A 142,686-nucleotide genomic window follows, 5' to 3' on the forward strand; every position below is an offset into this window, starting at 1 on the left:
GTTTAAGCAGCTGTCACCTTGGTCTTTGCTGTTCTCTTGACCTGGGTGGGTCTGATTGCCAATGGAATTTTATGAAAAAGGGGGAAAAAAATTGCAAAGGAAATAAAAAGGAGAGGTCAAACACATCCTGGCATTGACTGTGCTCCCCACTCGTGTCTATCAACAGGTCATCCATAACACACCGATCTGGGACAGGAGTGTACATGAACCTACCCTGTGAGCACACCTTTGACCAAGGAAGGACCAGAGCATTTAATCACAGATGGTTTGGGTGGGAAAGGACCTTTAAATGTCACCTGGTTCCAACCCCTGCCACGGGCAGGGACAAGCCCTGTCCAACCCGGCTCCAGATGGATATGCAGGAGGTTTCAGTGCCTTTCTGGCCCAAACCACTTCCACCCAAGCCTTTTGGAGCCTCATCCTTTCCCACCTCACAGCCCCCAGCCCCACTTTTCCCGATCCCACGAGCAGGAGCTGCCAGACCAGACCGGTGTCTCTGTGGTGATGACAAACATCTGGGAGAGCAGCGAGGGAAGGGGCTGCCAAATTCTGCCTCTCGTGAGCTGAGCGAGACTTGGCCTTGTCCCCACGATAACCCAGAGCTTTCTGCAGGCAGTGACAGCAGCAGCAAACACCCAGGGCTGTCCTCCCTTCTCCAGAGGGGCCCAAACACTCAACACTGCTGCCTGAGTGGGGCTGGAATCAGAAAAGCTGAGCCCAGAGGTGCCCAGCCCATGGACAGACACTGCAGCCCTGGGGGACATGGGGAATGGTGACACTGCTGTGCTGCCTGCAGGCTTCCCACACTGGATCCTCAGCTGTGGCCAAGAAGAAGACCCTGTCCCACCTTGTCTCCCAACCTACAGCCTGAGACATGTTTGTCTCACGTGCTGGACATGGAGCTACCAGGGAATTTTAGGATACAGGAACACAAGGTGGAAGGGAACTTCTTCGCCAGAAGGGAAGGGCGAGGGGGAAGGCAATGAGCCTCTCAGCTCAGCTGTCCTTGTCACACAGCATGACAGCAGAGGGGACCTGGGGCAGCCCCTCTCCCACTCACACAACCAGGTTCTCCAACGTGGGGAGAGCTCCGGGCTCCCTCAGCCAAGGGGAAGCTGTGGGGAACAATTTGCTGCTCAGACAGAGCGGAGCAGAAGCAGTGATGGCTCCCACTTCTCTGGTCTCCATTGCTCCACAAATCCAAGTCAAAATGTGGCGTGTCCCTCTCTTAAGGCCTCACATGGAGCTCCTCCCTGGGATCCCATGGGAAAGTCAAACCCAGCCCTCTGTCACTGGGGAGGAAACTGAGGCACAGGAGGGAAAGAAAACGAACCGAGTTCTTGGAATTGCTCTCGGGTGCTTTGTTCTTACTTCTCCATTGCAGAGAGGCCAAAACAAACGAAACCTGCTGGTCCCTCAGCTCCTTTGAAGCTCCAGCCATGTCACGGTGGGAGCCTCCATCCAGAGCTGCCAGCTTTGAGCAGTTGTGTTTCCCTGACACGGCCCTGGCTGTGCAGGGACTGTCCGAGCCAGCAGGAGTTGTGGCTCCCAGCACAAGGTGCCCAGAGCAGAGCAGAGCATCCTGCAGCCATTCCCCAGCCAGGGCAGCACCTCCCACCTCCCTCCCACCTCCCTGTGCAGGGCAGCAGGGACGGGCTGTCACCCTGAGCCCCCTGTCTGACACCAGGGACTGGAGCACTGACTCCCACACACACTCTCACAGCTTTTCTAACCCTCTCCAGTGAAGACACGGGTGGAAGTGAAACTCAATCCGAAGCAGATGCTGCTCACGGCTGAATTCCCCCAGACAGGATTAGCTCATCTCACAGCCAGTAGCTTTCCTTTGTTGGTGATGCTCTGATGTTCTTCGCCTTTCCTTCCTTTTTCCCTGGGGATCCATAACCGTGTCTTGTCCCTGTTTCCTCTTAGATGGAAGCCAGTTACCTGACTTCAGACACAGAACACGCATTTCCATCCTCACCTTTCCCCTTCCCTGCTTCTCGTTGTAGTGATCCTCCAGCAGTTTGGCTACTGCATGTTCTGATCTCCTCACACCCCTGTGGCAACAGTGACACAGCCACCCTGAAAAAACCTAACAAGTGACTGAACGACAGCAGTGCAGAACTTTAGAGACTCCTGCAGCAAATACAGGAGAAATTTGGGGCGTTGTATCAGTGACTTAATGTCTTTAAGATGCATTTGGCAAGTTTTTTAAGGCTACTTACCAGTGCACTTGAACTTTGGCTTTCTTCCTCTCTTCATGTCTCCCAGGTATAGGTATCACCTCATAAACATCTCACACCACTGCAAGTTTTCTTTTCATACAGCAAAACACCCGGAAGACACGTGTGACCTCACACCTCGGTCTCTGCAGGGATAGCCACGCAGCCAGGTCCTCATGCAGAGCAGAGCAGACACCAGGATAGCACCTCATGAAGTGCACCAGATCCCCCAGCTCCCAGGGAACCCACCTGACCCCCTCCTCAGCTGGCCCAGATACACTGTGGACCCTCAGCAGCAGCTGCTGACACACCAGGAGTTTCAACCTGGTGAGGAGAAGGCTCCAGGGAGACCTCAGAGCCCCTTCCACTGCCTAAAGGGGCTCCAGGAGAGCTGCAGAGGGACTGTCCCCACCCCATTCAAGTCCAATAGCAATTTCTTCCTTTTACATATTCTTCTGTTCCTTTTATATTTTCTTCTGGAGGAAAAGACTAGTAGACAAATAAACAAACCAAGGAGCCCCTCTGAGGGGTAACTGAAGGACCCAAATCATTTACTTTGGTCCAGAAGCCTACTGGAAAATGAAAAAATTCAAAAAGTTTACAGCTAAGTTGGTGTTGACCCTCAAAAAAGAGTTTAGTTGGAAAAAGGGCAAAGCAAGGTTGGCAGAGACAGGCTCCAGCTTATTTTATTTCGGGACAATATGTGACCAGGCCACACAAGTGCCCTGAGGGCTAAAGGATGGCAGGGGTTACGTGCAAAGCACCAGCCAGGCCCCCTGGTTTCCCCTCAGCAGCCCCTGCAATGGGGAAAGAGGACACAGGAGCACTCCCAGGTGGTTAAAAGGGACAAAGCCCCACTCCTGCACAGACCACCTCATTCACTCACTGCAGCACGACAGGAGAAGGGACACAAACCTATTTAGCCACAGTTTGAAACTTTTCAAAGGGCCAAACTCGTGGCAAAAATGGCTTTAAAACTGATACCTCCCAGACTATCAAGTACAGCACAGAAAAAGAAAACGAAATGTTTGGAGGGGAATACTCCCTGGGTCACTTTGCAGTGTTTGCTTCCCATTTTTCAGCTCCCCAGGGCAATGCAGGCTGATCACCACCAGTTTTATGCTGGCCAGTTTCCAGGTGCCTCCAATTTCATTTATATTCAATTTCCACATTGTTTTCTACAGTTTCTCATGGGCTGATTCAGTGAGGCCACAAACATAAGCTCTGAAATTGCAAAGAGTGAGGAAAGAACCACTGCTATACACGAAAAAACATCGAGAACGTTATATATGCCTGGTTTTCCTAAGGCTTTAGGGACTTTGGGCAGTACAGAAACCCCTCAGCTCTTCAATGAACACATGATGCCAGCCCTGCCCTTTGTCCTAAAAAAGGGTTACACCTGTCCTGGTGTCATCCCCCACCACCACCTCCAGAAAAATATCTCTGCCTATGTGTTTGTTATATAAAGGAAAAAACATGCCAGGGGAATCCAGCAGGAAAATGCCATAATCATGTTAATATGGGCACAAACATAGATAGAAAATGCACATCAATAAGAAATCCCATAAGAAGTCTCCACAGGCAGCAAGGCTGGGGTGATTCATGGCTGTCACTTCCCCCCCTTACCCCACTGCCCCCACAATTTGCTAAAGCCCCAGTGGTCATTATTCACTGCAAACTACACAGCTGGATAAACTCAGTGCTCAGACAGGTCTTTCCTACCTCTAATGGGAATCCTGCCTGAACTCTGGCCTGCCTGGGCAGCCCTGGGAGAAACTGGCTGATTAAAAATGTCCGAGGGGAGGCTGCAAGCGGGAAGAGTTTTATTCTTCTAACATGCAATTGGCAATGCAGAGAGTTAGTGAGTTATCACGAGGCACTGCAGGGCCAGGATATTCCATCAAGGCTTCTCCTTCCTCCCATTCCTGCTCTGTCCCAGGTTTAACACGCTCTGAGCTGGGGGCAGTGGTGTGTCCCCAGCCAGCGTCCCCAGGAAGGTCAGGCTGGGTTAACACAAAGTTCTTTCTGGTTCTAAGCTCTAGGACAGGATTTGCCTTCCTCTGTTCCTCCTCACTGACCCCAGAGGCAGCCTGGGGTGATGAGCTCTGGGGTGACGAGCTCCTCCCTCACGTGGACCCCTCTGTTGGGTGAGATTAATTTTGCCCTGGCAGTCGGTCTGTGGGGAAGTCAGGCACCCAGTTTTGTGTCAGAGCTTTGGTTTTGGAGCATCACACGTTGCAAATTTGTTTCCTTGTCCCTCTCTTGCAGCAGCTGCAGAAGGGCTCTGATAGAGGTTGGTCACTTTGCTAAACCTCGACAGCACGAGACTTTGGCAACTGCTCCCTGCTTTCTTTGTCCCTTCACCACTGGCTTGGCACGGAGCAAAAGATCCATTTTCTTTCCCCCAGGCTTCTGTTTGCTCCCCTGAGCTCCCAGGTGTGTCAGCAGCAGGGAGAGCAGCGTGTTTCCCTTGTCACTGTGGTGGCTGGAGGCAATGGCAATAAAGCTGATTTAAAGTCCGTAACCATCAGCTCAACACTCTTTGATACTCCAGAAGAAATCAATATTGCACAAAAAGCTGGCTGTCCTAGTGCTGGGAGGGCACAGACTGCACTGGATCAACCATCATCGGAGAATTTGGCTCAAGAGAAGCATTTGCACCCACAGATTTAAGGACCAGATCTGTGAGAGTGGAGCAATCCCCTCACAGGCCTGTTGGGATGGTTCAGCCCTTGAAGTCAGTACTTGTCATCCTAACCATGAAGAAGACCCTTTATTTTTACCACATAAGCAACGTGACAGGTTCTATAACAACTCCTAGTCTACAGCCTTACAATCAAAGAAACAGAAAGGACAGAGACCTTCATCTGCTCAGTTCTTTGCCTTAAACTCAGCTCCAGGCTCTCCTTGTGTTCTGTCAGATGTTTTCCAACCCTGCTGTTACAAGTTCCGACCAAGAGCTTCCAGCAGCTCCAGGCACCAGATGGATGTGTCCTCCTCACGTGTGTCCTCCTCCTTTGTTCACCTGTCACCTGATTTCCCTCCCTTTGGCAGCCCAGCTTGTAATCCCTCTCAGCAGGACTCTGTGCAAGGCTCAGCCTATTTCTGACCATATTCCTGCTTTAGCCTATGTGGGGCTACTGTGACATAAATAACACACTCTGTATTGACAAACAGTTAAGAAGCTCCCCAGGTCCCACTTTGCTTGAACTGCGTCCCAGCTCAGGGATCACCTCACAGGTGAGATCCCCTTCCAATCCCATACGGTCCCACCAGAAACTCCCACAGTTTCTTGCACGTGAAAATAATATTAGGAAAACATTTAGTGTAAGCTTTGCTTAATTTAGCAGAATTTAGAAGCTGGAGGAGCCAGCACTCTGCACAGAGCCAGCACTGCACAGACCACCAGCAAGTGCTCCACACACCTCGGGCTGGGAAGCGAGGAGACACATGGAAGTCATTATTTTGTTTTGAACAAAATACCAGCTGGGGCCAACATTTGCTGTCTGTTACTTGTGAGTAAATCCAGAGAAACTCCATCATGCTCTTTAATAATCAGTCCTGGGACCAATCTTATTAAATATTTTTCCTTAATGAACTTGGCAGAAAATAACGAGGCGCCTGGTCGGGAGATCTGCTGATGACACGGACTGGAGGGGCTGCATTGCTGGTGCAGAGGGGGATCAGAATAGGATGTGGGAAGAGCTGGATGACCTTGAAGGAGGGCTGAGTGAGAGAAAGGGGTGAATTTTAACAGAAACAAAGAGCAAGACACTGCACTCCCAGACTAGGGTGGGAGTTTGCTGATTCAAGGTGACAGCAGAGGAAAGAGGACCTGAGTCAGTCTGAGAACAGTGGCCTTAAAAAGAACAGCTGAACATTCAGACCTGTATGAGAGTAAATGGAGATCTAGTCAATGCTGAGAACCAAGAGCAATAACAAATAAAGTAAATTAAGTGAAGAAGAAAGAAGATGTATAAAATCTGCAGCTTGGCTGAGGTGCCCCCTGAACTCCCTCGGCTGTATTGATCAGGTTTTGCACCATTGGCTTGAGTGGAGCTCAGAGGAAAGCATGGACTTTATAAACATAAAATACATGTTATAAATCCCCCCCTGCATGTTTATGTTGCAAGTAATTATATGTTTGGAGTCTTTGCAGTCAATGGAGGAGAGCAGGGATTTGCAGGATATGATTCATCTTATCTCAGGGGATATTTAAAACAGACCAAATGGTCTCCGTGCTCCATGAGGCCAATTCTCTCCTTCCACTACAATGAGAGCTCAGGGCATCCAGCTGGGATGGAGACTTGTATCCTGCAGCCATCCAGCCTGGGTGAGGCGAATCCCACCCAGTCTCTGCAAAGTTGGGTTGCTTTTTTACTGAATTTCAGTCTGTACTTGCATTCTTTCCTGAAAACTGCTGTGTTACTGCCATGGCTTGGCTGCTGCCCCCTTTCCCCAACTGAGAAAACCCCAAAGAACCACAGTCTGAGTGTTAAAGCACCTCAGGAGATCTCATGCAACGTGAATTTAAGTTATGAGACATCTCCAGGAGCCACCTCAGTATGATCTGACAGATCTTCCTGTCTTTCCACATCGACATTTCTTGGATTAAGTCTCCTCAGCCTCATGATCCAAAAGAATTTTCCAGCTTCTTTTACTCATTCTTTGGCATTGGGGGACATTCGTAAAATAATGTGAAAATAGGCAATGCTGGGGGGGATGCGTGTGAGTGTTTGTACGTGAAATATTTAATAAGCCATTGAAAGACACGGTGAGTGAAGATGTTTTCCATGCCAGATTTGATTTCATTTGAGTTGTTTGGGCTTGGCAGTAATAATTACAGAAATCTTTGGTTTCGGCTTAGAGAAGGGGTGTGAACAGGAAGGAAGGAAATGGAACTCTTATAATTATACTAATAAGAAAATGAGCTTGTTTTATATGACATGATGTTAAGAACTATTGCCAGTTTTGTCAACAATGACCTGTAGTCATAACTTCACGTTGGTTTTTTTTTTCAGTTTGAGGCACCAAACCCGAGTTTCTCAAATAGAATGGAGACTAAAGCCCTTGCACGTGGTGGATTTGAGAGGTGGGATTTCTATGCTGTGCGTGATGCAGGAGACACAAAGTGGTGTTTGAGTTTCGGGTCTCTGAAATCGGGCCATGGCTACTTTTGAGGTGGAAAAATTAGCAGATGGCTTTGAAGCACCAAAGGAATGCAGGTCTGGAAGAGCCTTCCAGTGGCATTAAAGGTGTGAATGGGAACACATGGCAGAGCACCTGTGACAGCAACATTCTCATCTGATGGCTCAGGAGGTCCCTCACTCTTCTTAGTCTGTTTTTGTGCATCAGATTACAGTGTAAGAACTTTCCTCCTGTCTCCTCCACTAGCCATTCCAAAGGGACAATGCTGCAGGGAAGACATTTTCACTCTGCCTTCGTTGGTTTGTTTGGGCCAGAGCTGGATGTCACAGAGATCCAGGGCCAAGGAGTCATCCTGAGACATCCCCACTGATATTCAGGGAGCAAATCAGAGCTGTGTGGAAGACAGAGCAGAGAAAGGAAGAATGTCAGTGCTGGGCACCAGGCTCAGGCTGTGGTGGCCTTAATTCTGCAGGTGGGCTCTGCCTCTTGTCCTCTGCTCATGACACGGGTAGTGCTGTTGATAAACACAGCAGCCCATGATGGTTTCTTTTCCTGGGATTGCTTTCCTTTATGCCTCAGTTAGAAGGAGGCTGGGCACTCATTTCTGAAAGCCCATTTGCACAGTGGTCATTCCAGAGGCCCTGAGGTTTGTAAGTCACGCCAAGGATGGCTGGCTAAAGGAAGAGACCTCCCCCATCTTCCCTGTTAGAGGCATTTCTTGGTGCTGAACATCACCCAGCCAGGCATTAAGTAAATTTCAAAGTATTTTTAGCCTGGGCTTAAGTCAACTTTAAAGTTTGGGTTTGGTGGTTTTTTTGTGGTTTTGTTGTTGTTTTAAATACCCACAATGTATCTGTTCTCAAATTCAGCATCTGAATGTGTCAAAAACCATCATGGACAGGAAAAATGGGGTTCAGGAAAAAACCTGCCTCCCCTTCAGAGGGGGATCAGTCTTGTGGGCAGCCCAGGTGCTCTGCAGGAATGCTCTGCAGGGTCTGGGAAACTGGGAACAGGGAAGATGCCAAGGCCGAGTCCCAGCCCTTGGGCACAGTGGGCGAGGCAGGGAGGCAGGAATGTGCTGGGGCTTTGTGCAGGGTCCTGAAGCCAGCCTCCAGCTTCTGCTCTCCCCCTCACACACTGAGTTCTGCCCTGAGCCCCTGTAGGAGCAGGGTCCCTTTCCCAGTCCCTTTCTCCCTGCCCCTCCTTGCTCCACTGGTGGTGGAGGTGGGAATGTGCCTCTCCTGGCTCCAGGGGCACGGAGCAGGGTGTCCTCAGTCCAGCCCAAACCTGCCTGCTGGGGTGAAAGAACAGCAGGGGAGCATGACAAATCTTCCTGCTCACATGGTGCAAACCCACACCTCTCCTGACTTCCCAGAAAGTGCCCAGAGAGGCTCTGGGTGAGAGAGATAAGCCAAAAGCTGACACTGGAAGCTCACGGTGGAATTTCTGGACAGAGTGCAAACAATCTGGTTCCCATCAGCCCTTTAGCTTATTCATTCCCCTATCAACAGCCAGATGTTCACTGCACAGCTCAAAGCTGGTGAGTAACTCTGTCTTCTTGGCTTACAGGAGCTGCTGTCTGTGCTGTGGCACTGAGGGAAGGGCTGGGGGTCAGAGAAATGGGACCCTTTGCACGAAGGGACCCTTTGCAAAGCTGCCTTGGCAGGTCTCTCATGTGCTGGATCCATCCTGAATCCCTGAAGAGCTCAGCTGCATTCCAGAAGGGCCATGTCCTCCAGGGAGAATGGTTTTGGAGCTCCAGGGCAATCTGATTAACCGGAGGGTTTGCAGGGAGGTTGAAGAAAGCCTGACTGTGGCTCTCAAGCCAGAGAGTCTCAGGCTCAGGACAGACTGGCCCAGCAAGTTGGGCCACAGCACCAAGAACCTGAGAAAGGTGGTGAGAAAGTTCAGCTTTGTGGACATGAAAGATGTCGTGCCAGTCGTGCTCAGGGTTGGGAAATTGTCCCTCCCTCGTTTCCTGGAGCCAAACATCTGCAGCCATTGGACTGTTCAGTGTGGAGCCACAGGTTTAGGAAGTTCCCACGTTTTGGGAACTTCCACGGAGTCACAGGCCATTCCTTTGTGAGCCATGGCTGTGTCATTTCATTGTCATACCTTCCTCACAGAAAACCAGAGAGAAGGGTGTGCTCATCTCAGACCTCAGACACAATTCACGGGGCTGATGGATTAGGCCTGACAACCCAGCAGGTTGGACTGGATCATGGAAATGTCTGCTGAAAGCCACATGACCACATCTGATTTGGCAATAATAATTTAAAAAAAAAAAAAAAGGGAAAAAAAGACAAAAAAAAAGAAACCCAAACATTTGAGGCACATAAACAGAAAAAGTTGCTTTGTTTTATACCCTGAGTGGGCTGCTGCAGTTTATAGCAGACAGACAGAGAACATATGTGAACCATCACGTAGATTATATTTATATTGCCTAATGCTCAGGTTGGTTTGTTTGGCATTAACAACAACTCGGGGCTTCCTTTCCTATAATGCTGGTTTATTTTTAATAAAATCTTGCACTCGCATCATCTCAGCCAAGAGATCTCCTGGGCTGGAGTCAAGGGCGAGGAAGGAAACCTCTGTGAAATTCATTTCAAATGTTCTCCCTCCCTTCTGCAGGCTTGTTTGGGATTGTTTTCCATTATTTAAATAAATAAATAAATAAATAAGAGTTGTCCATTGATTGCTTTTGACAAAAATAAGGCAAGCGAGAGGCTGGGAAATGATTGCCCTTGGTTTTCCAGAGCTGACACCCTGAGATGTGCTTGGCATGCCACAGGGAGAGCTGGCAGCGAGTGCCAGCACAGAAAATTTCGGATCCCCAGATGTTTTAGGATCACCAGAAAGGGCAGCTTTGCCCCCCTCCGTGTTGACAGTGTTTGGAGCAGTGTGTGGGACAGCAACTGAGAGAAGTGTTGGAACTGTGTCCTGAGGCTCTAATTACAGAGATGAGCAGCTGGGTCCCAGCACCTTGGTCAGGGGATGTCAGGCAGTAACTTTGGAGGCTCATCCTGAGCCCATCCTAAAGCCAGGCTCACTGTGCCCACAAAATTCAGCTCTTGTCTCCAAGTCACTCCTGAACGACTCAAAACATGCTGGACTTGCAGTCTGGGAGGCTGAACTGCCCACAGAGAGCGAAAGGAAAACCCATGGCAACCTTTCAAAGTGCCTCAGAGCCGCCCTGAAAGGGCAAACCTTGCAAATGTTCTGTCTCCAGGTATTTTCACACTCTCACAAAAGACAGGGATGGAGAAAACACTGAGTTTTGCCCTGTTCATCCCACTGGACCGAGACAAGCTCAGCTGTCCCTCGTGCCAGGCCCTGGTCAGTCAGTGCCAGTGAGCTGGGAACTGCAGCCCTCGCCCTGGGGGGGAGCAGGACTGACCTCCCACAGGTCCCGGGGAGAGGGAGGGACAGGGCAGAGAAGAGATCTTGGCGAGAGGTGTTCACCCAGACAAGGGTGGAGATCCCAGACCCTGGCACTCAGTGTCTCCTTCCCTCTCTTGAGTCAGACTTGGGAGTGTTTTTCCTGCTTTTCTACAAAGGATTCCACTTGTGCCGACGGGAACTGGGAAATGGGTTTGTCCCCTGCGGCAAGACCTGGTCCATCACCTTCCTTCTCGGAGACATGGGAAGCAAAAGCAATTACCTTTAATCTCCCCAGCCCAATCAATCCCCATTGCTTCTCCCCCGTTACACAGATGTCAAACCAGCTGTGGCAGGAGCAGAAAACGGGCTTTGCTTTCTGTCCAGCTGTTAGGAAAATCACGGAGCGGAGAGCCCACATTTGGGATCTTTTTTCTTTTTCAGTGCTGTCAGTCAAATGAAACAGCAGGTCCCTAAAATAGTTATGAATAACCATTAGCAGGAGAAGACTTTGAAAATGTTCCTTGTTTATACATTTGCCGGAGGGTCTAAATCCTGGTAGAGCTTAGAAAAATCCACCGTTTTCATTAAGCTTTCAACTCTGCTTGGGCAAGAGCTCTGCAGCACAGCATAATAAATAAATGTCATGCCACATGTATACACGTTTTCTTCCAAGGCTGTTTTCAATTTCTCTTTTCAGGCATGTTTTGCCCTGATGGTTCCCTTTGCTGGCTGCATAAGAACCAGCTTCGGCACGTCCCTGAAAGCTTTCCAAACAGAAAGCTCATTCATGTCCTCAGCCCTGGGATGAGTAACAGTCTGAGCCATGTACCTTAGGAGCCATAAAGCAGAGTGGCCTGGATTGGAAAAGCTCCTGTCTCCCTTCCCACTTTTTTTCAGGGAAATAATGTTCTGAAGAAACGCAGGGTTTGAAAGCGATGCCAGAAGGGCCCTGGAGGGTCTGGTTGAGCAGCCTCAGCCTGAGCTTGTTATTTTTTGCTGCCACTTCACTGCCCACAGCACGAGCTAAGTCCACAGGGCATTCAGGGTCACTGTAGGGATCTCCCCTGCAGAGCTGGGCTCCCTCACAGAGAGGGAACTGCAGGAACCCCACATGGACCTGCTCAGCTCAGCCACCCTGTGCTGGCAGGGCAGCTCAGACCCTTCCCAGCCCCTTCCCACTCCAGCCCCTGCTGCAAGATGTGCCTCCAGCTGGGCTTTGGCCTTTGGTGCACAGCAGAAAGCACTTCACAAAGACTCATGGAACCACAGACACGGAATGGTTTGGGTTGGGAGGGACCTTCCAAGTGCCACGTGCCCTCCAGTGACAGGGACAGTTGGGTCAGCTCTGTGTGGTGCCCGTGCTCTTGCTGGGCAGAACCTGAGACTTCTGAAAGCCCTGCAGCAGATTAGTCCTAAACCCACCAGTTAAAGCCCTGGAAAACCCTTCCCTGCCGTGGCCCACGCCAGGCAGGAGTGGCACTCAGATGGCACGGGGCAAAGCACCCCGGGACATGGAGCCAGCCCTTGGTGCTGATGATTTTGGGCTGCACTGAGCCTGCAGTGCCAGCAGAGGCAGCCCTGCAGATCCTTGTGCCCCCAGGCACGGGGGTCACCCCACAGTGCCAGGTTTGGGGTTCCCTCTGTGTGAAGGGCAGTGAGCAGAGGGAACCCGAGCTGTCAGAGCTCGATTTTGTCTTCTCTTCTTGGCTGGGTTTTCCCTCAGAGCAACGAGCTGATGTTCCCTCTCCCCTCTGTTTTTTTTTTTTTTAAGGACCGCCCAGCAGTAAAGCACTCCAGAGGGAATGGATCCATGCCGTGGGTGGGTGAAGGCAGAGGCCACACTGCAGCACCTCCTCCTGGGCACACATTAATGGGGCCCATAAAACACACCCCGTTGTGTCTCTCTGGCTTAACTGTCAAATGGTTTCCAGATTTAAAGCCCCTCAAGAGAATCTTTTTAGAGCATCTACGTTCGTTAGGTGACATCAAAAGCAACTGTAAACATAGGAAATGGGAGCTGCCATTTCAAACTCACTGACACATCTATCAGTGAGGGCTTTGTTCTTTTCCATATTGGCCTGATTCCATAAAAAAAAAAAAGAGGCAGAAAAAAAGGGAAAAAAAATACCTAGCAGACAGAAAGAGAACGCACCAAAAAATTAAAATTAATTTTCTTTCCCCAAATGGAGACCTGCTGATGCTCTAACGGCCCTGCTGAGCTCTCTCCCACTTGTCTAATTATAAGTGTAATTATAACTAGATCTTGTGGACTAAAAAGCACTGGTCACAGTTTGTAAGAGTGCAGAGCAACCAGGGGTACCCCAGAGTTTTGGGGTGCCCATCCTGAGGTGTTTCAAAGTTGTTTCAAACTCCACATGATTAAGTCCATCCCTTCGCCACGTCTCAGGCAGGGAACTCAGAGATCCTACAAACGCTGGCTCCATTTCACCTTGTTTCAATCTCCTCTTTTTTTTAATTTTTAATACAAACCATAGCAGGGTGGTTCATAACTTTCTTCAGATGTCTCCTCTTTTTTTTTTTTCACCATTGCCTACTTCAGAGCTTCTTGTAGCTATTTTTGTGGCATCTGGTCCTGATCACGAGCAGAGACACAACAACAAATTTGCTGGAGCACAGCTCTGGTGTGGGGTGGTCTGGAATTAGAGATCCTCTGCTCCCAGTGTCCTTTGGTACCAACCCTGTCCCTGAAAACACCCAGCCTTTCTCCTAATTCTCATCTTGGAAAGTTTCACCAGGAAAGGAAGGGGCTAGAAAAGAAAGGACAGGGGTTTTTTGCTTCCTTGGTGGGTTTGGGATAGCTGGGAACCACCTCTGCTTGCTGGTGGACACAACCTTCGGGAGAACAACAAATCCCATCTTTGTGGGAAGCAACACCTGGAAAATGAGGGATAATTACAATTTTTCCAACCCCCATCTTCAGTCCTCTTTTCCCTGCAGATTTGAGTCACCAGGCACTCCCCTAAATAAACAACACAGACAGTCTCAGGGGTTCCTCAGTTTGGGGAAGTAGAAACTTGTTTTCTAGGGAGAGAATAATCACTGCATTAACAGTACATACAGTGACTCTGCTCTTGCAGCTGACCTGTGGAGGTCCATGCTCAAAGAGAGGCACTTCCAGGCCATCTCTGTCAGTTTTGAGGTGGATGGATTCAATAGTTCACAGTTTGCTGATGTCAGTGTATGAAAACAGCCCGTTGACTTGCACTCTGGGGCTGCTTCTTTGTCTCCACGGACAACGAAGGGAGTTCACTGGGGGAGGCTCAGGCTGCAAATTCCCCTCTGCACCTTAAAACCCGGGTGCCACTAATGTCGCCTTCAGTCCCTGCCCAAGGTCCTCCTGAGATCCACAAGGGCTTCATCAAAACATCCCCGGGCAGGAACGCCGGAGCGCCGAGATTCTCCCCTTGAAGAACGGCACAAAGAACATTTTAGTGATGGACAAACTCCCGCAGGAGGTTTCTGCTGAACGCCTTCGCTGCCCACCCGTGCTGTGAGACACTCCTCTCCTCCGTCCTCAGAGAGTGGGGGGCTTCTCCAGCGGGAAACATTGCGCCAATTAGAAGGCAAGTCGAGTCACAGAGTCATAAAAGGAGAGGGCTGGAAGGATGAGGAGAGGCCATCAAGGCCTCTGGTTCGCCTGGAGGCAGGATCAGTCGTTCCTAAGCCGTTCCTGACGGTTGTTTCACTAATCTGTTTTTAAAGACCGCAATTGGTTCAAGGCTCGAAGCCTCCCCAGGCAACCCACACCAGTGCTTAAGTGGATTTACTGTCAGAAACCTGCCTCTCAAGCTTAACAGAACTCTCCCAGGGCTCCAGTTAAGACCATGACTTCATGCCTTGTTCCCTGAGGACACAGAGAAGAACTAATTCCCTTCCTCTTTGTGGTCCTTTTCATACAATCACAGTGCTGAGGGCAGCCCCATATGACCCCCCCTTGCTGCCTATTTGATGCCCACTGTGTTGATCAACCTCAGCTCTGTGAGGAGCTCCCACATCCGTTTCCCATACACACTTCTGCTCATTTATGGGATGGCTAAACTCAGTTGTCTCCCTGTCTCACTCCTGGCCAGCCTACAGCAGGTTTGGTGAATGACTGGGGGGCACATCCAGCAAGAGCAGATGCTCCCAGGGTGCTCTCCTTCTCCTACCCTCGACACAGCCCACAACTGGACCCTCCCAAGGCAGCTGCTGTGTCTCTCACCTCATCCCTTGTCCTGTCTCTCTGAGCACTCACAAACTCCCCAGACAAAATTCCAGCTTGTTTGCCTGCAGCCACATCTCCCCCCCTCCACGATGAAAGACTGAGTCAGCAAAACCTTGAGGAATCTCATCCCATTTCATGCTGGGAAAAGCCACCAGGCCCTGCCAGCAGGTCCCAGGGACAGCAATGGATGAGGTGGGTGGAGGCCAAGAGCTGCTGCTGGTCCTGCTCTCTGCGAGGGTGCTCAGGAGGAGACACTTCCCACAAACCACAAATGCCTGGCTGGCGCTGTGGGCTCTCTGAGCAGCCACAGAGTGCTGTCTCACAGGGAACAGAATCCCTCTTCTCCCCCACCTCCCTCCCATCAGCAGTTTGGTAGCCCTTTGGTATCAGCCCCCACTGCTGGGCAGGAGCCTTCCCTCCAGCTCCCAGGCTGCTGCTTCACTCCAAAGGCCAGCAGGGAGTGGGAAGCAGGGCAGAGACCACATTCCTGCAGTGTATCCACCCTGCAGCCTGCTTCCACACTCAGTTTGCCCTGTCAGAGCAGCTGGCAGCCCCCTCCAATACCCCATCTCTCACTTGGGCATGTAAAGTGGCTCCAGAAGAGAAAACAAGAGCATGCTGTAGCCTAAAAAGGTCCCCACCATCTCCTGGGTGATGTGGTTTCAGCCTACATCTCTCTTTAGCAGGACTTCAAAGCCTGTCCCACCTGCCCTGGGTTACACCTGCACTCCAACTCCTCACAGCCTGGCACAGCCCGAGAACAAAGCCAGTGTTCCTGCAAAGTGCTGGGAATGGGAAATTCAGGATGTCCTGGAGTGAGACCCAAGTGCAAACCTGGGACAAAAAGACACCACAGTTTCTGAGACTCCTCCAAGAGGGAGCTCCCGAGGCTCCCATGAAAAGAGGGGTTGCCTGGTAAGGAAGGACCTCTGTAAACTTCCCAGCAAATCTTTGAGTCTTTTGCTAGAAAAAGACTCATTAGTGGAATTAGACACTTAGTGGAAGTTATTTGAAGAAACAAAACCATAAGGAGGACTTATGGAAGGAAGAGATCACAAAAACCTTGGATTCAGCTCTTGCTTTTGCCTCACATTTAGCTCAATACCAGCACACATGTTTATGGTGTTTAGCTTTGCTTTGAGCACATCGGAGCGAAACTGGTGTCTGCCTTCTCATTTGTATTTATGCAGCTGTCCAGGAGTGATTAGGGGATTAAAAACACCCCAAACCCCCTGAAACGCTGCTCTTCTGACACTGACCCCCCTTCATTTTGCTCTGGGGTTGGTGCTTTCCCCCCTGGAGAGCACAAACCACATCAAAGGCTGGGTTTTTTCTGACTTCTCCCCACCTTTCAAGGACTTTGGATCCAATCCCGGTGACCATGACGTCAGTGTCCCGCTCTTGACTGAAGGTCCCACCATGCTTGACCAGGCACAGGCACACAACAAAGGGACAGCCTTTACCCTCAAGAGGTTTTAGGAGGCAACCTTTCCCCCTCCTGTCTGTCATATTTGATAAGAAGCCTGGGAGGTCTCAGCCTGCACATCTGATGTTTAACACAGGGACATCCTGACATTGTTCATTCCTCACGGGCTCCAGTGCAGCACAAATAACGTCAGGAAGGAATCCCCTCTTCCTTTTGTGGCCAAGAGTTAGTCCTGGACAGGAGGAGTGGAAGTGCAGTTCCTGAGCACGACTTCCCTGCTGCACTCCAGCACCACTCCAGCACTGACACAGTCACACCCTCCCCTAAAGTTTTGGGGCTTGGGTTTTTTCACTGATTCCAGGGCAAAAAGAGCTGAGCCCCACTTCCTGGCGTGGTTTTTAAGGAGCAGGAGGGAGGGGAGGTGTGCACCACATGTGTTTTGCAGTAGGACACCTTCCCTCAGCCCAATCCATCACTGTCCATCCCTGCTGGGCCCTGGCAGCAGGTCACCAGTGGAGGCCCCGGATCCACCACCTCTCCAGAAGTGATCAAAGGGGGAAACTGGGAACAGCACAAGCTTTCCTGGATGGGATTACAGCCCAGCCAGAACATGGGACATTCTCAGAGATGCTCCTTTTCATCCCCCTGGAGGGGGCTCATTTGAACTCCCCCCCTGCCGTGCCCGGAGCTCATGAGAGGCACAGGGGGGGTGATTTTGGGGGACTGCACTGTGCCCTTCCAGCCCAACAGCCTGCAGCAAACTGGTGCTGTGCAGGGCTCCCCCTCTGCAGCAGCTGTCCTTACACAGGAGCAAATGGACATCCCACCAAATGTTCGGGGACTAAACTCTAAATAAGGCCCAAGGGTGAGGTGAGACCAAGCAGCATTCAGAAAAAATTACAGCAGAAAAACTGCACTAGGAGAGGTGAACACAAGCACACAGCACTTCTGCCTCATGGCATCTCACCCCTGTTGGGTGGTCCTGGGTGCCAGGCAGGGGGGTGCCAGGCACTGTCCTCTGTGGCTGCCCTCAGGCTGCAGCTGGGTGGAAAGGGGAACTTCCTGGGCTGGGTTTAGGGCTCCTGAGTCTGCACATGGTATTTCCTTGGCAATAAAAAAAACACTTTACACAGGTCCATCTTCTCCTGAAAGGCAAAGACATGTCTGGGGCTTTATCAGGTTTCTGGCTGTGGAGCTGCTGCAGCAAGGGCTGGGCTGATGGTGACAGAAACACAGGAAAAAACACACAGCAGCTGAGCCACAATCTGCAAGAAGGAAAAGAGACTTTCCTCCCAGAGAAGAAACCCTCCAAAGAAGGAAAGAAGATGCCCCCAGTGCCTGGTAAAGCGAGTGACAGTGCCTGGTGCATGTCAGGGGCAAGGAGGGACAGCCCGTGGGAGGGGGTGTGCAGTGGGAGCTCTGGGGAGCAGCCATGGGGATGCTGAGCTTGTCCTGGAGCTCCTGCTGTGCCCTCACAGAGGCAGGAGAGTCCTGCAGGGGCTGCTGGCTGTGCCAGGGGTGGGCAGTGCCTGAGGCACCACAGCCCTCCCAGACCCCTCCTGCTGCTGCCTTGGCACGAGCTCATCACGTCTCACAAGTGAATTTTGGCCTTCCCCGCCACAAACTGCCTTCCTTGCCCGCTCTGCCCTCCTCTCCTCTGAACCAACACTGGCACTGTTCTCCCTGGGATTGCAGGAGATTTTTCATCCTCCTTTCCTGCCTCCCTGGCTGAGGTTGGAGGGGTCGGAGTGTCAGCCGTGTGTGCTGGGCTTGTCAGGGCTGCTCGTGAGCACCTCATATATTGCAAGCTCTGACTCCCACAAAGGCTGGAGATCCGTGGCAGCGTTTTCCAGCCCTGCCTCGTTGCTTCCAATCACCCAGGCAGAGGAGGAGATCCACGTCTCCCGTCCAGAGACTCGCTGGAAACGCTTCCCCCCGAAATCCTCGTCCGCCGTCCTGCTCAGGGATGAGTTACATCTTCTCCATCCTCCTCAGGGGATGAGTTACATCTTCTCCATCCTCCCTGGGGATGAGTTACATCTTCCCCATCCTCCGTGGGGATGAGTTACACCTTCCCAATCCTCCCCGGGGATGAGTTACATCTTCCCTGTCCTCCTGCTCTGCTGAGCAGCCGGAAACTGGGGCGTAAGGAAGAAATATGTGTGTGCTAGAGCAGAGCACGTCCCGTGGCTCGGGGGCTGAGGGCAGGCAGAACGTGGGCCGGGGACATGAATCACAGCTGGGGCTGCTGCAGGAGGGGGGGGATCCCTCAAAGGGCAGCTGGTGCTGATTATCTGGAGAAGCCTTTCCTTTTCTTTATTCCTCCCGTTATAATAGGATCCAGTAATTCATCCCCAGCACAGGCTGCGTGTCTGCTCTCTCTGGAATATCCCAGGGATGGGTTAGTAATCCATCACAGGGAGATACACCGAGCTTTTCCTCCTCTTTGTTTTCCCCCAGGTGATTTCGGGGCAGCCAATGCACTTCTATCACCTGAGTTGCACAGACTGAACCTGGTGTGTTCAGTCTCTGAGGAGAGGCATCCTCAAACCCAATGTTTCTAATTAAACAACGTGGAAAGATGAGAGGACTGACAAGCAGACAAAAAATGCAAGGGGTGAAGGTCTCACAAATGCCTTGCAGTGGAAAAAACCCATCTCCTACGATGGCAGATCACACAATGATATAAATCATGCAATAAATGCTCAGATTTCTCTCTTAAAATACGACTCAAGAGCTGTGTATCTTGCTTTCCACCATCAGCTCTCACCCTCAGAGCCAGCAAAAAGCTTTGCAAAGCCATGCACAGCTCGCAGCTGATCATCAGTGAAGCGTGGCACTGCCTGGCCCCAAGCAGTGCAGCTGCCTGGGTGTCTGGAGAAGGGAGCAAAAAGTGTTTCAGGCACCATTAGAAGTTATGCTCTGAGGATGTCATGAGCAGTACCAAGCTGGGGGACTGCACTTTTCTGGGCAGCAAAGTGAGCAATGAGTGCCACTTTCTGAGTGCCAGTGAATGCCACTTTCTGGGTGCCAACCTCGCCTCCTAATGTCACAGAATGTCAAGGGCTTGGAATGGCCTTTAAAGCCCATCCAGCCCCAAACCCCCTGCCATGGGCAGGGAAACCTCCCACTAGACCACGTTGCTCAAGACCTTGTCCAACCTGGCTTTGAGCACTGCCAGGGATGGGGCAGCCACAGCCTCTCTGGGCAACCTGTGCCAGTGTCCAACCACCCTCACAGTAAAAACTGCTTCCCAGTATCCAGCCTAAATTTCCCCTCTTTCCTGCTGCACCTGCTGGAAAGTACTGCGAGTGCTCCGAGGCACCAACTCAAATGGATCCTGAAACCACACAACATAAACACCCCTAAAAGGCCAACCCTTACAAGGCTTTCAAGACAAATACTCAAAAGCATTCATCACATCTGAAAAAAAAAAAAAAGAAAAAAAGGATTTTAGTCCTTCTCGTGAGGAAGGGTGTTAAAATGAGAGGTGTAGCTGCACCTCATCTTAACCAGGTCAGTCTGTCCTAACAACACAAGCACAGCCATGCTGCTTCTGGTCACAGTTCAGACTGCAGCAGTGCTCAAAGCAGAGAATAAGGCAATTCTACAGCTGCACCCCCAACTCCCAGCAGTGCCATTTTACTGAAGGGATCTTCTAACACCACAGTTCATAGTCTGGGAGGTGTAATCTGGTAACAGGTTAAATGTACAAGGTGCAAAGCTGGGAGGGAGCAGGCAGGTCTCACCATGGATCCCACTCCTCTGCACCCACCCCCCTGGCTCATCCCTGTCTGAGCCCTGCTCCAGGGGCTGACAAAGCTGGGGTGTCCAACCACAGCAGTTTCTCACCCATGGCTGCTGAGGCCTCAGCATCGGTGCCATGTGGTCAGAAACACTGCAGAGCCCCAAAGTCCATAAAAATTCCTGGATTATTAGTTTAATGCCGAGTCTAGTCTTTCCATGTCAGTACATCACAGACCCCCGGCGAGGTGGTTTAAATCCAGGACTATGAGAGAATGTTGTAAAGCCTCCAGCCCACAAGTCTGGTTTTTTCTCTTGGAGAAAGAGTAAAATTAATAAGACAATCTAGAGAATGGGAATAAATCCAGGAGACCAAGCAAAGGAATGAGAGGAAGAGGGGGGAAAGAAAAAAAAAATAAATGAGGGGAGGAGGGGGGAAATGTGGAAAAAAGGAAGAGGGAAAAAGATGGAGGGTGATAAATGGTGCTGCAGAAAGGCATATTGGAACTTTGTTTACAATCTTGGGGTACCAAAGCAGCCTTCAGCACCTTGTAAACTCAGCAAAGCTTATCTTGCAGGAGAGAAGTCCCTTCCCAGAACTCTCCTCTTTCTTGCCTAACACACATTTTCCAGGGCTGCCATGTCCCCTCTCACCATCACAGCTGGAAGGGTTGCCAGGGGTAACACCCCGGGTACCCTTGGAAAGGCAAACCCACAAAAACAACTCCATCACATCTCCAACCAGTCCAGAACACCCCAAAACACCCCAAAAACGCCCTGCTGGGACAGCAGGTGGGGAAGGGAACTTGTAAAACTCCACTAGTGAGGTAGTCAGACATTATTGCCCCGGTGTGAGGGATGAAGCAGCTGAGCAGACTGAGGGACTGATTCACCAGCTTCACCAAGGGTCACACCCCATCTACAGTCCCAGGACCACGGACCTTCCAAGGACCTTCAGGCCAGCTCCCTGCTCAGCACCAGCCACGGGATGCCCAGAGCCCCCAGCAGCTGCCTTGCCCAAGATGTGGGATCCTGGAATCTCAGGGCTCCTCTTCCAACCCACCAGGTGAGGAACCCAGCAGGATGAGCTCGAAAACACGCCAATTTTCCCTCAGGTCCTCGGTGAAACCCAACTGTTCCGTGGGTCACTTAGACTTCAGCTAAAGGAACATCTCTGGAGGCATCGTCGTGGCAGGAGGTATGGATAAAGCTGGGGCAAAAGAAACAAACTAACAATCCCCTGTAAACAGGGAAAAAAAATAATATCTGAGCAGTTAGAGGGAAATAATTAGTGCTGGATCCAACCCAGGCCATTTATCTCAAATCCTGCATATCTTGGGGGCCTTCATCTGAAACATGTGTAGCTTTTTCCTCCCTTTCTGTTGTTTTAAGCAGACTGAAGCCTACAAGACAAAGATTTGAGACACTAATAACTGTGGCTGATTTGTGCCTGGACGTGTTTCAGCCCCGTGTCTCTCAGTGCTAACCAGCAAAACGAGCAGTAATTAATAACACTCCCAACTCTCCCCTCCAAGTGCGAAGTGCTTGTTGTTCCCTTCACATTCCTGGGGCTGATCCTGCCGGGCCCCAGCCCAACCCAGCAATCAAACACACGTGTAGCCCTGACAGCAGCTCAGACTCTGAGGAGCTCAGGGCTCATTTCACCCCAAAAAAGGTGCCGGGCCACGGGCTGACAGACTGTGTGGGCACCTCGAGCAGGTTCTTGCCTTGGGTTTGAATGGGGCCATTTGTGACCTGATCCTTCGTGTGGGATCCCGTGTTGCCAAAGCTGGCCGTGGTAACCCAGCCCTGGAGCTTCGGGTGAGCCTCCAAAATGGTTCTGAGGAGGGTATTGGGTTGATGCAGAGGAGACGTTGTGGGGTCTTCTGCAAACTGTGTCCATCTGGGTAAATCAAACAGCCCCCGGGGTTATTGCCAGGCACGGGAACTCCCTTCTCCAGACAGTGTCATTTTTAGGGATCATTCCTGGGCACAGGAGCTCCCTTCCCCAGACAGTGTCATTTTTAGGAGTTATTGCCAGGCACAGGAGCTCCCTTCTCCAGACAGTGTCATTTTGAGGGGTTATTGCCAGGGTCAGGAGCTCCCTTCTCCAGATAGTGTAATTTTTAGGGTGCCCCTGGCACCATTCAGGTCTGGACCACCAGAGTGCTTCATGCAACACCTCCCAAGCAGCAACCAGGGACTCCAAACAGGCAGTTTGGCAGCAGCCACGTGGTTTTGGGCAGCAAGAAGGAGCCACAACATGGACACAAGCCCTCCCTTGCTCTTTGGCCTCAGGAGATCAGCACTGGGCACATTTAGTTTACTGCTATGCACCCAGTGACTAAATCCCTCTCTTACCCTCTCTGTTACCCAGTGGGAACATATCATGTGGCAGAGATGTTTATAAACCTTGGCCCATCTGGAAATCATTATCCCCAAATGAAGTTTATTTGAAGAAATTGTATTAAATGATTACATGTTATTTTTGCCTCGGCTAGAAAGCAAACTGTTGTAGCATTGCTGAGAGCCCCTCTTTGGTCCAGATTTGTTTGAATATTTTATCTGGGCTATCAGCATCAGGGGATGGCAGCTCGTTTGGCTGCCCTGCTACAGTTGTCTGCTGATCGGACATAATTTATTAAGAGTTTGACTCTTTATTTAGGTTTATTTGTTACTGTTTCTCTTCTCCATCTCCTGTTAGGCCTGTGTATTACCCGTCCAAATTGTCTCTTTATTTACTTTTTGCATTTTGCAGTGAAGATTTGAAACACATATTAAAGTTCAGAAAAGAGAGCAAGACTGCTGAAAAAATACCCCAGATAGGTTGCCAAAACAGTGTCACTTGTGTTGTGTACTGGGAAAAAGCTGGACTAGACAGTTGTGGGGCTGAGCCTTCTCCCAGTGAGAATAAAATGAGGGGAAAAACCCCAAGGAGAAGCAAGGCAAAGCACTGACCTTCAGTGAGTGCAGAGGTTTGCAGCTGAGAGGGGATTCCTGTGATGGTGCAATCTGACTGCAGAGCCCCGTGACACTGGTGGATAATTCAGCACTGGACAAGAGCCTGCATTTGGAAGGCACAAACAACAGCTCGGTTTCAGTGCTGTAACTGGTGGAGAGTCAGATCCTGCCCCGTGTTGTGCTCCCCTCTGCCCAGGGACCACGTCCCTCTGCTGGGTTTGTCCCCTGATAAGCACAGCAGGCAACTTCTGTTGCATAGAATCAAACTGCAGACATTGCCCTTAACATCCCATGGCCACAATTCCACTGCTCCACCGTGATTCCCTGACTCTTTAGTTAAATCCCTTTAACGAGCAGGATAAATGTCAGCCAGCTCCAATGATTTGTAGACTTCCAAAGTTTCCAAGCCCATCCTTATCAGCTTAATTTGTCTCTTTATTTCTCTTAACTAATGACATATTTAGAAAGGAATTCCATATTCTGGCAGGTTTAGAGGCATTTATTAATTACATCCTGCTCTTTGTTTATTAATGAGCCTGGGTTCTCATTTTCCCCTGTTATAATTGTGGAGAGCTTTTATTCCCCTTTAGCCCTTGCACACTTAACATCAGCTCAGAAACGTTTCCTTTCTTATGCCCAGAGATTTTCACTATTAGTTTAATTGAGCAGAGGTTCATCTCAAGTAGGAACTGACTCATTGTGCTCTCCACAGCTGTCAGCAAGTCAGCAATGAGAACACACTCGCTGGGCCCAGGCCCAGGACAGCTTGAGAGGGAGAAAAAGGAGAGTTAACACTGGATTTCTCCAGTATATTTGCACAACCCCTGGCACAGCACAGGCCAGACCTGCCCTGAAGGTTCCAGGTGTCACCACAATAGAAATAATCCTCAATAATAGATGATTATTATTATTATTATTAGGACTTAATAACAAGAGATAACAACAAAATAATATTAATTAATGAATAACGAGCAGTGGAGGCGATGTATGAAAACCACGGGGAATTATTTCCACAAAAACACAGTCTGGCTGCTTCCATTTTCCAAGAGTCCCCGTGACCCATTTTCCACATGACACTATTCCTCCAGGGAAAGGTGCCCCAGGCCAGCTCTCCCTCTCAGTGCTGCTGGGCTCTCTGCCTGTCCCACCTCGCTCATTGCCCTCCAGACCCACACAAGCAGCTCCTACATGGGGTCCCTCCAGCTGCAGGTTGGACCAGCCCAGGACAGCTCCTTGTGCAGCCCAAAATGCCCTCCCTGCCCCAGGGGAGCTTGGGGACCACGTCACACCCCAGGGGAGGCTCAGCTTCAGGAGGCTGCTCTTCTGCCTGCCTTGCTTTCTCCTCCCTGGGCTGCAGGGCTCCTCCCTCGAACTACCTCCTTGATTTATTGTGCCTTGGCACTTATGAGCACCTGGAAAGTGTTTTTGTCCCATTAATTTCCAACTTGGAAGTTTCAACGTTTCCCAGAAGAGAAATAAATCACTCGGGCTGGGAGGACACACCCCACAAACCTCCTCCCGTGTCTGGGTCCCCCCTCTCCTTCTTCCACTTGCTTTTCCCTCCTACTGTTTCCTTCCCCCTGCTCCAGGAGGGAAGAGGGGTGATAAATGTGCCATACAAGGTATGAACTTCACATACCAGGTCCAAACATCACTTTTGCCAGGCACCTAAATAAAGCTCTCTGCATCCAGTGCATCTCCCACTGCTGGAGATGAGGACTGTGGTCCCAGGAGAGAGGGCTCTGATCCCTGCAGGGATCTGCCTCCCCTTCTAAAACATGATGGACAAATTAGATGCACTTGGGACTGAAGGAAGTGCTTCAAAAAATCTGTGAAGTGTTTGTCTAATCAAGGCTTGTGAAAACTTAAGTTTATTTTAAAGAGGGCTCCAATCCCCAGATTCAAGCCTGGGTTAAGGTTTTCCACAATTTGCTTAGTTTAGTATAGGAAATACAGTGAGGGAACCACTTGTGAGTTCACTTTACCATTTTATTGTATAAACTTCCCCCCCAAGAAATTAGATTTACATGGTCATTCAGTCTGTCATCTATCTGTCCCCCACAGATTTCTCCACCTGCTGATTTTTCAAACAGCTTTGACAGGAAACTGAAGGTCTCCAAAGAAATTATGTTCCTATTTCCACATTAAAATAATGGTTCAGAGAAAGGAGTGATTTCTATCTAAACAATTTCTTGCTAATTTTTATCCTATTAGCTGATTTCTACTGGGCAGGTGATGTACATAGCAGACTGTAGTAGACAAATTGTACAAAACCCCCGAGGGAATTCTAAAGGTGAAACAGAAAAAAAATGGGCAATCTTAAAATAAATCAGTTTAACAAGCCATCAACTTTGAGACATAAATCCATAACAACCAGACTCTGCTTCCTGCCATTCTTTGTTCTTCTTGTTTCTGTCTGGATTTGAGTCCACTCAAACCCTGCTAGAAAGGCAACTCCCTCTGGTATTTCCAGGCTGTCCAGAAACATCTGATTAAAAAGCCTTGGAAATGTTTCCAGGACACACGTTTTCACCGTGGTTCCCGGTGGTGTTTTGCACCCTCGTGCCTCACACCCAGGAGGGAAAACATCCCAACGTGGTCCTCTGCCCAGCACAGAGGTCAGAGCAACCAGTGCCTGACTGCTGGGGACTTCAACAGCACCACCTGTCCTGAGGGTAAGGAGAAAAAAAGGGGAAAAAAGGGAAAAAAAGATGTTTTCTTCTAGACTGGAGGTTGAATTGCTCAGTGATATCACCAGGAGTGTCTGTAGGAAAGAACTCGCCCCGGCCCAGGCTTTGGCAGTAGGTTGGAGGAATTGCATCACAGAGTTTGTCTCCCTTGTACTAAACATAAAAGTAATGAAAGTAGATGAGACCAGAGAGATAAATCATTTCAGTGAGAAAATTGCAAGGAACCCAAGTCTCCTCACTTTGTTGCCTCCTGCCCCTGCAGGGTCCCAGCACGGCCTCCAAGAGCATCACGAAGAGGAGTCTTGCCCAGTTCCAGAGGTGCAGCTCAACAGAACTGCACTTTGGTCCTGACTTGGGCAAATTCCACCGAGCTGAAAGGATTTCCTGGGGGAAAACCAGCCCAGGAGAGGGGGGGAAAGCAGATGTTTTGTGAGACAGGACAAGTGTGAGTGCTGTCCCTGCAGTGCTGGAGGGACACTCAGCCCGGGGGGGTGTGGGGAGGGAGGTGGTTGAGTGTCACCAGGGGTGCTCCAGTGACACCCCGGCACAGGTCACTGCTAAGGGCACCCATTTGGGAGAGCACAGTAAATAACACAGCTGCTTAATAGCCCTGTAGTGCCTTTCATCCCACATCTGCCCACACTGCCCGGCATTCCTGCTGCCCCCACACTGTCTGTGCCCTGGGGCAGAGAAGGAAACAGGGCTGATGTTACTGCCAGGAGCTTGTGACAGGGGCCAGAGTAACAGCCGGGGGTCCTGCCACCTACTGCCCTTTGCCCCATGGGAACAACGGGAAAAAACTGGAAAGGGAGGTGTGAGCCTGTGTGACCCCGTGTGAGCCCATGGTGAGCCTTTGTGAGCCCGTGTGAGCCCATGTGAGCCCATGGTGAGCCTTTGTGAGCCTGTGTGAGCCCATGGTGAGCCCATGGTGAGCCCGTGTGAGCCCGTGTGAGCCCGTGCTCAGGTCAAGGGGCAGCCCAGAGGCAGCTCCTTTTGCTCCTCCAGCAGGGCTGGGTTCAGTGACAATGCAGGTACTAGGACAAAAAGTAAAGAAATCATAATAAACCTGTGACAATGGCAAGACCTTTATTAAACCCTTGGGAGCTGTGAAGGAGCCTTGGCTCTCTGGAGAGAGATCACCGGGAACTGAGAGAAATCCTTTCCATTTCCAAGGATGAGACCCATCCCTGAGGGACAAAGACCCACAAACACCAACCTTTTTGCTCCAAAGCCGTGCCAATCCTCCCTTCCCGAGCTCTGGCTGCAGTGAGGCAGGCTGTTAACTCCAGGCTGGGCTTTTGTAATGAATAAAACCAAGGAGAAATTCATATCATTGTGTTTTCTGACCTATGGCTGGGAACACAGAACCCCCACCCTCCCTGTGCAGCTCTAAAGTGTTGATCTTAGTGAAATGTAAGATGCTGGGGAAGCGATTCCTCACAAATATTATGATGGGGTTGTCATGTTACAGTCCATGTGGAGTGATATATGGACTGAACAACAAACTGACCTGCTGGGACCCAGCCCCAAAACACGAGCCTGCCTCTCGCTGACTGCTCTGCACAGGCCAGGGGTTGTTTCTTCAAAGTGTGTCCTTCGGGGAGCGTGGGGAAGGAGGGATGGAGGTGTGAGAGGAGCAGACAGTCCTATCCCAGGGATGCAATGACCCATTACTGCTCACTCTAAATCAAGCAATATGAGATGGCTGATGGGGGTCTCTGAGGAGGCTGAGGAGGCTCTGCCCAAAGGAGGGGAAAAGGAGAGGGGGGCACAGGTTAGTTTGTGTACACGAGGGAGTGGAAAATGAAAATCTTCCCCCAGTGCTTTTTCCTCAATGTGGGATTTCAGGGGCTGTTCTGGTCCTCCTGGGGCAGACAGTGCCCGGGGAAGGCGGCTCTCTCTGTATGGGGAGAAGTCAGGGAGTCCAGAGGAGCCCCACTGCCAATTTTACACTCATTTCAGACACAAAAGAAACATCAGAACTCCAGCATCCCATAAAAACAAAGACACCTGTTTTAATGATATCCATGTCCAAGTCCAGGGCAGCTTTATAGGAACGTCTCCCACTGAGAAACAACTGCAATCCCAAAACTCCCCCGAACATTGGACACCGGCTCTGCCAAGCCTGGCTGCAAACCTGTGGCTTTGTCCAACTTCTTTTCGTGTTTATAGGAATTAAGGAAGGAAGAAAACTCCAAAAGCCCATCTGGTTGTCTCCTCTCTCCTCTCGGGGAAGATTCCCATATCTGGAGTTTATTTCTGTTCTCTAGGACCAGACTTTTTGTTTCGCAGCTCCCAGGTCACGTCCAGCCTGCCAGACACCCCAGTGGGCTCTGTGCACTCCAGAGCAGACAGCCTGGGGAGCCTGGGGAGCTTCCATGGAGTTCCCACAGTGCTGAAATCCAGCCCAGCCAGGCCTCCTGTGTCCTGCTGTGGGATCGAGGAGAGCCCCAAGCAGCAGCAGGACCCAGCCCCTCCCTGGGGCACATTGCATTGGGGTGCTGGCACTGACAGGCTGCAGGGTGACCAGGGTGCTGGTTTGAGGGTGAAGAGTAAAGAATAAAAGTTCTCTGGACATTTGGAAAGCTGTCCGTGGTTTCCCTTGCAGCTGACATTTTCTCTGCCATGTGGACAAGAAAATACCTGCCAAGAAATAATCATGCACTGACATGAAAGCAGCCCTGCAGGGAGCATTGAAATCTGTGTGCAAAGGCTCCAAATCCCAAGGAGAGATGAGACTGTTTACAAGAGCATGTAGTGCCAGGACACGGGGGAATGGATTCCCACTGCCAGAGGGCAGGGTTAGATGGGATATCGGGAAGGAATTCTTCCCTGTGAGGGTGGGGAGGCCCTGGCACAGGTTGCCCAGAGAAGCTGTGGCTGCCCCTGGATCCCTGGAAGTGTTCAAGGCCAGGTTGGAGCAACCTGGGCTAGTGGGAGGTGTCCCTGCCCATGGCAGGGGATGGGACTTGATGATCTTTGAGGTCTCTTCCAAACCAAGCCCTTCTGGGACTCTCTGACTCTAACCCCCAGTTCAGAGGGAGATGGCATTTCCAACCCTTTCCCAGGATTCTCTGCTGTGCCCAGTCCCAGCACCCCACTGATCCTTTGATGTTCCTGTTATTTACTGCCTTTCATCCACTGTTTGCAATCTGGGGTCACTTACACAACTCTTTTTGCCACAGAAATCCCCACCCTGAAGCGACACAAAAGGAATCACAGAAGATCAGCATTTGGGGCTCCAACTCCTTCTTGCAGGGATAGGATATCACAAAGGGAGAAATATAAGTACATAATCCCACTGCTGAGAAATACTGAGGGCTGCGATTTTTCTTTGCTGCCAGGGCTGGACGAAGGTGGGAGTGATTTGTTGCATCCTAAGGAGATGAAGTTTGCACAGTCACTCCTGAAGCCTGTGGGAGGGGGGTGTATCTGTCTGATGGACTGTCTGCTTCTCCTCCAGCAGCTTCTGAGCCCCCTCACAAATTTCTGGCTAATTTGACAGAAAGGCAGCAGTCTCCAAAATACTTGAGTCCCAGCATGTTTTGTGAAGGAGGGAGGGGAAAGGAGCGAGACATGAACGCGGATGAATGTGCCCACTGAGGAAAGGCCGGTGTGTGGATTCTGTCCTTACCAGACCCTACAGATCTACATGGGAGGAGCTGTGAACACCCTGAACACTGTCAAATCCTTGTTTGTAGGTAGCAGACGCTGGAAACTGAAAACTGAAAACCAGAAAACTGAAATCCTTTCAGATGGTGGGTCACTGTTACTCATGGATACACATTTAACCAGAAGGAAGAAGGTTTTCACAAGGAGGGTGGTGAGGCCCTGGCACAGGTTGCCCAGAGAAGCTGTGGCTGCCCCATTCCTCGGACTGTCCTGGGCCAGGTTGAACAGGGTTTGGAGCAGCCTGGGCTGGTGGAAGGTGTCCCTGCCCACGGCAGGGGGGTGGATGAGATGCCCTCTAAAGGTCCTTTCCAACCCCAACCATTCCATGCCTGCTGGAAGCACAGCAATCCCTGCAGAGACACGGGGCCCCCAGTGCTGACTGACACGGATTGAGCAGGTCCTGAGCGTCCCCTGGGCTGGCATGAGGGGTTTATCATATCTCCTCTTCCCCTTCACAAGTCAGGGCCATTTTAATCTCATCCTGCCAGCACCTCCCTCCCCAGGAGAACCGACCCCTCCTGCCCCAGCGCTCCCGACCCCGCTCTCTGCCAGAGCCCAGCTCACAACCCCGCAGTGAGTTTGCACTTGTGTCTCCTGCTGTTTGTTGTGATGGCCTGGTGTGTTCCTCCTGCTGGAGAGCTCATTTGAACTCTTACATTTCCAGCCAAGCCTTTGTAGATGAGCAGATCCATGTGTCCTGCTCTGTTTTTCCCCTCGGAGCACGCCAAGCTTTCCTGGTCCTGCCCCAGGCACAGTGTCCAAGTCACGCCTGCTCCGTGGAGGGACAGGCAAGATTTGGGGCATGTGTGTCTGCAAGGGGAAATTCTCAGACCCCAGGGGATTCCCCATATCTCTATCCCAAGGTTTTTGGCTTATTCTCTCCCAGTTTTCAATATTTTTAACTCCTCTTTCTGCTTTTTGAATCCACCAGGGAAACATCCCCACACTGTGTTTTGAGAGGATCTGGGACATTAAAATGGATCCTTTCTCCCAGGAGGGGAAAAAGGGGAAAGAAGCCAAGTCTTATTTTTTTTTTTTTTGTAGGATGTTGACTCTTTGTAGCAAATACCTGCAAGTATCAAATATGTGAACAATCAAACAAAAGAAGCGGTTTCTTCAGTCACAGATTCATAGAATCATTAAGGTTGGAAAAGACCTCCCAGATCATTGCATTCAATCCATCCCCAGGTCTGCACACCTGCCCCAAAAGCCCTGTTTCTCTGTCTTCCCTGAGCCTGTACCTCTAACACAGCTGGAGAAAATGAGGGAGGAGATGAGACAGGACCAGTTTGAAAAACCAAAGAAAGAGCAGAAATCCTGAAATGAGCACACGTGGACAGAGTTGAACCATCTTGCTGGTACAGTTTTGCTCGTGGGGAGGGATATCAGGGTTTGCTGAAAGCCTTGTGCACAGTATATTGCCAGGTCACTGGAATCCTCCCCTGGGGAAAAAGCAGCACAGACCTCATTCCCTTGCTGGGTGTCTCACTGCTGCATTCCACTGTCCCTGAGACAGGAGAGATGTTAATGATTCCTTCCAGTGAGCTGAAAAGTGGCCTCTTACACAGCTGAATCCCTCACCTGTGCCTGCCATGGCCTCACAGCTGCTGTCCATGCTCCCAACTCTCTGCTTGCTGACAGGCTGTGGACCACAAATCTCCATCCTTCCAACAGAGGAGCATTTTTCCTTCTCCATCTGCAACGGCTGAGGGTGAAACCCAGCCCTAATTAATGCTCCTTAACCAGCACAGGCCATGGAAAGAGCCCGTGGATCCTGGCAGGGGCTGATCCCACAAACCATGGGCAGAGCCTGCAGCCACTGCTCCCCCCCAGCATGGATCACAGGGAAAACCTCCACAGAATGCAATGGCACTGGAAGCACTGTCTGTGATGCCCCCTTAAACTGGTGTCAGCATGAACCAGCTGGGATAGCTCAGGGATTCAGCAGGAAAAGGCATGGGATGCTCTTTGCCGGGGCGAGCGAGAGGAGTACATCCTTTGCACAGAGCACAGGGACACACCAGGCTGTATTCCTGCTTCCAGCACGGGTAGGGAGGGTCACAGGCTCCCCCTGGACTGTCCCTTCCACACCTTCACCCAGCAGAGAAGATACTTCTGTTTTAGCGGCACAAGGGGCTGCCCAGACACAGCCCTCCCTGTGCCACACCCTGGGGGTGCAAAACACCCTGGTGATGATCCAGGCTCTCCTTCAGCTGCAAGGTGTGCCAGGAGCCAGTGGGGAAGCACCAACTGAGCAGTCAAAGCGGGCTGGAGGTTCCCCTTGGGCAGAGCCTGCCCTGGAACACGTGCAGAGCAGCCCCGGGAACACAAGATCCCCTTCAGGTCTGCTGTGCCAGACAGACTCTGAATAATAATGATAATGATTTAAAAAACCTGCCCAGTGCCTTCCCACTGGATATCAAACGTGGATGGGAAATGCTCTGAGGCAGTTTTACTGTTTGAACAGCAAACTGTATAAATGGTGCAAGTCGTGCCCATGGGGGTGCAACTGGTCTTCCAACACTTCTCCTGATGTTTAGCAAGGGCCGTGCTCACCCCTCAGGCCTTTCTTCCCCTGAGCATTAGCAGGATCTCTCTCACCTGTTTGCTTTTTTCCATAAAACAAATCAGAAGTTTCCCCCTCCCTCTGGCTTAAACTGGCTGACCTCCTTAATTGTTTTTTTTTGAAGAGATAAAGAGGCAGACGCAGGCACGTGCAGAACACGAGCGTGGAAGTTGTGCTTTCTAAGGGAGCCAAGCAGAAAGCAAGCCAGGTGACCTCAACTCAAAATGCACTTAAAAAGAAACCCTCGTGAAGGTGATCACGGGGGAGAGGACTGAGGGGGTGCAAGGAGGAACAGGCTGAGAGGGGCAGCTGTAACCAGGGTGAACTAAAATAAGTGGTACAGGTGATATCGGTAGTAAAGACTGCAGAGTCTCAGCCAGAGCATTTGCATGCTGAGAGCAAAATCAGGCTTTAGAGAAATTAAATTGGTGCTGGTTGTTCAGGGCAAGTGGCCCTGGGTACGTCTGTCCTGCAGCACTGGGGCACAGAAACCACCCCAGAGCTGGGATGGTGACGGACCACAGAGCAGGGGAGGGGCTGGGAATGAGGGGAGAAGTCCAGGCAACTCCTCTCTGTCAGGCTGTCCCTGAGACTGTTGTGGCTGATCCCCACCCCCAGCTCAGTCAGAACAGGAGAACTGGCCTGGCAGGTGTCAGGACCCGGAGAGGTGGGGATGGAGGGCACAGCAGGGCTCATCTGAGGTGCTCCTGTTGCTCCCCCTTGGATGCCTGGCACAGACCTGAGAGGCTGTGTCCCCTGGGGCTGTGGTGTCCCCTGGGGCTGCAGTGAGGGGGGCACTGACCCAAGGCAGGGATGAAGGCACAGGGACAGAGCTACAAACCCCCCTGACACCCTCCAGGAGGCCCAGGGAGATGCTGAACTCCCCCAAAGCGTGGCCATGGGGGGCAGGGACCACGGGCTGCACAGGGCAGGCTGAGGGGAGGTCAGCTACAGGCTCTTGCCATATTGCAAAAGGATTTGCAGCTGAACACAGGCCTGACTGGAGAGCTCCCCTCCGGGACCACTTGCAGAATGAACATAATTGCCCGAGCATTTAAGAAAATAGAGATCCATCTTTCTGTGCAAGAGGGCCTGTGAGGGGAGGGGAGAGCTGGGGGGAGCAGCAGAATAAATCCTGAGGCTTTGCAAAGCAGGGGTAAATCCACCAGCAAGGAAGGAGCAGAGGAAGGGAGCTTTGGGAAGCCTTTGCACATCAAATGGGCAGTGATGAGTGAGGGTGTCAGGGAAGGAGATGGATGGCAAACTCTCCAAACAGTAGCATCCATCTCTCATAATAAGGCAGCAAAAGTGCTCTCGTTTCCTGTAATCTGATAACCCACCAGAGGAAGGGGAAAAATGCCTTTAAATGGTGATTATAATTCCCATCACAGCGTTTCCTGGAAAAGCAGCCCCCCCCAACACAGTGTTATTATCCATCACAACTCCTGCAGTAGCATCCTGAGCTCCCATGGAGATCAGCACCTTCAGAGTGTGCCTTGAAGGACCTGCAGGTTCCTCGTGAGGGAGACAACCCCACTGCCCTCTGAGTGCCTTGGAGAAGAACCTGGAGCAGGTCTACACGAAGAACCCAAGGTGACACTGTCCCTTCTCTTCAGCTGCCTCTGGACTAGGAACCAAACGCCAGTCAGGGCTCCGGTGACAACGTGGAGCTCCCCGAAATGCTGACGGGATGATTCCCGCTCCCTCTGCCACGAGAGGGCACTTTGACACTGATTCTCACACCCCTGGCTCCAGCACGGAGCTGCAGGAACGCGGTCCGGTCCCGGTGGGATCCAACACCCACCTCCCTGGGGGAATTCCTGTGCGAGGCCGGGGCAGGGTGGGCTGTGTCTCTGCTGCACCGCGGGGCACACGGGGACGGGCGTGCATCACCTCTGCCGGAGGGAAACAACTGCAAAGAAAACCCTCGGGGTAAAGGGCGCAAAGAGAATTTCCTCGGAGGGAAGAACAGCTTTGTGGGGAAGATTATGGGAAAGTGTGAAGTCTTTCAGTGTGGATGAGGGAGACACCTGCTTCCCAACTTCTTCAGCAAAGGCTGTATCCAGTAGCATTGGGAAGCTGGAGGGTGGGGTGTGTTTGCTGCATCATTCCTCTGCAAACACCTCACCAGCTGGGAGCTGCACGACAGAGCCCAGGCTGCTGACCTGGAGCTCGTTAGAAACCTCCATTTCCCCCCCTCTCCATCATGCAGGAGATGTGGAAAACTGCAGACTCTGAGAACATGCCCAGCTCTGAAATTACCACTATTCATCATGTCCAACTGGATCTTGGAGGATTCCCAGCTGGACAAGGAATTCTGCAGCAAAGAACAGGTGATTATCTTTCCCTTCAGTTCATTTTGCCCCAACAACCTCTGCTGGACTGGGATTTTCATTTGGTTTCCAGGAAAAATACAGAAGATCCAAGCAATGGGACAAGTCTTTGATTCTCTGGGGAAGGCATCTCATGTCTGGGCAAGGACTCAGCTGTGCCACACTCTGGGTCACAGCAGGACTGTCACACCCTGCATCCATCCAAACACGGGCACTCCGAAGGAGACACGGCCTCAAGCTGCACCAGGGGAGGTTTAGATTGGAAATAAGGAAAAACTTCTTCCCCCAAAAGGCTTGTCCAGCCCTGGCACAGCTGCCCAGGGCAGTGGGGGGGGTCCCCATCCCTGGAGGGGTTTTGAAAGCCACGTAGATGTGCCACGTGGGGACAGGGGGCAGCGGTGGGCTCGGCAGTGCTGGGTTAACAGTTGGACTTGATGGTCTTGGAGGGCTTTTCCAACCTGAATGATTCCATGATTCTACAATTCCCAGCCTCCCGTGGAAAGGCCATGAACCTTAGGAGGGAACCTACGAATCAAAATCCACCCTGAGCCAGGGAGAAGATTCCCCCCAGCACAGGGAACAAACCCCACCTTCAGCTTGAAGCAGGCTGGGCTGGAGAGCAAAGGCAGGCCAAGGGCAGGGAGGGCTGCCAGGGGACAGGCAGGCAGGAGCTGTATCTCATCTCCAAGTGTCAGACACCCCCCTCTGTCCTCCTGCACTAACCTTTTACCTTCCAGCACCCTCTTCCCAGACGTGACCCCTGACAAGGGCGCTGCCCTCTCTGGCAGGTCACTGCTGGGGGGGCAGAGCTGTTTGCAGCAATCAGCTCTTGCTCAAGAGCCAGGAAGAGGAGGAGGAGAACCCTCCAGGAAACATTTCAAGAGCGTTTCCGTCGGGGGGGACTCGAGGTTTGCATTTGTTCCCCCCTCGCCCCCCGTGTGAAAAAAAAAATAAAATGTGTTGCAACGACTGTGGGAGACAGGGAGTGACATGTGGATCTCTGGCACCTTCCTGCTGGATTCCTCGGGGGAAGGAGCCTGACCCCTCCCGGGGAGGAGGCTCGTGCTGATGGTGTGTGTGATAGAGGGGAACATCTGCACCGAGGCAGCTCTTTGCATGCAAGAACCACCCACAAAGCGTCTTCTCCCCTCACCTTTCCCCAGGCAGGGACTCCCAGAGCCCGTTCTGTGCCGCGGGCTCCTCGCACTGTTGCACGAGGTTTGCCCCCTCCACTCCTCTGCTCACAGAAATCGAGTCACAGCACTCTGGCAGCGTGGTGGGCTGAGAACAGAAGGGTCACAAACACCTAAGCCCAGGTAAAATCGGGAGCGGTAATGATAAAACCTGATTTCAGGCAGTGCTGTGGGGATCGCTGGGGGTGACGGCAGACGAAGGAATCCAGGGCTGCAAAGCAAGGGGGGACAGCTGAGCTGCCGAGGCATCCCCGCTTCCCAACCGCACCAGGCATTTCCCTGGACCCCAAACGAGCAGAGAAACTCGGCAGCTCCCGACTCAGGGAGGAATTTCCTCCCTAACGACGCCAAAAGAGTTTCCCCCGACATCTAGCGGCTGCTGAAAACGCTGGGAGAGATAACGTGGCAGGAGAAAACAAGCCCTGCTATTACCAGGAAGATTAATTACAAGTGCAATAATATCCAGGCCTTCTGATGAAATATTTTACAGTATATTGCCCTCAGGAGAGTGGCTCTTTTTACTGATTTATTTTAACCTTCACATTACACAGATACGTTATAGATGTCTTCAGAGATGCCCTGGTGTTATTTGCCCCCTGACAGCAAATAATAAACTCTTTCTCAGCTATATAACATTTCCAAAGAAGCCCTCGACGTGACTAGAAAAATATCAAGGACAATTAAGTCACATGGCACTGGTGGCCCCGTGGGGATGGAGCTGAGCTGTGCTCCAGGACTCGACAGCATGAGAAACCCTGGTTCAACCCGAGTAGCAAGAGCCTTGGAGGCAGTAATTATTAAAGATCTCCCGGTTAAAGATCCTCGGGGGTCTCCCTATTATTTTAATAATGGCTCAAGCCGACTTTACTGCTTCCAGAGGAGCCTGTTAGCACAGAGGAGGAAGGGCTCACCCCAGGGGAGGGCAGTCAGATCAGCTGCCCACGCTTTTGTTCAGTGGGGAGCCAGGGGGGGTTGGTCTCACATCTTTGGGGGTACAGGTAAGCTGGATGTCTCGCCTGTATCCCCAGTTTTTAGTCTCCCTGGGTGGAGCCACACACCTTCCCCCTGGGCACAGAGCCTGGCTGAGAACCCCACACTCATCACACTGAAGAGAGGCCCCCTGGGACGGGCGAGGTGGGAGAGGCGACCAGATCCTGGTGGTCTGAGGGACCCACAGCACCCACTGGCACAAGGGGGAAGCTCCTGAGCTCCCTCAGGGCTCAGGGGCTGTGGCACACACGGGAGGGGGGTTGGACAGCACCCAGCACAGCCCAGCCCAGCCGATGCTCTCAGGCCCTGCTCTGTTACAGACAGCCAACCCATCCCTCTGGCATTCCCAGGGGGCTGGATGAGTGCTCCTGCCCCTCTGGCCCCCACCACACCACTACTGGAGGTTCCTCCACCCCAACTCACCATGAACCTGCTCCTCCTCTCCCCCACAGCCTCCTCATCCCACCCACACAGCCAAGCCCCTCGGGAATGCTTTGATAACCATCAAATACAAGAGCAGGGGCTCACCCCTCTGACCCTGACACCGTTTCCCATTGCTCCTGATGCTGTTGGTGTGAGGGCACAGGGGTCCCACGTCAGCCCTTCCTGCCACGGGACTGGCACATAAATCCTGCCACACATTTGGCCTGCAGGGAATTCCAGCCTGGTTCTGAGCATCCACCTTCTCCTTTCAGCCCCTGGGGAGACCCAAACCCCATAATAATTTCCAAAACTCTTATCCAGACCCACCCCGGGGCTCCTGGAGGCACCAGCCCAGCCCAGGCTCCATCACAGAGACCTCGGTTCTTACAGCAGGAGCTTGCACTGAGGGCTCACCCAGGGGTGGTTTATCCCTATTTTCGGGGTGACTGGACCTGTATTTTACCAAGAGCAGGTCTGAAGAAGACAGACCAGAGTGGATTCCTGGTACAGGGCTGGCTGGTGTGCCCACGAGGGAGGCAGCAGCACCCACGGTCGTGACCATCTTCTCACCTGTGAGGTCTCTGGGCACAAGCCTGCTGCCTCCATGCACAGTAGATGGCCACAGGTGAAGACAAATCCCCTGAGAGAATCATAAAGGTGACTCTGTAACTCCAGGTTTGGGCTGTTCCAAAAGCATCCAGCCCTTGGAGCTGCTCACACCCCGAGGGAAGGACACGTCCCCGGGGGGCTGCAGCACCAGACCCTGAGCCCCTTTCCCAGCATTACAAACCTGCAGTGAAGGGCAGCTTGCACAGGCCTCCAATGCCTTTTGGTTTTTTTTTTTTTTTTCCCCTTTTCCTCCCTCTTTCCAAGCCCTGCGGTGCTGGAACAGATCCCTGTAAAACCACTTTGGTTGGAGAGCTGTTGTCAGGCCATTTGGAAAAGTTTGCAACACTTTGCAAATTGTTCTTGCTGGAGGTTGTACAAAAACAGTGCCATTACTCAAAAAACCCATCCAAGAATATTATGTTAGACACAGGTCAGGTCTCTCCACCCACAACAATATTCCAAGAGGGAAAAAAAAAAACCTGAGGAAAATAAATTGCTAAACACGAGCTGGAGATGACAATGAAAAATTTACCCTTAACTATGTGTATTTTTATGGAGAAAGGTTATCTATCCATCCATCATCACATAGTAGTACAGGAAAGAGCCTGTGAGTATTTAGATATAAATATCTTGCATGTGGAGTTAAGGAGAAAAAAATACTCTTATGGACACAGGGTTGTCTCTGCTGCCCCCTCCTCTCCCTGGAGGTGCCCGTCACAGGCACTGCATAAATGTGTTGGATTTGGTCATCTGACCTATTTGAATCATCTCTATTAGGGTGTAATGAGGAGAAGCATCTGTTCCTCTCCAGCAACAACAGAGAGAGTCTCAAGCAACTAGTCCAGGTGTAAGAAAGCCCACTACACCAGACCGATCCCATCTCTAAGGCAGAGATAATAAACCCTGCACTTGGAGACCCTGAGGGGAAAGGTGGTCCTGAGGTAGGGATGTTATCAGTGAAAAACCCCACAATTTAACAAGGTTAGTAATGAGTTCATGCAAAAACCTTGCAGTGGGATGGCAGGACAGCTGAGAAGGTGTGCCTGTGAGTGCCTGTGCCCTGGGGCTGGGTGAGACACCCCTTCCTGGGCCATTCCCTGGGATGCAGCACAGGGATGGATGTGGTTGGGATGCCCCTGAAGGCGCCATGAGACCCCACAAAACTCATGATATCTATGACAGACTCCTTCTGCCTTCAGAGCAGGGGAACTCCGGTGTCCAGACATCCCTCTGCTTTGTTTTGCATCAGTCCCTGCCCACTCTCAGCCTCTCAGAGTCTCCATGAGGGGCTCTGCAAACTCCATTCAGGGGGGTTTTGCCGCCTCTCCGGGTCAGGTCACAATCACACCCCTGGTCTTCAGAGGAGTTTTCTAAATTTCCACAAAGTTCCACAACATTAATTTCCTCTCAATCAGTTTTTCCCTCTCTGCTGATTAGTCCTTTCTGCCTCTCATACATTTCCAGGCCCTGCAGCCTCATAAAACTTCACGGGGGAACGTTCCTGCCTGGTTGGTGTGGGCAGGAAATGACTGTCATTTTTCACTCCTGCAGCCCAGGGGGGCTCTCTGGGCCCATCACCAGTGGGCAGTGGCTCGTTGGCCCTTCCAGCCTCATCCCCGGAGAGGTGTCAGAGCCAGCAGCCAGCACAGGAAGGAGTCCAAGCTCTTTATTTGGACTGGCCTGGGAAGGGAATCCGGGCACTTCGGCAGCAGAGCACCTCCAGCAGAGCCCTCACCACAACTCAGCAGGGCAGGGAAGGCTGGGGAACAACGTCCTGGCCTCCCCCAAAGGTCAGCAGCAACCCAGCTGCACGTGTGTGGACACAGCACCCCCTGCCCCAGCAGGCACCCACAGCCCTGGGACACTCCGTGCTCCCACACCTCTGCCATGGGGCTCTTGGGAACAGCTCCAGGATGTGGGGCTGGGGAAAGGCCTGTTCTCCCTGGCTGTGCAGTTCCTCTGTTTTATTCAGGGCAGCATTCAAACACCTGCTGAGGAAGGGCAGCCCTGCCCTGTGGCAGGAAGGGTCTGTGGTGCTCAGCCATCCACACCAGGGGACAAGGACAGAGCCTTATCCTTCCCTCCTGCAGAGCTGTGTCCTCAGCTTCAGCCCCCGTCCCTGTTTCTTGTGGCTCATCCCTGTGGTGAGAACCAGAGTCACCCATAAGTGACTCTGCAGGCTGTGCCCCAGCCCCTGCCCACAGCAGGACCCCCTCCACCCTCAGATCGGGTTGCTCAGCCCCACCTTTATCCTACAAGCTCAGCTCAGCCTTGTTCCCACCCGGACTGGGAGCTGCAGCTCTCCCTGCTTTCCTTCAGAGAGGGCAAACTGTGCCCCCCCAGCCAAGGGTGGCAGTCACCCCACACTGCCAGCCCGGGTTGGGAGGGCAGGGACAGCCAAACCACGTGCTCTGTGGGTAAATCTGCTGTTCCACCAGCTTGTTCCACCCTTCCCGGGTTGTCCAGTGATGTTATCCCCTGTAATTCCTAAATTCTTCCCGTGTGCACGTGCACACCTGGAATAATAAAGAGCCGAGGCTGCAGGTGCTCCAAGTGTGATTTGAATGGTCTGATGATCTCTGCAGCCTGACAGATTGATATTCCAGGAGACACGAGGATCTCTGAGAGTCAAACAGAAAACAGGAGAACAGTCCCAGGGCTGTTCCAGTGCCTGAATTCAAGGGCAACCCCCAAACACAGAGCCAGGGCTGCAGAAACTCTCATTCCTCAAGATACTTGAGAAGGATTTCATAAAGGAACTGAAGTGCAGAGAGCACCTTCCTCCTCACTAACTTACTGTGCCACCATTTCCTCACTCACCTGCACCTTCTTTCACATCCAGACTTGGAGCTCTTTGGGGCAGAGGTTGCTGTTCCTCTGGTCACCTATGCCAAAGTCTCCAACAAACAAAGGTGGGTGTAACCTCTCCACTTGAGGTAAGACATCCTAGCACCACAGACCGGTTTGGGATGGAAGGGACCTTAAAGCTCATCCCATTCCATGCTCACTCCTCTCCCCTGACCCTGGCTGGAGCTCAGTTAAACTGCAGTGCAAACACCTCTGCTCTTTCCCTTCAGCCTTTCTGCCCCCACCCTCCCTCAGGAGATGCTCATTTCACTCAGCCCGTGGCAGAAGGTGCATCAGCAGCTCAACACCCCCAACGCTGCCAGAAGAGCTCCTGGAGCAAATCCCCACCCGCTCCCCACCCCTGGAGGGGGTGATGCAGGGGGTCTGATGCCCAGGAGGCAGAAACCACTGCAGCAAAGGAAGATCCCTCTCACGCTGTGGTGACTTTGCAGCCAGTAATTCCCAGATGTTAAACTACCCTTCACAAGCACCACTCCTACCTGACTTCCCAGCTTGCTTCCCCCCTGCTGGGGCCGGGGGAGAACCCCTCTCCCATTCCCTCCTCATCTGGGAACCAGCCCCGAGGGCAGCTCAGCACTCAGGACTTGGGCTTTATTTCCTGGCTCCTGGTTCCACCCGGGCCATGCCCTGGGCATAGCTCAGTGCTGGCTCCTGGTACATCCACACAGGCACCTTTCTGACTCCTGTGCTGGACTTTCCTGGCAGGGAGGGACACGGGGGCAGCCAGGAAAGGAAAGTTTCTAAGTATAAACCCCGGGGCGTCCTCAGCCTCAAAGAAGTGTCAAAGAAGGAGGCACGTGGCTGACCTGAACTATTTATAAACTGAGACCCGCTGGAAACACGATGGAACGGAACCAAACTCCTGTTTCCAAGCCTTCCCTCTCCCCACAGCCTGTCACCTGAGCAGTGTGACACCGGCCAGCCCTTGGCTCTGGCTTCCCCAGGGGCTGAGCTGTGGCTGAGTGCAGAAACCACTCCCCCAGGTGAAAAGCAGGTCCTGGACTCCCAAGGGTGCCTGGAGGGTGGCCCTCAGAAGGGTGGAGGTGTCAGGGCACGGTGCACACCAGGCTGATCCTGCTGGAGAGAGTTCTCCCTGCAGAGGGCTCGGAGCATTTTGCCAGGGAGCATCACGGGGGGGACACTTACCCTTGTTTTCCCCCCTGCAGCCACAGGGAGGGCAACGTGCTGGGTTTGTGGGAGGGATGCTCCAGCTCCCCAGGACCCCTGGAAGGTTGGAGCCAACCTCCAGAGCTGGCTTTCCACCTGGGCTGAGAGAAGTAAGGAAGGGGGGACCCAGCACCTGGATCATTGCCCCCCTTTGGCACAGCAGGTACCCCAGCTCAGCTCACCCCCTCCTCAGAGAGGAGCAGCAGCTCCTTGTGCCAGCCAGGGGGATCCTCCCCAGTCCCAGCTGGGATGAGGACACGGGGCTCTGGTCCATCCCTGCTCCAGCAAAGGCTGCAGGACATCACAGGGAGCCCTGGGGACCTGCAGTGCAGGGCTCCCTTCCTGGCAGGGCAGCCTCTTTCTCTCACATGGCTGCAGAGGAAAGAAGGAAGGACACAGGGGCAGGGAGAAGGAACTATTTGGGAATGCAGGAGTCCTAGAAATGTGACATTTTAAGACCTAGGTCTGTTCTGAGTCATCAGAAACAGTCTGGGCAGGGAAGGTCTCTGCCTTCAGGTCGAGCAGGTTCCTTCCTTTGGGGCATTTTTAAAGGGCAAACTTTGCAGGACTCTCTCACCTGTGGATCCATTCCTTGCCAACCCCCGCAGCAGCCTCTGCTCCCCAAATCCGTGGGGAAGCCGAGATTTGGCCACCGGGAAGAGCCCCATCCCCTCCTAGGTGAGCCCTTGGAGGCATGAGGCTGCTCCCAGGCAGTGCTGCCACACAGACACGAGCCTGCAGGGAAAGGAACTCCGTGCCATTTGTCACATCAGAAAGCTACCGAGGGCAGCAGCACAGAGCAAGGAATTGTTCCCAGGTCACAGCTTTCTCTGCAGAGCTCGTGGCTGATCCTCCTCACCAGGTCCCAAACTAGAGAAGGGAAGGTTCCCAGGTTAGTCCTGGTGCTGTTGTGCTGCTCCTGCAAGTGATAATCCTGCTTTTATCCCGTGTTCCCCTCACAGGAGCCATACAGGATGCTGCACTCCCAGTGACTAACAAATTAATTGGGTTTAAGATGTGTAAAATTTAAAAACTGCCGTGGGAGGAAAGAACAGGAACCTTTTCCCTAAAATAATACCCCGAGTGCCCATTTGCTGTGTGTGCTGTGTGTTCATGCATTTCTTCTCCTCACAGGGCGGTGGGTGTGCAGAAATGAGACCTTCCTGTTCTCTTCTTTGCATCTTGTTAATGCTGTGAGCCTCTTCTATAACAGCAGCACCTCTGGCTCTTGCACCACTTTTGCTGGGGAGCCTCCGAGCTCCTCTCCCACCCTCAGACCCACACAGGGCCACTCCACACTCCCCCCTCGGGATGCAGCAGCGTTTTCCCTCCACCCTGTTAGAAAACCAGCTTCGAATTCCACTGCTGGTTTGCAGATCCCAGCTGAGACCCACGGGCTGGAGGGAGCAGTGTCTGTTTTTGCGAGGTCCCAGCTCCCTGAGGGGAGGAGGTGGGAGCAGGAGAGGTGCTGACCCTGTGCCAGATGGGCACAGGGCAGTGCCAGGCCAAACCCACACCTCATCACAGCAGCCTGTTAACCAGCCCCAGCAGCAATCCCACCGGGCTGCAGCCCTGGTGTGGCCATGGAAGGATGGGGAGACACATCCCAGTGCTGGAGGCAGCCAGGACAGCTGGAGCCTCGTCTGCCTGGGGAGCTCAGCAGGGCCTCCTCGGGGGGATTTGCTGAGATGATGCCCGGAGTTTTCTCGTGCTCTTTGGGAAGTGGGACGAGAGGGAACAGTTTAGGTTCCAAAAACACGCTCAAGGAATGTGCCTGACCATGGGATTGTGGATCCATCCACTGCTGTTTAATGAGCTCCCCCTGGGAGCAGCACCAAGACCCTGTTTGGGAGCTGTGTGGGGCAGGGGCCTCCACCTCCCACTCCGGGCAGCAGGGAAGGACAAGGAACCACTGCACCGAAAACACAGCCCCACTTCGGCTCCAAAAACATTCTGGCACAACTCACTGACTTGGATTTTATCTGCAAACGTTTTCAGCCCGATACCACTGGGAATCCTGATTTTTTCCGAGACTTACCAACAGGAAATCCTGGGGCTGGAGGGCTCAGCTGTAATGAACTTATTGTGTACTCAAGCACTGAACGTCGATTTGGATTACAATGTCAGAAATAAGCACTGAGAGAAGGCAACTGTCCCCTGGGGTCACCTGTCAGGGACTCCCTGAGACTGCCCAGATATGGACCTGAGTTATATTTGTCCCTGTGCAAATGTAACAGCTAAGACTGAACAAACCTACTGTGCCTTGGAGACGAGCCCCCTCATCCTCTCCCAGAGCCTTTTCCCACTTTTCACAGGGATTCCTTGGCTGGGGATGCTCCATCAGAGGCTGCCCAAAGAGCTCAGGAGCAGTCAGGGGCGTTGGGAGCCTAATTCCCCGTTAGTGCACATCTAAACCAGGGCCACTTGGGTCAATCTGGGAGCCCAGAGCCCCAGGCACAGACGGGATTCCCACCCTCCCAGGCACACACAGGTGAAGACAAGATCCTGCTCCCTGGGCTGAAGGCACCCAGGAATTAATCTGGAGCGTGGGATGCCAGGGGAGAGGAGCACAGGGGCAAGAGGAACAACACACACCTTGCTCTGCAGGCACGTGGCTCATCCACCCTCTGCTCTCCACAGCCTGGCTGCAGACAGGAGCAGGGAGGCTGCACTGGAAAGCTGGAGACCTCCATTCGTTTCTCACGCCCCACCCTGAGCACTCTGATAAAAATGTACAGCAGGAACGTGGCTGAATGTGCTTGAACTCCACTGGGAACTGAGTGAGAAGATCCTGCAGCATCATGAACAAGAGTCTTTAGCTCCAAGTTAATGCTCTGAACACTCACAGAACCATTAAGGCTGGAAAAGCCCTCCAGGCCCATCAAGTCCAACCATTCCCCAGCACTGCCAAGGCCACCACCCACCCATGTCCCCCAGTGCCACATCCACAGGGCTGTTAAACCCCTCCAGGGATGGGGACTCTCCCACTGCCCTGGGCAGCTGTGCCAGGGCTGGACAACCCCTTTGGGGAAGGTTTATCTAGATCAGATCCACTCTCTGCAGCAGCATCTCCAGCTACATTTCAAGGCAAATAACTTCCATCTTATTCTTTCCATTCCTTACTCTTCCCTTTCATGCAGCTGCATTTCAGTCACGCTGTTCAACGTTGCAAAATAGCTTAAAGTGAAATTTCTGCCTCCTGTATCTTCCCACTCCAGCTCCAGGGCTGTACAGATGATGCCTTGGCTTTTTACTCTCTGCTGACAGACAGATGGGGTGGGAGAAAAGAAAAAAAAAAAACAAAACACCAAAAAAACCCTGCTGTGGGTTTGATGACCAATAAGCCAAGGAGTTCTGGGTGCTGGGAAGGACACTGTGGTTGAAAGCAGGAACACAAAGGAGCCATTAAGGAAGACACACAAGTTGAGAGATACTAATCAGTTTTATTTTATAAATACAGATGAGCTTTCCCGCGATTACCAACATGGTTTTAACGTGTCATTTACTCTGGGATATTCTGGTCTTGCTTATTTGAAATACCTGGTCAAGCAAGGATAAGCCAATGCTGTTGTGCTTGCTATAAAAATATAGTGGGATCTGATCTTCCAAAACTAATATTCTCAAAAATCTCAGGAATTCCTAAGCGAGGGGAAAAGACTGCAATGAAATGCTTTCTCCACTTGAAGACATTTGCAGACATTTAACAGTGTCACAGCTGTGCAGGAACTGAAAGGCTTTTGACAGTTGAAAGCACACTGTGATCTATCATCTCACCTCCAAACCTACTGTTGGTTTCTCTCCCACTGCGCTGTTTGCAAAGTAATTTACGGGGGGCTGGATAAAAATAAACACACAAAAAAGGACAGCTAGGAGGTGGCTGCAGCCTGTCCAACCCCCCCAGGAGCTGGGCAGCGTGGAATCAGCCCTGGGACGCTGTCCCTCCTCACACCACCTGCCACATGGGAAGTGGTACAAGAGGAAGAGAAACCCAGGGATAACTGGAGGCCTCCTGAAGGTACGTCCATGGGAAGCCCACGTGACAGATGCAGAAATCAATCCTCGTGTCAGACACATTAACCATCCCAGGGCTCAAGCAGGAACAGCAACACAACACTGGGGAGCACAACTAGACTTCATTTGGTTTGTGCAACCTGAGAAAACGAGCGAGTCACGAAAAGAGCAATGCTGCCAAGCCCCACTGCTGCCCTGCACACCCCTTCCCACACGGGGCCCAACGACACCGAGACCCCCACGGCCGCCTACGACACATGGCCACCTCACCACGGCTCTCTGGGCTGCTCTGAGGAGTCACCACCACACACAGGTCACGCCTTTCTGTCACACAGGAACACCAGGGCGCCCACAAACAGGTCTGGGCTGCCTCCAGAGCGCCAGATCCCCTCCCACAGCTGAGCCCAGGTACGGAACTTCCCCTGCAGGAGATGGTGAGACACAGGCACAGGGCAGAGGATCTTCACTCATCACTACTCAGTGCTGTGCTTCAGGGTGTTCATCTCTCCAGCCAAAGCACAGCAGGAGTTTCCTATCTATCCCTTCCCAAAGATGATGGCAGCACTTCCTCTGGGGAAGCTTTTATGAGGTTGGAATAGGGGAGCTAATTCAGGGGAGAAGATACTCCTGGATGCGTCCAACTTTGCACCTGAAATCACGTTCAGTGTCTCAAATAATCAAGTTCTCTGAGTGCTCCCATCCAGCACCTCATCCTGGGACAGACCAAAGCCAACAAATGGCTGCAGAGAGGCTCGATCCACCCCCCAGCTGCAGACAGAGCTAACAGGGGAGATGTGACTATCATTCAATACAATCACCGAGGTGTCAGCTGGAAACAATGCTTATCCTAGGACAGTGTTATTATGGATATTGGTTCTCACATAGACATCTTGTTCTGACAACAGAGAGCTGAGATTATACAATTCCACATCTGAACAAGGGAATTTAGGCTGGTCTTATGTGAAGGCAGGGAAAGACTAGGTCGTGGTTCAAAAGAAAGCATAAAACCAGGGAAGAACAGAAAGCCAGGCATGATGAAGTGTTTTTTATTCTGCTATATATTTTTATATTTCAGAGCTCACAGGTGAGCCCAGATCCTCGGGTACACAATATAGAAGGCAAGAGCCATGAAATCCAAACGGAAACAAACACCAGGAATGGCAGAGCAGCTGCAAATTGCTTTCCCATTAGTGCAGCTGAACACGTGTGGCAGTGCTGACCTGCACCTCCAGCAAAGCCCTGGAAGCTTCTTCCTTCCAAGTACAGATGGTTAAAGAAAGGATATTAATTCAGATGAATAATGCAAAGTGCCTCCTTCCTGCAGAGGGTGGAACAATTCCACACAGTTTGCCTAATTCCAAAGCGCTGACTGCACTCTCAGGGATTTTAGGAAGGTGTCTGCAGTGCCCCTGTGTCCCCAGCAGACCCCTGGGAGGGCGGCAGCTGAACCCTCTGTGTTGGCAGTGGGTCCATCAGGTCTCTACTTGCGCCCAACCCCAGTGGGGAAGGGTCAGGCTGAGATCACTGGACAGAACCCTGGGGGAGATTTACTCCTCGAGGTTTCCATGGGAAGGAAGAGCGAGTATGGAGAAGAGGAGGAGTGGGACAAACCCCCAAATGTCACTTCTGATTAACCAGGTGCAGGTATCACACAGGTGCTCATTCTCTGGCATGTCCTCACTGCCAACTGAAGACCCATCAGTGCAAACTAGAACTTCGCAGGCTCCAGAGCCCAGCCAAGAGAAAGCTGCTCAACTGGAACAAATCCATGGTATTTCTCTAACACTGGCTACATTGCTCAGGCACACACAGGAGTACCTGGGAGAAGGCAAAGACGTCTTACCGTAAATGTACGTTTAAATTAAAGGTTCTTTTTTTTTTTCCTCTTTTGAAAAGATTAAAATAAATTTAACTCTAAAGAATAATTAAGAAATCAACAAATATTCATAGAAGGGCCTGATCAGCGCTAGAAGTCGTTTTCAGGAAAGCCTTTATAAATGGATTTCAAGGCCTAAAAAAAAAAAAAGAATTCCAACAGATTATAAATACCAGACATAAAAGGACTGGAAGCAGAATAAACCTTTACCTGGGGCTGTGCACATACCATGATCCTGCGGCACCGTGCTCGAGTCCACTTGTCTAACACCGTAGGAACAGCTTTAGCTCTTTTATTTTTATAATTAATATAAAGAATAAGTGCAATTTGATTTCCCCCCGGAGCACTGATTCCCCCCCGTCCCGGCTCACTTGTCCGAGCTCTTGCGGGCCCTGCGGAAGCTGGACATGTTCTCGTTCAGGGCGTAGATCCTGCGCGAGAACTCCTCGAACTCCCCCAGCACCTGCTCGTCGCACTCCACGGCCACGGCGTGTTCCACCGGGATGGAGTTGAAGTCCTCCAGCTGGTCCCCCGAGCCCAGGGCCGTGGCCTCCATGCCCATGATCTCCTCGGCCTGCTCCACGGCGCAGCAGAGCGCGGGGCCGGGCAGGGGGGGCTCCGGGGCCCCCGGCCCCACCGCCCCGTTTATTGCACTGCACCCGCCCGGCGAGGGGTCCCGCCGGCCCCGGGGAGGGGGCAGCAGGGCCCCGCTCTCCCCGTTGAAGCCGCCGCACAAGTCCTCGCCTTTCCCGGCGTTGCCCCTGGAGGAGTCCAGGGAGGTGTCCAGGGAAGAGCTGATGGGCCCGGGCGTTTTCTGCGGCTCCCCCGCGGGGACGGGCTGGGTTAAAGCGGAGCTGTAGCTGGGAGGAGGGGTTTTGTACTGCAGTCTCTCGTTGCCGGTGCTCGTGGCCCGTTTCCGGGGTCCCTTGTCCGGGGAAGGAAGCCCACTGGAGAAGCCGATGTGCAACCTGCCGAAGCTGGAGCTCTGTCTCTTTGGGACGGGGATGGCGCTGGACGTGTGGTGCCGGTCGCTGCAAGGGAAGGGATAAATCACGGCTGTGGGGCAGCTCCCCAGCAAGGCAGATGTTTAACCAAAGGCTGCAGCAGTTCTTTTATCACAACCCCGGGCTCCGCTTGGCCAAGGACTCGTATCCTAAAGTGCTAAACCCCCCCCCCCATGTTTAGTGCCGTGAGAACCACAGAACACGCCCCAGAGGACGACCTCCCTGAGCAGGAGCTCTGACAGAGCCCCACGGTTTGGAGAGTCAATCACCCAAGAAACCACCACATTATGTTAATTCGCACTGTTAACACTGTTTTATAGGCCCAAGCTGCGCTTTATGAATTATTGCTGTTGACTGTGTATTTATGGATTTATGGCCTGTACTGGGCCGTCATAAACTCTTCAAAAGTGAGGAATTATGGCTGAATCCTCCACGAGCAAAGAATTCAACAGTGGACTTCCCTAACAGCTGCTCAAAGGAGGAAAACCACACCAACGTCACTATTTGCAGAGAGTTATCCTTGCCAGACCTTCTGCTTTTCTGTGTCAATCATTCCAAAACTTTTGGGCAATCATCAGCCTCTGTTTCTCGAGGAACACGAACCAATCAAGCTTAATTTAATTTTTGACTTCACTATTTAATTCGGTTCCACAAACCGCTTTCACTGTCTCAGGTTCCGTAATTTGGAACATCCCCTTTGCACCATCTGGGCTGTGTTACGTGAATTTTCCTTCACTGGCTTAATCCTTACCCAAATATAACCACCACCCTACATGCAAATACATAATATGTGCATTAACATAAGCAACCAGTTCATTTTCCTCCAAATTAAAAAAATAATAACAAAAATACAGCTATTCACAGAGTTATACACATAACTCTGAGATTCAGCTGCTGTCAGGATGAGCCTCCTTCATGAACTCCATTTAAGAGAAACTCCTGCTCAAGGCCTGATACATTTTGGGATCTGCCTTGCAGGGGAAAATCTTGGAATAGCAGTTCTGAGGAGTCCCCAGTGGGGATCCTTTTCCACAGGACTTTTCTTGTTTTGCTGCCCCTTGTAAATAGGAGAAAGCTGATTGCAACGAGTCCCTGTGTGAACAGTGAGTGTCCCCACGGCAGGGCAGTGAGCAGCACTGCTGCTCTTCCATTTCCTCTCCCACCCCACCTCCTCCCAGGCTGCCCCTTAATTCCTCTGTAGGGCTTCCTTCTCTTCCATAAAACCCTCAAATCACCTGAAGGAGAGGTTGGTTTTCAGGATACACATTTGCAGAAGTGAAGAAGAGAGGTAAGGGCCACACATGGAGGCAGCAGCAAAACCACCAACGTTTCCTTAAGATTCCAACAGCTGCTTCAGACCTTTTGAATGCAAACTCCACAAAGCATTTGCAGCTTCTTCTGTCAACCAACCCCTTCACAATGAACCATTTATTTTTAAAGTGATGTAATGTGACAAACACAAGGATCTGAGGCAGCAGGCTCGTGAACTGTACTCAGGCAATGTGCACTGCAGATATACTGGGGATGGTCTGCTGGCCCTCCCTTCCCCCAGCTCAGAGCCTTCTGCCCTTGCTCAGAAAACAAATGAATACTCTGCATTACTTATTTGAGGAGATTCTGTTTATCTTACAGTTAGATGGCAAGTTGTAGGAATTTACCCAAATTCCAAGATGTACAAATATTCACAAAGCCAGATATCACTCAGGAACACTTCACTGATTCCAGGGACACATCATCCTGCATTTCTGTGAACTGATTCCTCAGGACAAGTGACAACTGAGTCCTGCAGATCACTGCTCCAATTACAGGACACTCTGCAATGAAGCAGATGGTGCTTTTCAGGGTAGGAGATCTCAGGTTTTGCTGCCTCCCCAATTCCAGATGCTTGCCTTGGACACTTCCAGGGATGGGGCAGCCACAGCTTCTCTGGGCTACCTGTGCCAGGGCCTCCCCACCCTCACAGGGAAGGATTCCTCCCCAGTATCCAATCTAAACCTACTGTCTGGCAGTTTAAAGCCATTCCCCCTTGCCCTTTGAGCTTCACAGCTCATGGAAGTAGTACAAAAACTATGTCAAAAAGGAAGTCACATTAGAAAGCAATCCTCCAACTGCTCAGGAAGTTTAGAGACTGTCAGGTTCTGTCTCCAGTGAGGAGGGCTTGGCTTGCAGAAGCACAGCCCTTTACTCCAAGGTACAGCCTTGACCTGAATTACTGGGGTTGAGCTGCTCCAGCTTCCAGCCCCAATTCCCTGGCCCATCTCCTGAGGCAGCAAACAGGTGTGGATGCCTGTCCACAAAGAACAGCCTGTGACTGGAGGAGTATAAAACCTGAGCTGATGAACTGTCATCAGGCCCTAAAGACTTTCAGTCATCAGGCTGGATGAGACTGGAGCTGGTTACATATATGTACAGTTCCTCTCAGAAAGCAGGACTTCTAAATTAAAAATAAAAAAAGAGAGAGGAAAACCTCAGGTTTATTGGACATTGTAGATAAGAGAATGACATCATCCCCAATCTCAGCGTTTCAATTGCATCCAAACCTCAAAAGCCAATTTGTAGCAGTGTAACTTCAGCTGTAAGTCGTCCTGGCAGCAAAATTACAAAGTAGCTATTTTCTGCCCCAAATGTTAGTTTGCACCAGTTAATAAATAGTCCATTTGGGCATTCTAAGGCACAAGGCACAGCCTGCCCGCTGTAAACAGGCGAGAGAAAGGGACTGAAGCAGGACACAAACATTTCTGAAGTTATTTTCTTAGTGAACACTTTCTGGTTGTTTGCAGTTCTGATAAAAAGCTCCTTCAGTCGGATTCACTTGTGATTATTTAATCTGTCTGCAAGGGGCTCAGAGAAGCTGTAAAGCAGTATGAGGGACAGAACACAATTCACAGGCTCAAATATGTATCTTTTCCTCCCCACAAAATGTTCCCTCTGAGGAACATTACTGGATCACAGCTGGTTAAAATACTAAATCTTGATTGCCTGGCCAAGAGCCAAAATCCACAGCTACAGCGCTTCGGTATGAGAATGCTTTTAAAAAAAAAACCCAACAACTTAAACACCATTTGATCTTTTCTGTTGCAAACTATGACCTCATGGCAGCAAGAACGCTAAATGAAGGTGTTTAGGTTGGTTTACAGCCATCCATGAAATGTTTGAAGCTCCAAGAGCAGCTCGGAGCCAACGCCATGTCAACCGTGCTAAAAAGCAATAATAGTTTCTCACCTTCTCAGAGATTCCTGGTTCAACAAGGTACAACAGCCACGGGGAGGCTGCCAATGTGAAGCTGAGGTGAAACTGCATCTTTTGGCAGCCGAGAATTTCTAAGGCACGTTAAAAAAAAAATATCAAATCTTCATAAATTAAGCTACCAGAGATTTTCTTAACTCTGAAGTTTAGGGCTCCTCTCGGTCCTAGCAGCACATGAATCAAGATGCACCTTCAAAACACAAATTCAAGCCTTCAAGTATTTTTGAGAGAAGCCTTTAAATGCAACTCAAAAGGGCATCTCCCTGACTACAGACAAGCCCTTCCAAAGGAGTATCTTGTATTTGCCAGCATTAGACAAGTCTGTTGTCTGTTCACCAGGAAAAAACCTCCTCCCTGGACTGTTCAAGTTTGCAGAGAGCTCTTTACTTGTTAACAATCACACTGTCCCTCAGAAGTTACACAGAGTGAAACAAAAATAAGCTGAAGAATAGGAGAGAAAATTAGTCAGTCTCTTGATTTGATGCAACCATGATCTAAAGAGTCTGAGCCTGTGAAAGGTACACCTGAATAAAATCATGTTAAAAACATCCAGGAGGTTTGAAAGGAGCTTCTAAAAAAAGAGGGAGAGCAATTTTTAAGCAGGCAGAGAGTGATGGGACAAGGGGGGACAGTTCTAAACTAAAAGAGGGTAGACTTAGATTATACATTAAGAAGAAATCCTTCCCTATGAGGGTGGGGAGGCCCTGGCACAGGTTGCCCAGAGAAGCTGTGGCTGCCCCTGGATCCCTAGAAGTGTCCAAGGCCAGGCTGGATGGGGCTTGGAGCAGCCTGGGACAGTGGAAGGTAGGGGATTGGAACTGGATGATCTTTAAGGTTTCTTTAACCTTTCTGTGTTTTGGTCTCAAAAGCTGGAATAAATTGCATGCTCAGAAGAATTTGAGAGAGAAATTGCACAGGGCCTTTTGCATCTGCAAAAAGCTAATCTGAAAACTGAGCTGCTTTTCTGGAAGCCAGTGAAACCCCAGGACTAAAAAACTGGACACGGAGAATTATTCCCAAAAGGAAACAGAAAAGATTCAGGGCACCACAACCGAGACAGTTTAAATCAACAACAACTTTGGCTCATCATCTTTCACCTTCAGATTCAACATGCAGGTCTGATGTCAGGAAGGTCCGTTTCTGCAGCTCTGTAGCCCCTGTAACAGTGTGAGGGAACCAACAGATCTGTCTTGATTTTGTCTCCATCCAGCACAAATCATATTTTGCAGTAGGGGTAAGGGGGGAGAAAAGTAAACACAGTGGGACATTGGTGCCAGGAGAGACATGAAGAGGGAAGCAGAGCTTGTAGACCTGCAAGCTTGCTGCCATAAATCACACGGGGAGGGATGTGAAAACACGGATTAATCATTGCAGTGTCATGCCTGAGGAACCAAAGCAGCACAGATCTCCCCAGGCAGAGGGATCCAGCCAGCAAACCTTCCTGCACAGGCACTGGGCTCTCAGCCCTCCCACAAGGCCAGTGCTGCCCCAGAGACTTGACAGCCAAATCTGCTCTGATGCACAAAATAGGGGGGCTCTTCTACAAAAGCTGTGCAGGGTTGTGTTGGTTTGTTTTTAAATCTGAAGAGATAAAGAAACTATTGTGTACTTTAAATCTAAACTGATGCTTATCAGAGCAAGCTTAAGCCCGAAATAACCATGTATTTCAGTTACACTGAATATCTCAGGGGTTCAGTTCAGTCCAGGCTGCAGAGAAATGCAGATGTCTCGAGTCAAAAGCAAAAGTGAGCTCGATGCACGGCTTAGGAGTTAACACCAGTTCAAGGAGAAACCCAGTCCAGTGTAAGTATTGGTTTTACCAGCTCATGATGGTTTGACAGAACTGGAATTCAGCAAAGCCCAGCTCCGGTGCTCAGAAAGGGAACTGAGGAGCAGCAGCAAGACCAGACAAACCTGGCAGTGCAAGGGAGCACGTAAATAAAAACCCTCCCGTGTCCCTGTTCTCATCCTGCAAACCGAGGATAGCCTGGAAATACTTTACTGACTCCAGTTTGTGACACGGGGTATCAGATGATTCACCTGCAGTACCCTGAAAACACACAATTCCTTCCAGTCTTCACTTTAACAGCTGGTGGCTTTGCTGCTTGTTCCAGCAGAGGTGGTCAGCTGTTATCCACAGGACAGTGGGCATCTGTACTCTGCCCAATTATCAAAGTCTAGCCAGCTTTCCCCTCAAGCTGTAAAGCCTCATTTCCATCTAAATTACTAGGAAGCATTAAGGGCATTGTTTGGAATCCTTAGCCTTGAAAAAGGAAAGGTTAAAAAGGAACAACTACTCACACTAGGTTTGGAGGTGAGAAGGAAATGAGGCATAGACATCCATGGGTGAGGGGAAGGAATGTGATACTCCCAGAGAACTAGGCTTAATATTCCTAAACGTTTGGAAGTATTATCCAGCCAAAAAAACGTGCTTTGTGTTGCTAATGACTGTGCATCACCTACAGCAAACAACAAGAGGGTTGTGTGATGGCAAAACCTCTAAGACAGACTGCCCAGGCTAAGACAGAATAATACAGAGGGTGCCCCTGCTACCAACCATTAGATACAGCCTTAAGGCACCAATTAACTCCTCCCCTCCCTCTAGTGAGGAACATTGCTTTTCACACAGGCTTCCCCTCCTACATCAACCTCTGAGAAGGGCTGTGGGCCCATCCTACAGAAGGTAAGAAAGCAGTGGAATATTGTGGCCATTTACATGGAGTGTATTTTGGGGAAGTCCCAGTCTCACCAGCTTGTGAAGAGGAGCTGCTTGTTTGTGACATATCCTTACCTCCAAATATTTTTGTAGCATCCACCTCTTTATTTTAATTACAAAAAAAACCCCCAAAAATATACTTACCATCTCACCATTAGCCCAATCTCCATGAAGTTTTTCAGGTTGGGAAGAGTTTGCCTTAGGTCTGGAGTACTCAGCCCATGCTGATACCTAAGCTGCAACAACAGAAAAAAAGCCCCTAAAATCAGCACAGCTTTCCAAATCCCACAGAACATAACACCATGGTCACTTAATTTACTAGGCTTTTAAGAAAGTGTGGGATGATTATCCAGCAGTTCCAAGAGATTTATTCCTCTTAAGGAAATGTTCCATTTAATACTTGTATTAGCAAAACCCACCCAAGAACAGGGACAAAATAATCAGTCAATCTGAGTGTGAAACCTCCTTCCCCTTTTTCCATTTTCTGTCTGTAACAGGAGCTTAATGAAAACACAGCCATCAGGGGAAAAGACCAAATTTCAGCACAACACTCTGTGTTCACTAATTCCAAACATTTATTTGTGTGCAAGGGTCACTTGTCAGTCTCAGTGTCTGCTGGAATCAGTAGTGGAGTTGTTACGGTAACACCAACCAGTAAAAATACATATTGTCACACAACTGATGGAAATCTCTGCTCCTTATACAGTTTATATCAACATTTTAAATCCCATAATTAAACCCAGCATTCAAATCAGATGCCACGTAGCAAAGGGAAAGGTTTCAAACGCTGACTGACTTTAACCCCAGTATTGACTCCTCTAAGTTGCTTTTCCCTCCAAACCTCAGATTATGACATCCACATGAAAACTGTCACTGAAGGGAATTTCTCTTTGCAGAGAAATTTATCCCTCGTGTTGTTAAAATATAAACAAACGTGACAATATAATAACATAACTACATAAATACAAATATAAAATATTTAATGTAAATAAACTGTAACTATAAATCATAAATATAAATATAAAAGTGTAAATATAAACAAACAATACAATACATTTATCCCTTGTGTGGTTAAAATATAAACAAAAAAAAATCTCTAAATTCCAGTATCTTTCAGGCTATTGGGATGAAGCACTACCCATTTAATAAGGAGATCTCAGCAGAGGTTAACACCCTCTAGAAGTCCCAGCTGGCCTCCAATACACACACACACAGCAACTGCACGAATCCCATGCTGCTTGAGCTACCTACTGAAACATGGAGAAATCCCACTCCAAGATAAATTCCTTTAGAATTCCACACCTGTTTCCAGAATTCCTGACAGTAAGCTGCAGGCAAGCATCCTCTAAGCTTCCAAAATTTGACTCCTCCCAAACAATCAGTTTGTCCCAGGAAAAGACCCCTGAAATTGGGAATGCTTTTTCTGCTCATCTGAGTTTTAGAAAGAAAAGTTACTTTGGGAGAAAATCCCCCTCAGTCCTGCACTGTGCACCAGGAGGCCATTTATTCCAGGTTATTATTTCCACATGGACACAGCCAAGTCATGTGGTGGCTTGGACTCATACCTGCTGCTACAATGACAGAGCCTGGATTGAGACAACCATACAACATAGATTACAAAACCATCACCACGCTCTCCTGATGGGATTACACTGGATTTGGTTTGCCAAAGAACTCGCCTGGAGCAAAAGAAATAAAGAAGAAGGAGAAAAAAAAACCCCACCAAAATCAAAACCTTTGCATTTGTTCCTCCTCCAGCAACCAAAAGTTCATAGAATAACCATCTTTAAGTTCTAAGGTTTTAGAGCATGAAAGGATTGGATTAAGGGCTCTCTCTCTGTCCAACAGCCCAGATCAGAGGAATGCATGGGAGACTCAGATTAAAACATGAGCAAAGCCACTGTTTCTACTAAAACACATTTTCATATAGCTGATAGTAGAGTTGCATATTAAGTAAAGTGAAGGCATAAGTTCTGTGAAACCTCTAGAAAAAAAACTCTGCTTGAGGGTTGTCAGTCCTCAGCAGTGAACCAGCTCCACTCTGAGTATCTCTGAACCACCACTCCAACCAAGCACCTTCCAAGGATTTACTTCATCAACAGGACTTTTGTACTTCATTAAACTCATGCCAGACAAGGGAAAGCTTGCTGCCTTCCTACAGGCAACAATTCCACATTAAAACCTTCATTCATCCAATCCACCAGCACAGATCCCTCCTTTGTGAACTAATTAGAACCCAAACCTGCAAAGGTTCAGTCACTCTCCTATAAAGTCCATGAGAAGGACCAGAACTACTAAAATTTTTTTTCAAGCAAGTTGGCTTGAAAAGAAACCACTTAGTTATCTTGCTATTTCTGGGTAATTGCAGATTGCCCCCAAGATCAGAATTAGGGGTTTTGCCACTCTGGGGCTGCCTTTTAAGAAAAATACCGATATCCTGCGTTCATGTGCAAAGAACAACAGCCCGTTTCCTGCCCTGGTCCCTGGGACAGGTTTAATGACTGGGGCTGTACAAGCACATACATTTACTTTCAGCCAGAAACCACAGAGTACCTGGACTGGAATATCTTTTTTTTTTTTGGGGGGGGGGGGAAACGCAGAATGACTCCAACTCTGAACTCATCTGTTGATCATTTCCCATATTGCTTCCCCAGCCGTGTCCACCCTGCTCTGAGCCATGTGGAACCAGTCGAACAGCTCAGAATACATTATTAAAGTTCAAAAGAGCTGCCCCTTCACTACATGTTATGCATAACATTGAAGCCTACGCCGAAATCCGCTGTATTTTTGGACTTCCCCGTGTCTCTGCACTGGTCCTTGATGTTGCAGCACCATCTGTCCCCAGGCAGGAGGAGGACCCAACCCACTGCACCGTGCACAGCTCCTGCTCTGCTAAGGCAGTCAAGAGCAATTTGGAATGACTTTCAGCTAAACGAGGAGTTTCTCTTGATAGCATCGAGAATTTCAAAAGAACATCTGCTCCACAAATGTGAAAACCTCCAAACAAAAATAGAAGCAAAAAAGTGTTCTTTCAATCGGCTTTGCAGAGCTGGTCACCAGCCAAGCATTTACAGGAAGGTTTGCAGAGGATGTCAAACGCTGGGACAGAAATGTAAAATGTAAGTTTTAATAAAATGACATAGTTAATTGTTTTACAAGATCCTGGATGACTTTTCAGAGGATGAAGGAGCACTGGCTGGGGTTCAGATGACTAAGCAGTGCAATAATGGAAACAGAAAGTGTTGTTACAACGCCTGTTGCTATACAAACAACCCCGGGGCTCCGTGAAATAATGCCTGCTGCTATATAAACAGTTTGTGTGTTTGTACCTTTAGGGGAAATTATAAACTCTTAGATTATTGAACGCTTCACCTGTTGCTTGCCTCTGTTTTCCTGGAGCTGGGGAGCTGTTCTAGCTCTGAACACCTACGTGGCTCTCCTGAAAACCCCTGAGCTGCAGCATCAGTGAAACACGTTGTGGTACAGAGCACCTCTTTAGAGAACATCAATCTAAACATCTAACATTAATTTTCATTTCTCATACTTAAAAAGACTGTCAGCAAACATCAAGCACAGTTTGGAAGTAAACACCACCAAGGGGGTTTTTAAGTTTTCTTAAGCTTCTTGGGGAAGCAGGAGGGGAAAAAAGCAACATAACAAGCACTGTGATTATAACAAGTCTTCAAGTCCTCAGTGCTGCTTTCAGAAGGAGCAAATCCAGGACTGCCCCAGCAGTGACAGCCCTCATCCAAGCAGCAGGAAGTGCTCAAATACAACAGCTATTTTAATGGAAATTACGACTTATCTTGATATGTCAACACCTGCCTCCTTCCTCCAGACTTCCACCTGAAAAGCAGATGTTTACTTTGCAGTTCTTTCAGAGTACTAAACCAACAAGAAAAACAAGTTACTTCAACATCCTTGAAGACCCGTGTCCTTCATTAATCCACAGGGCACAGGCTGTAAAGTTCCCCAAGCTGACCCAGAGTGCCTAAACCTTCATTAAAACCACTGTAAAGGGCTCCACCACAGCTGGGATTTAGCCATGACAAATAAGGCACACAAACAGCACAGGAAGGAGACAACAACTGCACTTCATCCTTTACCTTCAAAGGGTGCTTACAGTCACACTGGTATTTTTAAAGCATTCTTAGTCTAACCTGGCCTGGTCTGTCCTGCATTCACAAGGCAGAGCTGATATCAGTAAGATACTTAGTAAGATACTGTCTGTGTGAAGCCATTCCCCCTTGTCCTGGCACTCCAAAACCCTCGTCCAAAGTCCCTCTTCAGTTCCACCTGAAAGGTGGGGAAATACATGCATGAAATCTAAGTACAAGAGGGATTCAGCACTGCCCAAGGAAACTGTATTCTCATCTGATAACAGAACTAATTCCCTTTTACCTTTTTTGGTTTGCCACAGAATTACATTAAGCAGCTTCTTCCCCTCACCTCCACCAAAACACCAAGTCTGGTCTTTATTCAAAGCCAGCAGCAGCCTCGATGACAAACGCTCAACAACTTGTGACATTCTGCCAAACATTTATGAAGGGGTTTTCTTCTAATATTTAAAACTGAAATGGGATAATAGACAATATTTAACACTGGATTTTGGTTTCACAGCAATAGTGTTTATTGGAGATAGACCTCAAGAAAACAAGGAAATAGGAGTACGTGTTTGAGTACATGTGGAACACACTGGAGAACTAAACACTCAGATGAGCCAAAAGCTGTGTTTCCTCCAGGACTCTCTCATGAAACCCTTGCTGAGAGGGAACTCAACACCCCTCCAGAGAGGTCTCACACATCAGCCTTCGTGCTTCCAGTCTGGTGTCCCAGTAAGGATACGGGGACCCAAAAGACAGGCTGGGAGAAACAGCCCCTCACAGAAGTGAACTATTCCTGTAAAACTTGGTGGTTATGGGGCTTGTCATAAAAACCAACGGATATGGGCCCCCATGCCCATAAAGGTGCCTCTCAGATGCCATGACTGTTTCATAAAAAAGGACATTAAAAAAGGCAATTTAGAAGACAGAGCAGTTACTGGCCTCGAAAAGCTTCCCCTGCTCCCCAGTGAAGCACTGAAATAACTAAAACCACGTTTACTGCAGTCTTGCTGCATTTATAGCTTGATAAGATGAAACTATAGAGCATAACCTTTCCAGGTTCAGGTCAGAGCTTCTCAAAAGGGCTTGGGATCACAAAGTGATGTTTATTGGATTATAAGACACTTATTTCCTATGACCTCATTCATCCTGAGCTCTTGTATTAAAAATCCTTACATCAGGCACAGAACAAAAGGTCAGATGTGTAAAAGTCAAAAGGAGAAAGATAAGTAACATTTTGTACCTCCACCTTAAACACAACATTTTCTGGATGTGTTTAGCTCCCCAAGTGTAATTCTGCACACCTGGAGGTTACTTTTTACCTATATAACCCAAATAAGACCCTATAAATATCAGAGGGGCAATCAGGAATGCACAGGCAGGCACAGAGAACTGGCCCACCTTGGCCTGGCTGGAAATCAGAGAGAACACACACATGGTGCTATTCACTCCTCCTCCATTTATCCATTACCTCCACATTTTGATAAATCCACTCCCAAACCAGGCAATTTTCCCACCAGCCCAGCTCTACCCTGTACCTTAAGATGTTGCAGGAAAGGAACCTGCAGGATTATTTCAGTGTGCACAACAACGTGCTCCATCAGGTGCTGCAAGCATTCAGTCTCTCAGCTATTTGTTCTTTGGAGTTAGGTTGGGAAAACCCTTTGTTTTACAGGGGGTTAAATGCAGCTTCTGGCAGTTCACTCATCCAGGTGTGGGAAAGCTGCTCCTCCCAGTGAAAAGGCTCTTTTTGCTCTGACAAAGCACTACCCAAAGAGCAGGTGATTCAGCCCGTGCCACAGAGCCTAAAGGGAGCAAGAATTTGGGGATTCTAAACTGTTTCCCTGTGCTACTTCAGTGGGCAAAGGAGACTGACTTCTAAAAAAGAAGATCAGACAGTGAATCAAATGGGCAAAGCTCTCATTTGTGAGTACAGAATCAACAGTTTAACCTGTGAAAGACTTGCTTCCTCTCAGGATAACATCAGCACTCCCTGAACTCCACATGGCACTGAGACACTGGGAATGGTTCCTCATGTGATGGACAATATCTCAAACTTAACAGCTGAGGTCAGGGAGCATTAAACCAAGGACAGTTCAGCACTGGGCTTCCTGAAAACATCCACTTAGATGTGCTACATTGAAGCACAGCTTGGTTTTTTAATGACACAATATTAACTTGGGAAATATTCACATGAATTACACACAAGTCCAGATCAGAGAGATACAATAACCCCGTTAGAAAAATTCCAGCCTCTTGGAAAACAAAATACTTTAAAGCTCTGGATTTCCAAACATTCTGGACTGATCAAAAAAGTGAATGAGCCAATAAGGATCAGCCACTTTTATTCCTTTTGCTGGAGGACAACTTGCTCTAAACCTCAAGCAGGGTTCAGAAAAAGCTTGAAAGGCATTTATAGATGATTAGGCAGCTGTCACAACCGAAGCTTTCAAAACAGGTTTTTGCCCTGATGTGCCAAATCTTATGCACAGAAGTATGAGACAAACCCTGCCCCAAGGAGGACAAAACATACATTTTAAACTGTGCAGCAGAAGAACAAAGGATGTGAGGGGTGAAGTGAAAATAACAGAAGCCTGGGGGGGAATCAAAACCCCAGAAGCCACAGTTTGTCACTTGCTTGCAAATGACAGAAGAGCAGAATTTTTGTGCATTAAAGTAGAGGAAGTTTCAGGAAGATGCATTTTCTTTTCACCACGGCAGAAGGAAGAGATAGGCTCCTAAAGAGGTCCTGGAATTCCACAGGTGTTAACACCTTATACCTGACAGTGCAGCCTTGCCTCCAGTCACACACCCTACTCATTAGGAAAAATCCCGCACTACAGCTTTTTCCTATGCTGCCACGTTGTGCCAGGGCTTGAGAACAGACTTCCCACTTCCCTCTGTCCTTCAGTTCCACAACACAGCACTTCCACACACTGCAGAGCAGTTTAGGTTGGCAAATCACACGTGTTTATGGCAGCTTAACGAGACCAGGAATCCATTTGCCTTTTGATTACTAAATTTTGGTTCTGTTTTATAAACACACACTCATTTACTTGAGAAACAGAGCAGTCTGAGGAGCTAATGCAGAGCTGGTGACAGCTGCACACACCCCAGTGATGGAACACACAGGGCAGGGGGGGGCTCTCCAGATTTTTGGAGAGGTGAGTCCAGGCACAGCTGGTGATGCCACATCTTCTATTCACAGAATCTCAGAATGGTCTGGGTTGGAAAGGACTTTTAAGCCCATCCAGTCCCACTCCTGCCATGGGCAGGGACTCCTTCCACTATCCCAGGGTGCTCCAAGACCTGTCCAGCCTGGCCTGGGACACTTCCAGTGATCCAGGGGCAGTCACAGCTTCTCTGGGCAACCTGTGCCAGGGCCTCCCCACCCTCACAGCCAACAATTCCTTCCCAATATCCCACCTATCCCTGCCCTCTGGCAGTGGGAAGCCATTCCCTGTGTCCTGTTCCTCCATCCCTTGTCCCCAGTCCCCCTCCAGCTCTCCTGGAGCCCCTTTAGGCCCTGCAAGGGGCTCTCAGGTCTCCCTGGAGCCTTCTCTTCTCCAGGTGAACTCCCCAGCCTGTCCCTATGAGGATGATGCTCCATCCCTCCTATCTCCCAACCACACTGCTCATCCCACCTGAGCTGCAGGAGCCTCCAGCTGCAGGTGCAGGGATTGGAACAGGCAGAAGAGCCAAGATCTGCCCCTCCAGAGCGAGTTACCAGCGGCCTTTGCCCACGGGCAAGGACAGGCAGGGTTTGAGCTGCATGAAAGGGGGACTGCTCTTACAGCTAATCCAGGCTCATTTCAACCCACGGGATCTTGGCATGGGCAATAGGAAAGGAAAAAAGGAAAGCCTTTCCAACAAGTTTGCAAAAAGCATATGTAAATTCCCCAGGTTTAAATGCTCTGGCCCACTGCTGCCCTGGGAGACTTTCAGGAATGAAACCTCTCCAAAGAGCTCTTGGCTCTACACAGCTGGAGAAGGTACTTTGTGGTTTTTCAGGTGCAGTCCCTTCCTCTTACCATTAAAATGAATGCTTGGCACTTCCCAAGATGAGGACTCAGCTCTGGCTTCAACCTGTGCTCTTTCAAGAACACTTTTCCCTGTGCAGCTGAACTGGCCCCAAATTCAGACAGTGCATTCTTTCTGAACTGTATGTTTTATGATCTTAGTTTAGGGGCCTCGTAAAAGATGTAGTGTGCAAGTCACAGCATCCTACACTCCCAGGGCCATAACCACTGCATCCACACTGCTACCCACAGCACCCTTAAAGACACTTCTGCTCCCTAGTGTTTATTGCCAAAACAAATTTCTGGGCCTAACATTTCTGCTGTTCAACTTCCCATGGAAAAGTTTAATAGTTTCTATTATAAAGTGGATTTTCTCACATGTTTGATAGTCTAATAGGAGCCAGGAACTGCACATCTTGCCCCATTTCATGATTAAGAGTTGAATTTCAGTTGGGTTTCTTACACATGGCACCAATACATAAGCACTCAACTTTCCTTCCATGCAGTTATTGGAAAGATGGCAGTTTGGCTGCACCTAAAACATGTCAAGGAGTATTTCGCTTTTCTTCTGTGCTTCTGTGCTTCTGTGCTTGTTCCTTACCTCGTGCCACTGGAGCACAGGGCAGCACTCCCAGGAGAGCAGAACTGGCTGATCATCCCCAGCAAGTCACCCCAAGCATACAATTCCTCCTGGCACCACGTGGACACAGCTCTGGACACACCACAGGAGGGCTGGACCCAGATACTGCCTTGGATCTGCATTGTACTGATGTGAAAACAAACATCCTCGGGGACTGACAAAGGAGGGAGGGGTTTTCCTGTGTCCAACAGCAAAGTTCATGTGTTGCTAATGACTGTCAGATGAAAGCACAACTGTTCCTTGGCCAGGGCTGAGCAAACCATGCCAGTGTCAGTCTGACACCCCTCAAGAGCTGTCTGACAAAACAAACCAGGATCAGACGAGATCCCTCCCTGGGAGGTGATCCTGAGCACGCACCCAGCCTGAACAGGAGGAAGAACAACCTCAACTCCTGCCCTGTAACAAATCCCAAAGACTTCACTCAGCCTGGGAGTGATGCCTGGGAAGGTGATGTGCCACCATCTGCAGAGCCCTGACAAACACAGCCAGGAACTCTGTACACAGGCAGGCAGGGACAGGACAAGGGGAGCAGTGCCAAACTAAGGGAGGGCAGATTTGGGTTAGATACCAGGAAGAAATTCTTTACTCAGAAGGTCCATGGCTGTGCCAGCAGGATGAGACCCCTGAGAGGTGCCAGCCTTGCCCCTGCTGTGTTCACTCACTGCCCACGGCAAACCTGACCAAGCTTCAGGAGCTCCTAATATTCAACCACTGTAACAGGAGGTTTCCACAGTGTAATCTCAGTCTCTCTGCTGTGAATATCAGGGTGAGAGTTCATTTCCTTCTCCTCCTAAAGCCTCATCTTCCTCAGATATTCCCCACACATGCCTCATTTACCAGCTGTGGAGTCTGGAATCAGCTACCTGCTGAATGCTCTCCCACTGCCCAATGCTTTGGAGAGCTGAGCAATTCACTCCCATTTTTAGCAACTGTTTTGTACTTTACCTTTGACAATGACAGTGAATTTTTTGGTAGGTATTATTAGACACAAGTCACTAATTTCCCTGTGAAAAGAATAAAACCCACCCCCACATCTGTTTGTTAGAGTCGAAGAGCTGAAATCTTAACTGGAAATTTATGGTCTTACCTAACGTTATCCAACTTAAAAAGCTCCTCTGTGCACTTCGTGAGGGATTCAATTTTACAAACAGAAAATATGGGGATTGAAACAATTTGTGCTCATGTCCAGATGGAAGTTATTATGAGCTCTCGGAATTAACACACATTGTTTTGACTTCGGAATGTAACAGCAAAGCAAGTTTCCCCAAATAAATGCTCTACCAAGCTAGCACTGAGCTGCTTCTAATTCCAGTTGAATTCCCCTGAGAGCAAGATGTGGTTTCCATTGTTATTATCCTGCTGTTTTACAAAACAGTACCACTTTATCTCTAGTAGAGTCTTTATTTCAGTCATTTTCCTCACTATCAACCCTGTCTCACTTCTCCCCCGCTCACGTTTCTCCTCTGCCAGCACAACTCCAGGTAATTGTGAGAGGGAATAAAACATTATATAAAACTCTGTGAAACTGGGAGAGCTCATACAAATCCTTTCAAGTATTTCTTTAAGTTGATACAAGTTTTTCTGGGCTCTTTGTCTCTCACCCACAGTGATCAAGACTTGCAGGAACGATTCAAGAGAGGTGATGGAGACCCAGGCTCTTCTCCTAACTCTCCAGTGAAGTCACCACTGTCCCTCCCAGGCACCTCCAGCCTTCCCACAGCACACTGAGGGAACTGGGCAATGGATTCACATCTATTCATGACAAAGAGTCATTTCAGGACCGGTTCTCTGAATTAAGGCCAACACCTTTGGGCCTTAAAAGGATCCTCTTTCAGGTCTGGAGATGAGAGAGAGGCAGCTGCTCATTCTCCATCCAAACTTCATTACTTTCACACATCCACATGAACTAAGCACATGCAGGAGCTCCTCTGAAAGCAGCCCTGAGATCTTCTAAAAGCTACTTCAGTTCAACAGTTCCAGCATCCCCAGGAGTACAAAGGATTCACAGAGTCTCGGGTTTTCAGGTCAAGTCAGCCCCTGAGCACAGGGGGGTTGTGATGTTTTCCTGCAGTTATCTACCTGTTCTGCTTCCACAATGGAATTTCCCCTTGGCAGAACTATAAAAAGCAGCAACATTTGACCAAGGATATCAAAACAAAGATGACCACAACAGTTTATGTGGACATCAGTAACACTTTCCTGATTAAATAAGTAAGAGAAGCCCCCCCCGAAATCCCAAATTACTTTCATTATGTTTTTATATCCAAGAGCAGACAATCCCAAACATTTCCATGTGAACCACTGGTGTTGCACAAACCACTTCAAAGCCTGGCCACCACTGCTCCAGCTTGCACAGCACCACTGACCCCACGGAAATTTGGAAACTTTTTAAACACAAATACGCACTGAAAGTCTTCATTTACTTTTATGGGTTCAAACACTTGCCAGTGGTTTCAGAAACCAAGTGCCAGGAGCTGGAAGGCAGCACGGGTGAGTGGCCCTGTGTCCAGCTGCTCAGAGGCCTCAGAAACAGGACAGGGAGAAAACCAGAATGAGAGGTTTCGGTGGGTCCAACAGGGACAAGTCAGAGATAAACAGGAAAACAAGGGAAGTGGTGACAGTTCCTACAAAATGCAAGAGGCACAAGGGCCAACCAAGCCCCAGCACACGGCCTGCAAACAACCGGCACATGAAGAGGAGGAGGAGGACAAGGAGCCCAGAGGTTCTTGTTGCATCCCAGGGTGGAATGGCAAACTCCAGCACGAGATCAAAAGCAGCACCACCACTCCCAGGCTACAGACTGAACTAATGGGTTTGTGGAAGCAGAGATTAAGGAAAGCATTGATTTGATAGTAATGGAGAGGGAAAGCTATCAAAGGGTATTTAATCCCTTTTTCTCACCAGTCTTCCCCCATGAAGGTCAAGTGTGAACAGCTGGCTGCTATTACTAATACCACCAACAAAGAGGCACAGTCTAAGCTCCATTAACAGCCTGGTTAAGTGAATTTCCAAGATTAGCAGGGCTTGATTAACTTCATTTTAAGATATTTTAGCCTTTAAATAATTTCAGAGCCGCTGGAGGTTATCATCCAAAATACACTGAGCACGGGCAAGACACCAGAAGTCTGGAAAATGGTAAATGCAATCCAAGCTTAAAAAACAAACAACACAAAAAGATCCAGAAGCTTTACTTCAATCTGGGGTAAGGAATGGCAAAAAAGTGATGGAAGAGAGAACTGGAAAAACAAACAAGAAGAAACTAAGCATTAAAAGGCCAGATTTTTCAAGAATAAAACTGTAAGACTAATCTACTTTCAAGCCTTACAAATGGGTTAGAAACAGAAATGGCATATTTCTGTTGGAATTTAAATCTCTTGGCACTTTCTAGTGCAATATGCTCACAAGCATGCTGGGGAAATGGGATATTCATGAAGCAGGAGGGAGTCCAGAGCAAGGACTCTTTGGGTGCAGTGAGGAATGGCTGCAAATGGAAGTGCAGGGGAAGGGGGGCTCCACCCAGGTGAAGAGAACCCCAGTTCCAGCAATATTTGATTTAGGAGAGCTGGAAATGCAGCAGCACAAAGCTGAGCCTGAGTTCTCAACCCCCCTCTCCCCAGTTTCTTCCATCACCAAGTTCAGGACTGTGGCTGAGAACAAAAGGTGCATCTCTGAGGAGACACTCGAGGTGCAGGAGGTCAAACATGACTGAGAACCTGCACAAACCCAGAGGGGTTTGGGTGCTGTGCAGAAGGTCCCTGGGGCTGCTGCACTGAATGAGATTCACTCTGGGAGTGAAGCTCTGTTCGAAGTACAAACCCAGTGGAACACAGGGAACTGGAACTAAAAGGACAAGAGCTGTGCTGCATTTCTGCCAATCCTCTCCTCAGTGCTTGGAAAGCAGCACTTGCCCAGCTGTGTCCAGCTGTGGGCACTGCACTGCAGGAGAGATGGGGACTCAGGTGGAGAACTGGAGACAGGAAGAATCCTCAGATACTGAGGGAGAACACTTTAAAAATGGAAGGAGGTCTTTCAGAACATAAAAGTCTGCAAAGAGGAAGAGACTTAAACCAGATTATTATAATAAGTGATTATGTGATGATTTTTAAAATACATGAAAAGCAAAGAAGTAGGGTTGATTGGAGGTCCTTTTTTTAAAAATTAAGTAAGACTTAAATTAAGCAAGACTTCAGATTTTCTACTTGTGTTTTCTTACAAGAGTAGAATACTGGTTAAAGTAATAATACAGCAAATTAAAGACAGCAGTGAGAATGACACAGATGGATCTGTAAGTATGACAGAATAAAAAAGCAGAAAACATTTACAATTTTCAAAGCAGTGTGTACAGACTCATGGAATTTACTATTTGAAAAAGAAAAAAGATTCACTACTATCTGACCAGTCCTTCTCTAAGCACCACAGAATAAAACCTCAAGCCCAAAGCTGTAAGGTAAGACAAGGATTTCAAGGATGTATCTCTTAGTTCACAGATGCTCCCCACAGAGAACAGCATCACCAGACAGCACATGCACACAGGTCATACTGACACTAAGCAGAGGATAGATATAAATAAAGAATAATAATAAAAAAATCACCTCAAGTGTACCTACCTGTGCTATATTTTTGTTGAGAAGATAAACTCCATATTCAAACTGAAGCTTCTCCCCTCCTTTTGGATATAAAGGAAATCTGATGGGAAAGAAAAAAAAAGAGGGGAAAATATGCATTTAAGGTGAAATAATTCAGATGCTTATGCAAACTTCCAAATCCCCAGACTCCTTCTCTGAGAAGGTAAAGATTTAACAAGCTTCCCTTGCTGACTTCTCCCAGGAACCCCCTCGCAGGATGTTCTTGGAAACCCTTTGCAGCCCCAGTCAATCAGCCTTTTAAAAACTGATGTCAGAACTCAGCTGAGGAATTCCAGATTTTTTGAGCATTTCAGGTTTTTAAAAGATGCTTATTATTGTGGGTTGTTCTGTGATGGGCAGAGCACAAAGCCCTTCACACAGAAGACATTTGCAGGCTCATTTACCAGAGGAAGAGTCAGAATAGAAGTGATTCCTTTCACACACCCCCAAAGGTTTAAGTCACAGCACCACAGGTCAAGACAGCCCTTGCAAATAGGCTCCTGATGTTTACTTTTCCTCTTTAATCAATATTGCTCACCACTGAAATGTCACAAAGAGCTTGTGGAACAGCACAGCACCACCTCCCCTGCTGTGTGAGGAGGGAGAACTAAAGTTCAGCCCCTAAAGCACTGAAACCGTTTGACAGCGTCTGCATTCAAAAATACCATTTTATACATCTGTCCCAGAGCTCTCAGCTCGAGTGCAGCAGTTCTCCTGAACAGCTTTCGTGGCTGTACACTGCATTTCTGAGGGTTGGCTTTTAACTCCTCCTCAGCAGCAGAGGTTTGAGGTCACCCTGGGCAGTTCAGCAATCTCGGTACAATCTGAAATCCACGTTTATGGGAACTCCACCATGAAAGGAGCTCCTGCCTTCTCAAGAGCCACATGTCCTGCAGCTCCTAATCAAGATGCTGAGTGTATTATCTGCATAAAACCCCACATTAAGGCAGAAACCAAAGGCTCCCTCAAATATAAGATACAGAAGATCAGTATCTACTAGAAACAACACACATTCTGGAGAGGTGATTAGGCAAAGTGGATTTTATCATCCATCAGCCCCACAGTAGAGTGCATTTGCAACTTTTAAGAATTATATAGTGCCATTAAAGCTAAAGGTCAGCAGGGCACGATCACAGCAGATCAAATATTGAGATGTCAGCTCCAGGTTTTATGCTGCTTTCAAACTCGCTGGGTCACTTCAAGTTGAGGAATATAAAAATCCCTGTGAATAGTGTATATCTAACTCACCTTGCTTAATAGATCTATAAATCCAACTAGTTCCCCATGCAAGAAAATGAAACCTTTCCAAATGAACACATGCTACAAAAATTCCATTCTAAGTGTAAAACACAAAGCAAAAGGAATTCATCTCCATCTCTCCAGTTACACTGCCCGGGCAGAGCAGGGGTTACATTTAAAGGATACCTTTACAATTAACAGCCTAAAACCAACCCAAGTTTGACAATAAAAGCACCATTAGGAACACAAGCCATGTTTCACTCCAAGGTAGTATTTCATGAAGTCACTGGTAATGGGAACCATGTATTCTATTATTAGACACAGAGCTCTTCAATCCGTATAGAAAAGAGGATAAAAACTGGTTTATGATGCTACCATCTCCCACACACAGGGAAAAATTAGGATTTTCTGTTTATCACACTGCTCCTGCTTCTTTGCCAATATTCACATTTCTCCCCTCTAACTTGCACTAATTAATCTTGAAAGCTTTTAAAACCACACACATCCCGGGTCAGCCTTCCCAGCACAATCACTGACAGGCCAGTCTGGAGAACTGTCAGTGCTGTCTCTGGCTGTGCACATTCAGGACTCCAGAGACAAAGAGCCCCAACTCTTCTGTCTCTCTCTGGGTGTTATCTTGCTTGCCCATTAAGCCTGGTCCCAAGCAATGAACTCGAGGGAGAGGAACCCCAACATTTCACACAGCGCTTCGCTGACTATAATCAAACACAACTCCAACTGCTGGCTCCCCACATCCAATTCTTCTTGCCTGCTCCACAGAAAAGCAAGACTGGGAGCTCAACCCCTCCCTCTGGCATGCTGCAGAAAGCTAAGTCTTCTGTGCAAGGTTTTAGTTATCCTAAATACTTTTGAAAACTACTATTTCAGTACTTTTATAATCATAAAGCACGTAATAAACTGCAAAATAGCCTCTGCCTGCCCACTCTGCTCCAAAGTGCACCTTCCTTTCTTCCACTCTTGCTGGTATGTTTGGGGGGGAAAAAAGAAATCATTGAAGCTCCTTTAAAGCAGAACACAGACACCTACTCTGAGATGGCAAATTCCAAGGGGGAAGAAGAAAAAACACAAGCCACAGGGACCTGCTGTGTGATCACCAGAAAAGATCATCTGAGAGAAGTTGTCAAGTAATAGGAATTCTGTTCTGAGTCAACCTCTGGTCCTCCTCAGAGGAGCACTTACCACTGCAGGAGACCATCCCCTGCCACGTGAGCAGGCAGTAATTTTGAACTGAACAGCTTCTGCTCAGCCAGGTTCAACCTGTGCTCTCAGAAAAATATGGTGATATTTACTCACAACTACAGAATATAATATTTCAACAGCACTTAGACTCCTTAAAACACAGCCCTAATACACCCTGAGCAGATGATCTGTCTATAAAGAGCAGGGCAGACAGTAGGAGTAATTTTAATAGTGATTCATAAAGAATATCAGTTACTCCTTAACAAAGGGTTGTAACCCATCTCTTACTGCCTTTTAAATATATGGATTAAACCCCTGTTTTTGATAAGACAGCCCAGGCAACAATTTGTGACTAAAGTGTCTCCACTGCTCACTAGTACTGGTGTATCTAAAAACCAGAAAACTGATTAGAGAAAAAAGATCTTTTCAAGCTGCCTGCAGAAATTGATTCTGGAAAACCACAGGCCTGGTTCAGAGCTAAAACCAGCCTGATTGTGGTGGTGGTTTAAGCATTAGATCTCTCTTACAACTCAGAGAAATTGTGCTGAGTATTCTACTCTAACCACTGAAAACTCCTCTGCACTGTCCCACCTTTCTCAGCTGGCCTTACACAAGTACTTCTGAGCCCTCAAGAGCTCCTCTAATTTCAGATCCTCAGCTCATCTTTAGCTGTTTTACAGAATCTCTTCAGTGTTTGATGAACATGCAAGAGAATCCCAGGATTCTTGGTTCAGGCACACGGTAACTGTGAGGGAAAGATGAAAGAATCCTTATTCCATACATTTACTTCAAACCTCAAGTATCTCCTATGAATTCAAGTCCGGGTACATTTGCTGTTGTGTCCTGTGATTTATGAACTCCTCTGCATCCAAAACTATCACATGTGTACTAATATACTGGTGGTCCATTTTTATTGTCTATAACAGCCTGTCTTTAATACAAACTATTTTTAAAGCTTAAGAAATTGCTTCATCTTCAACTGCCTTCACCTGCTTCTACTTTGGTATTACACCATGTGTTTTAGATCCTTTATTCTCTCTTCTGTTCAGACTTCTGCCCAAATTATATTAAAGTTTAATCTCTACTTCAGAAAGCTCTGAAGAGAAGAAGTGGGTAGAATAATGATTTTTACACCTCACATCTGACTGTCCTCCACAGGCTGAAGTGTGGCACAATTTCAATAGCACCTTACATCCCATTTGGCAAATGTGAGTGAAATCTAGTCTAGAATTATGCTATGAAGCCTTAATTTCCAAAATCATGCAGAACTCCGAGGACCAGGAGTATTTGTAGCTTTGCAAGTCAAACTAACAGCAAGGACACTTATGCCCTAAGAACACTTAATTCTCATAGAAGGGCTTGGGTAGGAAGGGACCTTAGAGACTGGAATCTCAGTCCCAAGACTAAATAAAACCAGCACCACTGTATTTTGACATCACTGTATTTACAGTATCTGACACTTCCTGGCCAACTGCACCAAATTTGTCAGAAAACAAACTCAACCTGGCTTTTTCCTTCACTTCTCATTTCCCAGGACAGTGAGCAGGATGGCTGCAGGGAGATGGCTGTGGAGCAGACTTGGCAGGATGCAGCTGAAACCCAATTATTCACTATTATACAGATAAAGAACTGATGTAATTTGTGTGTCTGTAAGACACTGGTGTGATAACAGAGCCATCCATCAGATCCAGGGAACAACTGTGCCTCACACAACACTACAAAGTATGGGGCAGTTAAGAAAATGATGAGTCTCAAGCTTAAATCTACTGATGGGACACTCTATACAAGGATAGAACCAAACAGCCCAATCCAGATAAGATAATGACCTGAAAAAGTCACAAGTTCTTGCTTGATATGCCTGAAGTATGAGGAGTGTACAAGAAAAAGGTTTAAATATTTCCTGAGTTCTTTCACCCTCACCCCCTTTTGGGGGTCTGCAAGGGAGGAAGGAGGGTTTTCCCCCCAACCCAACCACATCCTGCTTGCTCACTCCAAGGGAATGTTGGATCCAGGAGAGCAAACTTTGTGGTTTAAAAGTGCTGGGACTTCTCTGAACCAGAAGAAAGCAAACCCTTTTAAGTGAGGATGACCACCACTGTCCAGCCAGCACTTGAAATCAGGATTCCCCAGGACAATTCAACCCAAATATTAGGAAAAGTAGGCTGCTCAAAAGCCACAGGCACCAAAATCCCAGCACTTCCAACCTCTTAGCATCCCACCTAAAGGACAGGGCACAAGGAGCTTTGGCTGCACAGCTTTAAAACCTGTTTCCTTCTCAGAAAAGGTGCACCACAGCTCTGTCAGCTTCAGAGCAGAGACTGGCACAGATCTGCAGCAGAAGACCCAAAATTAAATGAAAAGGCAGGAAAGAGGATGACAAGTGTGCACTTTACTTGTTGGAGATTAAGGCATGAATATGAATCCCAAATCCCAAGGGAATTCAGGCTGGATTACCATATGGGTTTGAGTTCCTACTTGAGAGGAAAAGCTACACTTGTAAAACAAACTCGATGACAAAAATACAGACTGCCAAGGGGGAAAAGCACATCCTCCTTCAAGCTTTGCACAACACAGAGATAATTAGTTTAGTGGGAAAGGAAAACATCAGCAGTGTGACTTTCTGCAGTGTATTTTCAAAATGCCTGTGTGAATAGCTAAGGTGGTGATAATGGAAAGCAGGAGCATCTCTCTGTAATAAGTCTAACTGCTGTGCCCTTGCTCTTGGACAATGCACAGCAGCTTCAGTGTGGGCAGACTGGAGGGAGAAAATACAAAAGCAAAGACCCAGATTCTGAAAGTCAGGCAGTTCCTGATAACAGTCACCAATTTATACAAGAGGGAATCATTCCACTGCTTCAGCAATAATGCTTTCAAAGAGCCCCAAGCACAGAGAGGAACCCAAGGAGCCACTGACACTGATGGCTTTTTGTTAATTGGGCATTTTGTGACAGATTTCAGCTTGGATTCCAGGCTTGCACCATCCAAGCCATGATGGATGTCACAGCACAGGGGCTGCCTGGAAGGGCAGAGCACAAACCTTGCTATCAGAACCGTAAATCTCCTGCCACTGGAGGATCATTTTTAACTGGAGGACACTTTACACAGGGCAAGTCCCTGCTTATTTGAAACAATGAAGTCATGTTTTGAAAAAGAATCTCATCAGGAGTATAATGTTCCAATGGGAGCAAATTAAGCCTAGTATGTCTTCACAGAAACATTTCTCAGCTGGAGATGTCTGGGGTCAGTGGTCTCATCCACTGCAGTAAACAAAAATCTGCTCTCTCAGCCTGGCCAGGAGCATGTAAAAACTTCCAGTTCCCAGAAAGAGTGTTAACAGGACCTAAATTTATTAAAGAACACCTGATCTAATTCTTAATCTATGCACTGCAATATTTGCTGACCCACTGAAGGCACGAGCATTATTTTGGTAATCAAGAATAAAATAAGCCAGGATTCGAGCTAAATATCCTCAAGAATGTAGAATGTAAAAATACAGTTCAAGAGAAGTTCATGGCAGAAAGCATTCTTTGAGCAATATAGCTGCACACTTAACACACACTCCATCTACCCCAAAGATTCAGCTCTGCTTTGACAGCTATTGGATTTCTCAACCAAACATCTCCCTCCATCTGATTTAAGTTTGCCAAGATTTCTCCCCAAAGCTGCCATTTCATTATCTCAGCCAAAGCCCCAAATATGATTAAAGACTTCTCCACTGAGCTGGGGAACGTTCATGTCAGTGAAAAGCTACCCTTCACTTGCTGGTGTCCCCATTTTCCAGGTTGCTTTGTTGCAAGTGGCTCATCTGTTCCCAGGCACAGAGCAGGAACCCTCTCAGTGCTGCTGGACCAAGCCTGTTAAAATTGAGACACTGATTTTCCTGTTCTTCCAACCTGGAGAGAGGCCCCAGCAGTGAGGGTCACCTACAGACTGTGCTCATTCCACAAGTGGGTTCCAAATGCTCCAACATCATCCATAGGCTGGTTCAGCAACACCTATTTGCAAATACAGCTTGTCTTCCAGTTCTTTGAGGTGTGACAACACACTGAGGAAGGTAATTTGGAAGCAGTTTTGGGGCAGAACTGACAAGGAATCCCACGTTGGTTTTATTCAGAGAGCCTGAGAAGAAACTTTTCACATCAGAACTTCCACTGTCAGTAACTCCCAGCACATGATTTAACCCTGTGAAGCACACACAACACAATGCAAGCTTTCCTGACCAGCAGGAGCAGGGCAGTGCCCATGCCCTGTGCTGGGCACTGCTGAAGCACCCCCAACCCTGGGGGCTTACCCTGTTAGCAGAACTATTTCTTGAAGCCCTTCTCATTTCCAACTCACCTAGCAGGGAAGTAAGAGTTCTTGAAAATCTTTTAAAAGACACAGTGTGAGCGACACTGCAAAAGTCCAACAGAAATAATTGCTCTGAATGTGCATTTCACCTGTCCAGACACACCTAGGGTACTAGAAAGGTGATTAAACTCCAGAAACCCCATTATTTTTCTTAGAGGGGTATATATATTTCCAAACTGTTTATATTACAAAATACTACGACACGAGGAGCAACACCAACACAGGGAATTTCACAGCCTATGTCCCACTCCAGACATAACAATCCTTATTTTGCCCTGAGCTGGAAGCTACTCTGCACTCAAAACTCTGGGAGCAGACTAACAGAAGCATGAAATGCAGGGCTCGACAGACAGTGTCAGGACACATCACAAAGAGTTTAATCCCAGCATTCTCACGCTGCTGATGAGAATGTGATGAAGTGTTAGGTTTCAGTTGCACCAGAACAGAGCCAAGGAACTGAGGTGGTTTATTCTGCAAACATGCTGCTTGTCACTGCACAGAGGAACATGCTGCTGTCCCAGGGAGCTTCAATCTGGGAGTTATATGTCCATAGAATCATGTAGGTTGGTAGATCTTTAAGAATGACCCAAACCCAACCATTCCCCAGCACTGCCAAGGCCACCACTGAGCCACGTCCCCAAGTGCCACATCCACAGGGCTGTTAAATCCCTCCAGGGATGGGGACTGCCCTGGGCAGCTGTGCCAGGGCTGGACAAGCCCTCCCATGAAGAAAACCTCGTGTTTTAGTACTACCAAAAGTATGTTTTGAATAAAGAGGAACACACTTACTGAATGGATTATAAAAGCTAATACCCCCATGATTACAGGGCTGACCATACACTGCATGGCAGTCATTCCACACCTCATTCCACCCTCAGGAATCACAGAATCATTATGGTTGGAAAAGACCTCCAAGATCATGGAGTCCAAGCTATGACCCAACACCCCCTTGCCAACCAGACCAGAGCACTGAGAAAAGAAACTTGGAAGTGTAGTAAAATCTTTATACATTATAACTTTAAAAATACACACATTTACTTATTAATTTGCTCTGGAGTGAAAAACTCAGCTATTCCCCCCCCAAAGCACAACTTCTGGAAGCTCCTAATAAGGATCTCGGGGCAACCCTGCCATCAAAAAAAAAAAAAAGAAGTACAAAGCCAAGTAAAATGTTTAACATAGTCAGTAATCAGGATGTATGTGTTATAATAAAGATTAAATACAGGGATTACCTCACTGCAATTACTCAACAGTTTATGTTGGAGTTTGAAAAGCTGCTAAAGGACAGGTGACTGAAATAAAGAAATTTAATAATGCATGTTAATTGCTGTGCTCAGTGCAGTCAGGAGCAAGGGAGAAACATGAACCATTAGTTTAGAAAGAAAACTGCAATTTATGACATTTGAGGTTTTCTGTAGTAACCAAAGTCCTTTGAGAGTTGGTGGGATTGTCTCTCCAATAGCTGGGAAGAGAAGATTCTCAGGCAGGAGCTAATCCTGAAAAAATCTTGCAGAACACAGGTAAATGGCCCAACAGGGATTCATACTCTTAGCTAAACTTTCTCCTTTCCACAAATCTATTGTGAAATCAAGGATTAAGTCATGAGGGTTTGGAAGGCTGTAGCCTGAAGGACTAAACCCTCCAATCTGTCTCAGACAACAGGAAATTGGGTTAATCTTTACACACCCACACACAGGCAGCTCTACTCCTCAGAAATTTGTTTTGCAGATATAAATGTTCTAGTTTGTAATCCTCCTCCAAGTGATGCTCAGGAAGGATATGACCATATGCTTCAAGACCTACACTGAAGCAAAACAAGTTAATGTTCTGTTAAGTCACCCAGGAAGTGTTTGGACAAGTTATTAAAATGGCACCCAAATTACTCTGCAAGACATCATTATGTACTTGTATTTTATTGTGTCAAAACAAGAAGACCTGAGTGATTCCAACTCTTAGGGCAAATTACCTTGTCTGTCCTGCCCAAAGTCACTAAGCTGCAAAGAGAAATCAGACCCTTCCAAGCATCCCCATGCTGTCAGCTAGGCACAATAAAACCCTTCCATCCTGATCTGGATTCTTATGCTGAAAGACAACGATTACAGAACAAACAAAAAGCTCTTTAGTGAACATTAAGCTGATTTACAGTAGGTGGCAGTTTACTGTGCTCTTTTTCAATGGATTAAACCCCTCTGTGTTAGAGAAAATTTGTTTCCTCATGTTTCTCTGCCCCCAGCCCAGCACTGGCAGTAGCTCCCAGTGAGGCTGCACTTGCCATCTGCAGTTTATTCCCACAGACAGCAGCAAAACACAAAGGGCAATTTTTCCAACCAGCAGCCAAAACTCACCTTTAAGAAACACTATTTAAGTTTTTCTAGCATTACTGGAAGCCAAATCAGAGGCGTGCGTGTGCCAACAGAGCGAGAACAACAAAGCTGAATTCCCAGAATTCCAACATGAGAAACTCCAATGACTACTGGAAAGAGTGCCTTCAAATTCCCTGTCACTTCAGAGGACCCAAAACTGTTCAGGGTGAGGGTTTTTTTCAGTGTTGATTCGTTGTTTTCAAGGAGAGACAAATTGTGTGTCACTTCAGAGCACCCAAACCTGTTCAAGGTGGGGGGTTTTTTGGTGGTGATTTTTTGTTGTGAGGGAAGTGCCTTCCCAACATACTCACTCTCGCTCCTTCTCGGTGAGCTTGTCGTTGATGTTGTCCTTGATGGTGGAGCGGGAGCCCTTGTGGATGATGGGATACCTGAGTGGCACTTGCAGGAAGAAGGAGATCATGGAAACCAGGTGAGCAGTGTAGCCCAGGGCAACGGCGATGCTCCCGTCATCCTTGGCTGCAAGGACAAAGAGAATCCACTGTTGGATCCAGGGAATGCTGGTGCTCAGCCCTGCTGCTCAGAGAGCACCACAGTTAACACAGCCCTCAGAAACCAGAACTTAGGAACACTTAAGTCACTTTGGAGAGCTTTGCACTCCCTGTGTTTGGCTCTCATGGAAAGCTGGTCACGGCTCGTTCTCCTGCCAGTTTTACACGTCCACAGCTGAACTGCCTGGCTGGGGGAGGGCCAAGGAAAGATGGGAAAAGTGGAACAAGGTTCCCAAGACAAAAGTCAAGCCTTAAGCTTTGTGCATTTGTGTGGGTGGACTGCCAGGGTCAGGGGAAGGCTGCACTGCTGCACAGCTCCAGCCACCAGTGAGGTCACTTGGAGAGACACCCTCCCCAGGGCAGGAGCTCTGCTCTGCGCCAGGAACTGCAAAAACTTGGGTTAACCCCTTGGTTGAAAGTATCCTTTTTAATTTGACATTTCAGGTTTCAACCTGGGAGCTTCACCTGCTGGGAATACACTCGGGTCTGGTGATTCAAATGACATCCTTTAGCCACGTCAGGGCTTTTCATTTTCCTTTTCTCTAATTTTAATTCTTTGTAGGGGATACAAACAGCACGAGAGTCACCCCTCCTGATGCACAAGGGAATCCCATGAAGTCAACCAAAGAGGACCAGCAGCAAAACTGGCTTTTTAGGGAATCAATTTTTTTTTTGATCCTTCAGATGCCTAATTTTTTAAAAAAATATTACCTACTGAGTGAGATAAGATCCATGCCAGGTTTCAAATTTAACTGCATGTTTCAATAAGGTGAATGCTTAGTACTTCTTCATCACAATACAGTATTTCTAGAGCCTTGGATAAAGCATTAGTAATTCTTTTGTAAGGAATTAATACCAGGAAACTGAAAATGGGCCAGAAGATGCACACCAGTGATTCCTCAAAAATTACCCAACTGAGTTCATTACAACACTCAGTGCAATCAGGAAAACAAAGAAACAGACTGGGTTTTGTCCTGCTGACAAATTAATTTGTTTTAAAGATTACTCTTCCACTATTCTGCATCTGATATACATATTGTCAGTACAAGTTAGTTACTATGGGATGGCTTTAAAGAGTTAGACAACAGATGCAGATTCTTTTTGCTCAAGAAACCAGAGTGAGCAAATACTGGGAAGTTCTCCAAGGCATTTTCCTGCAGCTCCAGTCACACCAAACACGTGCAGCTGAGTGCATGCAGTTACCTGTACAACTGCTATGCACACAGGCACATGAAATATTGGCCTCTGCAAGAGGATGAGGGTCGACAGTTAAAGCAGCAGCTGACTTGTAAAGCACTCCATACTGTCACAGAGGTTTACAGGCTCCTTTTGGTGAGGTATTTATCCCAGAATTTCACCAGCAGCTCCAGCAAACCCAACAGGGATTCCTGCCTGCTGCCCCAGCAAGACTGATGGACTAGAAGTGGCCCCAGAGGAATTTTAGGTCAGACTCAAACACTCTGCAGAATCCCCGGGTTTGGGAGGCACCTCTGGGAAGGGCTCAGAGCAGGGGCAGGGAGCAGCAGGTTGCCCAGGGCTGTGTCCAGCTGGGCTCTGAGCATCCCCAAGGATGGAGACTCCACAGCCCCTCTGGGTAACTCCATGTTTGGACTCTCAGAACACAGAAGTGCTTTTCCAAGAGCCAACAGAAACCTCCTTTGCAGTAGCAAGGGAGCAGGGATAAATAATTCCTAAGGTTTTTTTTCTAGTCTAGATCTTTCTGGTCAAAAATTTGGATCCCAAGCCATTATTATCAGTTTACTTAATTCCATGAAATTTAGAAGCAGTGTTAACTGTAACAGCTACATTAAGAATATTCAGCTACCTTGAAAGTCTTCAGAATTAGGAAGCTTGACTCCACAAACAAAGTAATCCTTTTGATCATTCTGTAAGTTTAAAAATCAACAGTGGAAAGTGAGAACGGAACAATAACATCCAGAAAACCAAAACCTGCATAAAATCCAATGACAACAAAGCTATGAAAAAAAAAAAAAAATCAAAATCAAAACCTAAATATCCACTTAAACTCAGAGTGACTTTGACACAGTATTTTAATCCACATTTCACAAAACTCAGAAAATACGTGCAACTTTTTTAAAGAAGGAAGAGCTTCATTTTAAATCATTATATAAAAGGGTTTGGAGTTCAACATTTTGACATCTGTTTCTGTGCACTCTGTTAGAGTTCAGTTCACCTACTGTCAGGGTTACTTTACACCACTGTAAACAACGTGGCAAATATCCAGTAAATTAGAGCTACAGCTATTCTACCATTGCAGTGGAGACCCCTCCCTGGGAAGCTTGCAATCCAAGGACCAAATGTAAGAAGAAGCTGGGATACACAGGATGAGCAAAGAGCAAATTTCATCATGAATAAAAGAGGATATTTGCTTGCACTGTTCTAAACAGGGAGTTCATTTCAGCTCAGGTAGATTTTTAGGATGCTGCACACATACCAGATCAATGGGGTAGATGTAGGACAGCTCTGACAGCAGCTGCTTGCATCGAATAGTCTGCTGGGCATTTGTCTTCAAAAGCTGTTCTCTGGGGGAAAGAGATCCCCAACTCATTAGTTCCCTCAAAAGCCTTAAATAAGGCTCCCTCCTGCAGCTCCCCAGGTATCCCCTGCCCTCCCCAAAAGCTGGGTAACTCCACCCAAAACAGCACCACAGCAGGCAGAAGTTGCTGTTTTCACACGTTCCTCACATTTCAGGGGATTTTTGACTGAGAATTAGGTATTACAGAGCTGTTACACTAAAACAGACCTAGAAGCCCCAGCAGAGCCCACACAGGCAACCAAGCATCTTGTTTTCTTCTCTTCTAGACTTGCCACTGGTAATCCTCCCCTTAGATATCTGCAAGTTGTAGCAGAGATGTTTTAACAGAAGTTTTGGGGCCACAGGAGGAAGGATTTGGTGCCAGAAGTCCCATTTCCAATGGCCTACTCTCAAGCTTGTGTTTCTTTTCCAATTGCAGAACAAGCAGAGGCCCTTTTACCTCTTGGCAGTGCATTCCTTCCTTAATTCACACAGGGATTCGTTGTGCTCTCCAAGTTTCTCATATTCAGTCCCAAATGCATTTTCTAAACAAGAGGAATCAGGGAAAAAAAAATAGTATCAGGTATTTTCTTAGTTAGTAGAAGTTTTAAAAGTAGATACTGACACAAATGCTGGCAATAATCCTCCACTGACTCTTCCCATTTTCCATGTTATGCTCCCAGAGTAGGAAATGCCAGCACAGTGGGATCTCCAGGCACCCACTCACCATCCAAACACAACCAAATTTCAGCTTCCTTTCATACCTGTTCCCCTCATGGTCAAGCAGGGCAGGAATGAATTATGGCACCCCAACCTTGCACAGCCAGGATGAAGTACATGGCAAAAAACTCATTTTAGTAGTGACTCATTACTTGAGACTCAAATAGGCTCTAAAAAACAACAAAAAAAATCCTGCAACAAGATCAAGCATTTGTGTAGCTTGGCCTTGGTGAGCTCCAAAGGGGCAGTGATGCAGCATTTTACTGCAGGACACCTTCCCAGTACAGGAAAATACCAGGATGACTGAGCATTTCACCTTTCACTTACATAGCAGGCTATTAAGAGGGATTTTTTTTCTCCTAACACTTGAACTGGAATCCTAATCACAGGAACAGTAACTTTCCCCCTGAGGTTACAAAGCCACTGTTTACTGTATTACAGTGCAGCCCTTCTGATTTTCTCCTAAAATGTTAATTAAGCACGGATTAAAGATTACATTAGAGAGGTGTCACAGTAAGAAGTTATTTAGAGACAAGACACCACAAACTGCTGCCCAAAACTCAGTGTAACACAGATGGTGAAGAAATTATACCTGCCTGCAGATTTCAGATAAAGAAAAAACACAGCACGTGAGAGCCAGACAATGAACAAAACTGAAACAGAAACCATGCCATTTTGGGCACCATGACCATAAACCAGGCTGAGGGTTCCTACACTTACCTCTGTCACTCAAACTACTTTTTTGCTTGTGCAACAAGGCTACTTCTTGACCAAGGGCCTTCTTCTGCCTCTCCAGTTCATTACGTAGCACCAGGATCTTCAGCTGTAAACATTCACTCTCCTTCTTCTGTTGGGAGAAACACAGACTCAAAAAAAAAGAAGGCAAGTTTTTCTGCATGGAAGCAGTTCCACGAAAAAGGGTATAGGAGGGAAGGAATAAATAGGACAAGATTAGTGCCTGGCAGACTAAAGGCTGAGTTCACAGATTACCACAGGTAACAGATTCCCAAAGCCTCTGATGGTTTTCTGCTTTGGAAGGAGAGCAACTCATCCGTGTCCCACACATGGACATGTGCCAGTGAGCACCAGTGCAAGGAAGTCACCACAGGTCACCTCTTTTCTGTCAAACCCACTGCTCTGAGCTGAGCCCAGCTTTGCTGGGCAGAAAGCAGAAACCAGTGCCAACAGACTCTTCTGGAGAGGGGAAGAGGGCAGGCAAAACAAACTGTCAAAAGCTATTGCAAGATCCAGTACAATTCCTGCTTAAAACGAGCATGTCACTTGACTGACAGCTTTTGCTGGAATTCTGTTCATCCAAAGGGAGTTGGGGTGCAGCAATGTACAGCCAGTAGACTCACCTCACCCTGAATCCACCACAGGTTCCTGTCAAGATTGATCTAAATCATTACAAGTTTGTTTTTCCTGAAAAGCCTCTTCCGTGCACTGTGCAATGTTTATGCTTTTATAGCATATAAAAAAAGGTAAAAATAGGCTAAGCAGTCTATCAATCCAGCTGAGCACCACACACAACTCACAGCCATTACATCACACAGCCCTCAGGTGAGTTCCCATTTGAAATGACAGGTCTGAAGAAAGATTTTAAGTTCAAGTGTTAAAAAAAGCCAAGCTTAGGATGAAGACATCAGCCAGACGCTTCAGCGAGCCCACGAAAGGAGGTTGTAATGAATCCAACATACCAGCTCGTTCCGTGTGGATGTACATCTCAGCTTCTCTTCAATCTCCCTCCCTATCCTCTGCACAGTTACCTGAGTCTGTTTGATTGCACACTGTGCTCTGTGGAGCCTGCAGGGAGAAGAGAAGTTACAGCTGTGGCACGTCCTGCAGCAGGGGCTGAGGCTTCTATCCCACACTTCCCAAAAGTCTGGAAGGTTTTCTTACCAAGAAAGCCTTACCCAAAGCTAAAACTTTTAGGCAAAGAGTAATAACTGAGTGACACTTGCCTTTCCTCTCCATCTCATTTTACACTGGGAGAACTTTCTCCATTTAGTCCGTCACGTGATGAAGAGAAAGTTTTACAAGTTTTCACATCCCGACACTGAGGCAGCAAATCCTGACTGCTGGGAGGTGTTTTACTCACTGAAAGAGTGTTTCAGCTCCCAGTATCCTGTGATTTAGGTAACTGATAAATTGTTGGGAAGGTCATTTGCCATGTGAGCTCCTCACAGTGATTTGATCAATTCTCACTACAAAATTCATAGGTTGTTAATAACAAAGTTCTTCTCCCCTTGCCCAAGTATAAGGAACAAACATCCATTCACGCTGACTCCTCAGAACAATCCATATTGTGGAATACTGGTTCAGCTGGGTGAATTCATACCTAAAGATATACCCCAACCTATAAAAACTGCTCCGCAATCAAGTCTGCTTTTAATAAGAACTGGATTTCTTTTTAAGCCAAACATCATCCAGCCATTTCTTGCACTGTAAAACCCCAACAGCGAAACTTGGCTGCCTTGATGCCAAACAGTGCCATTTCCACTGCAAGGCAGAGCATTTTCTGACACTGCCTGACTCAGTCCCAGGATGTTCACTGCTGTTCCAAGAACTTTCAAATGGTAACAGGAGGAACACGACCGCATCCAAAGTTAAAGTCTTCCAAGATTAAAATTTTAGGGACTCCATGTCACAAAAGCAGCAACTATGAACAGAAATCTCCCTTTCCCAGCCAAAACCAGTCCCCACGTGGAAATCTGTGGTCATCCAACGAGGGGAATACAAACTAAGCCATAGGAATGCCAGCGTGGAAATTTTGTCCATCATTTCTGCATGCACAAGACAGCCCTTGGTGGAAGCAATTATGATTGCAGCAGTGGATGGAGATCAGCAAGCTGACACCATAAATCTGGATTAAAATTGATAGAGAACGAACGGAGAGAAACTCCAACCCAAATTGACTGCACCTTGTTCCCACTTCTAGGCTGAATGCAGGGCCAGTGCTCCAGCCTAAAGTCAGCCCAAACTGTGCTTTGAGCACAGCCCAGCCTGGCTTAGGAAGTGCCAAGGCTGAGCCCACGGATGGCACAACCCACGTGCTATCAGCCAAGGCAGGATTCTTCCTACGTCATTCAAGACTTCATTTTTCAATATATTTTATTAAAATTATCACATCCACAGCACTTAAGAAGCTAACTGAGGGCTTCAAGAGGCCACTGGCCTGCTACCAAATTTCCTCTGGGGCTGGGAGAGCCAAGGCAGCTCCAGCAGAAACTCCAGCCCTTCTGAAGGGATGGTTCAGCCAACAGTGTCGTCAGCCCGTGTCTGCAGAGCTCCCAGCCATTGTCAGCCAGCAGCACAGCAACTGGAAGGGGAAGTGGGACAGATTTACTGCCTGGGGCCCCCAGAGCTGCTGTGCAGTTGTCCAACCTCAGCCAGTTCCACGCTGCTGCCTGGGAAAAACCGGAAAGCAGAGCGGACATTAAAATTCCTGAGCCCTCGGATGGATCCGAGGTGGGGATCCACGGGGCTGCTGTTCCACTTCCAGTCTCATATCACCTGCTCTCTGAGATGGGGGAAAGGGAGAGGAAACAAAACACCCTCCCTTCCTTTGGAAGTCTAGGAGACAGTGAGACAGATTAAAAACATAAGCCACACTGTAAGCTGAGCCCAACAAAAGCTGCACCCCTACTCGGTCTAGGAAGAAGCAGCAGGCATAACCTCAACATCTCTCCTCTTCACTTGCTAGAGCCCAAGTTCCTGAAATACAGGCTGTTTGGGTTCTTTCTTCAAGGCTTTTCAAGTCTGACATCCAATGGTTTCCCTGCTTCCCCATAAAATAAAATAAAAAAAAAATTTCTAAGCTCACAGGCCCCTTTCTCCCTTGGCTGGAAGATCTGAAACAATTCCAGCATACAATGTTCTGCCAGTCAGTTCAATGTGGGTACTGCCCTGGAGGGGAAGTTTTAGACTTCTTCCCATCACAGGATTTTTTTGCCACAAGAATCAAGAAGATCAATCAGTTTTCCTGACCTGAAGGCCTGCACAGTGCACTGGCCCAACAGAACCTGACTGTACAACCCAGGAATGTGCTGTAACAATACATTTACTGTCCTTCAGCCTGCACTAAGTTGGAAGGTTCGGCTGAAGCCCTTTCAGACAGGCTGCAGTGTCCTGGTCCCTCCTGGTCGTGCATTAGCAGTGATTTACTGGTTCACAGAGCAAGTTCCTTGCTGGCTGCAATCTGTAACAACCTGAAAGCTGGAGTGCAGTGAGACTTGTGCCTATTAAGCTCACATATGCTTGTATTTACATTAATGAAAGAGCCTCGGCTTTATTAGACATTTGATACATGATTTTGCAGTTCTATCATCCATTCCAAATATCTATTTGCTTCTATCAGCCACATCTGGATTTTTCATGTACAGGACCCTTAAGCCATAAATACATCAATTAATTACAGCAGTCACATACTACAGCTACTTCTCACAAGAGAAATAAATGCCTCTGGTCTTATTTGCCAGAACAACCTTAGTTTACAGCGAGACTAAATTTAAACTGAGAATTACTACCAGGGATTTAGAAAATAGAATGGAACAATCCTGGCAAGAAGTGAGATGTAGGATCCTGGAAGTAAAGTACCCAAACCTATTATTAAAGAAAAAATAAGCTAAGGCCTTCCCATTAAATATAAAACCTGGAATGCACACTACTTAATATCAACCCAGAAATTGGATTGTGGAGAGTGCCAGCCAGCTATAAAGTATTTTTTACATAACCCCTTAAACCATCATTTGCTACATCTGCTTTCCCACAAGAAAAATTTTTCTAATTTATAATCATATACTCCCTTTCCAATTTCCTCAGAAACCTATACCTACAATTTGTCAAAAGCAGATGTAGGGCAAGAGAAGACAGTAGGGAGTAAGAAAAGAATAAAATGCAAGTCTGACTTACTCATTTATGACATTAAACCTCTCCAAGAGCCAGTGCTGTCAGAAACTCACCCAGGACAGCACAGATAACTTTCCAGCATTCTTCCAAACTGTTTTGAGTCTTACCTGTGAGTCACATGTGAGTCCTATGCTGACATGTGAGTCTCCATTTCAGCCTTGCATGTGCAAGACTCCAATTAAGCTTTTGAATAACCCAGTCCACGTGGATTTGTGCACTGCAGGAGTGGATGCTTTGAGCCATTTGGAAAAGGAGAAGAAAAGGAAAAAACACGCCTATCACATTGGCAGCAGGGCAGGTCCAGGCCTGCAGTGTGAGGAGTACTTAAGGGAAGCAGGTAGGATACAGATCACCTTCAATACTCCCAGGGCATGAAGGGAACAGAAGAGTCTTACTGGGAAGCTCAAACAATTTTTCCAGAATTGAAGCCACAAAACCTGAGATGTTTCTAGTAGTTTTATTCCAATTCACAGATTAACTCCAGTGCTGGGATGCATTTATGGGTTGATTTTTTTACTCAAAGAACAAATGTATTCGTGGCAAGTAACAGAGGAAGTTTCTTTTTGTTCTGTCTCAGTTTGTGATTACAGAAACCTTGTTGCCAGAGCAGAAAAAAATCACACTCCAGACACTGTGTTTAGTAGACAGGTCAATTAGATGCAAATCAGATTCCCCAAGTGCATAAACACATCATGCTAACTCCTGCCAGCAGGACAGTGACACCAGTACAATCCAGCTGCCTTTGGCCAACAAACCCTAATAGAAGCTTCAATTCTTGCTCAGACAGTGAGCAAGACTAAGGCTGGAGTTCACTGCACAATGAAAAGGAAGATGCACAAATTCAGGTTGAATGGGTTACAGGCTCCACCCAAGAAGGGAAACAGTTGCTCTCCACTTGATTGTGTTCCTCCGGTCACTGGCCACCCAAGTGAGAAGGTGCCTGTGACAACAGCACACAGGCCTTACCCACGGAGGGAGGAGGAGGAGGAACACCAGCCAATGTTCAGGTGACTCATGTTTGAAAGCTGCAACTGCTGCACTTTTCCAGGAAGCCACCCCCAAACTCCAATCTAAACTTACTTCCAAGAGAAGCAGAATCCTGCAGCTGCAGCAGAGAAAAGAGAGATGTCCCACCTGCCAGGGATGGTCAGAACGCTCACAGGAGGGTTCTGCGGCTCCTCAGACATTGGAAGTGTCTCCCTACCCATCCCTGGAAGTGTTCAAGGCCAGGCTGGGCGGGGTTTGGAGCAACCTGGGACAGTGGAAGGTGTCCCTGCCCATGGTACAAGATGGTCTTTAAAAGTCCCTCCCAGCCCAAACTGTTCAATGATTCTCTGACATGGTCTGTTTTTCACCAATTCTAACAGAGCCAGGAAAAGGTGCAGGACTGTGTTCTGACTTCTCATCTAATTGAACTTTGCTTCATTAGCACCATCTTTTACACACTGTCACAAACAGAGAGGCAGAACAAAGCTGGTTTTGAAGTTCTGCACAGTTTTGTGTATTTTCTCTTTTAGAAGTGCTCTGAACTCAAATTTGGCCAAGAGCTGGCAACATGCCTGCCCTGTTCACACCAAAAACCTGCCCCTGCAGGGGTGGTTTGTTCCACATGGCATCTGAAGATGAGAGCAGCAGCAGGCTGAGCCCTGCAGTGAGCACACAAAGGACTCCCCCTCTCTGACACTTCACGGGCTGTTTCCCCTGGCCGTGACCCACGGCGCTCTCCACTGCAGCTCCTGGCAACAGCCAGGCTTGTAAACGGACCCCTGTGCTGACTGAGCAGCCTCAGCTCCCAAACAGCTCAGCACCACACATGGAGAACCCCTGGGAATATGTTTGTCCAAAAGCCTGATGCCACAAGTAAAAATCCCTAAGGAACCTCTCAGAAAAAAAATTCCCATCCCAGTTTCCACCTCCTTTGCTGCTTCCCGGGAAGCCACCACCCCACGTGGTTTCCAGGCCAAGAGGGATGACACTTGTAGTAATGTTCATCTATCTCAGAGCTAATTAATTAGGCACAGAGGCACTGGAGAGGTCTGACTGCAGCTCCTGTTCATCCATCCTGGGTTTGCCTGCCCAAAGCCAAGGGATGCCCTGCCTGGCCTTGGTTGCCCCTACAGGACAAAGGGTCAAGTCTTGTAGGTGCAAATGTTTCCTGTTTAGAAACATCAAAGTTGGCCATCACAAAGAACCAACCACACTTATCACCAGCAGAGCGATATTCTGGCAGAGGAACTGAGTGATTTCAGAGCACAGGTCAGGTGAGAGGAATCCTACAACCCATCCCACACTTGTATTTCCACACTGGCTGGGACAGGGACGTGGCAGCAGCAGTAGCAACACGAAATCTGAAAGTCTGCAACACGAGCCAGCAATTTCATTGCCAAGATACAGGAAGAGCTGGAGCAAGGCACTGCAAGAGCACCGGGCTCCTGGTGACCACCTTTCCTGGCACATCCACACCATCTCCTCAGGATGTGGCACTGCCCACAGCATGGACATCCATAACTGCACCATTGAGAAAGGGGTTGCTCGTGGCTATGAGTTGGGGCCCTTCTCTGAGGAAAGGACAGCAAAGGGAAAAGCTAAAAACAAGAGATGTCAGTTCATATTTTAAAATTTAACTAACTCTCTCCTGCCTCCCCTTCTCTCTCTGCATCTCCCAAAATGCCACGAGGGACAGGGCAGCAAAAAGCAGCTCTATTTCCATGTAGTCCCAGGTGCTGCCCAGCTCCATTGGATTCACTTCTTCCACGGAGATGAGGATGAACATAGAGGACTCCAGGAAAGTTCAAAGGCAGTACAGCTTTGCATGGCTCGCCCTGGGGTTTGTTATCAGATGAAGTTAGAGAGCAGCTGATAAGAGCAAGTTTCTTCCTGCTTTCCCTCCTTTTCACCCCACTAAACAGCTGGAAGCCTAAAGTTTGGAATTGCTACTTAAACCCACCACACAAGAGCAAAGTGTGACCGAGCTGCCAGGGAGGACACTGGCACTGCTCAGGGCTGACTGTTCTGTGAGCAGCCCCACGTGCCCCAGACACACCTCACACTGAGTAGCTTCAGCCCACCAAGACCCTGCTCAGAGCTTAGGAACAGCAGCTTCACTTCCAGCATCCTTTCCATGAGTTAAAAAGAGCTGCCCGAGGGCAGTTCCTGCATTTGGCACACACAGTCCCACTGACTGGTGTCTCAGACAAACTACTCAGAGCTACCAATGAGCATTTCCCCACCACAGCTGCCTACACTGACCAGGTGTGTTGTCTCCACTTCCAGTTTCAGAGACTCACTTGTAAAAGTTCTAATAAAGTTGGAGGAATTTAAACACAAGCAGCACAGCTATTTAAAAGCATCTTCCCTAAGATAAGCAGAGCTAAACAAAAGCTGACTTGATATCATGTCCCCGTGTTTTAGGCTTGCTCACTTGAAGGTGATTTTATGAACATCAGCATTTCAGATCCCAGGCAAACGATACCTACATTTGTGTTCTTAAATAATCTCTTTTCAGTGATAAGACAAACACTCTTCCTTACATGAGCAGTTGTATTACAAATGGCAAACCCCAGAGCAAGGCCTGTCACTTGACCCCTACCCTGCCCTGTGACAGATTAACACCTAGAAATATTATTTAAATCAAATTCAGCCAGATTAGATTCCAGCAATATTACAGCAGCTGCCTGAAGCTGCTCTTCTACCCATCCAGCACTCAAATTGCACCAACAGCAGATGATGATGATGTTGTTGTTAAAAACCACTATTTTTTTGAACAAAAATACAACCAAAATGTTTTCAACCTGGCCTAACTGGCTGGGTAAATACCCCAAACATGCCATGCCATCTGCTGAAGGGATGGTTAAACCACAGAGAGAGCAGCTCTGACTGCAGAGATAAAACCATATGAAGCTGAACTTCAAAGGGGCAGATCTTCACTAGTCCTTAGAGCACTTTTTGTCTCCAGGCAGGATTTGGGAGGATTTCAGGCACTCACATACTTGCACAGGCCAACTGCTCTCTAAGTATCATCAAGGAAAAGCTGCAGAATACACTATATTAGTTCTTGTATTTAAAACTGAAGCAAAATTTTAATATATAGGATTTTAAGCCCCTTCTGTAGTGACATCTCATCTTCCCAACACCACTTAATACTGAAAGGTCTGTTTTTGAAAGCTTAAAGAAAAGAAAGGCTAAAAAACCAAGAGAACACTAAATATAAACCTATTCCCATTAGTGCTGCAAACGTGCTGAGAACTTGACTATGGAGACATGTCCAGAACATGAGTTCAGATGAATTTGGCCCTTCCTGAGCTCTGTGTGAAAGGTGAAACATGTTACTGCACAACCCATTACTACCAGCAACATAATATTTAGAAAAAGTCTTTCAGTGACCTCTCTTCGGGAAATCTGACAAGGAACAAAAACCTCAAAATTTGAGTTTTTCCAGGTTTTGTTAGTGAGCCCTTTTAAAAGCCAGTGGCTGGAAGAACATCAGTCCCTTCCACATGCCACAAACAACTTATTAGCAACCTCATGTCCACCTGAGCATCTTGTCCCTGCCCTGGAACAGGAAGGTTCCTGGGCTGCAAAGGTGCCCAGAACTTCCTGGTGTAAAGCTGAGCTTTGCACCTAAACTTTTCCTCCTGTTTAATTAACTTGTAAATCCCTGTAAGGCAGCACCTGAGCACACAGGCGCTACTTTGACCCAACAGACAAAAGAAGTTCTACTGCTCACACACACTGTCATTGCTGATTAATTTTTTTAAACCAACACAATTCGAGTTGAGCACGTGCTCTCCATTAAGGCCTATTCACAAGTTTTAGCTTCTGAGGAAAACAGTGCCATCACTTCTTCCCCCCCAAAGCAGTTTTGATACAGAGATCAGCCACACAAACTCTCACTGTGAAGTTTGAGCAAAGGGTTGGGCCAGAACCTGTTTTTAATGGAGTATGTTCATACTCCATGGAAGTGCACAAGAAATGTGAAAAACACGTGAATAAAGCAATCAGGGTGAGCTGCACATGTTTGCTTCTTTCTATTTAACAAAGACTTTATGTTTGGTGGCACAAGAGTCCTCTGCTAATGGACTGTGCCAGAACGAAAGCAGAACTTCCTGACACCCCCCGGGTTGTTTCCCACTAAAGGCACAGGAACAGACAGTCTCAGTTTAAATATGCTTTACAGAATCAAGGAACAGCACATTCACACTTTAAGAGAGCTTAGAAAATAAGGACTTCTGAATAAGCAACCTCGAGTTAACTTCTCCTACCCCTTTCTTCAGACAGGCAACACTGACACCTACTGTCAGCACTATGGAATGGATTCAACTTGGGTTAAAAAAAAGTCAACTGCATTTTTCCAAGGACTTTTGAAAGCATGTTAAACGTTTCTCTTTCAAGGGTTTCCTTCACAGCACATCTAGTGCTGTTCCTGCAGAACCTGCCTTATAAAATGCCTTTTACATACAGATTCCTCAACCTACTGACAGTGGTGGACCTCCATTATACTTCTCCATAAATAACATTCTTAAGCTATTATAATTAAAGCAGATCTGAAAAAGGACATCTTGCTTATGTTTTTATTAGCATTTCATGGTTTTTTACAACCAGAGACATCTAAGTAACCACCCAAAAGTAAAAAAAAAACACTGTAGGCTTTTTTATGCCACACATGTGCTGGAATAACTGGGTCTGTTCTCATTTATTTAAATCAATTTTAATGCTGTTGAGGAGGACAGAGAAGGGGCTTTCCACAGAAGCTTTCTAACAGAGAAGCTCCATGATTTTGACACCCACAAGGCCTGTCCAGCTCCACAGCCAGCCCCTGCTCAGAGCTCTCAAACATCCCTGTGGTAGAAGCCCAGTAACCACCACGGAACGTGCAAACACCAAGGCCCATCTCCTTGACACCACCAGGAAACTGGCCTGACCTCAGGATCTCCTTTGCACATTCCACACCAGAACAGGGGGGTTTTTTATATTCAGAAAGGCTCCTTCCACACCCAAATTCAAGAAGTTACAGTAGCTACACAGGGTGTTACCAAAAGCCTTACCTAAGCAAAGAGAAGACATCGTAAGAGTTACGGACACAGTTCTGATCCACCTGGAGGAGACTGTTCTTCAGGGTACCTGAGTGATCCTTAAGGCAAGGAAACAACAGACATTTAAGAATCAAAAAATTTTCCACCTTGACCAAAAGCATGCACTTTTGGTTGAACAAATGACCTGGCATTTAATGTACTTTAAATGTCTTCATAATTTTATGAAACAACTCGAGGTGGCAATAACACCACTTGCCTATAAAGGTGTACAAGACCTATCACTTTATCTGTGTTCTAGACACAGAGTGTGTTTTTTTCCTGCACTTTTTAATCCACAGCTGTCCAAATCTTCTGCCCAGGAACACTGAAGGATGCAGTTTACAGAGCTGCCACCCCTTCAGCTCCAGACAGGAGAGCCCAGTCAGGAACATGCCTGAGCGACACGTTGGAAAGGTCAAAGCCATCTTAGTTTGGGGTGATGTGAACAAGTTTCTGGAAGCTACAAAATCAGTGTCATTCTTAAGAGCCCAAAGCATCAATTCTGCACAGCAGGGATCAGAATCAGAACAGCCCAGCAGCAATTCCTCCTGCTGCAAGGGGCAGCTGTGGAGCTTTTCCATGTCAGGCACGGGCCCGCACATTCCTAGAGAATTCCACGAACTCAGAATGGTTCCTTCAGATGATGAAGTGAATTCTAAGCAGATCAAACCACCTGGCAGCACTGTCAGAAAGCTTATGGATTCCAGGAAAAGAGGTCTTTATTTGAATGCTTAGGCAGCCTCAGCTGTCCCTGTGATCAGCCAGCCTTCCAACAGGGATGGAAGGGGACTCCAGCCCCACAATCCCTGTCTGCAGATTCCTTCCTCCCTCAACAGGCAGCTTCCACACAGGTGGTGTTGAAATGCAGTTACCTGTTAACATCTCCTCACAACTGTGTTAACCACAGGCCACACAGCAGACACTCCCCACCACCAAAAACATGGTCACACCTAAATAATGACTCGTAATAATTAAGTGTGCCAGGATCTAGCTGATTAAAAAAATAATTAAAAAAAATAATAGGCATAGGCTGTGTGCCAAGGAGGCACTTCCCCTCCAGCCAGGGACTCCTTATACAAACTATCTGTACCACAGTACTGCCTCCAGCAATCTGAGATTAAGAAAACCTCTGTCAGATGCACTGCTTACAACAGGCAAATTTAAACTTTTTTATCATCAGTGAGGTAATAATCAGTGACAATATTGGTTGGACAGGCACAAATACTATAGTGAGTCCTCTGGGAAAACAACTTGGGGTGAAACAGTTGAAACAGAGCGAATAAACAGCTTCCCATTAAGGAGCTACAGACTCCAGGGTTCGGACCAATAACCAAAATTGATTGTGGTTTTATATTTGCCACATAAAGGAGCCTTAACAGCTACATCATTTGCAATATGTCTGCCTCAAGGAACACAGTCAAAGCTTATTTTCAGTAACCAGAGATTTTTTTTGGACTTAAAATGCTACACTAAGTCTTTTCAAGACATCTCAGACGGCCCTGCAACCGAGGCAAGATGATACTTCTTATCTGTCACGTCAGAGAAGTATTTTTTCTCAAAACGAAGCATTTTAATGTTCTGAGCATCCAAGTGTGAAAAATCAAGCTTACAAGCTGAATTTCAGCTTGCCACCAGTACCAGCAAGCCAGAACAAACACAAGACACCCTCACCTTCTGTTCAAATGAAGCTCCGTAATAACCATCGTGGAGACCAAAAATAATCTCGTTTGGGTTTCTGGCATGGATCTGTAAGAAGGGAAGGAAACAAATCAGTTCACAGCCAGCTCACTACAGCTTTCCACAGCAAACAAACACAAATTGCAGCTTTTCATCACCTGCAATTCTGCAGGCACACAAAACCTTGGGGAAAAATGAATTCAAGCCTGGTAAGCTCTGAGGTAAAACTGACACGAATATCTGCAATCAAACTTTAAAACACATCCTTCAAACACAGTCATTTCCTTTCTTAGCATTCTATACATGAATTCATCCAGATGCTTTGACTCCTTAAGTAAAAAGTTGAGGAAAAACCTGTTTTCCCATTACCTGCTGGCCCAAGTACTTCAGGCCATCGAGGTTGACCTTCCATTCAATCAAAAGCTGGAAATGCTCCTTCTTGCCACCCCAGATCCTCACAACGAAACAAGACACAGAGGTATCCAGACGATCAGGCATCAACCCAAAGTCCAGACTCCTCCAGGTTGGATTCTGAGTAGTCAAAGACGGATAAATACATTTAAACAAGCTCAAAGTAGCCCCAAAGTTGATAATTCAGAAAGTAGCAAAGTCCACATCAAAGATTTTTAAAAAAATCTAAAGAATGAGGAACAGCAGCCATTTCAAGGTTCACACAGAGCTGAGGCCAACAAGCTCTGCTGCTTCCTTCTCTGGAGAGAATGCCTGGGTTAAAAGCTACATCAGAAACAGAGAGTGGGCTCTGCTTCCTTCCACTACGAAACACTGAAGATTTTACTGCAGAATTTATTAATTCAGTTCAGCCAAATCAGGACATTTCAAAGTGGAAGTAACATTCCTTTCCTATTTACAATTCAGCTTCTGAAAACCAGGGTACAGCTTACATTGCAAAAGTTAAATGCTGATCTATCCCCCAGTAATTAAGTTTACAGAACTTGTTGATGTATTTGTTCACTTTCTTCTCAGTTGTAATAAAGTGTTCAGTTCTGGTCCCTTCGTTGATCTAAACTTGAAAATTTATCAAACTTAAGATGTTTACAAAGTTTAGTTTCTTACAGCTATTAGCTCTTCAATGAATACACATGTTTATATATATCCAGGTATACGTTTCTTACTGTTCTCCTACACAACACACAGATGCTCAAAGAAATCAGCATTTCTACTACTCAGTAACTCCCTATTCCAACCTCATGAAAAGGGGGAGAACATAATGCTCCCAGAACTGAAGAGTGGAAAGACACATGAAAGAGTTATGATATTCAGCAGAGAAATCAATATGTTGGCACTAAATAAATAATTTTTAAAAGGAAGTTTTTCCGCATTAAAATAACTTACCAGAGAATTCTTGATCACCTCACTCTTATAAAATTCTAAAGAAAGAGGAATAAAAAAAAATACCTTTAGATTAGCTTAAACACTGATACAAATCTTAGTACATGAAATAGAAAAAGTTAAAAAAGTAACACTCAGGAAAGACAAATGCTAGTGGGTCTAGTTTATTAGTAACAGATTCAGGAGAAAGACTTTGAAATGCAGTCATGCTTTTGACTAAATCAAGTATGGAGGAGTAATTTATTACAAGTCATTATTTAAATTTAGCATTTCATCTTCATCCCCATGATAATTCTGAAGATCTGCTTCGGTTTCTGGGGAAGGAACATGCCCCAGTACTTAACAATATTTGGATGACATTTGCCAAGTGACTGGTTTGTCACACAACATCCTCCTGGGACAGCTCAGCTCAGATAAAATAATTGCAGAGCTTTCCCGAAGAGAGAATTCCAGAAGCTTGGAGAGGGAACTGCCAAGTTATCTGACACAGGTGCCCACAACCCTGGATTTAAATGGGAATAAGCAACTGCTGACACACGGACCTTGGCTTTCCCAGCCAAAGTGAGAGCTTGAAGTCTTTAGGCAGACAGCTCTAGAGGTTGGAATATAGATTTTGTACAACATCCATCCCACTGGAGGCCAAGGATAAAGATTTCATGGAGTGCAGAACAGCCCCTACAAACAGTCATTAGTCACAGGTTCAACCAACCACCACAAGTCCAAGGAACAAGCTCAAGTTGTGTGTTCTTATCCTGCTAAAACAGCAACTCTGGGAAACAAACAAGGTTCAACTGTGCCAGCTGGAAAAAAAAAAACTAGGAGAAAACCAGAATTCACCTCCAACTACTGTTGATCATATCAAAAGGAGCATAAAAATGCATTTCTACCAACAATGAAGAACCACACACTGCAGTGGGAAGCAAAGCATGAAGAGACACGAGGTGTGACACACACACACAGTGACCCAGAGCACAACAGGTTGCTCCATGTCACTGGCTGACTATGCTAGTCCTGGAAAACTTGGATAAATGCTGGTGTCTGCTCTGTAACATAACTGCTGTGCATGAGTGGAACGCCCTCCCAACAGGCAACCACGGCTCCAAACCCTTTAACTTTTCTGTGGCCTTGGAAGTTCCCAACTTCTTAAATTATCAGTGGGGGGAGAGCAATGACAAACCGGGCTGGTTTCAGAGGCTCTGCCAAACCTGTCATCTGTTCTGCTGGCCTGGCTGCTCACACTGAGAGCTTTGGGGAAGCTGAGGGGACCGAAGGGCTCTTCTGCAGAGCTACAAAGGTGATGGAAATAACGGCAGCGGGTTGGCAAAGTGGGGAAAAAAGCGAGAGAATTCCTGTCATAAGAACTCAAAGACAAACTGGTAGGGAGGTTGAGGGAAGCCTGGTTACCTTTGTATATCTTGGTGCTGTCACAGAGGTGCAGGGTGAAGTAGGTGTCCAGGAGGCGGTACCCGTTCCTGTTGATGATGTTGCGGGCAGCGATGTTCCGCAGGTGACGCAGCCGGCGCTGAAAACAAGGGGAAAAAAACCCTAAATAGTCCAAGAACTTCCTTAGATTGAAATTGAACCCCTTCACTGCTTTGTATCAAAACATTTTAAGGGCTCCCAGAGCACTGTTGTCACAAGAAAGCTCACCAAAGGCTCCTGGTGAGTGTGAACGGCAAGGATGCAGCCAAACAACGAGCACCTACGAGCTGGGATTAAGCAACGCTGATACTCAAGACAAGCTATTCCCACTCATGTCCTTTACATCATTCTTATTCCACATGTCTAAACCAACTATTCAGGCAGGGTCAAAGCTGTGACACTCTCAGCTCCAAGCACAGCAGCACATCACCCAGATGTTCCCCGTCACCCCGCTGGAAACATTTCCCAGCCTCGGCTATTTTCAACAAGAATTACTGGACAAAGAGCTCCAACATAAAGCACCTCCTCATGCAGAGCTGTAAGGAACTGGCTGGACAAAGCCTCCTTATTTCACAGTGATCCTGGAAACTGCTCTAACAACCTGAGAGTGAAGTGCATCACAAGGACGTACCAAGATTTTCAGGGAAAACGAAGGGCACAGGGAACTCGGAGGTGTCTGTCAGCTACCATTTGCTTGGATGAGAGTCCTTTTCTCTTGGACTGAATACACTAAAATCCATCACTAAAATCTTTAGTTTAAGTGATTTCGTCCAACTCCAACATTAAGTTACTTTGCTACAATAGTGAGCCTTGAATGAAAATAATCAGATTGAATCAATCTCTCTCTCCCTCTAAGTGCCAAGCAGCTGTAATAGCTGTGGCTAAAATCCTCAGCTTCAAAGCACACCACACCCTTAACCCTGGACAAGCATTTTACATTATTAACCTGTTAAATTTAACTACAGTTAACAAAGCCATCCTGTAGGACTGTCACTCTTCAATCACTGCCCAGCTGTGGTTCCTAATGTGACCATCTCCCATGAATGCAGCACTCAGCAAGCTGCCCCCCTCAGACACAGGAAGCTCTCCCCAAATCCTTCAGTGTCACATTTTCCCAGCCAATCTCTCACCCACCTGCCACAGGGATGCTGACTCCTCATCCTTTCTGCATCACCACAAACCACCTACAAGCCTCAAACACCTGGTTTAGTGCATCTTACACCACACTCTTTTTTTTTCCCCAAAAGCTTATTCATTTGTAAATCTGAATCCACCTTAAAAGTGGATCGACCAAAAGCAGATTTTAAATGCTTCTGAAACCAAAAGACAACTTTCCTGCTTGCAGCTTGTCCTTAAAAGGCTTTTAACAAGAGCTGAAAGGCCATAATCTGTTTCGGAATCACAGTGTGACACTTTATGTCACTTAATACCATTAATTCATTTCCTTCCTGAAAATATGAGGAATATTAAATTTCTGTTCCCACAACAGACTAAAAATCATGGATGGATTCATTCCTGCAAAGCCTATTTGTGAGTTATACTAAAAACAGAGCCTGAGATACGATGCCCAGGTACCTCTAGTATACAGAGGAATTACAAAACTAAAAACAAAAAAAACCAACCAACAAAAAACCTTCTAAGCTGCTTAACTGTGGGACTACATGGTCTTATTTTCTTAGAGACTGGTATCAAGAATGTCAACAGAAAGATTAAGCCTCTCTTAAAAGAAGCCACATGGACCTTGAACATTATTTTTTTCATCTGAACTGGGCATTTTCTCCGGTTGTTTTTATGAGCAACCGAAACGCTCCTTAAGAAAAGGCTTTGAACATGCACTGCAGTCCCTGTAAAAATGATTCAAGAGTTGTATGTGCTGTCTCTCCTTTAATTAACTTCAGGAGCACACAAACCAATCAAACCCCCACCATTATTGATAGGATTGGTTTTAAATCCGATCAATAGTAAAGAAGAGCCCCCATTGCACCTAAAAAAGAAGGCAACTTTCCCCAGGTCTCTTGGGGATTGCACACTCATTGTGGGCCTGCTTTAAGTGTGTGTTACACTGCTCAGCCCTCAGGCAAGGCCAAACAGGTTCCTCATCACTCACCGTCCACAGCGAGGGTTGAACAGAGCTGTCCTAACCTACACCTGCAACTCTGGCGTCCTTATCTCCATGGTTTGGGACTTCTTTGCACCCTTCAAAGCCTGGAGCTTATCCTAAAGTCTCACTTCTCCCAAACCAGCTGGAATAGGACCACTAAATGTGGGGCTGTGAGACCATAACACAGCTCAGGACTCAACGTGCACCAGGTGATGTCTTTCTGAATCCCCAGATTAGCCAGTGCTCTCCTCTTCCCTCTTGTCCCTTCAGCCTGGCTGGTGGGGAACAAAATTCCAATTACATGGACAATTAAATCATTCACGTGCTTCAGTGTGAGCTCATGATGACAGAGGGACTTGGATCCCGAAAATAAACCTCCCAGTTTGCCCACCACATTGTCACTGATATAATATTGCATTATCCAGACCTCCTCAGAACTCTCCAGAGGCAGCAGTTAATTAACCTCTCCTGACCACAGCTAATGAGCTTTAGCCAGGAGACCAGCAGCTACGAAGACAACTCAAATAGGCTCTAGAATTCCTCAAAGGCCTTGCAGCTGGACAAGCAGGAAATATAATTTTGAGGGAGTTTGTAAACCTCTATCAAGTGTAACCTGCTATGTGTCTCATATCATTTTTTGCTGGATTTGCTGGAACACACCAAACAAAAACCCCACTGTGTTGCAGCTCAGCTATCACTGGCATGAGCCAAATGCTGCCAATCCCCAGTGCTGCAAATAAGGAATAAAGTAGCTGCAAATAATCCAGAGTTCTTTCATTTCCCTCTTTAGGTGAAGTGCTAAAGAGTTGCCACTTCTCATTGCAGGTAAGCTGCAGCTCTTTTGCTCTCCCTTTCTTAAAAGCATCAAGAAATCTCCATCCCGAGGAAGGTCCCCCCCCCCCCCAGAGGAGATGCTAGGCACCAAACATCCATTTCAAAAAGCCCAGCTTAAAAACCAAAATACAAGTGCTAAAAAGCACTCCAAGTGCTTTGGCAGCCTCATGAGTCACGTAACTTCAAAAAGGCCAGTGTGTTTGCAAGCTGATAGTGCAGGATCTGCTTTCATAGAGAAAATAAGCAAAATGTGCAGATGAGCAGAGATAATTTTCACTGCTGTGTCCTCAAACAGTTGACAGTCTAACAGCAACACAGGACTGAAGATCTCAGACACTACACCAGGCATCTAAATGAGATATCCTGCTCAAAAAAAAGTTATTTTTCAGGAGAGCACTGATGTAGGTAAGCTCTGACAAAGCAGAGCTGTACCATTAAAAAGGGTATTTAACTTTTCCAGCAGCTCTGAATTCAGCACATGCAGCCTGAACTGGCAGATCTGGATCAGTGCTCAGCAGAGCAGTAGAGCAGGTTCAACAGCTCCTTCTGGGGGGGTTGTGACACGAGTTACTCTGATTACACTTGTCCCAGTCCCTTGCAATTCCCAAGAAAGTTAATGGAGCAGTGAAATTACATAGCAGGCCTTGTTATCATTTGCTTTAATTGCCAGTCTAAGTTGCATTTGAGTAAAAGCAACTGCTCTGTAGCAACTCTGCACTGACCCCCAGGAAATAAATTAGTGTTCCCTTCTACCCTGAAGATAAGTTACTGCAAACCAGGAGAAGAGAGCCACTAATTTTCCCTCAGAAGAAGTCCTGAGTAGCAGCTTGTATTTAAAAACACTGCTGGAGGTAAAGATATCACAGGTTCCAAGCAGCCAGCTATCCCAAAGATACACAGAAAAGCTGAGCAGGAAAGCTTTAGGAGAGATGTGAAGAGCAGAACCTACCAGCAGGTTCCATCCCTCGTGCCTGCAGAGCCACCAAAGCAGCTTCCTGGGATTCCACAGAGCAGCCAGACCACCCCTGCTCAGCAATGCCCAGCTCCTCTCAAAAACCAGGGGTCTCCTTTCTCACTCAAGAAAAGCACTCAGTTTTCATCACTTGGAAGAACTGTTTGCAGTTGTGTAATGTATCCAGTGTTCCCATTCAAGGACTTTCTGGGAACCCCTCCAGATTTACCACAGGCCATAAACAAATCAGACTGCTACAGAAGGAAGGATTTTCATCATCAACCTTGTTCATACTTTGCCTGTTCATCAGATGATCCCAGAACTCTCCAGTCTACCAAGTCTCCAGAGGTTTAAAGGACTGAAACTGTCTGGTCCCTTGGTGCTTTAGTTCCCTCACCACTAAGATACCAACCTTTCACCACCTTCAGCATCCAAACACTTGTTCTCATGCCACACAATGTGTTTTGTGCAGTCTCATGGTGAGGGGCAGAGAACTGAACCAAAGTGAAGCTGCTCAAACCAGAACTCGGTCCAACATCTGGGCAGGTTCCTCCAGCTCAGCTCCCCGCAGCTACAAGGATGTGCCCACCACGAGAGCAGGACAGGGCAGGCAAACTAACACTGCATGGGACACTTCAGGGCTTAAACTGCTCCACACACTACCCTTTGCTTCCCTCCAGGCCTGAGAAACTGCAGTGACAAAGCTAGTCACTGGTTTTTTTGTCTAATAATCTAGCATCATTAAAAAAAACTACTGTAGAGATGGGGGCAGGTAAGAAGAGGCAATAAATTAACAAGAGAGAGAAGTGCACAGTTGTTAACATAAGGTCTGGCCTGTTCATGGAACCACAAGGAGAACAGAACTACCTCAAGTATCCATGGAATTTCATAATTATTTGTTCAGGGTCACATAATGGGTAGCAAAAAAAAAAAAAAAAAAGGCACAGAGAGTTCTGACTCCTCTTCCATCTCAAGCACTTTATTATTCTCTTACAAGAATCTGATGACCCTGGGAAAAAAATAATACTGTTAGTATATCCAGGCTGGATGAGAACCCGGGTAAGCAGCATTTCTCTGTCTCTCATACTCACCAGCTCTGGCTCCAAGGATCACTTGTGAAGCTCAGGGCATTAACAGGGCAACAGCAAAGCCCCTTCTTATCACGTGGAGCCCATCATGCCAGCAGCAGCTGAGATGATCTAATGGCTCACTGCTGGCAGAAGGGGAGGTTTGTCTTCTCTTTGTCCCACATGTGCCTCCTCTCACTCTCCTGCTCTGCCCTCTCCAGCTCTGGCCCCTTCAGCAAAGCTGGCCAGGAATTCTTGCTCCCAGCAGGCACTTGGACACGTCCAATCAACTTGCAAAGGTGTCAAAGCATCATCTGAACTTCAGCAAGGCACCATTCCTCATGACTTTCCACACAACCCATGTAAAGTGCAAAAGCATCATACAGGGTCAAGAGAACATTTCTAATTCCAAAAGGAGCGAGGTGGGGAAAAGAATAAAAACCCAGAAATTCACTTTGGTCTGCAGTGTAAATGCAATGGTAAAACCAGCGTAAGGAGGCTGGGAAAACTTCTTGTACAGCAAAGTTGAAATGTACATAAATTACTGAAAAAGCCCAAATTTGCCAAAAGCAAATCAGCACTCGGGGCTCTCCCAGAGGCCTGCTGAGCTGAAAAGCAGTCACTGTTTCTCCAGGAGATGTATCACACGGGACTTTCAACACTGGCTGCAATTCCAGCACCAATTCCTCAGCCCTCAGTGGGGCACCCTACCCACCAGAGAGGTTTTATACACACACCAAGACAGAGCCCTCACCTCTGTTCTCAGACTGCTGCCCTCCTCCTGATTCTGTCAGGGGAGAATATTCCATGAATTCCTTTCAAATCAGGATCAGCCCTGACCTCTGTATAAGGCAGTACATGGTGTTTTCACCTGGCTTTCCCAGCTTGCTCCCTTGCTTTATGACCCGCAGTAACTCTGGAAGAACCCAAGGAAAATCCTTCCAACTATTTTAGCATTAAAGCAGGAGGCAAAGATTAGTTAGCAACACACACGTTACCACAGCAAATCCAGTGGTGTTGGACCTCCCAGCCCTGAGCCTGCAATGTCAGCTATTTGGTGTCTGAATATTTGTCAGAATTAAGTCCCATGGAACACAGGGCTCTGTGTGCTTTGGAGCTCACAGCAGGCAGGTGGAGGTGGGTTTTTTTCTTTTCTTAAAAAGCAGAAAAGCTCTAGCTCTAAAATAAAAAAAAAGTTATCAAAGTGTGATCTGCATTTAGCCAACGTGAGCATTATTTACTATCACAGCACTGCTCCACACCTGGTTATAATGCCTTCCCACTTCCTCAGCTTTTCACTAACTACTTCAGCTTCTCAGATGTGTTGGTGCTTAAAACCACAGGAAGGACAAGAAAATGCTTGTACTCCAACTTAAACACTTGCCAGGAAGATTTATAAGGTTTGTAATTTAACAGTTTTCCACAGTTCAGAGTCAAGAGAATCACATGTCATTTCAGATCTACTTCAGAAGCCAAGCTGAAGTATTTGATACACAACTCTGTGGGACACACCATAAGGAATTTTTTTGGAATTCTACTTTAATGTCCTTCCAGCACTTGAAGACAGCAGAGCCCTCAAAGCTACACAGCCATCATTAGTTCAATGAATCATTTGTGGTTCTCCTTGTAATTGCACCTCCTTCAGACCTCAATCTCCTCATGACAAGTGAAGGGATTCAACAGCCATCCAGGAACTCACTTCCCTTTTTTAAAATATAGCTGCTTTCTGGCAACAGCTTTAAAGAGCTGTGCCTGCTCTGGACCAGATCTGAGGCCAACACCAGTTCAAAGATGCACCCCAGGAACACAACTGCACATCATCACATGCAGAAAAACTGCACCACTTTTTGCAGAGCTCAAAACCAATGAGACAACCAAGAGCAAAACTGATATTCAGTGTAAGATCACTGTGTTCACACACCTCACTGGTTTTCTGCATCCTCATCCTTATTTCCACATCTAAAATTCGTGCTCATCTCTGCAGAAAGACTGAAAAAGCCTGTCATTTAACACATAAGGCAGGGGCAGGTACAGAAGACACAGCATTCAGTCAGGATACAGACAGGACAGCTGGTTAAGAGTGACAAAACAAGAACCACAACACAGAATTAACACAGATGTAATGGTAGCAGGAAAGAGCCAAAAGCAAACCCACGAGCCCATGCAGGGACTTGGGCAAACGAAGTTCTTGCTGTCCATTGTTCCAACAGGTGTGTTTGGTTATGGGCACTACAACATCAAGGGGGACAGATCCAGAGAGCTGGCAAACACCAAAGGGCACTGTCAGCACACCTGACAGACTGGGGTGAAGAAAGTCTTACAAGCACTGTCCACTGCCAGACAAAGTTGCTCTTGGTGGGGGTTTATGAGAGATCCAAATAGCAGGGAAATACACAGTCTTTCCAGCAGAAAGACCATCTTTCCTTATTGACTTCTTCTCAGAGTTTGTCTAAGTAAGTATTTATTCACAAGATCAAAGACCAAAACTCCAACTGCTGCTCTGGCCCAGCGTGGGAACTGAGCCATGGGGCAGAAGGAACATGGGGGTGCAAGTCCCACCTCATTAGTGACACTGCAGCACTTCAGAGAGTCCCTTAAGCCTCTTAACACCACCTTGGACAAGGGAGCATTAGTCCATATTAGCTGTGGGAATGACCTGGGAATACCAGTTAAGCAATGGAAACCAAGATGATGCTCAGAAGGAAGGACACAAAAAGCAACCAGGGTCTTAGGGAACCAAGAGCATCAACAGAATCAGAGCAAAGGCACTTGTGACCTTAAAGAAGCACCAGGTTGCAGAAGCAAACAGCACATGCTGATTAATAACCTGAAGCATATTAATGTTTATCATGTTGCTGGATGACAAACCAAGGGCAAACCAGTGAGTCTCTCTCCATAAATGAGACTTTAGTCTTTAGCTTGCAAGACCTTTTCTTCACTCAGTTAAGAGCATTCCCTAACGCCCCACAAATCTCCCAAATGAAGCACCAAGGCTGATTTAGTACAGCTTTTGGGCAGAACAGTCTCTAACTTACCAGAGATCATTCAGTCTGCAAAACACACCTGCATCCCTTAGGGAAAACTGGTAGTACACTGCAGAGAGCAAAAACCCAGCCCCGGGGGAACAGCCAACCTTTTGGGCTACCACTGGAATTTTACAGAACTCCAACAACTATTTCCTCCTAATTTGTCTCTAACTAACACAGAACAAGGATACAGTTGGGCATGGATACAACCAGGAAAGATCACTCACGCTGTGGTGCTTCACTGGAGCAGCACTCCCCTCCCACTCAGTGTTTAGAGACAGTGTGTCACAGAGAAGTGAAAGCAATATTCAAATACAACACTTTCCATCCACTCTTCTGATTCCCCCCCCCTCGCTATTTAGTAGGAAAGGGGAAGTAAAATATTTAAGAGTCAGACTTTGTTTTCATATTACTCAGGGGAGTATATAACAAGAGGTGATGTAAAACTGTTTTAAAAACAGAGACTTGCACACAGTTGTAGTTGAAAGTCTCATCCATGTGCAGCCCTGGGTCCCTACAGCAGTTTTTTCACTTCTCCCATATAGCAGACCCCTCAAACACATTTGCCAGCACACTTTGAATCCCCCCTTTGTGCCATGTTCCCCAAAATGCTGTGTGTGAGTGGTATGCATCTTCAAAAAAAGAAACCATGAAATTATAGCCATGCCCTAATTCACACATACTCTGCTCATGTTGCTTTACCTCTACTCACTTGGATCACCTGAAGTATCCAAACATGCACCCAAGGGACTGATTACCCTGGACTGTCACTTCCAGCTGCTGAAAAGACTAGGTTTATTTATTAATGCCATCCAGAAGTACCTGCCATCCAGATGAACTGTTTCTTTTTCCCCGAGGAAGTTCTTGCCAGGAGTACTTCCAAAAGAAACACTTTAAAGTTCACTTCACTCCTGACTTCCACTCATCTGCGTCCTGGGTTATACAGGGCAGCAATGCGAGTTTCTGAACTGTGTACATTAAGCTCCTGTAAATAATAACATCCCAAAAGCTCCAACCTGTGAAATGTTTACTGTGTACCATTTCTTTCAGTGTAGTTCAGTGGAACGATTTCAGAGAACGGACAGAAACTTCACTTCTGTGGTCTTGTTATCAGATCTTGTTATCAGCTTCCCATTCCTTTATGGGAAGGACCATGGAACAAGAGTTTAAACCCAAAAAGGGCAATCCCAGTCTTTGGTTAGGGTCTGTGAGCTGATGGTACAGGAAATAACGGGGTCACCTGGTCTGGCCCCGTTCCCAGCTGTGCACAATGGCACATTTACCCCTTCCCTCCTCAGCACCTTCACCAGGTCTGTCTCCCTCCCTCACATGCACCTTCCCAGGCATCCCCAGGAGTCCACAGCTCGGGGCTTTCCTGTCTCCAGATAACCACATGTGAATCTGTCCTGGCCAGCAATCAGCACAGCAACACTCACCAGATCATTTGACTGCAGCATGACTGGCTCCCAGTACTCAGCCTGCATTCTTCTGTCCAAGCCCTTCCATGGAGGATGGAAGAGCAGGAGAGGTTTGGCTCTCCCACCCCCCACTGCTCTGAACTGCTTATAATGATGGGATTGAATCCAGAAATCCCTAAGTTATCACGACACTCCTGGTTTTCCTGCATCGAGCAACTGGGAAGAGATATTCCTAAGGAATCTCTGCTTCTGGAGTGTAATTCTTTCCCATCTTCGGTTCTGTCAGGATCACTCTTCCAGCAAAAGGAAACAACATCCTGGCACAATTACTGATGGATTCAGATGGGAATTTTATGCTTAACCAGATGCACTTCTTTAGAGCCATATCCTCTATTTCTCCCTCTTGAAATGCAGAATACAACAGCAAAAGGCATTTTTCAGCCTGCTTGTCCTGCCACCAACAAACAACTTAAAGAAGAGCTCAGTCAGTTTGACAGAAGTGGCAAAAGGTTTTGGACGTGACTTTTCACTCCTGCAAAAGTGTCACTAGCAGGAGTTTTGTTCTCTAATCAATGTGGGAGTCACTGGACTAATTAAACCTAGACCAACACCCTCAGTCCTTCGGCCCTTCAAGTGTCACTTCAGTCATTAAACGCGCTCACCTCGCGTTGAGAATCTGGGCTTTAGAGAGATTTACAGCCGTGACTCAGACCATCCTGCTCTCATCCTTGGAGTGAAAAAACGCAGCACTGGGTGTTCCAGAGAAACTGCTACTGAAACAAATCCCAGAGCTGATTTCTGTGCTGCCAGGTAGCAAACCATTACGTTGCCTCACACAGCACCACAGAGCTCAGACCAGCCAGATTCTGGCATTCCAGATGCGGTACAACAAACTGGGAATGACTTTGCCATTCTTTCTCACGATTCTGCAGTAAAATAGCCCCAGTCTGCTGAGCCTCCGAGGTACCCTGCAGTTCAGTAACAGAGTACTGAGCTCAGACACGGCAGTGGGAGAGGGTGATCTGCTATCAGTGTGTTAGCAGCAGTTTTGGAGCCTCTGGGTTTGGTTACAGGCACAGACACAGCACAGGTCCCTCAGCACATGGTCCCTGTGTTTGCAGAGCACACAGCACAACAATCCCTCGGCCTGTCACAGCCTCACACTCGCTACAATCAACACACAAGCACCCTAGATGGCTCCAACCAAATATTTACTCAACTGGAACATCCCATAATTGATGACTCAGGTTCTGCTCCTACAAACTCCTAAAACAGTTTCTGCTCCTAGGAGAAAAAGCCTCTGTTTTGGTCTCACTTTCACAAATGAAGTCCAGTGACTAATAGCTCGGGCTTCTCCCTGCAGCATTCACTTGGTCCTTGCACAAGCCTGGGAAAGAATAACACCAAAACTTCAGCAGGGAGAAGGCCACACTGGATCTCCTGGAGGATCCACTGTTCCCTGTAAAGTTCATGCAGAGCAGTGCTCATGTTTACGTTCATTACCACAGAACAGGCCCGCATTTTAGAAGAAGCACTTGCTCTCAAATCAGGGTCAGGCAGCCAAGAGCCACCTCCACGCCCTCCCTTTGCCCCTGGGGGGGATATCTGGTAATACATGTTCATCCCAGGAGCAGTTACAGCTCCACTTCCAGTTAACAGCTATTGATTTCTCTCGAGGAACTCTTCATATTCCCACCTGGTAACACGTAGCTCAAGTAACTCAGATCATGTCTCTACCTCCTAATAACAGTGACTGCACCGAGTCAGTGAACCCAAACACTGAGTGCAGACTCACATCTCAGTGTTTCTAAAGAAAAGCAAGACTTGGTTAATTATCTCCCCCCTCCAGCACTCCTGCTCCAGCTCCTGTGCAATAAGTCACTGCCTGCCAGAGGGGAAAGGGCACAGCCTGGACTTGACAGGGATTGCTAAAGCCCCAGGCCGGGCCTAGGCTTCCTGGCTTACCCTTGCTCCCAGTGCTCTCCCAAACTAACACTTGGGACAGCTGCCCAGGGAGCCAAAAGCCAGCTACCAGCAAACAGGAAAAACAGAGCTGGGAGAAGGAAGGATGTGATGGGGAGGGGACACTTCACCACTCTGCAGAACATACGGCGTGTGTTCCCCGGGCTCGCTGCCCAGCCCGCTGGGAGAGGGGGGAGAGGAGCACCCCGGGCACCCCACAACTCAGGGAGCACCCCTATTCACCCCAGGGCGCCCCAAAATTCAGGGAGCATCCCTGTGCACCCCAGGACACTTCAGGAAGCACCCCTATTCACCCCGGGAATCTCAGGGAGCACCCCTGCGCACCCCAGGACACCCCTATTTACCCCGGGACACTCAGCATCTCAGGGACCACCCCTATTCACCCCAGGACACCCCTGTTTGCTCCAGAACACCCCACACCTCCGGGGGCACCCCTAATCACCCCAGACCTCCGGGAGCACCCCCTGTGTATTCCAGGACACCCAACAACTCCGGGAGCACCCCTATTCACCCCAGAGTACCCCCCTCCCTGGCAGCCCCGCGGGCCGCCCGCGGGCCCGGCCGTACCTGCTGCGAGGGCAGCTCCACGTGCAGGGCGCGGGCGGCAGAGCCGGGCGGCAGGGCGGCGGGGCCGGCAGCCGAGCTCATGGTCACGGCGGGTCCCCGCGGAGCCGGGGCCGCCGGGCTGCCAGGGGTTAATGGCGGCGGCGGCGCCGGCCCGGCCGCCGCTCTGGAGCCATATTACCGCAGTGCCGGGGGGCGGGGCCAGCGCCACCGCCCGCCACGCCATTGGCCCCCGCGCTACGGGGGCGGGACCCCGGTCGCATCTCCGAGCTACTACTGGCTGAGCGCCACGTCAATCAGTGCCCCACTCCGCTGGGCCTGTCAAACCGCTGGAACGGCGCCGGCGCCGATTGGAGCGCCCGCTTCCGGAAGGCGGGACAGAGGCCCGAGGAGCGGACGGTGATCGGAGGGGAGCTTATTGATTGACAGCGCGCCCTCCGTCACGTGTGCGGGAGCTGTTGTCATCACGTGAGGGGCGGAAATACTTGGGCGGGCGAGCGGGGGGGCGCGGTCGCCATGGCAACGGCAGCGGCTGTGGAGGGGACGGGGCTGGAGTGGGCACCGACGTCCGCTCGGACAGGGACCTTATCGGTGTCACAGGGACCCCCTCCTGTCACATCCACCTCCGGCACAGCGCAGGGACCTCCTCGGTGTCACAGGGACCCCCTCCTGTCACATCCACCTCCGGCACAGCGCAGGGACCTCCTCGGTGTCACAGGGACCCCCTCCTGTCACATCCACCTCCGCTCGCACAGGGACCTTCTCCGTGTCACATCCACCTCCAATACAGCACAGGGACCTTCTCTGTGTCACATCAACTTTCTGCAGAGCACAGGGACCTCCTGCACGTCACATCCACCTCCTCCTCATCACCCCGACCTCCTGCACAGCACCCCAGCCTGCCCCACGGCACATCAACCTCCTCCACATCACATCCACCTGCCCCACATCACCCCGACCTCCTCCGCGTCACACCCACCTCCTCGTCACCCCGGCTTCCTGAACATTGACTCGACCTCCTCCTTGTCACCTCAGCCTGGCCCACATGAGCCCAACCTGCTCCACATCACACCCATCTATCTCACTGTCACCCCAACCTGCCCCACATCACACCCGTCTATCTCACCATCACCCCAACCTGCCCCACATCACACCCATCTATCTCCCCATCACCCCAACCTGCCCCACATCACACCCATCTATCTCATTGTCACCCCAACCTGCCTCACATCACATCCACCTGCCTCATGTCACCCCAGCCTGCCCCACCAACCAACCCAACACCCACCATCAGACCACCCCATCCCTCTCCATGCCAACTCACCCCACATCACACTGCCTCTGATGCCCCCGCGCACCAACACCCACCACAGCCATGCCCCCGGCACCTCCCTCCCTCCATCCCACCCCACCCCGGCCGGAGCAGCACCATCCCCATCCCCACGTACCGCACGGCTCCGCGTGTGCCAGCGCTGTCCCCGCGCCCCGCCGGTGCCCCCCGTGCCCTGCAGCGCCTGCCCGGCGTAGGTGGCTGTGCTGGAGACGCTCATCCCCATGGCAGTGCCGTCCCTGCGCCGCGGGAACACCGGTCCTACCGCCCCTCACACGCCCGTGCCCCGCGTGCTGCAGCACTGGAAGGGCCTGTTCCCGCCGTGCCGGGAGGCTCTGGAAAGGCTGAGTGTGCCGTGAGGTGCTGGAGAGCCTGTTCTCTGCTCCTCCTCCGCTCCAGCCCTCCTGCCCTGCAGCTCCCACGCCACGGAGAACACCCCTGGAAGCCCACCGAGCCATCGGGCACCTGCGGCGCTCCTGGGCTTGTCATGTCCCTTCCGCAGGGACTCGTGTGGTGACAGCATTGCCTTTGGCGTTTGGGGCTTGGATATTCAACAGTGAATGCTCTAAAAACAGGAAGAATCGTGGAAACTGGAGGGGGAAGTCAAGATCTCTGGAGCTCGCTGGCCATCTTTGCAGGATCCTCTTCCATCCTCCCTCCTTCCCTTGCAGCTGCTCTGCCTTTCTCCAGAGCGTTTCCCAGGAGTCGAATCAGGGCTGCTAAACTCTTCCCCTGGGTGATTCCCTGTTTTACCACACAGTGACACATCTGTGTGGGCCTCTTCTACCAAATGGTTTGATTCTACATGGAGACACCAAATAAATTCCACACCTCAAGCTTAAGCTTTTGGCACCGCGAGCCTGGAGTTGTGTGTGAGTTCTGGATGATGGTGTTTCTGGTGGGGAAAAATTGATTAAAAACAGTGGCTGTTTTTATGAAGATCTTCTGGGGGCCAATGCATCTCCATTTTTAACTGATGATGAAAAAAACCCCCTACTGTTTCAGTATTTTCAATGGCAAAGTGTGCTGTTTTCAAGTATCCAGATTCCTGAGCTGTGTTGTTGGGATCAGGAGGTTCAAACATAGTAATTTTGGACCTGTTGTATCAGTTTGATTCACCTCCTGGTTTCTGGTTCATTACAAGACGCGCTCCTTCCCTTTGAACTGTCCATTTTCACCTTAGAGGATTGAAACTTGCTTTTTAAGATGAAATCTGGGGGGTTTCTTTGCCCAAGGTGTGAAAAATGCATTCAGATTGATGAAATGATCATCAAGAAGTTTTGGGAATGCTTTCTGACTTTGAACCTCTTGAGTTATGCTTCCTCCACTGAGGAAAACTGGTTCTAGCTCAGAACTAGACAGAAAATCAGAGAAGATCACAGCTGTAAGAACAGTTTTTCCAGAGATAAATCACTAAAAAAAAAATTTATGGAATCAGTGTGAAGATGCCACTGCTTGTTTGCCCAAAACACACAAAAGAAAAATAGAAACCCATCCTTTCTTTTTTTAAAAAATTAATCCATCCTTGGATGAAATGTGACGTTTCTGTGACTGACTTTCCTCCATCTTCCCCTTCTATTAAAAGTGTTATCAACATTATTCTCCTCCTGAATCCAAAACACAGCCCCATACCAGCTGCTAGGAAGAAAATTAGCTGTATTTCAGACCAAACCAGGTCACTAACTCACACAGTGAATTTAAAGTCCATAGGACAGTACCATAGTGGGGATTTCCTAATTTTATTCATTTCCACAGGAGCAGATGATTATCTCAAAACTCTTCTAAAATTGTCACATTTAGAAAAGTCAAATAAGTTACTTAACACACAGCTCACCTGCCCTGTATATGGAGACTGCATTTCCTCTGCTGCTCTTGACTGAGAGCTCTAACCCATAATTCAGGGACTAAGCAGAATTCCCCCCAGAGGAAAATTCAAATATGATTTTGTAGCAGTGGAGCTGACACAGCTCCAAAGAAGTGTCTGCAGATTTCCAGCTAAAGCTTTGGCCTCCTTCTAAATTTCAGACTTATCTCTAGGTTCTGCTATCTCGGCGTGATAAGGAACCATTTCCAAGGGTGTTATAAAATGAGGAGTTTCTGGGGGTGAGGTTTCAGATTTACAACCGATTTTCACGAGTTTGGAGAGGTTCAGTCCCTGCCTTGTAGAGTTCACCAGGTAACACAGTGAGGGCCATTAAAAACCCCAGATCTTGCCTGAATTGTAACAAAATAATACCACCTTTTGGGGCTAAAAATAATTAATTAATAAGGGCTGTTGGGTTATTTTAAGCAGAGTATTTGCAAGCTGCAGCCGGGGAGTGGCTTCTTTCATCCCTGATTCCTGAGCAGTCACTGGAGGCTGGAGCAGGGCTGCCCAACTCACCGTGTACCTGGCGTTAGTAGGACCCTGTGGAATTTACTGATGCCCCGAGGAAACTCCCATTTGAATTTCTGAACCACATCCAAAGGCCGGCGTTTATCTGTCTGCGTCGTTCTGGAGATCAGAGCCTGCCCTTCATTGTGTGCCCGGGGGTGTTTCCCGAGGTGTGTTACCATAAAAGAGGGAATTCCCGCGGCTGCAGCAAGTGCAGGGGTGCAGGGAGTGCTCCCACATCCATGACCTCCCAGTCTGTCCAAGCTAATGGTCTAGAGGGGAGGGATGGGGCATCCAGAGGGACCTGGACGGGATGGGGCATCCAGAGGGACCTGGACAGGCTGGGGAGGTGGGATTGTGTGAACCTGGGGAAGACCAGCCAGGCCAAGTACAAAGTCCTGCTCCTGGGTCTGGGCAATCCCAAACACAAACCGGGCAGAGAGTGGACTGGGAGCAGCCCTGGGAGTGCTGGTGGATGGAAAGCTCATCATGACCTGACAGAGCACGGACAGCCCACAAACCTCCCCCGTGCCCTGGGCTGATCCCACAGGGATCGTGGGCAGCAGGGCAGGGGGGGATTCTGCCCCTCTACCCCCTCAGGGGAGACCCCCCTGCAGAGCCGCCTCCATCCCTGGGAACAACAGCACAAGGACCTGGAGCTGCTGGAGAGAGTCCAGAGGAGGCCCCGGAGCTGCCCCTCTGCTCCTGATTCTGCCTTCCTTGGGGAACCTGGAAAATCCCACCTTTCGTGGTAGCGATTCTCTTTCACCACACTCGAAACACAAACCCATCGAGAAATAGCTCAGGCTGTTTTCAAACCGAGGAGCTTTTGTGAGGTTCTTCGAACATTTATAGAACTTGTTAAACTTCTTCCTGGTGAAAGCTTTTCTTTATGGCCACAGTGATGAGGTAATAACATCCTCCTGAAGGTGGTTTTTACAGCCCCCTGTCCCTTGACCCGCCTCCTGCCCTTTTGGACAATAGGCTTTTGTTTGGATGTTTAACAAGCCAATTCAAACAACTTCTAAACCAATCGACAACACCCCCACCCCCCACCCCCAGGAATAAACATGCCGAAATGTCTTTTCCCAAGAAAAAAAATACAGGTTCACCTACTCACACTGTAACTGGTGGGTGAGACTCCTGTAGCAAAACCGAGTGCAAAATCCCTAAAATTTGCCAGTATCTTAATTCCATGCATCCATCATTCCCTGAAAATAGGGCAAATAACAACAGATTTTAAAGGCAGCAGGGGAAAAAAAAAATCATTTGCTCTTGAAGAAAAGCTTTCTAGGTGTGCTGGTTTGTGCTGGGGCTGAGGAGTCATAGAATCCCAGAACAAGGATGGATCGGATCTGGGAGGAACCAGTAAATGATCGGACCATGGACAGAGTTCAAATTCCCACCAGGTTCCTCTTATAACCTTTTATATATAACCTGTTGAAACATCTTCACCCCTAAGTGCCCCCAGCCCAGAGGAGAAAATAACCCCACAAAGCAGAGCAAAGAAATCCCCGCATTAGCACTTTCCCCCTGTCCTTTCGGCTGCATAAGGTGGTCTCTTGAATCCCTGCCAGGAACAGGCAGGAAAAGGCCCGTATTTTTGTGACAGTATGGATTTTTCTTTAAAGGGAAACCTTGGGCAGCTATCCTGCAGTTCCCGAGGGGAGCCGCACGAGGACAGCACTTGCTCGGGATCTTTTCCCATCCCGGTCCCAGGGCAGGAACGGAGCTCACTCCAGGTACCTCCCCTCTCTGCCGCTGGGCTCGGGGAGAAAACCCCGACAACTGGGAACAACGCTTGGCAAAAAAGCTCTGCGAGAACCGGCCTCCTCCAGCCCCTGGCCAGGGTTGTTCACAAACAGTTCAAAGTGGTCCGGGCAGAGCATCCACGGCATTTCCAGGCAAGGCACTGGAAACCCGACCTTAATGTCTGCTGGGAGAAAACAGATACTAATCAATCCTACGGGGGGGTGAGGAAAAGGGGAAGCAGCGACACACCGGGTTTATCTTCCTGAGCAGGACCCTTCCAGACTCCCCTGGCCAAGTCTGAAAAGGGCAGGGAATAAGTTTGGCTTTCACCTTGAAGAACAGCAGTGTCAGCCAGCACTGATGGATCCCTTCCATGGCTCACGGGCCAGAGACAACAGGTTAAACCCTCCCTCGGTACTAAAAAAGCCCACGTGAACTTTTCAGCACTGGGTGCTATTTCTGGAGCACTCTGCATCTCCAGTACTAGGGGGCTCAGGGCTCTGACAAGAATAATCCCAGCAGTTTGAATTGGAAGTGACCTTAAAGGTCCTCTCTTTTCAACCCCCTGCCCTGGGCAGGGACACCTTCCACTGTCCCAGGTTGCTCCAAGCCCTGTCCAACCTGGCCTTAGACACTTCCAGGGATGGGGCAGCCACAGCTTCTCTGGGCAACCTGTGCCAGGGCCTCCCCACCCTCACAGGGAAGAATTTTTTCCCAACATCTCATCCAAATCTCTACCCTATTTAGTTTGAAACCATTGCCCCTTGTCCTATCATTATCCACCCGTGTAAAAAGTCAGATTTTAAAGAGCCCTCTCCAGGTACTGAAAGGGGCTGGAAGGATTTCCTGAGCTGAGGACCAGGGATGCAATCCAGGCAGCAACAAAACCCAAAGTAATCAGCTGAAAGGAGCAAAAGGACATAAGGGCTCTGTACCTGCTCAGTAAAGGAGGTGCAGAGATGGGGCTGCCTTAGCTCCCTATACACTCACGGGCAAAACCCCACCCTGAAACCACAAAGATTTGCTTAAACCATCCTGGGTGTCCCATGCAGGGACAGTGCAGATAGTAGAATAGAAACATAAAATCATTAAGGTTGGAAAAGACCTCCAAGACCAAGTCCAACCATTAACCTCACTCTGCCAGGTCCACCACTGAACCACAGTCCCCAGGCACCACATCTACTCATTTTCTGGACACTTCCAGGTCTGCTTTTGGTCAGCCCAAGCCTTCCTCTCCCCCTCAAAGCCAAGGCCCAGCTGCAGTCACCCAAAGCAGTGCTGGGACACAGACCCAGCCACACAGCACTGTGACACCCAAGGCACCAAGGCAGCCCACTAGTTTTGCCCAAGTTTATTTCTAGAAATTTGTACAAAAAATCGATACTCTGTAATACAATAATCTATCAAATATGACAGATGAACATTTGTCTTTAGAGGCAAGATTCCAGGAATGTGAAGTACCATCCTCTTGCATGGAAGAAAGGCACATTTTGGAGCTCAAGATACACTCCACTGGACAGCTGAAAAGGCAGGTCAGACATGCAAGTAGTGCAATGTTTCAGGTTTAGACATAAACACGTTGTACTCTGAAGAAATCTCACTACAAGCAGTGTTAACATCCACGTAAACAGTTTATAAACACTTTTAAAAGTAGCTCACTTTAGATCCTATGTGTGAAAAAGCTACTCCTTTACATTCACTGGACTGAATAGTTAAAAGCCATCTTTGGGCAGAAGTTACTCCTTGATTTCCCCAAACACTTTTGGGATCCTGCACGAACAGTCCCACTGCATTTAACCCCTACAGAGCCTGCAACACCAGGGCCATGTGATTGCACCACCCCACTGCTCCTAGAGCCTATCCTTGGCTAAGAAGGGATCCCAGATCTCCAGCTACCTGCCTCTGTGAAAGCAGAGCCTGGGACAGACCTGCTTCTGAACTGGCATCCCAAACACAGTGCTGGGGTCAGAGCCACCAAAGCACCCACCACACCGTGCACTGAGGCCCAGACTCTGCCCTTTTTGGTTCCCTGCACCACATGCCAGAGGTGCCACACCAGGGAGGCTGGTAGCCCCCCCACTGTGCTCCCAAAGAGGGCTTTTCCAAAGCAGATACCCCCGTGCTACATCAGCACATCCCACAGTAACCCTTGTGCAACACTCCTGTGACACTGCTCTGGTCAAACCAACCTGCTGCTTTATAGCTGGAAAACCAGATGGATCCTACTCCCCCCAGAATAGCTTGTGCCAGGGGGTACAGCAGCTGTAGGAATGTTTCTAATCCATTGCTGGTGATCCAACAGCATTACAGAGCAGATTCCAAAGGCAACCATTTCCCCCATCCAAATCCTCACAGCAACGGGGAGTTGTGCTTTGTTTTTTTTTTTTTCCCCTTTTTTTTTTTTGGATAAAAAGATGTTTGTAATGGGATTTATCTAAAGTAAAGCCTTTCTTTATTATTTTTAAAAGCGGTCTAGCAATACTTTAAACACTTTCTTTGGAGGACACATACACCCACACATGCTTTCAAGTACACCATGACAGCTTGGACTCCTGGAGAAGATGTGTTGGTTCTGAGAGGAGGAGGTGCTGCTGAGCCACTGCCTTCAGTTGACTTCCAAGACCTCAGTCTCTGGCAGGCCAAATTTGCTCTTATATTTGTCAAAGAGTTTGATCAGGGAGTCCACATATATGCTGTGGTAGAAGTCCACTTCCTTCTGGGATGGATTATCGATTTTGGGGATGGTGATGGGCTCTCCAACTGAGAAAGAGAGGGAAAATCCACACACTAGGTTAAATGCCCCTGTACAGCCTGGAGGTTTGTCATCTGTGGCCACAGCTGTGGTAGTTCAGCACATCCACCCCTGCCAGCATAGCAGAGGTTTGCCCAGTTCTCCCAGTCTCTGAAGCACAACTGTCCCACCCCCGGGGCCCTCATCACATCTGCAGCAATACCAGACCCACTTGAGCCACACAAACTCCACAGAGCAGAGCCCCCACTGTACAGGGTGGGTGGAAAGTCCCATTTATGTTTACAGCAGAGTGAAAAATCCCTCCTCAATTAAAAGGAACCAACAGTCAGTTCTTGTGTATTCCCCTACAGACCCCACAAAAACAAAGCTGACCTTTCTCCCTCCCTCCCTCAAAGCCTTAATGCCTTGGGTTGGAAGTTTTAGGCTTGTCTTTAAGATTCAGCCATCAGACAGCTCCCCACTGCCAGTCCCAGGGGTGTGGGGATCAGGCTGCTCCTGACTTTGCCCATCCAAGGGCAGAGAAGGGAGCAGCTACAGCACATTTTCCCCCCTCAAAAGGGCTCACTTGCAAAACTGTCTGGAAGCAAAACATGCCAGAAGGCTTGTAGCCTCTGGAAGCTCCTCTAGCTCATTGTCAGCTGTGCTGGGAGGTTTATGCAGAAGGAAAAGCAATTTTATAGTCAAGGCTCCACAACCAAACTACAGCAGGGGTATGGCACAGACTGAAGTCTGCTGCTGCCTAGAGGCACACAGCATCTACCAAAACCTTACCCACAGTGGTGATGGGCTTGGAGTAAGGTAACAACCCCCAGCTGTTGGAGGAGAAGAGGCCACGGCCGTGGAAGATGCAGGGAGCAAAGCCAATGTGCTTCTGGAACTTCTTCTGGACCCATCTGCCCCAGGAGCCCTCCTCGAAGATGACCTGCTGGTACACCTCGTTCTCCCCGAAGGAGTACACGGGAACCAGGTCCGCTCTGGAAGGACAGACAGATGTCAGGACCCCACCCCTGCTCTGTCCTACACCCCACACCCACCCTGGGGGCTCTGCCCAGTTGCTGAGATCATTGTCCAGAGCTTTTCCTGCAGCACAAGGCAGTGACACATAAGTCAGCCAGGCTGGACATAATGGAGTAGATCCACTTTCAAGGCTTGCAAGAGAATTGTCCTGGCCCTGGGCCCCTGAACACTGTGCAGTCAGGCACTGGACATGCTTCCATACATCCCCAACTCCCATTTCTGATGGGCAGCTCATTTCAGACCCATGGGGTCACAGGGTGATGCCCCGTGCAGGTTCCTGACCCCTCCTGCTGTCCCAGAAGCCAGAGGACACTCCTGGGCAAACACCCACAGAACACAGCGAGACTGGAGAGAACAGGATCCCTCCAAGGTATCAGCTGCTTCAGGGGACACAATAGAATGGGTTGGGTTGGGGGGGACCTTTAAAGGCTGTCCAGTGCAACCCCCTGCACCCAGCAGGGCCATCTCCACCCAGGCCAGGCTGCTCAGACAAAAGCCCCCCCCAAGGGCAGCAGCGCTGCCCCAGCCCCACGGCTGCCCCTTGCCCTTACCCGTGCCTCAGTGCCAGCCTCACAAAGCCCTTCCTGTGCCTGAGGGTCACCGAGTTCTTGCCCGGGATGCAGTTGAGGGACTCGGCCGCCCCCCCCACCACGATGATGATGGCGTTGCCGCTGCCGTTCTTGGACAGGATGTAGTCGATGCTGTCCCGGTTCACAGGGCAGATACCTGGGGCAGGGGACAGACAAGGGGCAGGCTGTGAGACTGAAGTAACCCCGGAGCCACCAGCCACACTTGCAGTTTGTGCCTTGATTCCAGGTTTCACCCTGTGGTCACAGAGGGTGGTGTGTGTTATCAGGCACCCGTTCCCCAGCTAAAGAAGCAGTTCATAGACCTGGCAGCACTAGACTTGGTCATAAACTCCACCAACAGCAGCTCTCAAAAGCTTTCCTTTATCAAGAGACTTCAGCAAGGATTTTCTTCTGCACTTAGTGATGCCAAAGGTATTTGTGTCAGGCATCCCTCCCTGTACACTTTACAGCAGGATCTCGTTTACCTTCAGGGTGGAAGAAACCAGCCGTGTTATTTTGATGGATAAGAGCCCGAATGTGAGCAATTCCTCAGCACAGCTTTGTGGCATGAGTTGTCCTTTGAGACAATGCTCTAGTGATACAATGAGAATAACACGGACAAGCCTTTGAGACAGATCTATGGATTCATTTAGAAAATATTTTCCTGAAACAACATGAAGTTCTTGCATGGCAAGAACGCAACCCTTTGCTGCCTTGGGAAGGAAAGGATATATGGGACTGGGTGCTCAGGTAAGTCCATACTCAGAAGTGTCTGGGAAGGTCTTTCCCTCTATCCTGCACTGGAAGGGACAGGACTCCCCTTCAGCTTTACAAAGCAATTCCTGCCCAAAACACCATTCCCCACTCCAGGGAATTAACAACCCAGTGAAAGAAGGTACCTTTAATCTGTAAGAATGACAAGAAATTTGATTCTCTGCTCTTTAAATTCACTTTTATGCTACAGTTGTTGCCAGAGCTTGCTCCTGCCTCACATTTTTAGCCTGGATAAACCAAGGAGGAGTGAGATACCATCATTTACATTCCCCTCACACAACACATCTGACCCAAGAGCTTCAGGTCACTGCCCTGGGAAGGACAGCATTACACTAATTTTAGAAGCTGATTTTGCACATCTCATGGTATTTATTACTTGAACCAAGAACTAGATGATGAACAGGCCCGGGGGAATTAGACAGGGCAAGTCTGCAAGCCTTCATGTCTGTCTGGGCATCGAGGTCATCACCTATCCCAGCTCCAGATGAGAGGGGAGCAGACACAGTTCAGACAGATCAGCTGGATTTGAAGATGAAAAGCTCATTTTTTTCAGCACTCTGAACACTTTTCCTCTGAAAGGCTCAGGCTGTGCTCACTGCTCCATCCTTGCTCCTGCTGCCATCCTCCATTCTAAACACAGCCCTGGCTAAGTGGGGCAGCACAGGTTTGTGTCCAGCCCTCTCCCACTCATAGCAGGAGGAGGTTCCTGCTGCTCACAGCACCAAATCCCGCCTCCAGAAAATGCAGTGAGACACAGGGACAAGGGCAGTTGCTGGGTTCTGCCCTTTAGCACATTCACACAGTATAGAGGATTCTCTGGCAACCTCCTCATGCCTTACAGGATCCCTGCTGCACCCCAACCTCCAGGAGGCTGTAAGATATTGTAATCATTGCTGGCAGTTACATCATTACAACTGTGTACTGGGTTCCTTAGGATTTCACCTGAAGTGGCTCATCCACAAAACAAAGGGCTGAGGGAATTACCACTGCTTTCCAAGGGATGTTAAAGCCTTTGCAGCCTCACTCAAGTTCTGGGATAGGAAAGTGAAGACAAATGATGGCTTTCAGAAAGTTCACCTTGTCACACCTATAGCCTTGCTTGAATCCCAAGTTCATGGGAAGCGGAATTTCCCGCTGGTTTGACCACAGTGCCCAGGACAGCCAAGCCTGCAGTGACACAGCTCATGTCTACTCCCACCTTCCTTCCAAAAACAGGGAAGCAGCTCTGGCTGGCCACAGGATTCGTCTGCCATTCACACTGAGAAGACTGAACATGGTTTTTTAAAATAAAGGAAAGCTGATGCTGCATGGAAACTTTAGCAACACATCAATAAGTCTACAGGCACGATGGGCTGGAAAGCAGATCCCAATTCCTCCTGCACTGCTGTCCTGTGGAATTATTAGATTGTGGACTTCACCACAGCGACATGCAGGAAGATAAATACCAGCCGGGGATACTGCCCTTTCTAGGGAAGGACAAACACCTTTTGTGCATCAGATCCAGGCAGTTTTTCTTCTCCCTCACCAACAGAAGGCAGTAATCTTGGAAGCAGTCAATCCTGACAAGTCAGAGCCAGGCACAGCTCCTCCTATCCTCTTCCCAGCCCTGCTACTTTATTAAGAGATCTGTTGTAGAGGCATTTATTGGTGAATCAGTTTGAGGAACAGAAAACAGGGTACTGGACTGCTCAACTCATGGTCTTTAAGTGTCACTCCCACACCTCTACCTAACCTATGGGCATCCAAAACGGAGCTCAGGCCATGCAAGAACACTATTTTTTAAGGTTTTAAAAGCTGGTCATAACCTACAGGCCCTCCAGCATTAAAATCCTGGAATCCATTAGAACAGACCCATTAATGTCATTCAGCAAAGCTGTATCACTGCCCAAGCCCTGTGATCCTTCTCTAGGAATATATTCAGGGAAGGGGCTGTTCTGAACAGCTGGAACCATGGAATGCCCAGCCTCTTCACTCCTGCAGGCACTCACATTTATTCCCAGCTTCCTCCTGACAGCTCTATGAAAGCAACACTTGGGGTGGTGCTCCCAGGGGGAAGTGGTCACTCAGAAGAGGGGAATGCAGCCCAGGGCATGAACAGAAGGACCACAGTATGCTTGCACTTACCCCCAGACATGAGGTAGTCCCTCAAAATGGGCATCCTGAAGTTCCCAGCCAGGGTGGCGAGGTAGGGCCGGATCCCAGGGAATTTCTGGCTCACACCTGTGGCCTCTGTGCTGAAGTTGCAGAAGGCCCCCAAGCCCATGATGCCGTGTGGGTGGTACCCAAAAATGTAATTCCTGGTGGTCAGCAGGTTGTGGGTTTTAACCAGCTAGGAGAGAAAAGAGAGCTCATGTGAAGGCAGATGTTTTCAGGTAATAAATAAAAATGGGGGAAGAAAGACGTCTTAGCCCCCAGGTTTTGTCTCTGTTCCCACCAGGGCAGCAGTCCAAGAACTGGGGTATGGGCTATCCCAGATTTCAGAGGCCATTTAGACTTCAGGTTCTGAAGCAGAGGGAGCAGGATAATCAGGCTGGTCTTGGACACAAGCAGGAACTGGGCTTGGGTTGCTGCAGCCTGTGCCCTTTGCTCCTCCCTGAGGAATCCTTGCACACCTCTTCCCCAAACCAACCAAGTTCTCCAGTCCTGTGGCCACAGCTACGCCTCCTTCCCTCTCCCAGTGCATTAGTGGCTCACATCCCAGTGTGAGGGGGAAGGAACACAAAAATCACTGTCCCAGAACAGAAGCAAGTTTGCTTAATGCCTGAAAAATAGACCCAACCACTTAATGTGCCTGTTGGCCACTTTCCAAGTGGAAAAGCGTGCAGAAGGGTGGTTTACCACTGGAAACTATCCCTACTTTCAAGAGGTTTAGCCCTGGTCTAGATGCCAAAGGACCTCAAGCCATGCACAGTCATGCTGTGGTTCCTGCAGGACGTGCTCCAGGAGCTGGGATCACACTGCTCTGGGGTTGTGCAATATTCCTATAACCATGTGCTGCTCTGTTTGCACAGCACGGACACTCCAAAGCTGTCCTGGGCAGCACAGCACAACCCAGGCCCTGGCACTGCTACTGCCAGAGGGGTTTTTTGATGCTGTGGGGATCAGCAGCATCCCACGTGCCAGAGCAGCTTCCCCTGCTGGTACACAGGGGGTCTGAGGAGGTACAGCAGGGTTCCAGCATTGTCCTGAGAAATTAGGGATCAAATTTTATTTTTTCCCATGTGTTAGAATAGTTTGGGTTTAGAAGGGACCTTAAAACCCACCTAGTCCCACCCCCTGCCATGGGCAGGGACACCTCCCACTAGCCCAGGTTGCTCCAACCTGGCCTTGGACACTTCCAGGGATGGAGCAGCCACAGCTTCTCTGGGCAACCTGTGCCAGGGCCTCCCCGCCCTCACAGTCAACTGTGTCTTCCCAATATCCAATTTAAATCTAAACCTCAGCAGCACCAGTTTTTGCCAACTGCAGCCCCCAGGGGCAGGACCTGCAAGTGGCACCTTCAGCGTGAGGTGACAACAACTGCCCCCCATCCCTCAAACTGTCCATGCAAAGGCCACTCTGCTGCAAAGGCCACTCTGCATCAGCTCCCATCGGAAAAAACGCGGCTTTCCAAGACGTCAGAGCAGCATTTCCCACCCCACTGCCCTGGCCAGGAGGAGTTTTGGCACTGAGCGAGTCCCTCCTGTCGAATCCCACTGCAGGGAGCTGAAGTGCCATTGCAACACACTGAACCAGTGTGCCCAGAAACCTGATCCCCTCCTCCCCCTGTCCCCAGAGCTGTCCCTACAGAGGCCACAGCCCCTGTGCTATTCAGGACAGCTGCTGGGACACAGGCATGACACAGCAGCAGGGTCAGCAAGGTGACTGCCCCTCTCCACACCTTCCTCTGAATTTGAGGTCACACAGAACTCCAGGAAGAGGGCACAGAGGCTCTGTAGAGCCCCACTGCCTATCCCACACCAAGTCATCCTTTCACCCCCTTTCCCTCCCTTCCCAATTAGCAGGTGACTGTGCTGTCACTCCCCAGGGTGGGAGGGCTGTCCCTTGATCCAGACAGGGATCACAGGCTGCAGACAAAAAAAACCACACCAGGAAAGAGTGGAGGGAAAAAGCAGCTCTTGCTGCTTCCATCTGCCAGCTCTTGCTCAGTCGTAGGAGACACTTCTCCAACAGGCTGCCCAGGAAGAGGGGAAGTGCCCAGCCCTGGAGGGATTTAAAAGCCGTGGGGATGTGGCACTTGGGGACATGGGTCACTGTTGGGCTTGGCAGGGCTGGGGAATGGTTGGACTGGATGATCTGAGCGGGCTTTTCCAACCCAAACAATTCACATGGCTTGGCTGGGCCAGGGTCACACAGTCCTCCCTCCCCAGAGCTCCTGTCAGAGCAGGGTGGTGCTTCCCAGGCCTCACCTTTCTCCTGCCCCAAGCAACAGCTCCTTTACAAGGAAGGCAGCTGGAACAGGGGGTTTGTCCTTGTCACGGGAGCACGAGGCCTCTGCGTGCCGGGCTTGGCAGGGTCACACAGCTCACCCAGAACACACACTGTCCTCCTGCTCCAGCCCCTCCACCACGTGCAAGGACACCCAGGTCCCAGTGGAGCCACTGCTTGGATGCCTCGTGTGAGCCCCTGCCAAGCTGCTGCCTCGGCAGTGGGTTTGCTTTCCAGGAGCTCCTGGTATGGAGCTGTGGGGCTGGCAGCACCCACCACAATCACCCACAGCAAGGCACGAGGGGAATATCTGAGCAGCACTGGACACTCAGGGGGAATCAAGACTCTCCCAACAGGGATTTGCAGGGCTGAGTCAGCCTGGCCACTGCCAGACATCAGACAGGTCTGTGCCCTTCCACAGGGCTTGGATCTGCTGATGCACAAACTCAGCCCAGGGAGGGTCTGACCTGCCAGCACCGAAGGCAGACCCTTCATGTCTCCCTAAATTTCATCTAGAAGCAGGAATTTTTGAAATGCTGTAACCCTTCATGTCTCCCTAAATTTCATCTAGAAGCAGGAATTTCTGAAATGCTGTAACCATTTACTTCTATCCTCAAGCAGAAGTGAAGGTGTCCCTGCCCTTGGCAGGGAGGTTGGAAGTAGAATCCCTCAAAAGGTCCCTTCCAACCCAAACCATTCCATGATTCCACGAGTGAAGCCTTCCTTAGGAGGCTGATCCCTCACTGCTGGTTTCCCCTCACCAAGCAAACACTGAGCTGCCCTCTCAGGATGCCCCAAGGCATTTCTGTAGCTGCCATTTGTCAACACTACAACTGTTCTGAGCCTCCAAGGTCTCTGCAGCTCCTTGGAGCCTCAGTGCTCCCAGATGAGGCACAGTCAGCATGTCCCTGCTGCATCCCAGCTGGACAATCCATGCTGGGAATGAAGCTGGACCTTCCCCCCACTGCAGCCACACCCCCATTCCCAGCTGCTGCCTGAGCCCAAACCTGCTGCTCTGGGAGCAAAGGGCCATCCCTCTAAGAACAGATTTCTTCACACAGACCTAAGCCTGACTTTAAGAAGCAATAAACTAGTGCAATAGTGTAGAGAAAACTAATGTTAATGTCTGAGTGCCAGATAACCCCAAATTTGCCAATAAAGAAAGAAAGAAAAAGAAATAAAAAGAAGGGAAAGGGGAAAGGGGAAAGGGGAAAGGGGAAAGGGGAAAGGGGAAAGGGGAAAGGGGAAAGGGGAAAGGGGAAAGGGGAAAGGGGAAAGGGGAAAGGGGAAAGGGGAAAGGGGAAAGGGGAAAGGGGAAAGGGGAAAGGGGAAAGGGGAAAGGGGAAAGGGGAAAGGGGAAAGGGGAAAGGGGAAAGGGGAAAGGGGAAAGGGGAAAGGGGAAAGGGGAAAGGGGAAAGGGGAAAGGGGAAAGGGGAAAGGGGAAAGGGGAAAGGGGAAAGGGGAAAGGGGAAAGGGGAAAGGGGAAAGGGGAAAGGGGAAAGGGGAAAGGGGAAAGGGGAAAGGGGAAAGGGGAAAGGGGAAAGGGGAAAGGGGAAAGGGGAAAGGGGAAAGGGGAAAGGGGAAAGGGGAAAGGGGAAAGGGGAAAGGGGAAAGGGGAAAGGGGAAAGGGGAAAGGGGAAAGGGGAAAGGGGAAAGGGGAAAGGGGAAAGGGGAAAGGGGAAAGGGGAAAGGGGAAAGGGGAAGGAAAAGAAATTTGCCAATTTTATTTGTAGGAACAGGACAAGCAAGTGGCACATTCAGGAGTGCAGAAAGGGGCTGCAGGGCCACTGCTGCTCAGAGCCAGGAGCCAAAGAGCAGGGTGACAACCAGTGCCCTGGGTGGGAGCTGAGCAGCACAGGGACCACAGGAGTCTGCAGAGGGCAGAGAACCAGAGCCCGCCCTGAAGCATCCAAGCAGCAGCTCTAGTGAGCACTGAGCTTGCAAAACAGCCCAACAATTGCAACTGGCTGCATCACACCCAGCAGTGCTCTGGAATGAATTATCTCACCTTCCCAGCAGGGCAGGCCAGGACCTGAAGACCCTTCCAGGCTCCCAGTATTATAAACTACATCACACACAGAATCCCAGACTGCACTGGCTTGGAAGGGACTTTAAAGCTCATCTTGTTCCAACCCCCTGCCATGGGCAGGGACACCTTCCACGAGCCCAGGTTAGGACACAGCAACCAAACCCTTCCATCTCCATCCTGTAACTTGTGTACAACAACTGAGGAGGAGCTTTGCCAGGAAGCCAGCCAAGGCACAGAGTACAGACAAACACAGAGAGAGAAAAAAGCACACTTTCTGCAGCAACTCCTGCTCTGGCCAGCTGCCTGCCCTCCCACCTCAGTGAGCAGGACTCCCTGCACACACCTGAAGCGCTCACAGCCTGACAAAGGGGAGCCAAAGGTCTGCAGCAGCCCTGCCATCTGAAGCGCTGTTGATAAGCAGCAGCTGTGCTTACATGCCCAGGTGGCTTCTTTCACCCAAAAAAGACCTTTAGATGGGGGCACCCCCAGCGTGGCATCCTCACACCAGCAGGATGTGCTGGGGAGGCTGCTGGGACCTGGCTGCTCCAGCCCAGCACCACTCACACCTGCAGAGCTTGGCCCTCACCCCCAGCTCCAGGATAGCTCCCTGGAACCTTCCTCAGCTCCTCCTGCACCGCTCAGCTTAAAGCAGTATTTGCAAGCCCAGCCACTAAGCAGCAGACAAACCTAAGCCTCCAGTGCCCCAAAATAGCTTATTGCTGTCAGAGCAGCTGCCTGGAGCCCCAGAGATCTGCTCGTGCTGAGTAACTGAGCCAGATCCAGGCTGCTTTCCCAACCCACCTGGTGTTACAAAACATGGCCTGGTATCTCCAGGTACAGGTACAAGAGTCCTGACGGTGTCTCAGACTCAGGTGAGAGCAGCCTAGTCAGCACAAACAGCAGAGCAGAGCCTGATTCCCACACAGCTGCTCTGACACAGCAAGCCAAGGAGGAAGAAATCCTTCCCTGGGAGGGTGGGGAGGCCCTGGCACGGGTTGCCCAGAGAAGCTGTGGCTGCCCCATCCCTGGAAGTGTCCAAGACCAGGTTGGATGGGGCCTGGAGCAACCTGGGCTAGTGGAAGGTGTCCCTGCCCCTGGCAGGGGGTTGAAACAAGATGTTCTTTAAGGCCCTTTCCAACCCAAACTCTTCCCTATGATTCCTGCAGCAGCTTTGGACAACCCCGCAGCTGCCAGCAGTGTCCCCAGAGCAGGGGCAGGAGCCACCCCCAGCTGCCAGCCCTCATGTTCTGCCCTCTGCATAAACCTTGTTCAACTCCACCCCTCAGTGACAAAGGAATGACAGCCACAAGAGGTACTCACAGATGGACTGTGAGCAGTTATTTACCTAAAAACCAGCCGAGAAGTTCAGTTTATCTGCCCCATCTCATCTCCAAACCTACTTAACCAGCACAACTGTTTGACAAACCTGTAACATCCACAGTGGCTCTGACCTGCAGGGCTTGTGCAGAGCACGTTTCCATAAAGACAGGGATAAACACACCGCCAAAGGAATGGGGAAACAACAGACCAGCCCTACCGCTGACCCTGTGGAATCAGGTCCCAAGGAAAACCAAGCCTGTTTTATTCCTCAGCAGGGATTTCTGCAGCACGGAGGCCTTGGTGCTAGGAGACACATTTGAGACCATCTCCAGCAGCAGAGCACACTCAGCTCTCCCTCAGCCAGGAGACCCAGGCTGTGCAGGCAAAGTGAATTTTCCACGTACGCTTGCCAAGAATTACCTGTTAACAACAGCAAGTTTTCATGGTGGACTTGGCAGCCCTGGGTTAATGGTTGGACTTGCTCTTAGAGGTCTTTTCCAACCCAAATGATTCCATGTTTCTAAGAGTACAACAAGAGGTTTGTTCACCAGCAGCACCTTCAGGCACCCTGAGAGTTCAAGTGACTTTGCAAAGGAGAAATCCAGTGTAAGCTGCTTTGGCATCCTGCTGGAATTGGATTCCCTGTTCCTTTCTGAGGCTGGACTATCTTGGGGCTAGGTAGCTCAGAAGCCATGGCAAGGTCCCTCCCTCACACTCAGGCTGAATAAACCTTGCCAGCAGTCTTACATAATAGTCCTTTCAGCTGTGTGCCCTTCCAAAGAGATTGAGTTCCCTCCCAGCCCAATCTGCTCCCTTCCAAGCCCTTCAGCCAATCCTGCAGTCCCAGAGCAGCCCTGTCCTCTGTCTGAACATACCTGAACCAGCAGGAAAAACACAGGCATGTGGGGAGCAAGTTACAGGCTGGAGAACTGCAGCTCTTCCCACTGCTGGAAACCCCCTTCCCCAAAGCAGAGAGACTCGGGAGCTGATCTCACTGCTCCCTGGGAAGGGCTCAGGCTCTTGGGGCACAGGGCTCCCAGCTATTTTATATATATATATATATAAATAATGTATAAATACATCCCAGGGAAGCAGTGTAACTGGAAAAGAGACCAAAACTGAGCGAGATTACGAGGGGAACAGAGTTAAGGTCAGACACAACACAGGACTCTGCTGCAGCACAGAAGTGAATCCCAGAATGGTTTGGGTTGGAAGGGACATGAAAGATCTCATTCCCACTCCCTGCCACAGGCCCAGTTTGCTCCAAGCCCCATCCAACCTGGCCTTGGACACTTCCAGGGATCCAGGGGCAGCCACAGCTTCTCTGGGCAACCTGTGCCAGTGTCTACAGAAGCTGGAGAGGTGAACAGGGAGCCTGCTCTCTCTGCTCCAGGCCAGATTGCCTCAGGGAGTCTGGCACGAGCATCAGGAACAGCAGCTTCTGCCACCCCTGCTGCCATCCCTGGTGATGCACTGCAGACTGTCCAAGCCCAGCTGCCACAGGCAGCAGTGTGACAGTCACTGAGCCACGTCCTGCTGACAGCTCAGTGCCACACATGGACTAGTGCAGGTGCAGCAAGGCACTAAAACAGTGAAGTCCCAATGTGCAGAGTTAAACTGCTACTTACTCTTATTGGAAAATAATCCCTGAAGTACCTCCATATAGCCCAGCTTCTCACCCACTGGGATCTTCTTCCCCCTGAAGAGAAAAAAACCCAACATGTTTTTAAAGCTCTTTCCACACAGTTGCCCATCAAAAAAGCCCAGAGGACTCCAGAGGGTTTGCTGTCCCACCAGAGGAACCAACACTTTCATTCCTCGAGTGGGAGACCTGCACCTTCCACTGAGATCAGGAGGAACAATCCATGCTCTGGAATTCAGGGCCCTTCCAGCTCATTAAGGCCTGACTGCAAAGTCAGGGTAGAACTTGGCTTGGTAATCAGTTGTTCTTGGGCAACAGACAATTCCAACTAGAAACACTCAGACTCATCCTTTGGGAAAGGCCAAGATCCTGGATGATCTCAGTCCCCTGGAAGCAATGGAGAACTGTGCTAGTCTGGCTTTAAAGGGAGTTGCCATCAAAGCTTGTTGCCACTGCTGCTTTCCAGACCTGGTTTCTACAAGGCTTTTTTTTTTCTGAATTAAAGTCTTCTGCTTAATTTGCAGCAGCACTGACTCTGTAGAGGAGCCACATCTTAACAGCCACACCATAACCTGATCCTTGCAGGAGCTGGAGAGCACAGCAAGGTCTGGAATCTTTATGTAGATCTTTCTGACCTGCAGAAAGAACCTGAGCCTTACAAATGCATTCCTAAAAGCCAGCAGTGGCATGACATTAGTGAATGTAATCAGCATCAGTAAAACTGCTCGTGCCAAGGGCTGACATTTAAATGCTTTTGGTCAGTGATTCAGCCACTGAACACTCAGTCCCACTAAGAAGGGAAGTCACCCATTACAAGGAAGTGCTTCTTTGTCTAAATATGTGCACTTAAACAGCAAGGATCTGTTCTGCAATATTTACCTTTCTTTGGTGTATTCCAGTCAAACACCAGCCAGGCTAAATACAGAACAGCGATGGCCCAGCAATCTGTGCACAGGATGTACATGAGGATTAAAGTGCAAGCAATACCTGCAGGGGTCCAGGAAAGACAAGAAGACAAGGTTGCTTCAGGTTTGGTTCTCCATTTACACCCCTTGCCTTTTGACCCCTCTGTGCTGCAGTCTCAGTCTGATGTCACCAATCCTCAATCGAACTGGACTTAGCTAAAAACTCCTTATGATCCAGCTTCCTCTAGAGCTCTGGAGAACCTCAGCCTTCCCTTCAGGGTGTCTCCAGGTGTCTCTGTCATATTTCCAGCTGCTTCACCAGCCAAGAACAAGACTCGATGCCTGCACTGAGCATCCTTCTCCAGTTCAATTATCAACAGCACAGTGGAGTAGAGCAGCCTGAGGTTCCACATAGCCCAGAGACAAACAGTCTGTTCTGGTCTAACACAAACACTCCTTGCCCAGCTCTGGTGCCTCCTGGAAGGAGACCAAGCCAAAGGAAGGCTCTCCTGTTGCAGTCACTTGCATCAGTTACCAGTTGCTTCTAAGAAATCTCTGTGGATATTCCCAGGAGTGACCCAGGCAAGAGATATCCAATTGCTCCAGTCTGATTTGCAGGGTAGACACAGACATGAGCTGGACATCAGTCGGTCTTTCCACAGCTCCTATGACTTTCTAGAGCCAGGTAAAAAGTCATTTGTTGCCAAAAATATCCCAGTATGTAGCTGTGGCTTACAATATCCACACACACACCCCTGCTGCAGTGCACATCCAGGAATTAATGTAACAGTTGACATTCTTGCACTAAAATTCTTCCAGAATTAAAGCAAAAATAGCTTTGCCTTAGGCCAGAAGGCATTACTTACCCATGATAAGGAAAGTCAGAACCCATTGCAGCACAGAGATGATCTGGAGCTGTTTCTCTACTTTAGATTTCGACAGCCAGAACAAATCCTGCAGAGCAGAAAGAATGTTCGATCCTGTGCCTGAGGGGGGAAAAATTAAAGAAATAAAGTTACATGTGCACACTGAGCAAAGGGAACAACGTTTTCCTTTCAGATAGAATCATACAAGGAAGGATCATCAAGTCCAGCTCATAAAATAAGAGGTCTTAAATCAATGTGCAATCTGCTTTTAGAGCAAGACTTCCCATGCTGGGGCAGGGGAAAGGTTGCCCTCTGCACACATCCAGCTCTTTTGGGAACACTGGAGGGGATTAATGGGTAACATCAGCTCCCACCTGAGCACAGCTCTCTTCACTTGGCCACAAAAGCACAGAGGATGTTAACACACGTCCCTAACACACCCTCACCTCAGGCTGCCAGTTCCTGGAAGTGGTGTTTGATAAGAGCAGAACCCACAAGCTCACTGGAGACGAAGATCAGCTGCCTCCAACCACAGGCAGGCACCAGGCTGTGGGGCTGAGCTGTGCCACCCACCCTCAGCAGCCGTGTTGCACAACTCCCACGGGCTGCTCCAGGAAAGCTCTGTGCTCCAGCACAGCCCAGGAGATGGCTGAGCAACACCTCGACCTGCCACACCGAGGATCCACAGCTCCAGGGGGCAGGAAAACTCTTACAGTGTCCCTAGAGCAGTAAATGGGGAAGGAAGGAGCTGAAAGCCACGGCTGAAAAAGCTCAAGGTATTCGAGGGGGCAGAAAACCAAAAAACTGAAGTGAAAGACTTGCTTTCTGTATGAGGAACCACCCACTGGTTTTTGCCAATATGCTCAACAGCCTCCAGAAAGAAACACTTGCAAGTGGGTTTTCCTTCACTTCTTTATTTTAAAAGCACTATGGTGACTGGCTAAAATGCAAATCAAGCTCCAACCAGGTTTATTTACATTCTTCATTTTCTGTTTAAGGGTCAGCCTGTTATTAGAAGGAACATGAAAGAAGCTGTCACATTGAATGGGTTCAGTCCTTGCTGACATGACCCTACCAGTGGTGATGCCATAGCCAGTGCTCACTCACACTCAGCCCAGTGGAAGTGACTGAAACCAGCTCCTTCTCTAGATAAAAGCAGGCAGAGGATTTTTGGTAGTTCCCACAAAGAAATTTTCACTGACACATCCTTTAAATAGTGAAGCATCTGTTTCACAGGAACAAGGGTCGATTTAGATTAGATAAAGAGGGTGGTGAAACACTGGCACAGGTTCCCCAGAGAGGGGGCAGATGCCCCATCCCTGGGAAGCCACAGCAGAGGCTGCAGCCTAAATCCAGAGCCAGCCCACCCAGCTCAGACCCTTGGCTCTGCTTAGTCCCTGCTGAATGAACAACCCTGATAATGGCTTGGCCATTAGCCACTCCAAGATTTAGGCAAGGATAGATCATATCACCACAAACTGAGACCTGCAGCACTAATCCAGGATGAGGCAGAGCTAGAACAGTTCTCTACAAGGTAACATAGTGCAGTATTAAGTCTGAGGACAACCAGATACAAGTTAAAAAGAAGCTTGCAGCAGTAGTGGTGTCACCAGCCATATGTCTGTGTCCTCAAAATAAGCCAGAAGTCTGAGAGATGACTTTTGACCCACAATAAAAGCCCAGCCCCGTGTAATTAGATCCTTCCAACACCTGCACTCGCACCACCAAAACATCTTTGGCTTGGTAAACCCAACACTGCAGCCTTGGATCAGCTCAATCCCTCTCCTCTTCCCAAAGGGAACAACTGTTTACCCCTCCAGATGAGAATCTGGACTGCAGCATTGTCTGGATGCTTTAACACATCGTAGGCATTGCCAGCCCTGCAAATAGACAGTATTGGGTAGCACAAGTCAACCTGTCAGCTTGTTTGCCCAGCCACATCCAGCTTTTTGTGTCAGCTCCTCTGGACACAGGGAGCTGCTCTGGCAGACAGCTCTGAGCACCTGCCCTTGGACAAGTGGTGTCCTGGGTCAGTTATTTGCTGAAAGCAAAGACATCCTTCCCAGGGAACAAGATCCCCCCCAGGAAAGTCCATTGGACTGAATAATATTAACATTTAATTCCCAGTTAAGGATGGTTAGTCCAATGGCAATGAAGAGGACTGTGGGGATGGGCAGAGTCACCTGCAAGCGTGTACCTTTGCACCAAACCTGCACACCCAGATGAACCCAGTGCATCAATGGGCAGTTACAGAAGGCAGGGCTGAGCTGCCCTTCCCAGCCAGTCCTGAGCCTTGTGCACATCAGGGCAGACCCAACACTTTGTGTATTCAACCCTCCAGCCATGCCTTGCCTCCTTTCCCCTCCAGCTGCAGGAGCCAGGAGGCGTTTTTGGAAAGATTCTCCCTGCTCTGGAGAGCCAGGCCAGGTGCTGGTGACAGAGCAGAAGAGCTTGGACAAGTCAGACACATGAGGTTTTTTTGGCACTCAGCTCCAGCAGAGTGACCCAACACTGACACTTGTGTTCTGGGCACTCAGAGAAAACCCTTCCTTTTGAGGGCCCACACCAAACACCCTTCACACATTAAAACCTCAGCAGAATCCAGGACCCCAGGGGTGGAAGCAAACAGGACTTCACACCTGGGCACCAGAAAAACCCCAGTTCACAGCACTTAATTAAAACGCAGCTGGAGAAACTAACTGAGGGGAAGCACAAGTGTTACAGACAAGTTAAAAATACACTAAACACTTGTTAAAAGCCAAGCTTCATCTGCCACCTTTTCCAGACAATTAGCATGTTAACTCTTGGCCAGGAATTAAACTGCATCACACAGATTATCTAGAGGAAAACCACGTTAAATCTGTCAAAGCATAAGGTGCGAATGGACATTTTGAGCCACATATTCGGCACAGAAACTGAAATTGGAGGCATAACAAAGCTAGACAAGATAAACACACCAAGAGCAGGATGCTGAGGAGGACCCAGCCTCCCATGCTAGAGCAGAGTCCACACAGCAAGCTGCTACAAGGTGTTTTACACCTGTAAAACCCCTTGAGCAACACAAGTTCTTCTGTGTCTTGGGTTTTACTCTGATGCCCCAAGCACAAGCATATTCACTAGACTGGGAACAATTTCTTAGGAAAATAATAAGTAACCACAGCAGGATGTAGTTATCCTGCCCTGTGCACAGCTTTAGACCAGTTTGCTCCTGTCCCAGGAAGCTCCTCAATAATCCCATGTCATCTGCAGGAAAGAGTGTCTACAACTGGAGATCAACAGCACCATTAACAGGGACATGCAACGACAACATTTATATCCTAATATTTATGTTAGGAAGGAGCTGGGATTCCCCAGACCAAACAAACAAACCTGGTAGGGCATTTACCTCAGGTTAGTTCCACATTTACTCACAGCACTGAACTTGGCCCTCAATCTGCATGCTCAGAGCTGTGGGGGGGTTAAAGGGACGTCACCATGAAGCCCAGCTGCCCCAGACCAGCCAATACCTTTAGACTGAAGTCAGCAAGACTTCACAGCTCCGGACAGGAGCAGATGAACCCTCCTGCTGCAGCTCGTGGGTGTGAGCAGAGCACACGGGGGCTCTGCGGGAAGGGCTCAGCAGGAGACACCCCAGAGCAGCCCAGGGATGCTGTGCCCCCAAAACAGGAGCTCCCAGGATGCCCCACCCCCGAGCAGAAGGGAGGTCTGTTAAACCTCAGGTGCAGCCTAAGACTAACTCCAAGGCAAAGCTAAGCAAAGCCACCCTCCTCATCCCAAACTCCTGACGGATGGAGCAAGATCAGCAAAGACACTTCAGCACAGGACAGCCCTTCCATGCTCCTGGAATCCTCCCTCGGGAGAGGGGGGATGAGACACCTCCCTGCTGCTCTGCCAAACACAGGGAGACAGCTCCTGAACAGCCAGTGGCCAAAGTGGGGCAGGATGAGGAGACAGCAACCCCTCCTGCCCACCCCAGGTGTGTCAGAGCATCATCCCAACCTGGGCACTGGTCCAAGACCCGCTCTGATTTTTGCAATACCGGGTTGGTATCCAAAAAAGTTACCCTGAGTACACACAGGGATGGAGAGAGAGGCAGATGCCTGAACGTTGGTTTATTTTGTTGAGGGGTTATTTGTTTATTTGGAGGCTTTTTGCTTGTTTTTAAACAGGATCAGACTTAATTCAGCCAAAGTCACAGGCACTGGGGCAAAGCCACATGCCAGGGAAGCAGTAGGACTGAAGGGCAGGATGAGCCACTCAGACACTCACCCTACCTAAATCAGCCCTTCACACAGGTGAGATACTTGGAAAAAATATTCAGGGAGGTAGGGAAAAAAATGTCTAGTGGGCTTGTTCTAAACATCCTCTGTAGTGGGGAAGTTCTCCAACATGAGCCAGCAGGACATGAGGCCTCACAAACAAACTGCTGCACCTCTGCCAGTCTTTGATCTGCAGGGTCCCACATCACCAGCCCCAAAACCATCGAGCCAGGGCTCCTCTGCGAGCCACCTGGGCTCTGCTTTGAAGAGCCAGGCTCTGAAGCTGGTCCCGTGCTCTGCTGCCCGTGGCCAGGCTGCAGCCCCGGCAAGGGCTGTGCGGGTGGATGCTGCAGTCGCCAAGGCAACACCTCCCGCCTCCCCGGGCAGAAACCAGAAACAAGTTAAAAAGCATAAATATCACTGCAAGACCCCCACGAGGCACCTCAGAGGAAAACTGACCTGCGGAGAGTTAAGACAGCTTTCAGTCGCTAATCGGGATTATCTAGAGATGAGGCCAATCACTGTCCCTAAACCACACTCCATTTTGAATAATGCACGTGTCCCAGATCCATCATTAACATGCCAGTGCCAACAAGGTGGCCGCTGAGGTCCCAGGCCAGCCCTACATATTTTATAGGTCTCCTGAATTATTTATTCTCTGCTCTTGGCTCGCTGTTAACCCTCAATTTAACAGTTCAGGTGCTGCTAATTCAAGTGCCCTCTCTCAACTCAAAAACATCGCTTGCCTTCTGCTAGTTGTGTAAGCGGGAGAAGTTATTTTAAGGAGCAGATATGAGCACAGGAAACACAGGCGGGTTTTCTCTCCGCTCGGTTCACAGCTGATCCTTCAGATCCATGTCTAGGATCCTTCTGGCAGACACGAGCACCAGCAGCTCTGCCCGCGGGACTCGGTGCGAAAGCAAGAGCTCAGGGGTTAATTCGCCAGGTCCAAGTCCTTTCAGCTCTGCTAATGGTTTGCTTAATCAACGAGCCATTTCACAGGTCTCCTCAGCCCAGGAGGAATTAGCAGCGTGCTTTTTGAGGGCGGAAAGCTTTTCACAACGCAGTGATCACTCAAGGACCCTCCCCAACCACGGGGTAAATCGCTGTCCGAGCGCATTCTCATGCAAAGCCCCCGCTGTTTGCAAACCCTGACTTCTGTACGCAGACAAGCACCCCCGCAGGACGGGCACAGAGCTCTGCCCGGCAAAACGCCCAGACCTGCTGAGTTTATTCCTGCAGGATCCTCCGAGCTGCCTTTACAAGCTGGCAATGGAGCCTGTGCTTCGGGATTCCCTGCGTTGCCTCCGAAGCCTTCACCCAACATGTCCCAGCGTGCAGGGAAGCGCTGGGTGTCCGCGGCAGCTCTGCCCACGATGGGTGTCAGCCACTGACACCCTTCCCACTGCTCTCACAAGTCGCTTACCGGCACCAAGAGCTGTAAAAACCAACTCGGAGGGACTTCTTGCCACGACCACTCGCTGAACATTGAGCCTTCAGCTCCCCATTTGTAAAGCAACAACGAATAGCAACGTGTTGCTTCTTTCCCCTCTCCTGTTGATGTAGGGGTGGGACCGCAGGATTACAAACCGGTTGGATTTGATAAATTTAAGAGGCCTCTTCCAACCTACGTGATTCTATGAAAATAAGGCTGCGGTTGAGTTTTACCAGCCATGCAGCGTTTATAAAGCTACTACACTTCTCTTCCTACCACCGCAGAAAGGGGGGGAAAGGCTCGTTTATAAGCAAGTGACCCAAGCCCACATTCTGCCAAGGTGCAAACTCGCTTGGGCCAAGCAGAGCCCTTTCCAGCAGCCCCCGGAGCTCAGCCCGGAGCCTCAGCCCCCGGAGCCTCCGAGCTCGCTTAAAACACAGAACCTGCGCAAAGACTTGTAATCCTCAACCCCAGAAAAGCCGCAGCCGCCTCCCCGCCATTGCACATCGCTCTTCCCCTTCCTCTTCCCCCTCGAACAATCGCTCCTGCCGCCAAAATCCTAACGGGGGGGGACATCACGAAGGTGTTTCGGCGCCGCTCCCACCGCAGCCCTTGGACCGCGCCCGCCCCGCAGCATCCTCCTCCTCATCCTCCTCCTCCTGCCCTGCCCGGTACCTCGCAGCACCCCGGAGTAGGCGGCGATGATGGTCTTCATGGCGGAAGGGCGGTCAGGACCCGGGCACGGCCATGGGACGGAGAAGCGACCCCGGCTCCGCTCCCCGGGGCAGCCGCGAGCGGGGGAAAGCCCGGCGGCGCATCCCTTTATAGCCGGGAGGAGGAGGAGGAGGAGGAGGAGGAGGGCGGGGAGGGGCGGGCCCGGCAGCACCGCCCGCGTCCCTCAGCCCGGGAGAGGGGGTGGGAGCGAAGCCCTTGGCCCCGGGTTTGCTGCGGGACGGGGATTTGGGAGCGGGGGGACAAGTAAGGGCGGGTCCCAGATCCCCGCTGCAGAGCGTGTCATTCCCTGCCACAGAGAATCACAGAACGGTGTGGGGTGGAGCGGACACTAAAGATCATCTTATTCCAACTCCCTGCCATGGGCAGGGACACTTCCCACTAGCCCAGGTTGCTCCAACCTGTCCTCGGACACTCCCAGGGATGGGGCAGCCACAGCCTCTCCGGGCACCCTGTGCCCAAACCACTGACCAAGCCTCATTCCTTCTAACGACACGTTCAAGGGTCTGTTCAAGGGATCCCTAAGAAACAAGGGGTTATTTAGGTTTGAACCAAGGCTTTAATGTAGCTGCACTTGCCAAGAGATTTCTGAGATCAGGTGGGTCCGTCCCAGCTCCCATGAGATTGAACCAGATTCTTTATAACAGGGTCTTTTCCAGCCCAGCTGGTAAAGGGGGGGACTTTGCTACAGCTCTGGACAAAGGATCAGGCTGCCACTCCTTCCCAAATTTCATTTTCCTCCTCTGCAATTTGCACAAAATGGAATAATCTGTATTTAAGAAGCACTTTAACATGCCTCAAGGAAAAGCCTATGGAAAGCAAGGAGCACATGGAGCTCCTCACCCGTGGAGGACAGGTACCAACAACCACTGAAACACCCCCGAAAAGGCTTCAACTTTTGACTAGTTTTTTGGGTGGGAGCAGGATCGTGCCCACTCGACTCAGCAGCTTTTTTCCAACATCTACTTTTTGGCCCAAAGAGATGTGTCTACCAGCGTGTTTCGCAAAAAAACCCCATGTCGTATTTTCTGCTGTGGTGAGCTTAAATCTGCCACTCAGAGGTGGAAGAGTGGTTTATTTTTTTTCTCAGTCCCCTGAGGCGTTCCCATTCCCGGCTTTTTGAGTCAAACTGGCACCAGGACTTGTTCTCTCCCCATTTGGCCACAGGGCTGTGAACACTTGTAATGGCCTGTTGAAATCTGTATGAAAATGTAAAATTGCAAGAGCTTGTCTAAAGAAAGGGTCTTGCCCAACAAGTCTTGGCTGGGACCTCCAAAAGGGAGCCCAGAACAGAAATAAATCTCCTCTGCAGTACTGCTGAGTGAAAGGGGAGTGTTCCCCTGCCTGTGTCCCCTGCAGAGTTAAATAAAGTTATCTGCAAGCAAAGGAGGGCTGAGGCATCACTTCTTATTGTAACTGGAATAAAAACCTGCAGAAAATCATAGTGGTGAGTTGTCACAGCACGAGAGAGGCAGAGAGAGAAAAGTCTGTGTGCTGGGATCACCTTCTCTCCAGATCCATCATCTTTCTGTTGACCTACAGGCACCTTTTTATATATTTTGGTGCAAACTCTCTGAATCCTGATCACAGAATCACAGACTGGTCTGGGTTGGAAGGGACCTTAAAGCCCATCCAGTCCTACCCCCTGCCACGGGCAGGGACACTTCCCACTCTCTGAGGTTGCTCCAAACCCCATCCAACCTGGCCTTGGACATTCCAGGGATCCAGGGGCAGCCACAGCTTCTCTGGGCAACCTGTGCCAGGGCCTCCCCACCCTCACAGCCAACAATTCCTTCCCAATCTCCCATCTATTCCTGCCCTCTGGCAGTGGGAAGCCATTCCCTGTGTCCTGTCCCTCCATCCCTTGTCCCCAGTCCCTCTCCAGCTCTCCTGGAGCCCCTTTAGGCCCTGCAAGGGGCTCTCAGGTCTCCCTGGAGCCTTCTCTTCTCCAGCTGAACCCCCCCAGCTCTCCCAGCCTGGCTCCAGAGCAGAGGGGCTCCAGCCCTGGCAGCATCTCCAGGGCCTCCTCTGGACTCTCTCCAGCAGCTCCATGTCCTTGCGCTGTTCCCAGGGCTGGAGCAGCTCTGCAGGGGGGTCTCAGCTGAGGGGGCAGAGGGGCAGAATCCCCCCCCTGCCCTGCTGTGGGATCAGCCCAGGGCACGGGGAGGGATCTAGGCTACTTTTCTTGCTCCATACACTGCAACAGCATCCCAGCCTGGAAGAATGCACTAATAAAATAAATAAAATAAAATAAATAAAAACCCTAATAATTATAAAATCTCTTTGTGCTTCCTGGAGTATCACAGCTGGCAGGAGCAAAGGCACAGCCACCGTAGCCCCAGGCTGAGCAGCAGCTTTAATCCTTGACTTGCAGGTGCAAATTTCTTGGGAGGAAAGAAAAGCTGAGCCCAAACTTCTGACAATGCAGCTGAGCCCCAGGACAGCCCTCACCTTCACAGGGGCTTGTAGGGACACAATTGGGGGCACGCCTTTAAACTGCCTCAGGGCAGGATTAGGTGGGATATTGGGAAGGAATTCCTGGCTGGGAGGGTGGGGAGGCCCTGGCACAGGTTGCCCAGAGAAGCTGTGGCTGCCCCTGGATCCCTGGAAGTGTCCAAGGCCAGGTTGGAGTAACCTGGGCTGGTGGAAGGTGTCCCTGCCCATGGCAGGGGGGGGCACTGGATGATCTTTAGTGTCCCTTCCAACCCAACCCATCCTGGGACTCTGTGACTGACACAGGGCCCATCCAGCTCCCACCTCACTTCTTCCACCAGTATGTGTCCTACAACCTTTTTTTTTTTTTGTCTCTCCCATTCAGGTCTCTGGAAATCAGCAAACAGTCCCAAAGAACAGACTAGGAGCCTTGGCTCTGTTCCCCCAGGATGCCTTTTACCACCACCCACTGCCGCTTCCACAGAGGGTTTGGAAGAGCCCCTGGTTTGTTTTCTTGGTGCTTGGGTTGGTGCAGGAGATACACAGCCCTGTCTGTTATTACCCTGTGTGTCTGGCACGATTATTCTTGGACAATAACACCCTTTCAAACACCCTCCTATTCCTCCACCTGAGCCTGCAAACATGGGTTGTGGACAGAGTAACACGGGCAGGAGCCAGTCCTGCAGCTCCCTGCAGCCAAGAACAATGCACAATAGTTTCAGACTCCTTTATTTCTGGATTTTAGCAGCAACAGAATCTCGCAGCAGAGCAGCAATGCACCCTTACACAGCCACATTTTTTAATGCCTTTTTTGTTTTTTTTTAATTTTTGGGGCGATGCCTGTTGAATAAAAGCTTTTGAGGACACATTTGTTTTTCCCTTCCCACCTCTATTCAGGGACTGGAAGAAACATTTGCAAGGCGTGGGGAGGATTTGCAGTACCTTGAGTCAGCAGTTGGTGTGCAGCTCTGTAGCTCTCTTTCTGTGGCACAAAATACCCTGCTCTCAAAGCATCAGTGTCCAATGTTTTCATCCAGGGGCCAGAGGTTTGGATCAGGTAAGAAACTGCCTGCATTTGGCACGTCAGAACACATGTACCCCAGGAGGCCTTATCTATCCTGGTAATTCTCCTTCTCTGACTTAAAACCATGGAGATTTCCCTGCCTGTGGTTAACCCTGTGCTTATGGATTTTTAAGTTTCCTCTTTCAGGGCAATATTATTATTTTTAGTAGATTTTTGTTTCCAGGGTTAATACACATCTTAAAAACCCAGGATTTACAGCTCCCAGGGTTGTCCATCAATCCAGCCATCTCTACATGGAGTGCAACCACAGCATCTGAAAAGGGCTTTTTCTTCCTGGTTTCTGCTCCTGAGCTCACTAAGAGGATGATGGATCCACCCTTGTGGAGGAGACCATAATGTGGGTCAGTGATCAGGTTCAGCTCAGTGTTTATTTTGTGGAATCACAAAACCATTTAGGTTTTGGAAAAGCATTCTGAGATCATCAAGTTCAACTGTCAACCCAGCACTGCCCAGGCCACCGCTCACCCCTGTCCCCAAGTGCCACATGCACAGGGCTGTTAAATTCCTCCAGGGATGGGGACTCCCCCTCTGCCTTGGGCCAGGGCTGGACAACCCTTTTCATGAAGGAGTTTTCCCCAGTATCCAGCCTGACCCTCCCCTGGCACAGCTCGAGGCCGTTTCCCCTTGTCCTGTTCCTTGTTCTTGGCTCCCCCCTCCTGTCAGGGGGTTGCAGAGCCAGAAGGTCCCCCCTGAGCCTCCTTTTCTCCAGGCTGAGCCCCCCCAGCTCCCTCAGCCTCTCCTGGTGCTCCAGCCCCTTCCCAGCTCCGTTCCCTTCCCTGAGCACACTCCCTCCGTTCCCTTCCCTGAGCACACTCCAGCCCCTCCTGCGAGGTCTGCAGGGGGATGAATTCAGGTTGGAAATCAGGTCTGCTCTCTTTGCATCCTCACGGAGAGGGAAAGCCCTGCACGGAGCTCTGCAAGCACACGAAGTTTGTGCTGCCGAATTGTGTCCCAGCAGACCACAGGGACCTCCAGGTCGTGTCTGCTGTCCCCCTGTCCCCTCCTCTGACCCGTGACATCCCCCCACTGGGAGCGATGGCGAATCTCCAGTGACACAAAGGGCAAACCAGACCATAAGAGCTGGGATTTCACAAGGAGTTTGAACCCCAGTCAGGAGCCAGCAAGGTTTGCTTTTGTCAGGTTGCCAAGCAGGAAAAACAGCGACAAGCCCCTTTCTCACTCCTGCAGTGGTTGTTTTTCTCCCTGCCATAAACGTGACTGTCTGTGCCCCCTTTGCCTTGCGTGTCACCTGCAGTGCTCCCTGCTCTCCCTCCAAGACACTGTGTCCCCTTCCTTTGCCAGTTAATTCAGGCACAGGAGGGCAGGAACTACTCCCAGCAAGCCCAAAATGCAACCTGAGCCCCCACGTGCCACTGGGGAGGGACACACAAACAAGGGTGCCCCCAGACCTGTGCCCCTGCCCTCGGGGAGGCCCATCCATCACCTCCCCCGGGGTGTGTTGAACATTTTGTACTGAGGTGGCAGAAAGTCAGTGGAGGGTTCACCTGTCCCTTCCTCCTTTTTCCTGCCTAAATGGGAACAGTTCTGGTTCCAGCTGATGTTTATGGACGTGTGCTCTTGGCTTAGACCTCGCCTGAGCGATGAGCTGAATCTTGAGCTCAGGGTGTGTTCCCACCTCCCCACACAGCACCTGCCTCCCTACAGAGCTTCCCATAAACCCCAAGGCTGTGTGAGCCCTGGGCACGGAGGGGGGAACTGAGGCACAGGTTGCTGGGGAACTGAGCTGCTGAATCCCTCTGAAGGAACAGCGCAGGATTAGGTGGTTGTAGGAATTCCACACCTGGTCCTTCACCCCTTTCCTTAGCCTTGAGTTCATAAGCTTCAGGGTAGCCCTGGTCTCTGCTGCTTCCTGACCGTGGCTTCTGGTGGGATCCTGCAGGTCCTGTTTGTTCTGGTGCAAACGTTTTGTCACCTCAGGGGCACAGCAGTGCCTGGACTCTCTTTTCTACCCCTGCTTTGGAGTTTGCTGGAGTGTTTTTAGGAGCCCAGACTGGCCCATCACCAGAGATGGACCAGAAACCCCACACTTCTTCCATGCATTGGTCCTGTCTCCTTTCTCAGTGTGGGGTAGGAGCACCAACCCTGCAGAGCTCCCTGCTCAGTTTGGCCACAGTCACTATTTTGGGCAGTGTCCTGTGACACTCCCTGGTTAATGGCACAACCCCTTCGGTGCCCAGAGCTGGAATCAGCTGTTTTCACAACACTCCTTTTTCTGTTCATGGAGTTAAAAGTTATTTAACGTTACAGAGGGTTTTGAAGTGTAGCCATTTCTTCTCCTTCTAAGCTGCACCTACACCTCCTTTCTTTTTTTTTTTTCACAAGTGGAAGCAAAGTTCAGGGCAAAACTGCAAGAGAGGCTTCACAGTGAGCTTTGTGCTGGAGGGCATTAAAACCAAAATAAAACATAGAAATGTATATTTTTTTAAAAAAAGTCCCACCCTCGCTTTTCCTCACCAGACAGATAGGAAGATTTATGCAAGTCACAGAGCAAAGCCAGATTTTGGCTGTTGGCTGCAAGTCAGGGTAGAGCTGCCTAGCTACAGTCTAAAATTAGAGCACCTAAAAATTAACTGTATGGCCAAAGAACTTTGGTCCCTGTGCTGAATGAGCACTGGAGAATTAGTAATAGACAGTTAACCAGCTCCATTTGGAACCCAGTGTCCTAGTTAGGACAGCTGAGATCAGTTCATCATGGTGGGTGTAACCCAAAACTGTATTCTATAGCCTTCCATGTCATTTCCCAGAAACTAGACTATTGTTGTCAATAGACTATTCGCACCCTCTGCCCATAGAGCCTGACTCCTCAGGCTATAAAC

At 49.0% G+C, this 142,686-nt stretch overlaps 2 protein-coding genes across 5 annotated transcripts; both read right to left on the reverse strand.

Annotated features, from left to right (window-relative positions):
* Positions 1-46,659: 46,659 nt before the first annotated feature.
* Positions 46,660-108,352, reverse strand: UVRAG (UV radiation resistance associated). 3 transcript variants are annotated; one of them, XM_051779404.1, is made up of 15 exons: positions 108,152-108,352; positions 96,186-96,303; positions 94,785-94,819; positions 93,801-93,962; positions 93,426-93,500; positions 91,728-91,813; positions 82,473-82,578; positions 81,496-81,622; positions 80,516-80,600; positions 79,975-80,062; positions 79,345-79,405; positions 77,322-77,487; positions 67,841-67,919; positions 54,616-54,707; positions 46,660-48,536 (listed from the first exon to the last, which is right to left on the reverse strand). In XM_051779404.1, exons 1-15 carry the CDS (start codon positions 108,230-108,232, stop codon positions 47,873-47,875), a joined length of 2,025 nt encoding a protein of 674 aa, XP_051635364.1. In that variant the 5' UTR covers positions 108,233-108,352; the 3' UTR covers positions 46,660-47,872. The 3 variants fall into 3 exon arrangements, with proteins under 3 accessions (XP_051635364.1, XP_051635365.1, XP_051635366.1); XM_051779405.1 differs by lacking the exon at positions 108,152-108,352 and adding an exon at positions 103,079-103,745; XM_051779406.1 differs by lacking the exon at positions 46,660-48,536 and adding an exon at positions 52,435-52,912 and having other exon boundaries at positions 108,152-108,350.
* A 6,588-nt stretch (positions 108,353-114,940) lies between these two features.
* DGAT2 (diacylglycerol O-acyltransferase 2) lies at positions 114,941-136,408 on the reverse strand. 2 transcript variants are annotated; one of them, XM_051779434.1, is made up of 8 exons: positions 136,276-136,408; positions 129,907-130,026; positions 129,015-129,122; positions 128,122-128,192; positions 120,841-121,045; positions 117,925-118,099; positions 117,128-117,330; positions 114,941-116,364 (listed from the first exon to the last, which is right to left on the reverse strand). In XM_051779434.1, exons 1-8 carry the CDS (start codon positions 136,313-136,315, stop codon positions 116,210-116,212), a joined length of 1,077 nt encoding a protein of 358 aa, XP_051635394.1. In that variant the 5' UTR covers positions 136,316-136,408; the 3' UTR covers positions 114,941-116,209. The 2 variants fall into 2 exon arrangements, with proteins under 2 accessions (XP_051635394.1, XP_051635395.1); XM_051779435.1 differs by having other exon boundaries at positions 129,907-129,994; positions 136,276-136,375.
* Positions 136,409-142,686: the final 6,278 nt, after the last annotated feature.

Source organism: Manacus candei, unplaced genomic scaffold (genome assembly GCF_025592945.1).
Source record: "Manacus candei isolate 608988 ecotype Guabito, Panama unplaced genomic scaffold, ASM2559294v1 h1tg000014l, whole genome shotgun sequence".
NCBI lineage: Eukaryota > Metazoa > Chordata > Aves > Passeriformes > Pipridae > Manacus > Manacus candei.

What these genes read in the sequence shown, in the direction of transcription:
- UVRAG (XM_051779404.1), bottom strand. Translation starts at nt 108,232, where the DNA reads ATGAGCTCGGCTGCCGGCCCCGCCGCCCTGCCGCCCGGCTCTGCCGCC. An exon ending in GAGCTTCATTTGAACAGAAG is followed by an intron (nt 91,814 to 93,425) that starts GTGAGGGTGTCT and finishes CCTTGCCTTAAG; the next exon opens with GATCACTCAGGTACCCTGAA. An exon ending in GATGTCTTCTCTTTGCTTAG is followed by an intron (nt 82,579 to 91,727) that starts GTAAGGCTTTTG and finishes TTCTCCCTGCAG; the next exon opens with GCTCCACAGAGCACAGTGTG.
- DGAT2 (XM_051779434.1), bottom strand. Translation starts at nt 136,315, where the DNA reads ATGAAGACCATCATCGCCGCCTACTCCGGGGTGCTGCGAG. An exon ending in GGGATTATTTTCCAATAAGA is followed by an intron (nt 121,046 to 128,121) that starts GTAAGTAGCAGT and finishes TTTCTCTCCTAG; the next exon opens with CTGGTTAAAACCCACAACCT. An exon ending in AGGCTGGCACTGAGGCACGG is followed by an intron (nt 117,331 to 117,924) that starts GTAAGGGCAAGG and finishes CTGTCCTTCCAG; the next exon opens with AGCGGACCTGGTTCCCGTGT.